This window comes from Neolamprologus brichardi, chromosome 17 (assembly GCF_056152115.1).
Source record: "Neolamprologus brichardi isolate AB-2024 chromosome 17, ASM5615211v1, whole genome shotgun sequence".
NCBI classification, from domain to species: Eukaryota; Metazoa; Chordata; class Actinopteri; order Cichliformes; family Cichlidae; genus Neolamprologus; species Neolamprologus brichardi.
The window spans coordinates 12,555,885-12,700,063 of NC_142120.1; the positions used below are offsets into that span (position 1 = coordinate 12,555,885).

The window sequence follows — 144,179 nt, forward strand, 5'->3', positions numbered from 1 at the left end:
CGTGCCATTTTCCTCCTCTTCCTTGTGGGCACATGAAAAGGAGATTGAATTTGCGTAAACATGCGTGCTAGAAGTCAAGGATGGGAAAGGTCAAGAGGACGTGACTCACGTGCCGCAACAAAACCCGGCAATATTTCTATCCTAAACAAGCTTTGTACACATCTTGAATTGTTTGTATTCGTGTCAGTCCAGTTTGGCCACTACAGCAGGTTGTCAGTGTGAAGCACGGTGCCGGATCCAAACACGGTCCAGACGCAGCAGAGAGAGCCTCGCCATGTGTCTTTACAGAGATAAAAATAACACTCGAGGACACAGCTTCACCACGGCAACGTTGACAGACCTATGAATTGCCAACAGATGTGCAGGCTGCTGTGGCTACAGTGACAAATAGTAGATGCAGTGGGAGAAAACAAGAAATGCTTTGCACCAGTACTGCACAGTGGGGAAGTGTCCTATGGCCTATTTCCTTACTTCGAGGCTACGTTTGTTCAGGCTCCATAATTTACTACCTGGCTTTAATGAAAATGTTCACACACACAGCTGACATACTCATTACTGGCTCAGTGGTGGGATTTTGCGCAAAGCTGAATACAACTTGACAGAACTAATTCTCATTATTTAGGAAGAAAATATTGTTTCCAAACACTTTTATGTTTTATTTATTCAACTGCAGCCTTGTTAGATAAACTTTTTTTTATTATTTTTATATTATTTTTTTTTTATTTTGAGTTTGTTAAACTTCGGTCAAGTTTTGCACTTGACAGAGGGTTTAACATTTTAACCAGTTAAATATTATATTGATATAGTAAGAAGCTGTCATCCATTAACCTGGTAGCCGAACAGTTTCCCATAAATTTAATGTTTTATTCCTACAGTAACCATATTAACTATATGCTCACTGGCCATTTTGTTAGGAACACCTGTTCAACTGCCCGTTAATGCAAATATCTAATCAGCCAATCACACTGTAGCAACTAAAAAAAATACACATGGTCTTTATGACCTGCTGAAGTTAAAACTGAGCATCAGAATGAGAAAGAAATGTGATTTAAGTGATTTTGAATGTGGTATGGTTGCTGGTGTCAGACAGGCTCAGGCACGTGCAGGGGGGGGGGCTAGAGGGGCTTGAGCACCCGCCCCTTTCCTGATGGGTGCCCAAAGTGCCCTTTTGTTGAGGCAACTTTTTAAAAAAAAAAAAAAATTTTAATGTGTGTGTGCGTGCGTAGTCCTGTCTGTGCCCCTCAACAATAATATTTAACTATTAATCACAGTTTTGCTAAATAAAAGGATCTGGCTTGCATCTGTCACATGATCACATTTAACCAATGATCGCCCTTGACGGCAGAACGCGCTGGTTACGAGCCGGGAACGAGCTCACAAAGAGCACGCGCATTTTTTGCGGTCCAGAGCTGTAGGAGAAACACAAGTTAACTCAGAGACACAGACTGATGCGACAAAACCAGTAAGTAGGTGTACAGCGTACACTGTAGTAAAGCACACAGGAGTATTAGCTTATTACGTACACGTTGGTAAGTTGTCTTGTTGCAACTGACGAACTGAAACAAACGAGCGTGCTGTGTTTGCAACAGCGCGACAAACATTACCTGTCCTTTTATTAACTGCACAAGTAGTGCTGGTCATAGCTGCTGGCTACCTGTGTAAGGCTGTCATGGGTCTGTAGCTCTGTCACCGTTTTAGGGAACATATTTAGTTTTAAAGTTTTTAGAACATATTTAGTTTTAAAGTAAGTTTCCGGGCTTTTCCTGCCTTTCTGGAGGGATTATATTTCACTAAAAACGATCTAATATGCATGTCCACATAATTATGCATTATTATAATTATATTAAAAAACACACGCTGTATTTTAAAGAATATACATTAAGAAGCAGATTATATTAGATTTATATTTTAAATAACACAAAATTTGGATTTTACAGCAGTAAAATTATTGTATCTCTACAGTTTAAAAATGTAATAAGCTTTGCCCCTGCACAGAGTGGATAGTGAAACAAATGGAATCATCATAAATACATTATTTCATATTTATTACTTCCCCCTCCTCATTGCTTTATTATTGTAGCTCTAGTAATAAATAATAATGTAAGGATTCTGGATCAGCACAGTGATGCCCATAGTATATACAGTATTCTGAAGAAGGTCTAAAATGTCACTGTGTGTGCGTGCATGTGTGTGTTTTATTTAGATGGATTTTTAAAAAAAATATTACTCATGATATAACATTGTCCAGACATGTCTGGTAAGGACATGAGGAGGAAACAGTAGGAGCTGTGTGAGGCTACTAAAGGCAGTGCTATAACATTTTTCTGTCATCATTTTATTATAGATTAAGTGCAAGAGTTGTTAGGTGTGGATAATTAGATTATAGTTTATTGCAATAGCAAGTTGTGCCTTGTTCTCACATAGACAGCAAGTGGAGAGTGATATATGAAATGATGGGATGGAAGGAAGAAGAGAAGCAAAGAGTGATTCACAGGCAGAGCCTAAATTATTTCTCACAGTTTTTTGTTGCCTTATGGTTCCAAGCGCTGTTACCAATCTTTGCATTTTGTTATTATCTCATGACACTTGTTTAATCAGCTACCATCTCTCCTATGGACTTTTTAATGTCTACAGTCTCAGATCAACACAGCCCTGCCCTTCCCATATTAGATTCTTGATGAATGTGTGTTGTTGTTATTCAGCCTGGCTCAATGTGCCCCTTTTTAACTTTGAGCACCCGCCCCTTTAAACTTCTCTGCACGGCCCTGGACAGGCTGGTCACAATATTTCAGGAACTGCTGATTTACTGGAATTTGCACACACGACCATCTTACGGGTTTTACAGAGAAAGGTCGGAAGAAGAGATATATGCTAAAAAAAAAAAAAAAAAAACAACCCACATACATTAATTTTCAAACATGTACAAAGAATATGATTTATTAAATAACCGAGGCAGAGGTAAATTAAAAAAGTAAATATTAAGATTGGAAACAAGGGCACCACATGCCCTGTCTTTTCCTCTACTTCCTCTGGTTTGGGATTCTAGAAATTGAGTTTCCAGACCTGCTGAGGGGATCCTGGTTACTTTAAATCCCATAATGCTTCAAACCCCCTAAACAGTCTTTAAAAACATGTTAAAAGGATACAATACATAGTATGCTATCAAAGAGAAAAGGCAGTTTTTCCAGGTGTTTCGAGCACGGGTTTGATCTCTGAGAAGAACCCAAGGCCAAGACCAGAGAAGTAGAAATATTTCAGATACTTTTCCATTTAAAAGTAACACCATGTGTTCCACAAATAGAGATAACATTAAAAAAAGATTCAAACTAGACGAAATGTTGCAATTAAAACAAACAGTTGGGAATGCATACATAATACAATCACTTTCAAAGCGTGATTGCTGCTTCGTTCATGTATAAACATGAACCTTGAATCATTGTATTATGTGCATATGTTCGAGTTCCTCAGCTTGTAGTTCTTTTCCCATCATTCTTGAGTCCGATGACAGCATAGCATCTGGGAGACAACAGGGGGTCAAACAGTTGCACCAGTGCAGAGAATGACACGTCCTCCTGGCATACAAGGAAAAAAAAAAAAAAAAACACCCATAAAAAAATAACACACAACAGAGCTGATATAAAAATCTTGATTCTGCTCCCAGTTTGGGCTTTATTACAGCTGAAGGATGTTTCCTCTATAAAAGAATTCTCTATTGAATCCCCCGAGAAGAAATATCTGTGCAAGTGTTCACTCAGGTGGGCTCATGTTTATGTGCAAAACAAGTTTGTCTTCCTTGGCAGCTAAGCTGTTTAGCTGTAGAACTGTAGCCAACCCAGAGGCTGTATGCACGCTGGAAATCTCTCTCTCTCTGTCATCATCTAGTGCTGACTAGGGTGTGTTCAGAAATTTCTCAGGCAATCACCCCACAACCATGTTTGTACTCAGTCCATTTAAAAATCTTAAAGCAGGCGTTTGTAACTCATAGCCGAGGGGTCTTCAAAAATATCTGTTGTAAGTTATAAGACTGTGCTATCATGGACAGAAGTGCATATCTACACATGGGGAGCATTTACACCAATAAAACAAGCATACTATGTCGCTTACTCCCACCCACTTTTTCTGAAACTCTGATTCATACACGATCAAGTGATCATGTCATCCATCCAACCATTCGCTTCCACTTAGGGCGAGACCCTGAACAGGTCACCAGTTTGCTGCAGGCCTAACAAGGACAACCATTCCCACTCACAGTCACACCAATACATGCAAACAAAGGGAGAACGTCCAAACAGCACACAGAAAGCCCCCGGCCAGACAGAGGATTCAGATCTTGGACGCTCTTGCTGTGAGGCATTTGGGAATTCCTCCCCTAAAAATAGTATTTTTACAATAAACTTTTACCCGTGAACACTCTTTAGAGTTTTTATCTGGATTAAAAACCTGTGGCTGGGGGATTTTACAGGAAGGCCTGGTGGGTGGTGCTAGGTTTAGTCACAAACCAGTGACGGACAAATTCAAATTCTGACCAGCCCCTATGCAAAATAGGGGACTGAGCAGCTGATTAACACTGTTATCCATTAAACCATCACAAGCAAGAGCTTTGTTGCTGCTGTTGTTGGCTGAAAAGTACAATCCTTTGACGTTGATCTCCACCCGCATTTTGATGTGACTGCGATTAGATCAAGAAATGTGGACAGCAGTGCTACACTGAAACACAGAATACGCAGAACACACTGTGCTGATCGAAGTTTTTGATGTGAGTTCAATACAGAAAGATGTCTTCTTGCATGTTCTGTCTCCATTCTTCTTGGTGATATGGGCCAATATCTCTTTGTGCTTCTCTCTTTTTCTCTCTCTCAGTTTTTTCCACTGACACTGTCTGTGTTGTAGGATGGCAGTCTAAGGAGAGACAACCAGACCTCCCTCTGCCTGGCCATGTCCACGCAGGATTTCTTGGGTCTTCCGAATAGGACATGCCCAGAACACCACACACAGGAGACCTCCAGGACACATCTTGGTCAGATGCCTGTACCACCTTAACTGGTTCTGCTTCAAGTTGTTCTAAATGACTTAAAACTTCACCCCATTACTAAGGGAGAGACCCTCCACTCTTGCAAAGAAGCTGATTTCCACCACTTGTACCCATTATCTCATCCTTTCTGTCACTGACACCAGCTTATGGCCACAAGCGCTAGGAGCACGGATCAAGCACGGATCAACCAGGAAATCAACAGTTTCTCTTTTATTTTCAGCTCCGTCTTCACCACAACAGACCAGCTTCTGCATGACCCCAGCCACAGACCATTCACGCTCCTGCCATCCGGCAGCCAATTCGGGAGCATTCAGACTCGCACTAGCAGACACAGAGACAGTTTCTACCCACAAGCCATCAGGCTTTTGACCTGCTGACATTCTATACACACCATTACACACTCACTATAATTACAGGACTCTACACACTGGCACTTCAACAAATGCCACTTAAATGCTCATGCACAAGTTTTGTACAAACTGTAAATACCAACTTGTCTTAAATTCTCTAAATATTTAATACTTTTTTCCTCTCTTTTTTCTCTTTTATCATTATTATTACTGCTATTTTCTGTTATTTTCTTCTTAATATAACTGCAGACTTTCTATATGCTCATGTAAAGCTGAGGAGCACGAGCCAAAGAATTTCATTATGGGTAAATGTGGCTACACTGTTTATCTGTACATGACAATAAAACTTGAAACTTGACTGCCGGTGCCACACCAGTTCATCTGTCAATGTCCTGCTACACTCTTCCCTCACAAGACCCCTGAGATAGTTAAAACTCCTGCACTTGGGACAACAATCCACCACAACAAAGGGTGGGCAGTTCACCCTTTTCCGGCTGAGAACCATGGCCTCAGACTTGGAGGTGCTAATTCTAAACCCAGCCGTTTCACGCTCGGCTGCGCCGCCCCGGTGTGATTTCGATTTTCCACGCTGTCAAACTCACCTCTATGAAAATGTTGCCATTTGTGCTTTTATCCAAAAATAATCTATCTGCCCACACTCTCTGGGTCAATCAGCCTCCATTCAGGCCCCTGTTCAGTCCTTTAAATTCGCTCTGTAAAGTGATCTGAAAAGTCTCCCTTTCAGGCCGTCCGTCGTGCAACCCTCCTCCTCCCCGTCTCTACATCATCCAAGTTTTCCAGGGCATCTCATCCAAAAGTGCTCAGCAGCCATCTGCTTACTCTGCTCCACAAGCAGTGTATGTGACTCCTGCGGGTCCAACCAATCTCCTACCATAATCTGGGAATCTGCTCCATGATGTCGCCTCTCATTTGAGTCTAAATTTGCATATTCATATTTTTTGTAATAAATCTCATTCTCTTCTTCCAGATGATCTCTCCTTACTGGAATATGTGCATCGCTGTTCTACTATCAGGGCTTGCAAATTCAGTGAAAACACATCAATTCAACACCTGATCTTTGTGTGCTTACATGATTGTTTAAGGCTGAACGTGCTTCTGCACACTTATAACCGCATGGATCACATTAACATCCATCCATCATCTCCTATTTTCCCCTCTTCCTCTGCTTGGCCTCAAGGGAGATCTCCCAAACGCTGACCAGTACACTTGATGTTACATAGCTTGATTACGTCCCCCCCTTCTCTTTTAAGGAGGTTCATCTGACATATAATCTCGCATAATCAGAATTTCAAAGCTTTCCGATCATACACATCTCATCGTTATGACTCAGACCGAAGATTAGCGTGTTGTGTTTGGCTGCCGGAACACGAGATGATAAATTGCAGGCTGGCTTCAATTTAGCCGACACCTATGTTACTGTCAATAACAAAGAGAGGTTTCCAGATTTCAGCTGACATTTCTGTGTGTTCACTTTCATCATCTGGGAAGTATATTTCATATCCCAATCAACAAGCTGAACAAGCAAATCATAAAGATGAGCCCAGACAGAAAATTGGAAAAATCCTCCAAAGCTGTGCCGTGAATGTTCTGAAGCACCATCAGAGTTGAATTAATTTAAGCAGGATTTGACATTTTGATGAAACCAAAGGTTTTCTGGTTTTGTTTTACCTGTTCTTTCAGATAGCAGAGGCGATCGAGGAGAATCAGACCTTCAATACAGGGAGCAAGGGTCACCTTCAGCTGTAGAAAGAGGCCGACATGAGAGAAAGCACATGTGTATATCTTTTTTTTTACTCTATTTGACACATATGCGAAATTTGTGTCTTCCAAGTAGTTCCGCAATTCCCCAAAATCTATTTTACTGGTTTGTGTCATGAAAGAAAACTGGTATGCTGGCAGACATCACAATTAGTGGCCTCAGAAGAGAAGAGGGAAAAAAGTGGCTGGTTTTCTTCTCATTCAGAGCAATCACTCTCTCATTATTTCCCTGTAGAATACAATGACCTCACTTAGTGGTCTGTAATTTTTTTTTTCTTTACAGGATAAAAAAGATTTTTACACAAAAAAGGGTTTAAACATGTTGTTGGAATCTAAGGTGGGAATTAAATACTAGGATGCTCGACAGGGAGAGAACCAAGATGTATGGAAGACTTACCATGTTAAAAGCATGCATCTCATCCATTCGCACTCTGTATGTGTTGTGATAATCCTGGATGTCGCTGTCAGAGAGCTAAAGAGAGAGTGACGTGTTATATATGCAGGTAAAAAAGAGGAGAATGACAAAAAAAGTTGGAAGCAAGCTGTGAGGGAGATGTGAAGTGGGACAAGTGAAAGAAAATAGCATGTTTTTAAAGAGCTGTGAGAAACATGGGACAGACAGAAGCGCACCATCGCCCACTGTTACCCAGAGCAACCAGATGACAGACTTCTCAACAGCGTGAAAGATCCTATACTAAGATCCTATACTATACTATACTATACTATACTATACGACACACTCTATTGTTAACCTAAATCAACCTTTTAGGTTTTTACTTAGATCCTGTCACATACATGCTGTTAGAATGATTGTTGCTCAAATTTTCAAATAATGAGGTCAGCATATGTGAAAGTAATCCCTGAGAGGCAAAAGCTCAGGCCTCATCTACACGCAGCCAGTGATGTCAGCTTCACAAGTGGCTAAAGCTGTTGCTAGCATTTATATCTGTGGGTGTGACGTGTAGTTAGATTCCTATGGAGCTGCACATCAGGTCACAGTGCAGTAGGTGCAGAAGTCAGCTGTCAGACAGTCTTTTTTTGTACTTATGGCTCTGTAAGATGTCAAAACATCTGGGCCCATCCAGCTGCTGATTGGTGGTTGGGACTGGCCCCATGCAGCCAATCAGAAGACCAGCTGGATCAAAGGGTGGGTGGCCTTAAAGAGAGAGGAGCTTAAACAGCTGAGAATGAACTCAGGGACTACAACAAGGGTCAGTATAAAACAAATAAGGATCATTTTGAATTGTGAATTATGCAAAGCTTCTCTGTTTGAGGTCATGAGTAAAAATATGGATTGGAAATGGTCCACTTACTGAGTCTAGCTCTAACCTAAATCTGTAGCTGAAAATGCAGAAGGACAGTGTTTATTTCTTTTCTTGTGTGTTTGTGGAAGGTGTAAAGATGAGTGTAATATTCTGCTCCCGACCTTTGATTCATCCAGTTCCAGTCTGCGCAGAGCTCGCCGAACGTAGTCCACAAATGACTTTGCCTTGGAGTAAACATTCCCAACTCGCTTTTCACTGTGGAACAAACATGTTTCTGCTCAGTGATGCACTCACACCTCAGCAAATGTTTCTAAGGATTAAACGATGAGGAATAGCTGGTGTTTGGGGAAAACTAATGGGTATTCAATGCTGATCTGATGAAGGTCAAAGGTCAGCAGGCAGGTTGTCTTTGATGGTGTGTGGAGTGATAATATTTTGATAAGAGTAAACTGAGGTCTGCAGCATTTCCTTCTATTGTTTGGCTTTGTCGGGCAGATACAATCAGTCACTAAAGATGTGCACCACACTGGCTGAAAGGCCTTACAGTATAGGGAATGGAGTGAGAATGGGCTGGGCTGTAAAGCAGCTGCTACTCTTTGGATAGCAAGGTGAATTAAGGACAAACTGAATCCTGAAGGATGCCTGCGTATTTTGCCTTAATTGCTACCAGATGGTGTTGAGAATTTCTACTTTTTAAAGTATTTCTAGTAATGTAGAAAATGTACAAATGTTCATTAAAATACCAAAAATCCACAACAAACACTAGAAAATTCACAAAGAAAAAAGGAGATGTGGAGTTTAGCATGAATTTTAAACTTAAAATGCATAATCAAGAACCACTGCCAGTCTAAACATGTTTCTGTGTGCATTATGATGCTGCCTATCATATATGTGCCCATATTTTGGTACCTTTATTTAAATTCTCTGCAGGAAACAGCTCACCTTTTTATTCCTAGTAGTTTTGTGGATCTAAGTAAGTTAGTTATGGCATGTATGTCCACCAGTTAGTCTCGCCACCACTTTGGTCAAAAGAGAAATAACTAAAAGCAGCTGAAGTTTTATAGAAATGATTCTCAGAGTACAAATTTTAATGATTTTACTGGCTAAGAAGCTTGGAAAGAAAAGCGTCTGGACTTCTTTGAGTTGCTTGAAGACATTTCACCTCTCATCTGAGAAGCTTCTTCAGTTCTAAGGGTCAAATAGTGGAGAGTCCCAGATTTAAACTCAGTGGGAGTTTCCCCCCAAAGAGGGACAAAAGACCCCCTGATGATCCTCTACCTAATCACACGAGCCAAGGTGTGAAAGCGGTGTGGGTCCCAATCAGCCAGGGTTTTGGGTGAACTCATTGTGAAACCTGGCCCCACCCTATCATGTGATTTCCTGAGGTCAGATGGCCCAGGATGTGGGCTGTGAATTGTCATTTTTGACCAACTACTGTTGTGGTAGTGCTAACAGTAACTGTTACAATGCTAACTCTGTATAATAAGATGATAAGCATGGTTGCTCTTGGACAATTTATTAAGTACACCAGTTCAAATGCTCTTTAACGCAAATATCTAATCAATCAAACAAGGTAATTATTCAACGACTTTAGGTTGAAGTTTAAACCAAGCATCATAATGGGGAAGGTGATTTTAGGGACTTTGAACACGGCATGGTGATGTCCTCCTCTGAGATGGGATTTTCCCACACAACCATCTCTAGGGTTTACAGAGAATGGTCTGAAAAAGGAAAAATATCCAGTGAGCAGCAGTTCCCTGGGTGAAGATGTAGTTGATGCCAGACCTCAGAACAGAATGGCCAGGCTGCTTTTGGGCAACAATAACCCAGCTAGCCACTAATTACTACCAAGATATGCAGACGAGCATACCAACACATCAAACTTTGAAGCACATGAGCTACTGGGAAAACATTGCTTGGTCTGATGAGTCTGAATTGCTGCTGTGATATTTGAACAGTGAGGTCAGAATTAAGTGTATACAACATGAAAGCATGGATCCATCTTCCTTCGTGTCAGCAGTTCAGTCTGGCATTGGTTTAATGGTGTGTGTGTGTGGGGGGTGGGGGGTGGGGGGGGGTGGTGGGGGGATACGTTCTTGGCACTTTTTGAGTCTCTTATTGCCAACTAAGCATCATTTAAATACCTAAGCCTAGCTGTGTATCATCTTAAACTGTTTTTTGAACACAGCTTTGAGTTCACTGTACTAAAATCGCCTCCACAGTCACCAGATCTCAAACAATTGGAGCACCTTGAGATGTGGTGGACTAGAAGATTCATATCACACATGTGTGGCCGACAAATCAGGAGCAACTGTGTGACACCATCGTGTCAACATGGGCCAAAATCTCTGAGGAATGTTTCCAGCTATGTTATAGGTATGAACATATAACATAACTTATGTTAGCATTTAGATTAAAGCAGCATTGTCCTATGTGGGGGTCACGCTGCATGTAGTAGGGAATGTTCCTATTTTTTGGCAAATAATACCTGCAAGATCAGGAAACTGGTTTAATCATTTTTTTTATAATGTTTCCTGTGCTGAAAACATCACTATAACACTGAAAGGTAATGATCTTTGAACATTTTCAGAACAAAACATTTGTAGCTGTGCTCTAGCCGCTAGAATTGCCATAGGTTACCTGCTTGGAAAAAAAAGACTTAGTTTCCTGTCAGTTCAATTTCTGTCCACTAACTGATCTATATGTAAACTTCAAGCTCATTTGAACCCTCAAGTCTATTATTCATTAGGCCTGATACAACAATACACCCAAATCTGGCCAGGAATTGAGTACATATGGCTTTTGCTGGCAAGTCTTGGGTCATTTGTAACCTAAACAAGCCAGAGAGAGAAACCTTTCACTTCTGGTTCACAACAAATAAAACAAAACCTTTGGACTGCTATCAAAGCTTGACACCTGTTCTGTTCTCACTCATTCTAACCAAACATAGTTGATACTGTACACACTGACGGGGGGAAGGAAAAAAAGGTCCTAAAAAATTACATGCATTTGCCCTCATTTCTCATACTCCACTAGAAATCTGCTGGTCCAGATGTGAATTCCTCTAGATTACCTTTTATAGGAGCTGTAGTGGTCCCTCAGAATAACATGAAGGACTGCTCGGTAGAACAGAGATTCCATCTGAATCTGCAGGGAAGGACAAAGCTGTTTATTTGAATTAACATAACTCAGCTTTTACAGTGAAAAACTTATTTTTTTCCTTCACCAAACATGTGTACAAATGGCCGACGAATATTTCTGACAATTTGCAAACTTAGAGCAACACTAGCAAGCAATCAAGCCTGAGTTCTGTTCCAGTCAGTAATCAATCTTTCCATGATTGCATTAATATTTATAAACATTCCATATTAATGGCAGCGGGTGTCATGTATCAGCTTTGGCCTGGAGCCTCCAAGCTCTGCATTTCAAATAAATACACTGTAGTCAATCACAGACTTAAAACAATAGCAGAATTAATGGGCTGATTGTTTGAATGCATGCCGGAGTTTAGCAATGAAGATAATACGGTGCTGGGTGATTGTGAAAGCCCGTACTTGTGATTTGAAATCATTTGATGTATTTGTTTTGATGAGTGTAATGACAGTTTACAGAAAGAGCTTCCATTCTTTTGCAATGATGGCTATTTGTCTATGATATTGATTACAGTTAGTATGCACGCCTTACTTACCCCTTGGCCAAGTGCAACTCTTTCCAGTGCCTGTTTGAGACAAATGGGAAAGTGTTAAGACAAAGACTTTCCTGGAAAAAAAGTGAGCTGTAGGAGCAAAGAAAAAAAAAAAACATTTCTGATGCTCTGCTTATACTAATGAGCCAAAACATTATGATCACCCTTGTCTAGTATAGTCTTGGTCCTTTGTGTGCTGCCAGAACAGCAGATGGACTCTACAAGACTTCTGAGCCTATTGTCTAGTCCAGGGGTGGGGAACTCCAGGCTTCAAGGGCCGGTGTCCTGCAGGTTTTATATGTCACCCTGGGGCAACACAATGAATCAAATGATTAGTTCATTACCAGGCCTCTGGAGAACTTCGAGACATGTTGAGAAGATCATTTAGCCATATAAATCAGCTCTCTTGGATCAAGGACACCTCTAAAACCTACAGGACACCGGCCCTTCAAGCCTGGAGTTCCCCCACCCCTGGTCTAGTATATTAGGTACATAAGTATTTGAACAGTGCTACAATTTTTGCATTTTTGCTTCTGTAAAACGCCACATATTGAAGTTGAATTTGGTAGCTGCTCATGGGAACTCTCAATATTACAGACATGGAAAGATGTGTCAGCGCGCATGAAGAATGCCATCGCTAGGGTGAAAAACAAAAGAGATCTATTGGAAAGATAGTGGAAACTCTTGGGTTGCCAGTTCAATTTTGCAGGTTTTTGGAAAGAAGGGATGCACCGGGAAAGTTCAGCAACGTGGTTAACAGAGACATTTACCCAAGGAAGGCAAGAAATTTCTTGATGATCGAAGAATTCTTGGCATTTCCTTGGTGAAGAAAAAAACTTTTACCTTGGGCCAGAATGAAAGGGCTGATGGTCCAAAGTATTAGTTTTCAAACTCTTTGCGAGCAAGACACAACTACGGAGTATCTATGCAAAACAATCTTTGTCACCCAAAGAGTTCTCCCGTTTTCTTTTCAGAATAACACTCTTTGACAGCCCGTGCCATTTGTAATCTATTGCAGAGTTGTCACCACTCAACAATACTTTGCCTCTGTTAACTTGTCAGCCTTTGGTATGAATCCAGTGCTCTCTTAGGTAGGCCAAGTTTCTTTCAGAAGAGTTGTTTGGCTTCTGATTCTGAAACGGACCCTTGCACATAGAACAGTTATATGTTTGCAATAACAATGCAATGGTTGTACAAAAATACCAAAGCACACCTGGATCAGGGCACACCCGGACTTGCCTCATGGTGCACACTATTGGGAAACCACTGACACAAAAAATACCAAAGTGTCTGTCAAAACCGCAGTGATGCGTTGGTGGATGTAGGATCTGGGCAACTGGTGCAAACTGATGATGTTTTTTCTACGAACACATATCTGGACTGGTCATAGAGGAGAGAGACGTGACCTTGATACAAGAAGATTTCTGGCTTCCAACTATAATCCTTGGGGAGTCTGTCTTTAAGCAACTGTGTGACGATTAATAAGTGGCTAATCAATGGACTCCCGGCCAAGGTGCTCAGATCTGCAGCATAAAAATAGGGCCACGATGGATGATGCTGTGCAAGCCGCCCCAGAGATTTGTAAGGCGAACAAATGTAATGTTCCTAAATATCCAATTCAGACAAGTGACCTCAATGCATCCGAGCATGCTGTTCAAGTGAATGTGTGTGTGTATGTGTGTGTGGTGGTGGGGGGACAGTTTCTTCTGAGCTGTGAAAATGGAAAGGCTTTATAACAAATGGGTGTAATTTGCCATGCAACATTTTTTAAACCGCTTGTAATAAAGCTGCAGGTCTGCACTTCAATCACAGCTTCACTGCTTCATTTCAAATCCACTGTGGTTGGTTACAGAAGCAAAATTATAAACACTGGAAGCGACAGTACAAATATAGTTGACTGTATCCATCAGACCTCGGTAGGCACCAAGGGTTATGAGAACATGAACAGTATGTGATTCATCCACTGACGGTCAGACTCTTGAGTTCATCAGTGTAAAGTTTTACTGTCAGCTAATAGTTTTTTTTGTTTGTTTAGGGGGCTTTTTGTATGCAGCCATGAAAAAAGAAAAAAAAAAAACACATGAGAAACTTACCAAACATGCTGACATCCTGGCATTTCTGCCACAAAAGCAGGATTGGTCACGGAGGTACTGACTCAGAGGGAAACCACACACACTCTGCAAACACTCTGTGAGAGGACACACAGGAATATGAGTCAACTGATTAATCAGTTTAGTTGACCAGTGGGATTTGTCATGCTGTTTTCATCTATTTCAAATAGTTGCAAGACAAACATCAAGATAGCAAAAGTACCTAACTTTTTTTTGTTGTTTTTTGCAGTGATTGCCTTAGAACATCCCAGGGGAGTGGATTCAAATGACCTATTAGTTACCGTTAAATTAAATCCGAAGACACAGCCAGCAGGAATTTAGCTTAGCTTAGCACAAAAGATAAACCTTCGGGAAAGCAAGCCTAGCCTAGCCTAAAAATAACATTGATTCAATCCTGAGGTTTTGTACAGTTTAGCAAATTTCACCTAGCGTTAATTATTTCGCTTTATAGATGCTGATACCTTTGAGGACCCAAGAGCATCAGCCTCCTAATTTTTAATCATTTTGTGCTAAGCTAATCTAACTCTCAGCAGAAAATCACCCAAAAGAACTTCAACCTTCTCTTTTAATGCAAGCAAATTCATATGTTACCCCCTAAATAGTCAGTACGGCTAACCTCTAATTATTATGTGGAAAAATAGCAATGTGAGCCCCATTTTTCTAACCGCAGGAGTTCTTAGTACTCAAAAACCCTGATTCCCAGTGGGAGGGTGGCGAGTGCTGACAGCATGCCATCCTTTTCATGTCCCTTTAAAAAGGTTGGAAGACTGAGGCCAAGGCACAGCAAATCCAGTGGGAGTACAGTCAAAGGAAGCACTAATAACATGTGCAGCTGTGGATGGTCAGGCTCTCACAAACTGCTCTGGACACGGGGGCATATTAGCAGTCAGGTTAGCTTCACGTCTGCCTGGCACATGGCCGCCAACACAGGCCCTTAGAAGCAACTGAAGTGGACGAGGCTTTGTGACATCTGAAGGGTGGATTTCAGTACAGTATGTGCACAGAGCTGTTTATAGTAGCTTTGCTTGTGTTGGTCACAGAGTTCGTTCAGAAGTGGCCAGATAAATATTTCTGATATTCTAGTGTGTGACCGGACATGTACACTCAAAAGCTGTACTCGTCTTGGAGTTGTTTTTGCTGTTGTGAGTATATAGAAAGTTTACAGTACTAGATGTGGATGCTGCACTTCAGGAAATCCTTGAATTCTAAATGAGCCGATCACATAAATGTATAACGTCCTTCTCTAACAAAGCTTTCAGGCCTTTGGATCCTTTTTTGGGCTGAAGCAGGCCACCACAGGAGCTGGCCTACAGCCCAGACTGCACTGTAAGGCCAACAGGGGAGTGAAACTGTGTGCGTGTGTGAGCGAACGCCTTTGTTCCTTTCCTTAAATGATCGAGAAACAAGTGTGGAAAAGAGTGTTTTCAATCAGCTGTCATGATAGCATTTTCCACTCTCGAGTGTCGAGGGTCGCACTGTTAACAAGAGATGACGTGGTGCTGTATCGACAGCAGCGAGGCCTCTTTTCCTGCAGACGTGCAGAGGCTACAGACAAAGCACGAGGACACATGTAGACAATTTCATACCTCATAAACTCTGGAGTGGAGGAATATATGAGACAGGGATGATATCAGCCTGCATTCTGGCACCTGCGTTGCCGTCAAGCTAGGGCAGCAGCAGACAATGATAAACAGCCTCTTCGGTGTGAAACTCGGGGCTAACTACGACACCGTAAACACAAAATACTTCACGCTGGCTGCAGAATCAATTCCTTCCAATAGATTCTGTTTTTAAATACAAGGGTCAAATATTCTCATTTTCAGCAGCCTTCAACAGCCATTTTAAATCCATAAATCCAGTCTAATGACTGTAACAGTAGGCGTCAGACGTTAACTCAATCTCCAGAAGGGTAACTAGGCCGAGTCTCAGAATTCTCAGTGGAATATTGGACTTGTTTACTAAAAAGTAGGAATATGCACTAATCAGCCACAACATTGCAGTGTGGCTGGGCATGTCCCAGCTATGGAAAATTAAATAAATAGTTAGCTCAGACATGACACGGAGGACTCTTGGATCCAATCTGCAAATGTCATATAAAGCACACCATTCAACCTGACTGAGTCTACCTACAGTTGCTGCAAAGGTGCAAGCTGTCGCGCAACTCTCCTCCACCCCAGCGCCCTCTCTCTAGCCTACGTCAGGTTTAATCAGTGTCATATCTGTTATCACTGATTCCTGCGCTATTCTCTACAGGTGGTTTTGCTGCTGCCCTTCCCACCATGCGAGTATGTTGTGGATCACCAGGGAATATTTTCCTGCCCTTCTATTGTCTAATTTCCATAAAACCGTATAAACTGTAGCCTCAGTTTCCTGTTCTTAGCTGACAAGATTGCCATGTGATGTGGTCTTCTGCTGCTGTAGCCCATGTGCCTCAAGGTTTGACTTGTTGTATTTTTAGAGATGTTCTTCTGCATACTTTGGTTTTTACGAGTGGCTATTTTAGTTAATTTTCTATCAGCCCAAAACAGCCTGGCCATTCTCCCCTGACAAATCATTTTCGCCCAGCCAGCTGCTGCTCATTGGATAATTTCTATTGCTCTGACCATTCTCTGTAAACCCTAAAGATCTCTACATGGGGAAAATACAGAGGATAATCCTTCTCTGACGATAGTGGCTCACACTGAACCTTACAGGACTGAATCCAGCACCACTGCACTGACTGGGACTTGGAAGATTCAAGGCTTGATCTAAGCAGTCTCCACCCCACAGCCCACAGGACCCAAAGACTCAGCTGCCAAATCCCTGGTGACAGACACCGCAGAACATCACAGACCTGTGTCTACAGGTCAGTGCTCACAAGCGGGACCAACACAATATCTGGCAGGTGGTTTTAATGTTGTGGTGGCTCGGTTTAAGTGTTTATGTGACTCTTTGTGGGAATATAAGATTACATTTCTGATAAGAGCAGATTGATGAAGTGCAGGTGTCTGAGATTGGACTATGGGAGAAGCGTCAGTGAAAATAAGGAGGGAGAGAAATAGACATAAACAGCACATGAGAAACCACAGACTGTGTGTGTGTGTGTGTGTGTGTGTGTGTACAGTTATAGTTTTTCAACTCAAACAGAGACAGATAGAAACACACCTCCTGACTCCTGGAAGCGATTTACACCTCTAATTGTGTGTGTGTGTTTATTTACTCTGTCCGCCATGGTCAAACTCCTCAGACAGCAGGTGATAGCAGCAGCCCACACTGCAGACTGCGGCTAGCTCCGGTTTAGCCACAAACATCCTCAGCGTGCTGGGAGCCAAGTCGCCACAAGTGTGCAGGCCAACCATGACTGCATCCTGGGTTTTGGACAAATCACACAGAGATGGGAGAGAACAGAAAAGGAGGTGGAAGCAAGTAGGGGGAGTAGTAGAGATCGATGGTAAAATTTATTGGTGATGACGCGCTGCAGATTTGGCACCGCAGTCACACCCCAGACTCACTCCAGTAATGCAGACTCCAGCTGCTGTGACACACTTGTAATTCTAGGAGTTGCTATGGGAATCAAGCTATGCTACTATGCTCTACAGCTGGCTGAATATATATGAAGCTTTTTTTTTTTTACATATATTATTAAACATTTACTTTTGGCTTTGGGTTTGCTCACCTCCAGCTCATTGATGAGGTCTCGGAGCTCTGTTTCTGCAGTAACGTAAGATGTAAGAGGTGAAAACACGGCTCCAGTGCTGTCTGCCCTGCTCTGAGCTTTCCTCTCCAGGTTCTCTCTCTTCCTCCTTTCTCTCTCCTCAGCACTGAGTTGACTTGGGGGAACTCTGGGGGAAGCAGGCTGTATTACATCCACGGATAAAGCACTCAGGAAGAGCTCGTCTGTTTCTGGGTTTTGCTCTGAACGTCCTTCCACTGTGGGGTTGATGTCTGATGAGCTTGTTAACACCCTCTCCTCCTCTTGTGACCGAATTCTTGGCCCATTACCAGAGAAAACATCTTCGTCTCCCTTCAGCCCAGTTTTTTTTTCTATTAACTCCTCCTGAGGCGAATGTGTGGCCTCTGCTTGCGTCCTTGCTGCTTTGGTGTGTTTCTGGTATGCTTTCGAGAACTTCTTTAGCTTCCTGTTCCTCTCCTGAGCACCGTGGGTGTTGGTGCTAGAGGAGTCAATGCCATACACCCGAAGGGCATACTGAAGAGAGAGGAAGGAGCTCAAGTAGCCCTTCCCTGAGCCTACATCTATCACCTGCATGTCAAGTTAAAAAACAAAAACAGTACATGTTAAGAGCTGTTCAGTGGCTTTTACAGATTTTTCTTTCATATACCTTTAGGATATTGCCTGTACCTATAAAAATGTTGCCCTACCTGATTAACCCCACAGTGCTGAGCCAGGCAGGCTACCACCTCAGACATGGACTGGACTTCATGGGATTTCTTAGAAGTCATAAACTCATCTGGCTCAAAAGCAGCCACTATATTTTAAAAAAAAGTCAGTGGAAAAAAATGTCACAGTTTCCCCAAAATTTACACCACATAGGTTCAAAAAGTATGCTTGTGATTTGAACAGGACAATCCTGGATTGCTTCCTGTTCTCAGTGGGAAACAATCCTTCCCTACCTGTCTCCTCTGGAGTACCAGACTCGGACCTCATGTCCCTGAGGTCCTGCAGTAGATTCTCCCGGCTCATGCAGAGTCCAAGGCCGGGAAGAGAGTGCTCTTCAGCTGCCTGCACAAGTTCTTGGGTGTCAACCAGTCGCTTTGTATCATTGCAAAACCCAAATGTGGTGCTGGGCTGCTCTGTTTAGGGAGACAGACATGGGATATCTGTAACATAAAGTCTGCACAGAATATACTTTAAAATTCACAGTTTCTGTCCATGTATAAATAGTTTTGCTTTTATGCCTTGATAATTTATATTAATTTATAAATACTGGGGATCAAATCTTTAATAAGCTGATACTAACATAGAGTTTGGTCCAGAACATCTGTAGTCCCTTTCCATGATCCACACACATTTGGGCTAATAATTACCTTCTTTCAAAAGTAACTAACAACTTCAAGTCTAAGTAAAATCAACACTTTAAAAATATATATTTCATTAGTATTAGGTTACTCCTTGTTCCTAAACATGGAAGAATGTTTCCAAAACTCAGAAAAGTTTATTTCTTTAATTTTTTGCCATCCATAAGTCAATGTTTGGGGTTGTTATCTCAATTTTTTTTAAGAAATTAGGTCTCTCTGCCATTTTTCCAGGAAACAAGCTTCCATATTAGACAAGAAAAGAAAAGAAAAGAAAAGAAAAGAAAAGAAAAGAAAAGAAAAGAAAAGCCCTTCGCTCTCTTGTTTGGTCGGAGCTAGCTTACCACTTCGCCTGTGCTGTGGCTCCCTCTGCTGGTGATTACCGGAACCTACAGCTGACAGGACGTCCTCCGGTGATACGGCCACGAACCGTTTCCACACGTCGTGAGTGTAAAACTCCACGGTGTGGGCATTAGCAATATTAAGAGTTATAGATAGAAACCGAGTGACTTCATCTATCTGTTGCTGAATTTCTGTGAGGCTGCATGAGGAGGATTTCATGTTAATTAATAAAACGAAGAGGAGCTGGGCAAGCACGCAAACGTCCCACTTCTGGTGTACGCCTAGACGTTGGCAGTAGAAAAAACGGTTCGATGAATTTACTGATCTGCTTTTTATTTTTCAATAATATAAGATTTACATACATACAAGGCGAGTTTACACAGTGTAACAGGGCGTTTACACTTCATCAAAAACCAACATACTTGGAAGTCCGATAAGAAAAAAACTCACGTTGTTATTGATAAGTTGTTCAAAAACTATAAAAAAAAAATTAACTGAAGCCTCCTTTTATACCTGTTCACTACAGCATGAATTTATAACAAGGAATTTCAACAAGGAACATTTTGAAATAGGGCCTTCTGCAATCGATTTATCAAGTCTTGTCTTGTTCACGTCATCACACAGCGTCTGTAACGAAACGGCATGCTAGCTGAAGTCGACGAGCAGGTTGTAAACATTTGAGTTTTCCCGAAGAGACTGAACACACATGGCACCAACAGATCAAAAAACGAAGAATGAGAAGTTTGCAGGGAAAGAGGGCGACTTGGCGAAAACAAAAAGTGGCGCGAAGGGTGTCAAAAAGAAAAGAAAATGGATCTCCGATCAGAAATTATTCAAAGGCAGCGTAAAAGAAGGTACAATAAGGCTGAACGTACACGTAAATACTACACAGCCTCTATCTTTAAATAACATAGGAACCGTGAGAAATCAATTCATATTAGGTTTCAGAACTTAATCCGTGTTGGGTTAATTCAAACGACTGTCAACACAAGAGCATGAGCATAGTCTAGATAAGTAATGACACTGAATCGGATTTTTTTTAATGGTTTGATTTGCCTGTATTTAAAATCTCTGTCTTAACTCTTCAGGTCAAGGATTTGCTTTCAACAGGAAGCAGAAAGTCAAACATGAATACAACAAACTGCTGCGAAAGGAAAAGAAGAAGAACCCAGGGTCCAAAAACCTGTACAAAGAAGAGTATCCAGAACACCTCAGGCATCTGTACGAGGCTGAGGCAGAGAAACTGAAGAAAGAAGCCTGGACAAACAGAGTGAACAGGAGTAAGCTGAGGATGAAAGGGCAGGCGAAAGAGATGGGGGAAGGTGATGGAGAGGAAGAGGATGATGATGATGATGAGGCACAGCAGACCGAGGCAGCTGGTGAAGAAGAAGTTAGTGGGGGATCTGAGGTGAAAGAGTCAGCGTCCGGGAACCAAGCTGAGCCAACGTCAGCTTCACAGAGCGAAAGGTGAGCAAGTCTGTGCAGACATACAGCACTGTGCCAAAATCATGAAGCAATCCTCTTTACTTTAATATTTAGCTTTCAAGGAGCATTGACTGCTTTTTTGGTCACTTCCTTGCTTGTTCAGCCACTCAGCACTGACGTATGAATCACTGAAGAATAGAAAACACACCTTGTACAAAGGATGGAACAGTGTTGTGGCCACACTGAATCACTTTGTTACGAAAACAGATTTGTTCTTTAGTTGAACCTAAGAAAATGCCAAAGATGCCAGTTTGATTCCCAAAGAGCTACTAACTGAAAACCTGGCATATCTCAGCATGGTATGCATTGTGTCCTACAAGGAAATGAGGGGTGGCTCACAACTTTTACAGAACACTTAAAACAAGAGAGGGTGGGGTGGTGGAGAATGCATAAACAAAGTCAGCTTTTATAATGTTGGGTTTTAAAAAAAAAAAGTTTGCTTGTTTCCACCAGTCTTCCAATGAGCAATCGCATGAGAAAAAAAATGGAGAGGAAAAACTCTTACCAGAAGACAAAAGAAGAATTTGAGAGGATCCAAGAGAAGCGGAGAAAGAAGAAAGAGGTAATGTGTTTGACTAAGTAAAAGAAAAATAAGATCACAGTCTTTCTTTCTTTTTTTTTAATGAAAAAAGTTTTTAAACAACAGCCTGTGTGTTTGCTGTTTTTAGGAGTACTTGAAGAACAAGCAACAGAGAGAAGAGGCCACCCAGAAGTACAAACAAAAAAAGATGGAGACATTCCAGATCCTAAACAAAAAGACCAAGAAAGGACAGCCAAATCTAAACCTCCAAATGGAATATTTACTTCAGAAGATACAAGGAAGTGGGAAATGACTCCTCCTCAGAACTGAATGCCAGTAGAGGACTTTACTTAAAACCTCATAGGCTGAATCAAGATTGCGATTTTCTGTGCAAAATTAAAGTGGAAACTTGTGGTTGTTTTGACCATAAAGTACTTTGAGATATATATTGTGATTTCACAGTATTTTTTGCTCTGACCACTGAAAGTCATTGTACTGTCCAACCACAAGATGGCATCATAAGAAATGAAGTGATGACAGAACATGCTTTTATTTTTAAAAATAAATAAATATATAATTTCCAATAGTGTGCTTTTATTTTGAAATAAACCATAAATGCAACTTTCTTTTGGCCAATTTTCTGGTAGTCAACAAGTTTAGCTTTTATTTCCAAGTAAACCTCCAAAAACACAATAACACTCATCCCGCTGACAGCCTTCATTATGCTGCTGTCTTAATTACACACTACATAAAAATGTTGCACACATGTAGCCTGCATAGAGTAAGCTCACTCTGCAGCCCCATCTCAGTGTGAGAGCAGCGGGTGGACCCAGGCTGAAAAGCCTCAGGCTGCCTCCTCATGACATCACATGGTTGCAGAATGACTTGTCTAACACTCGTCTGTGAGGCAAGACTTCCTAAACACAGTGCGGTCACAGCTTTGTTAATACTGAGAGCGGATACAAAAGGTTTCAGTTTGTTGTGCTCGTCATTTGTAGAAGGTAAGAGCTTTCCTTCTGTTTCTGACTTATTTAAAGAAAAAAGGGACAAATGCAAACCTGTGCAACTTGTAGATACAAGAGCTGAGGAAAGAAAGAATTCGCCAAGAGTTTTGTATATGCTGCAGAGGAAGGCCCAGAACTTTACTTACATTGCTTAAGTGTCTTTTAACTAGCCTGTATTATAGGGGATTTGCCTGAGCTTACAAAGTAGGTGGCAGTGCTGCTTAGTAGTATGTACTCACTTAGTTTGTAGCCAAGTTAAAATTTGCACTAATTAAACAGCCTTCAGGAAAAATCCAAATTCAAGACTTTACAACCCAACACCTGCCTCTGATATTTCACTTTCAGCAGTGTTTGCTGCAGATTTATTCCTGACAGGGTAAACTGCGCTCCAGCTCGGAGCAGTGCAAACAAGACAGCACTTCAAAACAAAGGCGCGAGGAAAACACACAGGGGGACACATGAATTCATCTGCTGCTTGCAGCAGTCTTGCAGGCATTATGCCGTCATGTGTTCTGTATGGTGGAGTATTAAGATAATCCTTTACTGTGTATTTACATACCTTTGTCAGTGGCTTACTAGAAAAGGGAAGTGCAGTTTAGATGTAGTGCTCTGCTACTTGTGTAACCACCTTAGTTTTCTTAAAATTGCCTTCACGTAATTTTTTAATTGAGTACAGTTTTTTGCCTGTCTTACAGGAACCTGCAACCAGGTTTAAGTCTGTCTGTAACACACCAAGTTATCAGTGATCTCATCATCTGGTGCTACTTCCTGCCTCTGTTGTCATGGTGACTCTAGGAGGCCCAGAGGACTGAATATAGGGCTAATGAAGAAAACTTCAAAGTACACGCAACCTACCACCCAACAGTGTCCATAAAAAAATAAATATATAACGATAAGAGAGACACAGCGAAGCATGGAGGAGGAGGAGGACGGGGTGAATGGCTTTGGACGGAGCCCAGAGAGGAGGGGCTCTGACTGGGGCCGCATTGCCCTGCTGGACAAGACCAAGGAGTTCTTCCAGACCTGTGATGTGGAGGGAAAAGGCTTCATCACTCGCACTGATATGAGGGTTAGAGATGAAGGCCGTGTGTGTTTCTGTGGACTTTACACACTTCTGTAAAGTCTGCAGGCATTTGACAATTTCACATTATTAAGGCAGATATATATAAGACATTTTAAATGGTAGTTAATTAATCAAGGATTAATCATTCAGTGCATATACTGTCAGAAAGTAAGCCTTAACAAATCCATCTATTAATATCATTACTGTAAACATTTTCCACCAGTTAGGTTAATAATTGTGCCAGCCCAATATGAATATTTATTTCCTTTGAAAAACAGGGAGGGGTCAGTTTTTCCTCGACACTCTTACTCTTTCAGCGGTTTTTAAAAATCCGTGGAGGACCTGTGAGTGCATTAAGCCGCTGCTAAGAAGAACAACAGTTCGAAAGGACACGCTTTTACCTGTGGAACAATTTAGTGTCCTGCGGGGCTTTAATAACAGTGAGCACCGAGCAGGGAACACTCAGTGTCACTTTTTCAGTTCATATTACCGTCGCTAAAGAACTCGGAGCACTCAAACAGCCTGAGAAGTGTTGGAGCAGCACGGCTGATGGAAATGTTTATGAATATAATGCCACTCTCTCAGCGCACGGGCTGCAGTGAAGAGCACAGGCAGGAACAATGCATGCAAGCCTCTTTTTAAAGGTCTGACCATTAGTGAGCTGTGCTCCCAGCTAATTAGGGCAGCTCTTATGGGTTTGTGTTGAGGGTTTTTAATAAAACACTCTTACATTAAAAAAAAAAAAAGTAAAAAAACAAACAAACCTCAGTGCAACTGTTAGGTCAGTGTAAGCTTCGTCTGCGCTGTGTCACGACAGAGGAAAATGTACTGTAGCAGATTTGAGGTGCGAACTTATCATGTGACATTTATTTATTGTGTCTTAAAAGTAACTTGCAGTGGTTTTACAGTGAGTGTGTTTCATTTTGAAGTGGAGTTCAGCTCACCACAGGGGTATTTTAAAGTCCTTTTTGTTTATGTGTTTCTCCTGGCAGAGGCTCCACAGAGAGCTGCCTCTGTCCGCAGAGGAGCTGGAAGACGTGTTTGACTCTCTGGATACAGACCACACGGGTTACCTCACACTGGAGGCATTCACCTCTGGATTCAGTAGGTTTTCTGCCATCAGAGGCTCTTTGCTTGGATCACACATATCACACATGTTACTCCAAATAGCTTTCTCTATGTCGAACCTGAAATAGAAGACATTACTATAGCATCAAGTTGAGTTCAAGTTGATTTTGAATACTTAAAGGTATCTTGTAGTTCTACAAACACACACAAAAAAAACAGAGCGGCTTCAAGTGCAAAATACAATAATAAGGAATAGTTTGTAAAAATGCAGGCAGGGCTGATTTGTGACAAAAGTAAAAGGGGAAGTTTACAAGATGATATATGCTGTAACATATGGTTTGGAAATGGTGATACTAAAGCAAAGACAGGAAGTAGAGCTGGAGTGTTAAGGTGTTCATCAGGAGTGACCAGATGTAGGCAGGATTAGAAATGAGTACATCAGAGGGACAGCTCAGGTAGAGCGGTTTGGAGAGGCAAGGATAGGCTGGTAGGAGACTAGAGAAAGGATGTGAAGATAGAGCTGCCAGACAATAATGAAAAGTAGAAGACCACAGAGAAGATTTGTGGATTTAGTGATGTAGCGATCATTTCCCTAAAATAATGGGAGCGGCTAAGAGAAAAAGATGTGGGAAGTCATGAAAAGCTTTTGAATTTATCTTTCAAGCTTAAAAGCTGTGGGTGTGTTTCAGGTCAGTTCTTGCATGGTCGAAGGATCTCTGTGACTGATGACCAAAATCAGGCCGCTGGCCCAGTCTTCAGGGCTAAGGAAGCCCTTTATCAGAGCCAATGGGAAGCCAAGCTGTCAGGAGTTGAGAATGAGGAGGAGAGGCACTTCTGCATGCTGCTGGAAAGCCTGGGAGCCAGTAATGTATTTGAAGAGTGAGTTTAATCACAACAAAACCTTATGTGCATTATTGTTTTTTGTCATGATTCATTCTTGACAAACCTGTGAGCTAAGTTGAGTTTTGTCTCTCCCTCTTTATCTCCTTCTCCTCTCTTTCTCCAGTCCAGACGAGGTGCGCAGCCTTTGGATCCAGCTCAGACGGGATGAGCCTTACCTCTTGTCCAATTTTGAGGAATTTCTGGCCAGGGTCACCCACCAAATCAAGGAAGCTCATCAGGAAAAGAAGGAGATGGAGAGCGCCCTCCAGAGGTAGTAGGGCAGAAAACACATACACAAGGGGCAAGGGAAAAGGGGCTTTTTATGGTGTTCTACCCATTCACAAGGTTTTTAGTGACTATGAGTGTGGAAGAAATATTGGACATGAGGTTCAATATAGGGAAGGAAAGAGAAAGAAATACAACATTTCTGTTTGGATTGCTCATATGATGATTGTGGGCAGCGTTGTCCTGTTTTTATGCTTCATGCTAAAAAACGTGTGTGTGTGTTTACAGTGTGGTTGGGATCACTGTCATATTGAGAAATTTAGCTCTTGCCAACCAGATACTATCCATATGATGTTGATGGTGGATCAAATTCTGTACTTTTCTGAGTCCATAATTCAGTCAGGCTCTCACTTCTGTTTGTACCTCTGTCTGACCTCCTCAGAAGAGGATTTGAACCAGAAATTTCCAATCTGGAGTCATCACTTCATAAGACATACATCAGCCTTTCCTCCCTGTTTCCTTTCCTTAAGAATGTCTTCTTGACAGCCACTCTTCCACTGCGATCATTTCTGACAAGGCTTCTGTGAAGAGTACATGGATCAAACGAAGGGCCAGATGCATCTGCGATGTCTTTATTGAATTTTTTCCCCTGTGTCTTAAGGACATGACTTTAAGATACTATTCATCTTCTTTTGTCCTCCACTTGTCCTCCTATTTTAACGACACTGCATACCATCTCAAGAGATGCCAGGTTTTTGGCAAGACTATAAGTAAGGAAATGCATATGCTATATATATATATATATATGTTTTATTTATTTACTTTGTGTAAAACCAACACTTTATGGACCAAAAACCACCATAAAGTCAATATGCTTCTTATGCATTAGCCCCTAAATAATCAGTGGCATAAGGGTGGGATTGTGTTTACATTGTGGACGCCAGCCAGAGCCTGCTGCATGGGATTTACCTGTAATTCTCTATATAACAACGTCTTTATCCATGTCAAATGACCACTAATCTAGATCCACACTCTGACTTCCTTCTAGTGGTGTGGAAACACATTAATGATATGATTGAGTGAACACAAAGCAAAGGGGGATTTTTTTTGCACTGTATATTAATGTATTTACTCCCCTGATATGCAGAATGACATACTTGATGATTATAGTCTTTTGTCTTTGTAAATGCAACGTGAGCATCAGTGGGATGTAGGCTTACTCGTGGTACTGCGTGGCACCGTGTTACAGCTTGTTATTCTTCTAAACTTAACTAATTGGCTGCTGGGGTCTTAACGATCATCACAGGGATTGTACGTACCAGTAGTCTGAAAATGTGTTTGCATGTCAAGTGCTCACAGTGTAGACAGCAATGTTGTTCTGTTTTTAGATATTACATGTACCACCTTGTGTCTTTCATCGATAAGTAGTTTACCTTAACGTGTCATTTCAGGAAGGCAGCAACACATGACAGTGAGATCCGGTATTTATATGAAGAGATGGAGGCACAGATCAAAAATGAGAAAGAACGACTGCTGCTAAAGGTAAAAGAGCTCAGACATGAAGAAAATCTGACAAAGAAGCATCTCCTTGGCAACCGAAGAAGTAAAAAAAGATTCAGAAATACAAAGCAAGATGTTTAAAGTCATGTATGCTGGACTTGTATGGTGATATGTTTGTATGGTGATATGTTTTTATTGATTAGCATTCAAATATCTCAGTGAAGACAGAACAAAGATCTACCACAAAGCAAGAAAGCATGGGACAAGGCTAATCAAAAGGTATTGGCTGAAGCATTTGCTTATTACGCCAACCCTTTTAACAAAAGATCTTTTAGCATGCAGCTCCTGTACACAGGGCTCGAAGCAAATAATAAAACAAAGCAAAAACAAAACAAACAAACAAACAAACAAGAAAAAAACAAAAAAACAAAAAACTTTCCACCTTAGTAAGTAACTACATCAAAGCAAAAGAATCAAGAGGTTTTTTTTGTTTTTTGTTTTTGTTTTTTTTTGCTCTTTTCATTCTTGATATATATATTTTTCTAATACTCTATTTTTAAACATATTTTTAAACAAGGAAAATGAACTACACCTTTTTAAATCACTGTCATAACTATTCCACAGGTTAACTCCTCTAACAGAAACACATCTCTGCTTTATATTTGTCCTTATCTTATTTTTTTTAAAGAAATCTGTTCCCCTTAAGTCATATTGACTCTCTCTGACTTTGAACAGCTTCTGAGTACTGGGGCAAAGCAAGTTATTTTGTGCTTTATACATTATCTGTGCCATTTTATATTCAACTAAATCATAAAATTTCAGGGTATTCAGATTAATAAACAAAATGTTAGTTGGTTCTATATAGTTTGATTGGTTTATAATTCTTATAGCTCTTTTTTGCAACTTGAAAATAGGAAGAGTGTTCGTTTTATATGCATTACCCCATATCTCCAGACAGTAAGTCATATATGGAAGCAACAGAGTACAATAGAGTGTGTATAATGATTTTTTGTTCAGGACATGCTTTGTTTTATAGAGAATAGCAATGGTTTTTGACATTTTTGTTTTCACATGGTTTATATGAGACTTCCAACTCAGCTTATCATCAATTATCACTCCAAGAAATTTATTTTCGTACACTCTTTCAATTTCAATTCCATTAACCCTGATTTTAGATACATTTTTCATTTGTCTAGTGCCAAAAATAATCAATTTTGTTTTCTTTATATTTAATGATAACTTATTTACATCAAACCAGTTTTTTAATATATTTAACTCCTTTTCCGCTGTAGTCAGAAGCTGTTCTAGGTTTTTACCTGAGCAATACAGAGCGGTATCATCAGCAAACAATACACATTTTAACAGTTTGGAAATGCTACATATGTCATTTATGTATAATATAAATAATTTAGGGCCCAGCACAGAGCCCTGAGGAACACCACAAGTTACCTTCAACTGCTTAGATTTTACATTATTGAATTCGACATATTGATATCTGTCATCCAGGTAACTTTTCATCCACTTGTATGCTAACCCTCTTATGCCATATCTCTCTAGTTTATTCATTAATATAGAATGATCAATCGTATCAAACGCCTTTTTTAAGTCTATAAAAACACCAACAGTATATTCCTTATTATCTATAGCATTAGATATCCCTTCTACAAGTTCCATCACTGCCATCGAAGTGGACCTTTTCACTCTAAAGCCATATTGGTTATCACTTAGGAGATTATGCTTCTCAATATATTTATCAAGTCTATTAACAAATAACTTTTCTAAAATTTTTGAGAACTGTGGGAGCAGTGATATTGGCCTATAATTGGTAAACTGACTTCTCTCTCCGTTTTTATGGATTGGAATAACTTTTGCTATTTTCATTTGTGAGGGAAATACACCAGTTTGAAAGGACAGATTACAAATGTATGCGAAAGGTTGCACTATATATTCTATAATACTTTTAACTAATATCATGTCAATACCAAAACAGTCAGTGGACTTTTTATTTTTAAATGTCTTCACAATGTTAATTATTTCTCTATGAGTTACAGCACCAATAAACATGGAGGACACATTCTGAGTAATATGTTTATTTAGGTCGTTATTATTTCTTGACTCTGGAATTTCTTTTGCTAAATTAAAGCCAACATTTACAAAGAAATCATTAAATTCATTTGCAATGTCTTTAGTTTTATCAAGCACAATATCTTTATCTTTTTTAAAATAATCTGGATAATTCTTATTTTTTGAGCCCTTTTTGATTATACTATTTAATATCCTCCATGTTTCTTGTGTGCTACTTCTACTTTGCTCCAATAATTTGTGGTAATATTCTTTCTTACTTGTTCTTATAATATTTACTAATCTATTTTTATATAACTTGTACTTTATTTCAGCATCTTTTGTCCTCTGTTTTATGAATCTCTTATATAGATTATTTTTCTTTTTACATGCATCTTCTATCCCCTTTGTGATCCATGGCTTATTTGATCTGTGATGCTTTCTAGTGATTTTCATTAAAGGACAATGTTTTTCATATAGTGAAATTACAGTTGATAAGAATGCATCATATGCACTATTTGAATCTTCATTTGCAAAAACCTCATTCCAATTGTGTTCCTTTAAGTCCACCTGGAGGGCAGCAATGGCTCTTGTTGTTCTAAGTCGTATCATATCAAATATTTGATTCTTTTGTTTAGTTTTAATCCCAAAATAATTTTGAAAAATTGCAAAAACAGGAAGATGATCGCTTATATCAGTTATAAGAAGTCCACCTACTATTTCATGGTCAATTTTATTTGTGAATATATTATCTATCAATGTAGCTGTATCAATTGTTATTCTACTTGGTTTTATAATTACAGGGAAAAGGGAGTTACTATACATTGTATTTATGAAATCTGTTGTTTTCTGATGTCCATTTGGGTTTAGCAAATCTATATTAAAATCACCACAAATTATTTGCACTTTTTTATCATTTAGGTTGCTAAACATAGCAGCAAGTTTTTCATTGAATGTCTCAAGGCATGAACATGGTGTCCTATATATGCAACTTACAATTATATTGTTAGCTTTTTCAACATGGATTTCAATAGTGACACATTCCAATACGTTATCTATGGTGCTTGACATACATTCAATCAGACTACATTTCAAAACTTTATCTACATATAAGGCAACACCGCCTCCTTTTTTATTCACCCTGTTCATTGTAAATAATTCGTATCCTTCCAGTCCCATTTCACTAATTTTCTCATTATCGAGCCATGTTTCTGATATTGCAATTATATTAAACTTTTTTAACTTACTTAAACATTCTGTAATTTTAGAAAAAATTTTATACAGGCTTCTACTATTGAAATGTATGACCGACAATGCATTTGCCATTTTAATATTCATATTGAATTGGTCATCTGTATAGTACTCACAAGTATTATTGGTGTTATTGTAGAAGTGGGTATCTGGGTCAATGTTACTTTCAGGGTCATGCATGTTGTGCTCTGCATAGTTAAACGTTTTGAAGTTCGTTTTCTCAGCGTGTGTGGCAAAATAACCACCTTGACAGTCCTTTTCATAATCAAATTCTTCCTCTTCAATATCTCTGAATGGAAACCTATAATCTGTGTCCAAACTTGTCATTTATGTGTTTTTGTTTTTGTTGTTGTTTTTTGAGCCGTAAGGCCAGAAACACTTTCCATACCCATTGTTCATTATCCAATCGTCACTTTTCCAATAGATTCCAGAGCAGATTCCTGATTATTTATATTGCTCTAAGTCTTTGAGTTCTCTTATCATCACAACTTTCGCTTCTTCGGGATTGCCATTTAGTCTTATCATTACTTTGCAGTTCCTCGTCCATGTCGCTTGTATTTTATTTTGTTTTCTCAGGCTGCGTGCCTGTCTTGCAATTTCAGCAGTCTTTTTCGTTAAATGTTCATTTAAATACACACCAGTCCCTTTAAGCTTCTTACCCTGTTTCAGTAACTCAATCTTTGTTTTGCGACTCACAAACCGAAGAATAATTGATGGCTTTGTTTTACTGTCTTTCCTGGGGAGCGTGTGGCATGCTGCAATATGATGGCTCTGAATACTTACATTCTTCGTTTGAAGGAATTTTATCACTTGCTGTTCAAGCGTTTGCAGCTCCTCTACCGGGGCATCTTCACCATCTTTACCTCCCCCAGCTGTTACTCTGGCGTAGGTTCGGTGTTGCGTCTCCAGTCCACTTATGACTAAATCATCCATTCTTGTGTATTGTTCAAGGTCCTCGATTCGCCGTTCCAAGTCGTCTATTTTCTTGTCCTTGTCCTTTATGAGGTTTTTTAGTTGTTTTATTTCATCCATTAGGTCATGTAGCATACCTTGTTGTTTAGCCACTTTGCTCAGTTCATCAGACATGAAATTAAGCGATTTCCTAATCTCCTCCAACTCCTCTTCAACTCCTGGGTTTGCTTTTTTAGGCGGCATTTTGAAAATGATGAGATTTGTATTTCCTTGTGATGGCCCGTTGAAGTCACTGTTGATTAACTTGTTGGTTGAGCCTTGGCCTAGTGGCTGCTGCAGGAGCCTGGGCCTAGTGGCTGCTGGAGGATCCTGGGCCTAGTGGCTGCTGGAAGAGCCTTGGCCTAGTGGCTGCTGGAAGAGCCTTGGCCTGGTGGCTGCTGGAGGATCCTGGGCCTGGTGGCTGCTGGAAGAGCCTGGGCCTGGTGGCTGCTGGAGGATCCTGGGCCTGGTGGCTGCTGCAGGAGCCTGGGCCTGGTGGCTGCTGGAAGAGCCTGGGCCTGGTGGCTGCTGGAGGATCCTGGGCCTGGTGGAGCAGGAGGGTCCTGGGCCTGGTGGCTGCTGGAGGGCTGTACAGAAGTGCACTCTCTGACAAAAGATGACTAACTTCAAATTTAAATAACTTTCTGTGTGCTCATTTTAAATCTGAATTCAACACAGCTGGGATAGGCTCCAGCACCCCCGCGACCCTGAAAAGGATAAGCGGAAGCGAATGGATGGAACACAAGTAAAAAGGAAAAAAAGCAGTTCCTTATGGAAGCTGATAGTCTTCAACCACTAGACAGTTATTTCAGTAAAGTGGAAGACCACTTTCTGCATTATCATAAATGCTGGGTCTTTCAAAGAGAGAGAACAAGCGCTAGTAATGATGTAAGCGTAGTTTTGCTTAAGGATTATATCGTATTGACAGCAGTGTTTTTACCTTTCGAGCTAATTTTGTGCACTTTCTTTTAACCGCAAGTTGAACCTTTTCTTCTTCTGCTCCTGCAGGACTCTGAGCGGCTTCAGTTGCGCAGCCAGGACCTGGAGCACCAGCTTCTTACGAAGGAGAAAGATTTGGAGCAGCTTTTCCAGAAGCAGAAACGGGTAAGTTAATATGGACAACGCATCCCAAAGAAATTCTGCGGTTATGTTTAATAAGAAACATCCACCATTGTAACAACATGACAAAAAAAAATTAAGCTCTCTGTAAAAACATTTGTTATGTGTAACTATTGAATAGTGGGCTTGTGGCATTACATCTGTCGTGTAGAGAGGATTTACACCAAACCTCACTGTTTTGTTCCCTGTGCAGATATCCCCTAAGTACACTAACCCAGCATTAGTGTATTATAACTCCTGTGAATATCTCCCTGTTTAGTTAGAGCACCAGTGCTCTGAGCTGAGCAGTGAGAAGCAGGAGAGCCACGTAGAGAACGTCAAACTGAAAATGACCAACAATGAGTTGTCCAGAGCGCTGGAGAGCACCAGCCAGGAGCTGGTGCTGGCCCAGGAACAGCTGGCTATGCTGCAGGAACAGGCCTCCCGGCTACAACGGGAGAAAGAAATGTGCGTATAAGCATTGTTTGTATTAACTGTGTTTCCCTGCAGTGTGCAAACAGATGCCATAGAGTAGCTATTTAAAAGCAAGTTTCTTCTGTCTGGTTTCAGGGAAATGTACCGAGTAACTGAAGGACTGCAGAGGGAAAAGCAAAGTCTAATGAAGCAGCTTGACCTCCTCAGGTATAATGAGAACAACCAGCACTTTTCAAACTTGGGTTTTGATGAGCCTGTATGCACACTTTTGAGCCTGTGTGGACTGGAGACAATCCAAAAGTTGTACAATCATTCATGCCAATGTTGAGTGGATATAGGTTTCTGACCACAACTATTGTTTTACTCATTTTGGCTCCTGGTTCAGTCCTAACTGGCCAAACCCTATGAAACAAACTCCAAGGTTCAAGGATTTGCAAAGCACAAAACACTCTTTAACATCCCTTCTTTAACTTCCCAGAGAGATGAACAAGCATTTAAAGGATGAGCGAGACTTGTGCTGTGGTGTAGTAAGTGAATAGTATTTTATGTAACTGCATTAACTCGATTACAGCACTAGAATAGTTGAGTAATGCACCTTCTTTTTTTAAACAAGCCTCGAACATCACTCAGAAAGAAGCAGAAACAGAGAGCGGGCCTCGGCAATATATTTGATGACAGCAGCCAGCCGGCAAAAAGGTGATTCATTCATCATTCAAGTACTCTTTTTAACAGAATTCATCCCTGTCAGATTGCTTCCTATGCAACAATGACAAATGTGATGTAAAAATCATGCATCAAAGGAGGAAAAACAGAGGATGTCTGATTCCTTATACTCACAAAAAATAGCCAAATTATCAACTAGAAATCTTAGAAAACTCAAGTGAATTGATCCAGTAAATCCTCTGTTTCTCCTCTGTCCCCAAAGAGCCTCACTGTTGGTGGATGGGTCCTACCTATCTCTGGAGGCCTTGCCTATAGAGCACCTTCAAATCGTTTTTGTTGCTTCCTCCTCCTGTAGTGAAGATGACACCACCACTGCCACCCCTGCTCCCTCCACCACAGCTGCTAGCAGCCCTGTGTGCCAACAAAGGCCTTCAGCGAATAGGAACTCTGGCTTAGCCAACGGTCACATCAGCCCCGCTCTGCCTAAAGTGCATGACGTGAAGACAAAGGCCAAAAGGCTGTCCACCAAAATAGCCGCCAGCAAGAGGGTGTTGGGGAGAAGCAGAGACAAATCAAAGAAAGTCGAAATTGATAAGAAGGTGGCAGAAGAGGAGGAGGTGTTAGATGCCCCGCCAGACGGGTGGCCCCTCCGCAGAGTCATCTCCATAGAAGAGGACCACCTGCCCCACCTGCTCCAAGGAGGACCTCAGCCCTTACTGCACCAGCTCAGCGAGGAGGAAGACGAGAGGGATGAGGAGGAAGAAGACGACAGAAGGAGCGGCCTCAGTGCTTCCCCACGTTACATCTCAGTGTCAAAAGAAGCTCCTCCTGCAAGGAAATCCTACTTTACTCAATCGAAGAAGACCCCACCTGTATCTCCAAGAGGACAGCCTGTGGGAAAGGAGACCTCACAGGTGCGTTTACGGCTCCCCACTTTTATATATGCTTTTATATAAGTTATTGGAGAGGTAATGAAACTGTCTTTCTAATTGCTCGCCTACAGAAGGTGAAAGAACTGTTTGCCCCAGACCGCCTGTTTAAAGTGGTCCTGGTTGGAAATTCCAGCGTTGGGAAAACATCCCTGCTGCGCTCCTTCTGTGAGGGCCGTTTCCACCCTTCCACAACTGCTACTGTGGGTAAGAAGAAAGGCAGTCATATTTTATTGATGTTTCAGGGCCCGTTTTAAACAGATCTGAAGGGCATGTGTGCAAGTGTGGCTGTGGATGCCTTTCCTGAATACTGGGGGGCGATTTAGCATCACATGAAAGGGCTTGTGAAGTCACACTGCCTGTCTAAGAGCCCCGGCACTCATTGTACTACAGATTATGTCACTTTGGATGAATTTTCTTTATCCTTGCTTTCATCTTTTCCAATCCTCCTTTTATGCCTTGTTGTCACCACCTTTCTCACCCCTTTTTCTGCTGGAATGAAGCACAGGCTTCATTCCAGATCCCCCTACTGGCCATTCATATCATTGCTCCTCCGTAGTGAAAACGAGAAGTAAAATCAAGCCTAAATTAAATGTGAGAAGTGTGTCCTTATATTATGTTCGATTATGTATTATATGTTATTATATGTTATTGTTGTTTTTTAAATCAGGTATTGACTACAGTGTGAAGACATTAACATTGGACAATATGCAGGTAGCCATGCAGCTTTGGGACACCGCAGGCCAAGAGAGGTGAGTGACCCCTCCCTTCAGCATATTTCAGTTAACTGGTTGGATATAAACCACTAATATCTTGCAACTTGAAGCTTACCAATAAAATACTAATCAAGAACATCATATCAAAAGTCTGAATATATAGTCAGTTTATTGCAACCTTCCTCCAATCTTAGGTTTATCTGAGAGAAATTGTGAGCTTTTTTTAATACAAATTATGACTTTGCAATCTCAAAAAAAATTTCCACACTTGCAAATTCCCTTTAATTATGCTTTTACCCTGCCTCTGTATTACTTTATTTTATATTTTAATTTTTTTTTATAGAATTGCTCTAATATGCCCTCTTAATAAACACAATTCCTCTTGCAATACTTTATTTTACATGAATGGAAGTGTATACAGTATAATAATAATAAGTTTCTGAAGACTGAAAATTAGAGATAATGTATAAAAATGTTTTTTATTGCACTTAATGCATTACTCTTGTCAAAACCTTTAAATTAAATCCAATACTATGGACTTCTTGAGTGTTTCAAATCCTCCGTAGAAGTGAACAGAAACAAAATGACAAAAAAAAAGTGTCGTATTTCCAACACTTGAATGTTTTTTTCTTGAATAGTCACTATAAAACAATAACCGTGTAGTATTATTGTAGCAGTATTGAGGCGGATGTACATAATGTATTCTTATACTCACATTTGAAAAATGGGCCACTGTGCTGACATTCAAATCCTGCTACTGACACAGGTACCGCAGCATAACCAAGCAGTTCTTTCGCAAGGCAGATGGTGTGGTGGTGATGTATGATGTTACAGTGGAGGAGAGCTTCAAGGCTGTGCGGCCCTGGCTCACCAATGTTCAGGTTGGACCTTTGACCCATTCAGTCCTGTGCAAGTCTTGTTTTGTTGCATGCATGGTTCAGTTCATCCAATTTTGGAATTCACATTCTTAAAAGCTGGGGGTTATTGCTCATAACGTTTATGCAGTTCACATCTTTGGCAAATCCTGAAATGGGAAGCTCTGGAACACTGTTCTTTATTTTCTTAGGAAGCAGCAGGAGAAGGGATCCCTATTCTCTTGCTAGGTAACAAAATGGACATGAACGAAGACAGGGAGGTGTCATTTAAAGAAGCTGAGCAACTTGCTTATGTAAATCTAATGCATTTTTGTGCAAGTATTGCCTGTTCCAGGACAACAGTGGGTCTGAATTTGTGTGCACACCCTTTTCAGGAAAACAAGGTGATGTTCTCGGAGGTCAGTGCCTACACGGGAAAGAATGTGACAGAGTCCCTGACTCACCTGGCCAGGTAAGATCAAAACAATCTGATACACAGCGCACTGGGGCTGCATTATGATTCGCAGCAGATGTCAAGCCTTTACCCCCCCTCTTTGTTTACTCAGAGTGTTAATGGAGCAGGAGGACACGGTGAGAGATACAACAGTCATACTCAGCACTCAGCCTGTGAAGAAGAAAGCCTGCTGCAAGTGAAGACTCAAGCTAACACAAAGAAAACCTAAAACCATAGGGGGAAAAAATCTTTGTACTGCTATACTCAGTTTATTGAGAGGCAGATCTTTTTTTTCTGTGGAGATTAAAATGTTTGAAGACAAAACTGAAAAGAGTAATGGACTTTAAAACCAGGAAGGCCGTAAATGCTTAAATCAATATGCGATAGAAGTCCGTATAGTCTGTGTGAACAAACTGCTGTCAAAATTTAATGAAAGGAGCTTTTCTACAGTAAAACAAAAAGTTGTGCCATTACCTGTAAATGCTAAATCACAATTGTATCTTTGTAGTATTTAGAATATTCCTTATTGCAATTAAATAAAATCATTTTAGCTAAGAGGAAAATCAGAAGTATACTGTAGCCTTTTCATAACTGAATCTTTGCTTCAAGTTTGAAATGAAAGGGGGATAAATTATTTGATTCTTTGACATTTTATTCATCACCACATTCTTTTTTTCCCATATTCTTTGATCATCCGATCTCTAAGCAAAGTGGTACATGGCATAATTGCATCATGTTTGTTACTGTTCTGAGGCATTGTTCTCTTTTTTCTGGCACCAAAGTTCTCATTAATTAAAGAAATAAATTCCATTTCACATCTTTCTGAAATTAAAAAATGAAAAAGGAGTCACATGCAGATACTTGCTAAAATAAAGCAATGAATTACTGTACTCTCTATACAATTATACAATATGTAATAAATGTTACTAAAGGTAAAACAGTTAATGACTGTGCTATAATCCTCTTAACATCACACAAGTTAATCGTTTTCCATTCATTGTAATAATAATAATAATAATAATAATAATAATAATAATAATAATAATAATAATAAATAAATTATTTTCATTTCATACATCAATCAAAATAATTCTCAGAAACAGACCAAAAAAATCAAGTAGGATGATACATTCAATGAGGTGCCCGAGTCGATCAAGTTGGTACACATGATGGCACTATTGCTGATAGATACGTGCCTATTGTGATGACATCACCTAGATGCTGGCTTGATGGCATCCAATCAGATGCGTCCAGATGCCCTCCCTGGCAAACTGGAATGCTTGTTGGAGAGCCTGTGCCCTCCCCCTCGCTGACCAGAGGGGCTGAGGCTAGGTCTGCGGCACGGCTTGGTCTGTTGTTCCTAACGCATTTTGTAGTCGTGGGAAATGGCGGCCTCGCATAGCTGTCCTTTAAAATCTAGCTCAAGGGTGAACTCCAGGTCACGCTGCAACAAACATTACCAAAAGTGAATTGAAGTAATCAGTTACAAAGAATTACACACAACCAAAGAGGCACTGTAAGAAATATTTCCTTAATTAAAAAGAAAAGCAATTCTCTGTTAATTAACAGCATGCACACTGCAAATAAACAGGACATTTTCTATTATTAACAATAACTACAGGGAAAATAGGACACATATCATTATTTGAATATTTTCTGTTATTTAATGGTGTGTGGTCAGGATACAGAAGAAGCAGCTACTTTTCAGCAGTTCCTTTGCCACAAGGGGTCACCGTAGTGGGTAGCTCTTCCTGACGCAGCCCCAAAGGGGATTTTGTGGCTCAGGCTGGAATTAAACCAGCTACTTTTTGCTTGCTAAGCAAATATGCGCTATTGGAGGCAGTCTACAGTAAAACAGGATGTTAAAAATATGGCATTTTTTACTAATTGAAGGTGTATCTATAGTAAAAAGAGGACTTTTTCCACTATTTGTAGCCATATCTTTATTATATTTCTAAGTATGTTGCTGCTGTTCTAATTTAGGTAAAGGATTCAATATTCCCTTTTTAAGTCTAGAGAATTGTCTTGAAAATTTTTAGTCTTACCACATTCTTCTCGTTGGGCCTGACAGCAAGACTGCCAAAGATCTCCTCTCCCTTCTTGACAGTTAGGTAGTCCTCTAAATAAAACACAGTCTGCTTCCAGTGTGTGCTTGGGGCATCTGGAGCTAAAGATAGGATGTGATGGAGGGCAAGGGAAAAGGCAGGGATGTGAAAATGAAAGATGGTGGAGATGATAAAGAGAGAGGAGGAGAGAATTTGAAATTAGGTTAAAGAGGAATGGTGGTGAAGCAGTAAGAACAGGCAAAGAGGAAAGAGGAGTAAAGAGGAGTAGGGGAAATAAAAAGATTTACAGAATAGTGTTGACAGGCACTAGACTGCCTTCGGCATGTTAGCATAGAAGAAATATAACAGCAAAGTGCCTGAAATTCTCTCATCCAATGGGAAAAATACAGAGGCAGATAGAAGAGATCTCCTTCGGTGATGCTCAGCCTCAGGGCCAACAGACAGCCAAAAAATAGAACCTCCTCTACGCGATATTATGTAAGCACCAGATGCGTGAATGTATTAACATAAGCTTGCATAACATATTTCACTATAATAGGTGTCCTCAACAGCATGATGACGTGCTCGGTGATTCTGCTGGTTCAAACACTGGTCACGTAACACCAGCAGAGTGTAGCCAAGAGCTAAGGTGCAGAAATGGAGCGCCATCCATTTAATATCCACAGATTCACTGCTCAAACTACTCAAGTGGCTGCGGGGCGAGTCAGAATGTGAATCTGCTTAACGGTGCAAGCAAATCTTCATGTATCCTTGGCTACAGTTTTATACATTTTGTAAACTTGTGGTGTAAAATAACTGAATAATCTAGGAGAAATAATATTTATATCAGGTTTTGAAATCTGTGAATCGCTGAACACCTCAGTTCAGTTCTGAGACACACTTGCTGTGACAAATAAAACTGATCACAAGTGAAAAAGAAATGTCACTCATTGGTGTTTCAGTTAAATAACAAGTGGATTTGGAGAATATGTGTTTTAAGGCTCAAGTTTCAGAAAAGATTAATACATCTGAACTTTTTGTGAGTGTAGCAATTTAAAGTTCCATAGAATTGTTTTGTTGCCTACAGGAGTTGCCCACTCTTTTCATAAACCTTTCTGTTGCATCGCATTGGGTCCATTGCAATAGAGTCCTGATAGAAAATCATGGGAAGTAATTGCCCTTGTCTGCTATGCAGCATAACACAACCTCACTATATAAGCACCACATGGAGAAAGTAATATCAAAAATGTATAGTACAGTACTGTGGAAATGGCTTGAATCACCCCTCATTTCTGTATATTTTCCTTCAGTGATGGGAAATAGGTGCAGCAGTTTGCTGAAACGTGCAAACGTAAATGGAAATAGAGTATATAGGACAAAATAGAGTTCACAGCTGTAATGAGCTTGTAAGTCAATATTTGGTATGACCACCTTCATTCTGCAACACAGCCTGAACTCTCTTAGACAAGCTTTCTTGACATTTCTTTGAGTTTTATTCAGGAATAGTTCTCCAGGCTTCTTGAAGGACATTCAGAATTCTTCCATGGATGTTGGCTGTCTTTTGATCTTTTCCTTGTTGGGATGATTTTTGACCAGGATATGTCCTTCAACGCACATATTAAACAAATATGTAAGACTGCGTTCTTCCATTTGCGCAACATCTCTGAAGTTAGAAATATCCTGTCTCAGAGTGACGCTGAAAAACTAGTTCATGCATTTATTACTTTCAGGCTGGACTATTATAATTCATTATTATCAGGATGTCCAAAAAACTCGCTGAAAAGCCTTCAGCTAATCCAAAATGCGGCAGCAAGAGTACTGACAGGGACTAGAAAGAGAGAGCATATTTCTCCTGTTTTGGCTTCTCTTCATTGGCTTCCTGTTAAATCCAGAATTGAATTCAAAATCCTGCTCCTCACATACAAGGTCTTAAATAATCAGGCCCCATCTTATCTTAATGACCTTGTAGTACCATATCACCCTATTAGAGCACTTCGCTCTCGCTCTGCAGGCCTACTTGTTGTTCCTAGAGTATTTAAAAGTAGAATGGGAGGGAGAGCCTTCAGTTTTCAGGCCCCTCTTCTGTGGAACCAGCTTCCAGTTTGGATTCGGGAGACAGACACTATCTCTACTTTTAAGATTAGGCTTAAAACTTTCCTTTTTGCTAAAGCATATAGTTAGGGCTGGACCAGGTGACCCTGAATCCTCCCTTAGTTATGCTGCAATAGACGTAGGCTGCCGGGGGATTCCCATGATGCATTGAGTTTTTCCTTTCCAGTCACCTTTCTCACTCACTATGTGTTAATAGACCTCTCTGTATTGAATCATATCTGTTATTAACCTCTGTCTCTCTTCCACAGCATGTCTTTTATCCTGTCTTCCTTCTCTCATCCCAACTGGTCGCAGCAGATGGCCGCTCCTCCCTGAGCCTGGTTCTGTCTGAGGTTTCTTCCTGTTAAAAGGGAGTTTTTCCTTCCCGCTGTCGCCAAAGTGCTTGCTCATAGGGGGTCATATGATTGTTGGGTTTTTCTTTGTATCTATGAAGCGCCTTTTGTTGTGATTTGGCGCTATATAAATAAAATTGAATTGAATTGAATGATCCAGCAATGCTTCAAAAAAAACCTGAGATTCAGGTTCTGGCCAACCCCTGATTGATAGTTCGTTTCATGACTGATAGTTCCATGTGTGTTTTTCTGTGTTTGGGATCATTGTCATGTTGATAAATCAAACTGTTACCAATCTCTTTCCACATTATATTGCACGGTGGCACAAACCTAACTGCACTTTTCTGTGTTTGTTATTGAATCAATTTCGACAAGATCCCCAACACACCTCCAACTCCACAACAAATTCATCTCCAAACCATGAGAGAGCCTCCACTGTGTTTACAGATGGCTGTAGTGACTCTTTCCTAAACACCTTGGTGCATATTGATGATTTAAACAAATCCAAAATGTAAGTTTTGGATTGATCACTCCATAACACCTGCTGCCACTTATTTTCTGTTCAGTTCTCATGTAATTTGGCATACCTCAGCCTTTCATTCCTGTTTTCCTGCTTTAAAAATGGCTTCTTTACAGGCACCCTTCCTTTCTCATGAGACTTTACTGATCCGTAGATGGATCAGCCAAAGTGCCAGATGCATCTTTCCTGGAGTTTTTTTCTATTTTTTAAAAGACATGCATTTCAGACACTGTTCATCTGCTGTAGATAATTTTGTCATTTCTTTTGTCCTCCACCCGTTCAGTGTCCTCAATTTTGTTAATTAGACTACCCAGCATGCTCAGAAATGTCAAGGTTTTTAACAATAGATCTTAGGAATCACCTTGTTGGTCCAGAAATAGTATTTTAGGGCTGTTAAACTGTGGTGTCTTTGGAATTTTTGATAGATTCAGCTAAAGACTTGGAACAAATGATGTATTTTTGTAATGAATTGCTAGTCGCAGAGTTCCAAAAGATAAAATTACAATTCGTTTTTTGCTACGTTATCTGTTATGTGTGGAAATAAAACTGATTCATCCCTTGAACTAGGTGCTTTTTTTTAACGCTTGAATGATTCATAGGTCAGTGTTAAGTGGCTTAGCAAATAAGAAATATTCCTCTTCCTTAAAATAAGTGAAAAAGCAGCCAATATCTAAAGAAAAACCCTGGAAGATTATCAGAAAGCTGGGAGAACGACCAGTTAAACCAGTTTAACATTTTGAAGTCTGGTTACAAGGGTTGATCAAGACTTTTACACACACTGTACCAAAATATGTGAAACATTTTCTTTTCTATTTTATTGACCCAGAGGTTTAAATCTCAAAGTCTTTAAAATAAAAAAGGCTCCTGTTTAGCCTCACCAGTGGAGAAACCAGTCTTCTTGTGACATTTGGTGAACTCAATGGTGAAATAGGTGACCAGAGCATGGACATAATCATTGCGCTGAATCTGCAGACAGAAGGCTGAGGTGAAGGACAGGTCCTCTGGCTTCACAGTGTAGATGTCCACTTCCTGAAAATAAAATTGCCAATAGCTGATGTTATATATGTCAGGGCAAATGTGCTTGAAATCCATAACCATGCTATTTCAGAATAGAGCCACTGTACAATCACAGGCTTGCAACTTGCCACCACCATTTGCGATCTCTCACATACACATGCGGCACATGTATGTCGATGCTTCTTGATTATTCACCATGATTACTGTGCATGTGCAAGAATGTGTGTGTGTGTGAAAGCCCACAGGTTGAATCACGGCTGGCAAATGAAGCCTGCTCGCACTACACATGCTGTGTGGGTGTCCTCCCTCATGTCTACAAGGGAGGGAGGTTTTGTGCGTGTAAGTGTATGTGTGTGTTTTTTTATATCAAACTGCCTTACTGAGGTAGCCACAGATCTAAGTACTTTGTCACCTGCTAGGCATCATACTGGGTTCAAAATAGAGGAGGAGCAGGTGCATCTCTGCTTTGCATGTAGATGATGCTGTATTTAGGAGGATGGAGGGGGATTTTTATTTTAAATTGCAACCTGTTCATCTTGCCCAGCCTATTGGGCTTTGGAGCACTCGGCCATGTGGCGTCACCATAACAGATTGTGAGTTAACACCTCTGTCCTTTCCAATGATACCAGGCCAGTATCGTATACAGCAAATTGTAGGAGGAGAGAAAAAAAATTCCCGGGAGCGACTTTGTAATTTTAGCAAGCGAGGAATGACTGGCAGTTTGAATTAAGACGCGGTGAAGTGGCTGGCAGGGGTGGGTTGGGGTGAAGATGCCCTGAATACATACGTGTAAAAAAGATACCTGCAGTGAGAAGAACATTTCAGACAGGCATGTCAGTGGCTAAGCCCCTCCATCCTAACACATGAATCACCTTTTCTTAACACAAAAGCAAGACCATCGCTTATCACACTGATGGAGAGCCCATTTCATTCCCACTGGTGACTCAATGCCTGCTCTTGTGTGACATTTCACCATCGCACAGAGGGAGAGACTGAGTGAGACCTCCCTATTCACTCAGACTACTGAGGCCTGACATTGTTTAAAATCAGAGAATGGGATACAAGATGAAAGGAACGGTGGAGTGATTAGAAAAGTGAAAGTGAGAAATGAGACTATAAAATGATGTGAGAAAGAGATAATGAAAAAAGGGGCAATGAAGACATAAAATACTCGGAACAGAAAGAAACATGATATATGGAGAGAAAAGGGACAGTGAAATAGAGAAAAGGTAAAGGTAGAGGGGACAAACAAAAAGGCTATCACCTCTGTGAATGCTCTCATCCTCTGTTCATTTGCGAGATGAAAGACAAGCTTCTGTTGTATCTTCAAGCATGAAAACAGAGCTGCAGCCTATTACAGCCAGCCAGAAATCTCTATTATGTACTAGAAAATAGACTCAATAGACGGGGAATGTTCACAGTGACAGAGTATCACAGCTGTCTGACTTTTTCTGGGAATTCATGTACCCAGGAGATAGAGAAAAAAAAGTGTTTGGATATGTGCCACAAACAGGTATGAAATCATACTGTAGACAAAATGCGTTCACAAACTGGTGCAAATGCAGACTAACCTTCAGAAGGCAGGCGTTCGTCACCACTTGCTTGGGATCTACCACATCTACCAGAGGCTCTTTGATGGCCACATTGCGAATGCAACTCATGTCGAACCCATATACGTTTTCCCACCCTGTACATACAAAAAAACAAACCAGATACCCATGTGAATGACCATGCACACAATATGTGTTTTCTGGATTTTTTTTTCTCCTTCAGTTTTCAGGCACAAGCAAAGCTCTGTTCTCCCTGTTCCTGCTAAGCTGTCAGCACAAAAAAAGGTAGCAGAGAAAATAAAACAGAGCGCTTGACTCTGCCAGGAAGAACAGTCCCGCTGTCTTTCTGTCTATCCAGGCCGTATGTGGAGAAAGACAAGCCGTCCTGAAAATATACTCTGGCCTCCTCCTCCACCTCCTCCAGAATGTCTGGCATCTTTGTTTTATTATAATTTGGGCTGAAAACACACCAAAAAACACATTCACTCCCCCACTCCCTCAGTCCCTTCACTCCACCTTGCTTTGTCAGGAGGCCAAACACTAAGTCTGTATCATGAGATGGTGAGTGTGCCACCAACGCAAAAAAAAACTAAAAATAAGAGTGTGAGGGTTTGGGGTAAAGTGAGTTCTTTTGGGATTTATGTGAAAGAATGTACCTTTATGTATGTTTAGATGTAATAAAGCACAGGAGGCCACCTGTGCAGTGAAAGGGAACTCAGTAGGCGTTATTGACCCAGATTCAAAGCCGATGTACGTACAGGTTTGAATGGCACCTTTAATACTGGATCACAAGGTTAAGCTCAGCCCTCCAGCTGTGTTAGCTATTTGAACACTTGCCGTGAGTTTGGAGCAGAGAAAGCAGTTCAGGATAAAAAGTAACACACTGGTTTAAATGCTTTTGAACCTCTTGCTGCACAACAGGTTTCAATGCTACATTAAACTACTTCCACTTAAATTAAAAATTATTTGCATTCACCCAATTTTTAATCTTATGGTCTTTATGACTATACCGCTATAAATACCCTGTACATTTTAGCCACTTTTGCATGTTTTGGGTTTTTTTCCCCTTGCAGTCACTAATCAGCATTTAAGAACAATCTATGGCTTGTCATTGTCACATAAAGTACTGTTTGGTTTTATAACCTACAGCTTCACTGTTTTGGTTCAGTCTTAGAAGTAGCTGGCTCTTTTCAGATGTTTTCAGTCCCAAACTGAAAACATCTGAGGCAAGCAGGAATAGCTCAGTAGGTAGAGTGGTGGCCCCATGATCGGAAGGTTGGGGGTTCGAATCCACTGAACGACTACCCTGTGGTACCCCTGAGCAAAGTACCATCCCTACACACTGCTCACCAGGTGCCCAATGGCTGCCCACTGCTTCACTGAGTGAATGGGATAAATGCAGAGAGGAATTTCCCCACGGGGATCAATAAAGTATACATTATTATTATTACATTATAAACAAGTTGCTCTACTAGTGAGGAGAGTGGAACCCAGTATTTTAATTTAGCAACTGATGACGTCTAAAGCTGGTCAAAGAAACTGACTTTCATTTGCAGTCATGTAAAAAAAAACCTGTCACAGGACTATGAACTATGCACTTTAGCAGCTTGTAAAACCACCTTTAACGCAATTTCTACATGACTTTATCAGTCTCTCACATTGTTGTAGAGGAATTCTGGCCCACTCTTATTTACAGTGTTGCTTCAGTTCTTTGAGGTTTGTGGGCATTTGTTTATCCACAACTCTTAAGGTCTCAACGCAACATTTCAATCAGACTCAGGTTTGCGCTTTAACTGGGGCATTGCAACAGCAGTATTGTTTTGTTTTCCATTTTTAGCCATGCTGTTGTACCTTTGATGCTTTGCTTGGGATCATTGTCTTGCTGCATGACTCCTTATCAGACCATATATAAAGTAGACAGAAAGGCATGAAGTGGGAAAAGAAAGGGCCTCGGGTCTGACCCACACCTAGGCTGCTACTTTTCACCCTCACAGAGGCTTTCTCCCAGCAAAGTAAACAATTGTTCAGTCTTTTTCTACTTGTACTGCCACAAACATTAACATGCTAACTCACACCTGTAGAGTCTGAAATGTAACTTTTGGACTTTTTGTAATCTGGTTTTACTGACTACTTAAATCAGTTCAGAATACAAACCAAATTTAAACAAACATTCATATGCACTTTATCTACTACTCATCCACAGGAACCATCAAGCTGTGAGGCAACAGTGGGCACTAGTTAAACACAGCTGAGAGGAAGACCGAAAGAATTTAAATGAAACTGCAACAAATGTATCGTAACTACTCACAATGTATCTTAAAGTCCTTGTACTGCCGGTCTTCAATGGCTACCACGTAGAGCGCTGCTCTGTCAGGGAACATCAGGCCTCCAGGTTTCTGAATACAAGAAGAAAAAAAAAGTCAGGTATCCAGTGAACACACACACAAAGGCCATCAATCACTCATACTGTTCACACACCTGGCATGTAATAAAAGATCACATGTGCTGAGTTCAAAGCCTGCTGACAGCCATTGAGGTTAGCAACCTGATCATTCATGTATGACCTCAGCATCTGGCGAGCAGACACATGCAAGCGAGCGTACAGTAAATTCTCCACTTCATCGCTGTGTGCTGTGTCTATGTGTCAAATAGCCTTATTTGTCCAGCCAGCCACTCACAGACACACGCGCACATAAAGCCCTGCTTAACTCCCCAAACCTCCCGCAGCACCATCTTACCAGCCACTTGTCCCTGGCAAAGATGACCGTGTTGAGCATGGATTCGTAGAAAAGGCAGTAGCCCATCCACTCTGAGATTATAATGTCCACCTTCTCCACAGGCAGCTCCACCTCCTCCACCTTGCCCTTGAAGATGGTAATGACTGCAGTGTACATAGCCACAAAACAGCAGGCAGTAAATTACTTCACAGCTTCTTCATCAGATTAGAGCAAATGACTTTATTCTCAAATGACAATGTTTGTATGCCTTGGGATTGCTGTAAATTAGTACAACTTAATTAATGTTGTCATCTGGCGCCTGATTTTTTTTTTTGGTGCATGCATTTTATTTGTCTCATTTCCCCATTCTGACATCTTTGACCTCCAGAGGAAGAAGACACCACCAATTTAGAGAGGTGTTACACGGCAGGGAGTTTTGTATTACCAATTGACCTGTGATGTACAGTATATATTATTAATTTCATTACTAAATATAAGGAAAAATAATTTTAAAAATGTATACATTTTCTCAGGGCAGGTGTTCATTCATTCAGTGAATTTAAGCCATCTGTGTTCCACAACATTAATGAATGCAGTGCACAGATGCTTTCCTTCTAAAGTAGCATAAAGGGGCAGTTACTGAATTTATGCCAAGGTTTTGTAAATTGAGCTTGTCACAAAATTTCATTTATCAAATATTCAGAAATTACAGGAAAATTCAGCGATTCAATACTCTGCCCCTAATAACACAATTGGTGGTTAAATTACCTTTTTCTAATGACTGATAATCAGTTCTACATCTACTTTTAGAATATTTATAGTTATTAATGCATAAACGGAGGGCCAGACATTATAACTTTACCACTAGTCTATGTTCAGGGGATCAAAAGCCAAGTACCTGAAATGTAAATATAAAAGATTAAATTAAAACCAGCCTAATGTCAAATATGTAGGTTATGAAACTAAGCATCTGTTTCCCATCCTCCCTCTGTGAAGTTCAGGGTGGCATTTTACAATGGTAATAAGCCCCACTGAGGGGATTCTGATTGATGGCAAAGATTACTGTTATTTGACGAGCTGCCATTTAACCATCAGGACTGTGACTAATATTGTCAAGTGTGACGGTAATGATGGAAATATACAGATTTTACACGCTACTTCTCAACCAGATATGTTTGCGTTGTTCTGTCTTCAGATAGGTGGATATGGGATTATGGCAGTAATGAGAAACAATACTTCTTCATACCATTGTGCAGGTGATTCGACTTGATAATCTTCTCTGAATATTCAGATATACTTGAGCATTCAATCTGCAGGATCACAGAAAAAAAACTTCCAGTTAAAAGGTCGAGACATGGAGTTATTGGTCTATCTTTAAATTAAAAACAAACAAACACTTTTTTGATCAATTTATCAATAATTAGAAAATATTTCATGGGTTTTAGTGTGAGTAAACACACACAAAAAATTAATCAAATCCATGTAAAAACACTAAGGGGCTTTTTGCATCTTCAAGTGCAAATAACAGTGTCTATGGATGCAGCTGCTGTTCTTCCAGATAAGTCATCTCAGATCTGGTGCCAAATGAAAACTCATGATTAAACCTTCCTATTCATGGGTGTACTACAGCCTATAAATCATACATAACTGTGGGTTACAACACCAACCTGTCACTTATAGCTGTTCTCTAAGGGGAGCCAGATGTCTCTTATTGCCTCTGTCTAACAGAGTTTGCCTGACAAGCTCGTAAGATACGTTTTTAAAAAGCCAGGATACTTTTTAAAAATAAATGTATTTGATATGGAGGAGTCAGAAGTCAAATATGTGTAGACTGCAACTATTTCTCTCATAAAGATTTAAACAACAGCAGTGAATGTTTGATTGCAGTGAGGCATTTGTTTGTGGTCAGATAGTTCATCTATTTGTCTCACCCCATACACATGTTTGGCACCGGCGTTGGCAGCAAACATTGAGAGGATTCCAGTGCCGCTACCGACATCCAGGACTATTTTATCTTTGAACACATGCTTGTTGTGGTACATGGCATTCCTGTAGGTCAGTGTCCGCACCTCATCTTTCAGCATCTCCTGCAGTGAAAATAAGAGTAAGAGTCCATGTTACCTGATGATTTTTCCAGTACCGGCACGCATACAGAGGACCAAAAACTCAACTACCAAAGAACGGTGTGATTCATAAAAATCCTCAAAGGAATACATATTACACATTATGTTACATAATGGATCTACATTGTGGCAAGTGTGGGCAGTTTTGAGAATACATTGATTTTTTTTCCATGAGTAATGATATGGAAAAGGCAGTATTTAGGCCAAATGCGTTAGTGACAGTGGCAGAGCTTCTTGAAATAGACAGGAGTACAACACAAAGCCTTTGGGGACTGCCTGATACCCATCTCCCTGAGCCCATTCACATATCCCACTTTCCTTTTTTTTCACTTTGCACTGCTTTAATCAGGACACACTGGTTGACTGCAAGCAGACAAAAAGCTGACCTATATGCTAAATGCAGACACTGTTTAAGAGGTCTATATGTTCCTAAACTTTTTCACCATCTCTTTGTCACATACCAAGGTCATTAGTTGGGCTGTGGCCTTGGCACTTTACTTCAGATAGTTTTAAAAGACAAACAAACACTTTTTACTACTGGAGTGCTGAATATGGATTTTTACCATGCATATAATGTTTTTAGTGGTGCTTGGTAATAGAAAAGCCTTGTGTTTTGTCAGTTGTCAGCTACTCTTAATTTTTTTTTATTTGTCTCCATTTTGTTGCGTTTAGCCGTTCGTTAGGCTTTCCCTTGGCATCTGTTGCCTTAAGTGAATCTACTGAACTGAAGGTTTGATTTTTGTATGCACAAGGTTTATAGTTATATAAAATACAGCATAAGAATATGCATCAAAATCAAAATAAAAGCCCAATTGTCCTTGTATATTATAGTGTTAAATCGGTTTAGGTTATTTTTTGACATATCCTACTAGTGTAAAGCCAGCCAAGCATGGTTGAAATTCCTTGGCCAAGATAGAAAGAGTCAAGGGGGTGCCTTTTTTTCTTTAAATTCTAATAATACCAAGCCACTGTTTTTCCAGCCCTGTCTGCATACCTCATGGATGCCAAAGTGAGCATAAGAGTCAAAGTAGTAGTCCCGTGATGTCATTTCCTCGGGGCTGATGAACTTGGCAATCTTGCCTCGACCAGGACAGGTGGCCAGTGCTGCTACATGAGGCGTATGGGGAACGCAGGGCACATGGTGGGTAGTAGGCACTGGTTTAGGCAGTGGGGAGGGCTGAGCAGACTGAGAAATGGGGGACATTACAGGCTGCTGCCTCTGTTAAGGACATACAAGAAAAGAAAAAAGGGAGAGTTTGTAGCATCATTTAGACATCACAGTCAAGTTAATGGTTTAAAACGAAATTATGGGAATACATAGGTTACAGGTTAATAATGGTCTTCTAGAGAGATCATTAAATTCAAACCAAGAATAAACTCTGAAATGTTTTTTTAATTGTATTATAAAGCCATTTCTATAACACATATGAGACAGCGGTGATACACAGTGCACTCATGGAGGAGCCGGCAAGAGATGCAGGTTCCGCTTCAGCACCAAGGACAGCGGACATTATCACGTTTAGCAGCCAATGTCCGTGCATCAGTAATGAGCCACTTAATCAAAATGCAAATATTCCATATGCATCGTCTATTTTAACTGCAATTGCATGCGTCTTTTGAGTCTAGAGCTGTCCTGACATCTGCAGGACACTGGGAAATGCACTTTACTTAGCTTACAAGCCATCAGTGCAAAATCTATTCTTAAACTCGTCTCCGTAATTATCGCTGAAAAATACAGAGATATGCATAATTTCTACACCAAATGTGTTGACACGATCAAAAAATACCAGACGGAGAGTTCGCCGGTCCCGCTAAATGCGGTGCAGGACACCACAAGGTCCCTACCTCTGAGCTGTCCGCCTCCGCCATCTTCCGCCGTAGCAGCAAACAACGCGACGAATGCCTCAGTCCCATGAGAGCTGACGAGATTTAGGCTACAACTCTTTTAAGTGTTCGGGGGCTCTGAAATCCTAATAGAAACGTGGGAAAAATAACAGAGAGCCACAGAATATGACTGGAACACACGGAAAAGTGAGGGTCATTCTAAGAATGTATCACAATTTCTTACAAATTAGGCTAAACCCACTCCCGGTGGAAAGTTGTGAATATGAATTTGAGCGAGGTAAAACGTTCGGATATCCATACTATAAATGCGATACAGGTTGTTTTTAGTGGGAGGACTCAGGGAGGCAGAGCAGTCTATTGGCTGGAGAGATGGTGTTGCGAGTGGAAGGTTGTAGGTTTGATACCAGCACTAGTCGGTCCTTCCGTTACAACCCTCGTGCGCCGCTTCAGCGTAACCCGCTCGCTCATTTTTACATCTCCGGTAAAAGCAGGCTTTCAGAGAAGACGCGAAGTGTAGCCGCACCACCACCAAGAAAGAAATTCAGTCGCGTATTACAAAGGCAGTTCCACAAAAATGCTTCTCATCAGCCACTTCATCTCTTGGAAACAGCTCTCATCACAGGGACTCCGACACCAAAAGTCGCATCTTTTTGTGTTAAAGCCCTTTTAGTTGTAACGCCGAAGGCTTTCTCCGCAGAGAAAGTTTAAAAAAGGGGAGTTCAAACTGCTTAGTGTGCACCCGCCTGCCCGTTAAACTGGGATCCCGCTGACGACATGAAATGAGTGGTGACAAAAATACAACTGTCACCAAAAAGAATAGCTTAATCTCTGCCTTCTCAAAGCTAGATTCCTTCTCACACCAGACTTTCCCACAGTTAAAGGACCAGAGCAACCGGCAAGATTCTCAGTGGCTCGCTTATATAACACAGGTGTTTGAGTTGGAGAAGGAAAAAAAACCCAACTGCAATACAAACGTGGTATGCTAATTCTGACCATGAGGCTGTTTAATGTTGACAGAGGTGTACGCTACCTTTATAGGTCCCTTAATGATATCTGAATTAACTGTAAATCGATTACAGGTGTGCAGCTTCCCATTAGTAGCAGTAAATAGTTTTTAATTACTTGGCACAAAGCCTATCAGAATCGAGGACCAACGTTCTAGAATTATCTAGACATAAAGAACCAATCAGCTTCAGAGGAAACTTTGAATCATGTTATAGTTACATTGTTACTTGAAAGTTGATTCCGTTTATAATTTCATGGTAATTTGTGGAAAGCTAAAACGATTTTGACGATATCTTTTTTCAGTGTTACAACCAAAACGTACAAAAAAGCTATTTGACCCGATTCACGACTGAGTAGTCGCAGACAAGGCATGGAAACAGTCATGTATTCATTGTCATATGAAAGTCAGTCAGAGCAGGTCCATTCAAACAATACACATATACATTAATTTTTGAGCTCATTTTTTATACTTTATTCGATAATTTCCGTTTTGGAATCTTTATTTAAGTATTAGAATATCCATCCATTTTATGTTGTCGGGGGACAGCAGCCTCAGCAAACCATTCCCCTCCTCCTGGACTCACCGAGGCGTTCCTATAGGGCAGCCAAGAGACGTAATCTCCAGCGTGTCCTGGGTAGCCTCCCGGTAGGACATCCCCGGTAAAGCTCGCTCAGGAGGCGCCCAGGGGCCCACCTCACACAGCATAGTTAAAATATTTAAATTTCAACTAAATTTGTAGTAATGATCGGATTTCCTCACTTATCTACACCACACTCCTTGTCCTTGATTTCTTATCGTTTCTTATCGTTCCTCTGTCCCTTAATAGAAACCACATATATAGAAACTATCCTCCCTTTCAGTTGTCTTTTGCACTTCCATATCGGAAGGCAGTTACCGTAAGTTATTTTCTGCTTATGCTTTAGTTAGTTTAGTTAATTAACTTATTTATCCTTAAGTAAGGTAATGACTTGAGTTCTAATGCCCCCCCCCCTTTTGTTCAGTTAAAGCTGCCTTTCATTCTTCAACACAGCTTAAACTCTAACAGGTAAGCTTTCTTGTAATTTCTTAGTTCTGCAGGCTTCTTGAAACACATCCGAGACTCTTCTTTGGATGCTGGCTGCCTTTTGTTTTGTTTTCTGTCAAGATGATCCCACACTGCTTCGATTATCTTGAGTTTCGAACCCTGGAGAGATCAATCCATGACTGATGCGTTGTTTCATCCAGGCATACTTTGACTACATTGGCAGTATGTTTGCGATCATTGTCGTACTGAAAAATGAAGTTGCTGCCAATCAGACACTTCCTACGTGGTATTACATGGTCGATCAAAATCTGGAGGAACTTTTCTACATTCATTATTTGATTAATTTGGATAAGATCTCCAACAACACTGGCTGAAATCCAGCCTCAAAGCACGGTACAGTGTCCACGCTGTGCTATAGACATTCACTGTTGTATCTCTCTTCTGACCTCTTCCATGCATATTTCAAATTTGGATTCATTACTCCATAAGACATATTACCACTGATTTTTTTTCCAGTCAACTTCTTGTGTAATTTGGCACACCTCAGCCTTATTTTTCTCTGTTCTCCTTCCTTAAGAATGGCTTATTAACAGCCACCCTTCCAACTCAGATAACTTTTGATGAGATTTCAGTGAACAGTAGGCTGTTTAAATGAAGGGCCAGCTACATCTCAGATGGCCTTCAGAAAGCCTGGAGGTTTTTCCAGACTAGGGATGCACCGATACGATACTGGTATCGGGTATCGGGGCCGATACTGTAAAATGTGTGTATACTCATACTCGTAAAAGTTAACCGATACCATGAACCGATACTAACTTATTTCATTAATCAGAGGGTGGCTGGTCATTTCTGTTGTAGTTTTTTAGATTGGCCACTAGGGGGGACATCCCACGCTAAACAGGCACAGGGTTAGGCGAGTGAGACTGGCGGCTCCAGATAAAAAAGAGAAACTGGAGGCTGCTGTAGCTAGACTAAACAATATGTCAGCACTGTGGACCGGAACAGCCAACTTTAACTCAGGTTTTGGAAAAGCGATGAAAAATGTCAAGAGAAAATCCACTGGCAGTTAAAATAACAGAGGCTCTGACTCATTTTATTTCTCTGGATGACCAGCCAATGCCGGTCGTGGAAAGCATAGGATTGAACCGTCTTCTCAGCATACTCGAGCCGCGATATGAAATTGGACACTCTGCAATAATTTAAATGTTTATTTTACTCTCAAACCTAATTTGTATATTTTTTATTCCAAACAGAAGTGTTTATTTATTATTCTGAAAGCTTGAGACAGTGCCCAGTAGCTCAGTGATATTTTGTTAAATTACAATGTGGACGCTCTGCAATAATTTAACAGAAGTGCTTATTTTTCACTTGAAATTTTTTTTGTGGTCATTTTTATTACGATTTTATTTTTTATCGGCAGAGAATAAAATAAAACCTTTCTTCCAATTCATTGCATTTGTGTGTGTGTGTGTGTGTGGTAGAAGTATCAATTTTTGTACTCAGTATCGGCAAGTACTCAGATCCAAGTATCGGTATCGTATCGGTTTGAAAAAATTGGTATCGTTGCATCCCTATTCCAGACCATTATAAAAAAAATGACAAGCAAGTCTGGCTCTGTTGAATCAAAATCTAAAGAAATGAAGAGTGGCTCGAGACTTTTGTACATTACTGTAACTCCTGTAACTTTTAAGCATGCTGCCCTCTTTCTTCATCCCAATCAGAAGTCACAGCAGATGCTTTTTTTAGTGGCTGCAAAAGTCAAAACACCTGCTGTGTCATCACTGATTGTGTTGTGGCTCTAAGCACAACAAATGTGTACTTTGAATCAATAGAGAGCAGTGTGATTGACCATTTTTAGACTTTTTTTCCCTTCCCAGTAGCCTACCGATATTCACTGGTGTTGTTTCAGGTCAGAGATTCCTCCCCTTGTATTTCACATCAACCTCATGTAGAGCTGACCCTAAATCATTCTATTTCTATTTTACACCTGATTACACAGTTGGCCCTCCTCAGTCTTTTAGACATACGACTAAAAGAAAAAAGTATATGTTTTGCTTAAGATGGGATAGAAGATCATGTTAGTGAGAGAATAATGCAGTTAAATCCTGCAATGTAATATTCACGCTGCCTTCTTCCAAGAAAGTATGTCAAAATATCTTTCATTGCACAATGTTTGATTTCCATTTCCAGAGGTATCCGTACCTCTTTCATTACTCTCCCTCAGTCTTTTCATACTCTATCAAAGGATTCAGTTAATAGTAACCCACTTTGAAAAACATAACAAAACATTTGTCGCAAGGAAAAATGGGCTCATTTCCCATTAATGACAGACAACACACAATGAAACACACTGGTTTTTAGTCACAGTTATGGGTGAGCTCCATCAGTGGTGCTTAAGAAGATCAGCCCACGCATCACACTTGAGGATAATGCGAGCGCATCCACTTTATCATGCACACAAATCAGTGTGGGGGCAGGAGCACACAGGCAGGAGTCAGGAGTGAAAGCAGTGGGCAGAATACTATTGATTGACTTATAAGTCTCACAAAGCTGTGAGCGTGACAAAGACGTGAGTCGCAGCGAGTTCCATCATAAACCTAAAGTGTTAAAGACTCCAAGCAGGGTAGCAGCGAGGCTCGGCGACACTGACCTTTAGCCTGTAATTATATGAAGAATTAAATATCTCTATATCATCTTCAAGTTGTGTTATGTCTTATGCACACACTTAACCAAAGCCACTGTAATCTTTTGAAGCAATGTAGTGCATTCAATGGGTCAAAATGGCACAGGGAAGCCGTTACACTCCTTTTGTATTTATATGAGTTCTGCCTAAACTATGAGGAATGCAATATAAAGGAACATTATGAGAAAATCAGTCTTGAGGTGAAGTTTATTCAGGTAACTTTTCAAATACATAAAATCAATTCATTTCCAGTTACTGCTAACTACAAAAAACAGCTTAAACAGAGAGTTCATCTTCTCATCTTAGTATCATCTCTTTCTATGAATCTGATAAAGCTTTTAATTTGAATTTGATAACAAAAAGCAAAAGGTCTGGCATGTATTTCTGTGTGTGTGTGTAATTTTTTTTTTTAAATTCGCCTGCATGTAACCTTGTCTAAATACAAAAATATACATACAAATATCTTGTCAAAGTCTATCCTACTTACATTATGAAGTCAGCTGGTAATTTTAGCTGAAATATATTAACATCATAGCATAGTACATTAGACAAAGACGGCAAACACATAGAATGATCTGGTGATGAACTTCCAAGCAGATATAGTTTTACATACTGATTATGGAAATGTTGAAGCCTAGTTTGTCTTCTGCAAATGAGGATCATACTAAGCTAATCTGTGATGTACAGGTGTTATGACAAGAGGGGCAACATTCATTTTGTCTGTGTTATAATGAGGGCAAAAATATGGATAAAGTTTGTCTTTAAAGCGATAGCCACTGAAAGAGTAGATGTGTGACTTGTAATCCACATCATAGAAAGAAACCACTCCCTTGTCGTAGTCCACGAAGATGCCCACTTTTTGAAGCTTTTTTAACTGTACCAATATAACAGCTGAATTTTCATATCCATAATACTTGCCCTCACTTAACCCGATGGTCCAATAACCATCTGAAACTGATAGACGTGTGTCTCCCTTTCTATCTACAGACTCTCTCACCACGCCAACAGTCCACTTACTCTTATCTTTCACCTGCACCTCAAAGTAAAACTTCCCCCCTGTGAAGCCCTCCTTTGCTAAGACTTCTGGATACATCTCAAATCTTTTTGGATTTTTTGGAAGATTCTGTTTTTCTGCAGTTCCAACTTGTTTTCGGTCTTGACTAATGGTAAGTGAGCAATGTGCTGTGTCGGGATCAATAGTCAAGTCTACTGCATGTTCTCTCATTCTTTTCATTTTGATCTCTGGAACTTTCTCCAAAATTATATCAGCTGTTTGTTTCACCTGAGCCATGGCTGTTCTCACTTTATTAAAAGACAAGTTGCTGTAAACACCAGCATTGGACCGGTCCTTACTTGAAGGAGCCCGTAAGCTTGAGAAGTTCTGGACAAGACAGTGATGGTCCTCAGATCGTGACAGCTGCTCCAGCTGGCTTATTCTGCTTTTAAGCTCAGCAACTTCCATCCTCATCTCTTTCAGAAAACCTTCAGCCTTTTGTTTCATCGCTCTGTGCCTCTCTTCAATCACCTCAACAACATCAGCTTGACTCTTCTGAATCGAGCGAATGAAGTCAGTAAACATCTGCACACTGGCTTCTTTCTCTTCATCGGCTTCTTTCTGGCTGGCATCAAGTGACTTTTCAATCGCATCTATCTTATCGCATCGTGATTGTATCATCTTGTGGATATTTGCCATTACCTCGTCATTTTTTGCTAACACAGCCTCATACTCTTCCTCTAGCGAGATGACATTGTGACTCTTGTGATCGCTTTTGAAACACAGCACACAAACACAGGCCTTGTCAGTCCTACAATACAGTTCTGTTATCTTGTTGTGCATTTTGCACACCCTCTCATCAAGATTAATCACAGGATCGATTAGTTTGTGGCTCTTAAGCACTGAAACTCTCTGATGAGGCTCCAGGTGGACTACACAGAAAGAAGTAAGGCACGTCAAACAAGACTTAACGGCCTTTTCTTTCATCCCGGTGCAGATATCACAAAGAACATTTGTTCCTTCTGGGAGCTCTCGGTCTGAAGTTGACACTTTGACTTGGACGAGCTTTCCAAACTCAGCCGCTAACTCAGACATGGTAGTGTTGACGTTGAGTTCAGGTCTCGAAGAAAATGTCCTTTTGCAAAATGGACACTGACAAACGTCACTAGAGTCCCAATACTTGTGGATACACGGGCGGCAGAAGTTGTGGCCACACGGGGTTGACACTGGCTCGGTAAACACGTCCAAACAGATGCAGCATAAGAACATCTCCTCTGACAACAGACTGCTGGCAGTTGCCATATCTGCACAAGAGCGAAATACAACAAATAAATGAATACTAATAACCCGCAATTCAACTCAGTGGACTGAACCAACTGCTCAGACTGTGTAAGAAACCAGTAAAGTAACCATACCTGCAAAGTCTCAAGTTTCTGATTAATAAAAGCTGCGACAAATAGAAAGCAAACGTGTTCTATTTAAAAAACAGTTTTCTTTGAGGGGTTTTACTTAAGTTTCGTTTCAACACGTTGGCGTCCAGAAGCGGCTCTCCCCCAGTGGTCACTTACGATACGCCTCTTAATTTTTTTTAACCCTTTCATGACATTAAAATTGGTGTGAGCCGCATTAAGAATATATATAATTTAAGAGTGCAAAAAAAAAAAGATAAGATCTGGGAAGCTCGTTTTGGGGTTTGATGTAGGTAAATTTATTATGGATTAACCCCCCCCCAAAGTTCTAAATTATAGGCTAAAGTAAATTGGTTACGTGTTAAAACCTTATACTGATATAGGATAAAGTAAAATGTACTAAATTAAGGAATTGTATTGTTTGTCTTTGTAAAGGTGTTGAGACCGTTTGCTCAAACAGTCAATGGCTCAAACCCACAGGTGTTAGCCTCCAGAGAGCGCTAGATGGAACGTGTGCGAATCACTCAAATCATTCGGATCCGTCCTCTTGGGAAAATGCATGTATGGAGAAGTGTTCATACTGATAGCTGTGATTTTTACTTGGAAGAGAATCGCAGGCCAGCTAGCTGATGGACAACTGAGATGGTTTGTAAAGCTAGAATAAGGTGTGCAGACATTTTCCATGGTAAAGATTAAAAATCTCGAGTGCCTTCAACAAAACAAAACAAAAAAGAAAAGAAAAACACGCTCTGGGATTAATTATAGTTTTCGATGGCTACTCCAACCTCCCTTGTTTCCGTTGTGAATCTGTCAGCTGATGCTACATGGTGTTGCTCTGCTTAGTATGCTCAGTTCCATCTGTTGACATTGTCCCAGAGTTCCCACACACAGATTGCTTTCACTGCTTGTGTTTCTCTACTTCTTTGTGCTTGTGTTTCTCTAGTCCTCTAGTTCTTTGTGCGTATCCTTGTGTCTTGTGAGGCAGGAAGACTTGTCCCTTAAGCTTTCGCTGTAACAATTTCTTATTTTATCTACTGCAGCCGCTTAGTTCAGGTCCAGGAAATCCTGTAGTTCATCCTGACCTTTCCTAATCCATCAAAGAAAAATAGCAACGAGGTTAGCACAAGCTGATAAAACTCTGTAAGATTCTTGATGTTTCTTATCTCTTGCAATATGGCACCTATAATCTGCCGGAATTGTACTGCAGACACTGCAGCACGTGGCAGTCTGGGTACAAGAAGTCAGCCATAAGAAGTAGGATCTGAGTAGCTCTTTAAACAAGTATCATTTTTTGTTTTTTAAATTTCTTGTCTTCTCTTTATGACTTGAATAGAAGGCTAGATAAGCAACTGGTGCTAAGAATTGGTTAGGAAGAATGTGAAATTTAAATGAATGGATGCAATAATCACACATGCACACACCAGTGCACACAATGTTTGCTTTCCCCTTAACCTGTTTGTGATTGACATGCACACTCAGTCATGACCTACTCCTACCCCTTTGTGAGAGAAAGAACTGGAGAGCTTAGTGGGTTACAAAACCATGAAAGGTGATAAAGTAACTCCAGCAGAATGGGACTGGACACAGAGGGACTGGTGTGGCACTGAAAAGAGCTGGCTTAAGACTAAGCCAGATTTCTGTTTATTCTGCCATGTCTCACCTATGAGAAAGTGGAAAACAGGCTCCAAGTTGCTAGCCATGGGACGATGATGGCCTGTTTTATCACACTCTGATTAGACAATATTTATTGGGGAAAACCTGACCTGATTCATGACATCCTCCGCTAAGTAATGCTGTTTTCTTAGACTGACTGTCGCCAGTCCAGGTGCCCACTGCCGAGGCCTGCAGCCACCATCTATTTCTAATAGCTTGCAAGCACATTGAATTACTGAGATGGAAATAGAGGAAACAGCCCACTGCAGAGTCTATTTTGCTCAGAAAAGGATGCCTTGTTGTGATAAAGATTTATCATTACAATAAAAACTCATCACTGAACACACTGGTTGGACAGGGATGTAAAGCAACAGAAGCGACATAGGAGTAAGGTAGTTTTTATGTTGTTAACATTGATATAAGTGGGTACCAGAATTACCATGGTGTTTACGTCTTTTTACAGTTTTATCTCTTTATTTTTCCCTGCTTTTTTGTATTCTTTGGTGATTAAATTATTGCTGAATTGTAAAAAAAAACCCAAATTCTAGACAATCAAATTAATGCTGATAGGCTCATTCCTGAAATACCAAATTTCCATTTTTCTCTTTGAGGTCACAGAGTTGCTCTGTTCAATAATTTCATAGTCAACTTCACATTATGAAGAGCAAATTGAAATGTGTTAAGTGGCATGACTAGAATTATTAATCAGATTTATCCAACTCAGTACTGTATTACTGTAGTAATAGAAATGAATAGAACCTGCATGCAAACAAGCCAATGTGCTATGCTCACAGTAAATTATGCTTTTTTTTTACTTTGTCTTTGGTTATTCATGCACACCCTATTGGAAAATTCTTCAGAGGGGTTGTGGTTACATTGTAACCAAGGTTATGCTGTTAATGGCACTGTGGTATTCAGACTAGTGGTATTGAGTTAGTTCCTTCTCTGTCACTCCCTACTATGTGACACGATTAACTACTGCAGCCTTCCTTGACTACCCGTTGCTATGCCTATTATGCAGATTTCTGTTACTATCCAGACTGTTTAATACTTTTACACAATCATACTTTTACTCGGCAGCAATATCTGTACCAACAAAGTAAATGATGTACTTTGTTTTATTTTGCGTGCGAGTAGAGAGGTCATTGTTGGAACTCACTGTAACCTACATCGTAAATAATAATTGTTGTATTTGAAACATGCAGGCTATTTGTATTGATTCATTTTGTAGTTTTAGTGTCTACCTGCACATATATGGAGTTTATTTTATTACAATTTGTTACAAATCAAAGTAATGAATTTTCTTGAAACTCGAAAATACGAGCTGCAAGCAAAAGCACCATCCGCACAGACTGTCGGACACCCTGAAAGCAACAAGCTTGACTGGACCGGACAAAACGCCCACTGCAGTGGTGCCGTACACTCTGAGTAGACGGAGATAAACAAGGTCCTTTTTTCAGCCTTAAACGTCGGTCTGGTGAGTATGTGGTCAGATATAAGATGAAAACGCCTGTTTGGCTGTCTAACTGTGAGATAATGTGTTTAAACTTTGTCCCGCCATCGGCGACGCAGGTGGGACATTTATTTTTTCAGGATTTTCAGGACAGCTATCTTGAAGAAGAGGGGGGGAAAGTTTGACTTACATGGAAAAGGACTGTGTATTGATTCGTAGCTTGTGATGCTGGAGCACAACAGCGCAGGTTAAAGTCTAAAATGTCCCAGACCGGGCTTTTTTCGTTTTCTTTTTAAGGGGGACCCGTGTTCGTTTCCTCCTAATTCATCTGGACAGACTGTTAAAAGCAGGAAGGCCTTGTTAGGAAAGAGTTAACGGCCAGCTTAGGCGCTCTAAAATCAGGCAAATTGTTTAATTTCATTTAAATTGTATTTGTCATTTAATAGTTTGCAGTAGGCACGAACACGGAAAGGAAACTTGGCTGTATTTACAGGGGAAGTTAAAGGATATTTTGAAATTTGGGTTCATAAGGGGAACCAAGAGGATAAGGGGGGCGTGGGGAATACTATGTTAAAAGTAAACCTCAGGGTGTTTTTGTTTGTTTGTTTGTTTGTTTGTTTTTGTAGTGTTCTGTGCCCCACTACAGATTGCATTACATTAAAAAGTGGAACTGCACAAGATTCTCATTTCCACTAGCACCTACTTGGCTTGATTTTCCTCTGCTCTACTCTGTTCAATTTCTGTCATTTTCCATTGCAATTGTCAGGCTGAACCTAGGGCTAGTTGCAAATCTATGGCAGGGCTTACACGTATAGAACATGCATGACTTTGGACTCTGGGAGAGAATGCATAATTGCATGGGAAGAACATGTAAACATTAGACGCAGTTTGGCCCCAGCCGGCCAATGGATTCAAACCCAGGACCTCCTTACTGTGAAATAAAATAGGAAATAAAATCAGTTACTCAATCAAATTAATAAGAAGCTCACTGACCACAGATACTGGTTGTGGCTGAACCACACTGGGCCGGACTGAAGAAGCTGGACTACATGGTTGTTCAAATGCACTCATCTGTGCTGTTCCCGACCCTGTCTCCTTGTCTGCTCTTTGGGTTTTATACACCCTGCTTGCTCTCTCTGCCATCTCCACATCATCTGCCTCTTACTCCTCCTCTTCTTCATCTGACTCTCCCACCACTGCTCTCTCCTCCCTCACCTACAGCTCTTTGTTCTCACTTGAAGCTTCGTCTCCTGAAAAAAAAGATGACAAACCTTAAGGAAAAGTTAAGGATAACTTCAATGACTTACCTCACTATCACTGTCATCAGTCAGTAGGGAGATTCCTGGACTTACAGAGAGTTTATAGCCTCCTCCAGGGGAAATAAATGTGGACGCTTCGCACCCGGTAAACAGAGATCTTGCAGACTATACTTACTACAGATGAACACCAGTGACTGAGTAAATTATCATAAAAGATTTATTTGATGGAAACCTGTTTTTTATTCCCCTTTTTAAAAATTTATATTTATACAGTTTTCTCCATTGCCATTGAAAGAGTGGTTTATTTTCCACGAACCTTGTCTTTATACAGCCACAGTCGCCCCCTACTGGCCGAAAAAACAATTAAATAAAAAGAAAGAATAGTAATAATACATGCACTGGGTTTACTTATCAGATCTGGAACCTCCTCTCACCTTCTATACAATGGACCCATTTCAGAAGCATATACATTATGTTGATCAATAATAGTTATTGACTCAGCAACTCAGCAGTATATAATTTCCTTGTTATGTTGCTGAGAAGCAAATAGTCTATAGAATAATTTATTAATACATTTAAATGAATTATTAAAAACAAAATCTGCAAGGTAACTTATTGAAGGTAGCTTATTGAAACTTCAAAATAAAACTTGATTCACTGCTATTTATAGACACATGCTTTTTTCGTCAGTTTTTAGTCTCCCTTTTCTGTTCTTCATATTAGTCACAAATGCTTTAGAGAGAGAGCATTGTTGCAGCATTGTTGCTCCACAACATGTCAGATAAAATCTAAAAACAAGGCAATTAAGGTAAATTATCAAGAGATAACTGAAGTATTGTAGAAAATGCTGTAGATATTTCAGATGACACCCCATTCCCATTTATTGTTTATGAGTGAAGGTAGATGGAATATCTCAAAGCCTGAATGAAGTGGAAAATTTCATGCATGGAGAGACAATTTTTCCTTTTGTTTTCCTTCTTCCTTTGTAGACAAGCTGACCCTTTAGCAAGCTTACTAGCTTGTGTGTTTACCTTATTCATTTTCATCCCCAACAAATGATTTATTCATCACTTTTCCTCTCAGATCTACACCTACAGCGATATGTGTATTATTCCTGGGCCGGCAGACAGAAAAGCTGCACCATTTTCTTTTATGCTCTGTCTGCTGAAGGATGCTATTTAGATCAATTGTATAGGTCTAAGTGCTTTCCACACCCACGGCCTTTTATTTACAGGGCCAAGACTATAAGCTCAATTAATGATTCATAGGGACATGTCCTAGTGATCATTCAAAGATGTGGTTTGTGATATAACAAAAGCATGTTATATTGGGGCCTTGGACGCTGCATCACTAAACAACTAGTAATATGTCGTGCAGTGAGAAGTCTGGGACATGGGAGTTATGTACAGCTGGATAAGTGTAAATGTGTGAACAATACTTGTTTAGCTATTTTTGGGTAAAGAAAGGAATGTAAATGCTAAAAACACATCTAAAGAAAACTATAGTAAGAGTTTTTTTTATTGTGATACATTTTTTAGCAGTACTTTGCAGGAAAATGTAATGTTTCCAACAAACAAATCTGCACTTATAGAATTCAACTGAAGACAAAAAGATGTCGGTGGGTTATAAAGATGACCAGAACGACTGGGTGACCGTGTGCCTCAAGTACCTGCTCTTTGTTTTCAACTTTCTCTTCTGGGTAAGTGGCTAGTAATCCTCATTTCAAGTAATATGTACTCACAGAGACCTCACCACAATAACTGAGCTTTACATTTAACCTCCTGGTGAATTGGATCGTCATTGACAACATCAGTAGCAACTCTGTAAAACTGTCTGTGTTCCTTTAAAACTGCTTTTTTAGAGACATTGCTCATACAGAGCCGCATAGAAACAGGAAGAGGATTAAGGAAAGTTTTCAGTCTTCCTAGGCTAAGCTATGGACTGAGTTCAAAGTGAGTCATAGATTATTTAGGGCTTGTCAGTGTATTCTGGCCACACAGTGTATCAAACCTGCTCTCTGGCACCACACTTTATGCTGCTAAAGCTCCGCTCTCCTACAGCATCAGTGCAGAGTCTTCGGGCTTACAGAGTCAAAAAAGAAGATTTTGAGGAGCGAGAGACAGATCCGTAAGTGGGAGAGGTTAGAAAGAGAAAAGGGATCAAGCTTTAGCTTTAGGCCTCTATTAAATTCCCTGTCGCCACCTAACAACCAGTCTCTTGAGGAAAAATAGTATCATTTTCCTCTGAAGGCTGTCCTCTATCTCGCAACACTTTTTTTTTAAGAGGGCATTTTTGTCCACCCCCTACACAAATTAATCACAGGCGGGGGAGCAGTGCATACTCTGTGAGGATGAACTGGCATTGGCCATTTCTGTTTTTCGCTTTCTTAGCACATTACTTTTAAAAGAGAGTGCAACATCTAGGGATTTCTCATTTGTCCCTGTTTTTCACGGCGCTGTTATTGGCAGTCATCAAAAACACAGATATCATTAGTTAAAGCAAAATTTCATAAAGTAACGTTTGACATGTGCTCAGAAAATAATCCATCTGATGTGATTAATGCCCGGTTAAAGCATGATTGTTTGGTTAATTGAGGGTAGAATGAAATATAGATTTGGCAGTATATCGTAGTGTTTCCCCTTTGACTTGCCAGAGACTTTTTCAATTGATTTTTTTTACATGTTATTTATTATATATGGATATATTACTAATTCAGTGTGTCAAGCCTTTCTGATATAGGATATTTAGGACCGATAACGATATTTGGTGATTTTTAAATCTTTTATATATCAGCCGATATTTTTTTTTTTTCTTTCAAAAATGGTAAACATGAACTGGTTTCCCTCACACATGTTAGGTACAGTTATTTATGAGTCCTTACTAAGATAATATACTAATGCAGTTTAAAAATAATCTTGATTTATTGACATAATCTTAGATTATTAATTTACGCTGTCTGGTGGACAAGTACACTCTGATGGTGAAACTATGTAGCATCCATACTCAACATGGGTGAAGGTTGTTCCTCCTGTCTCTGCTTTTCTTGTTTAATTATCATCTATTGACTGCTACAAATGTCGGTACTGATATATCGGCAAATAGCTACTCTGTGATCCCCTCACATGATCGCGTGAACCACAACCTGATGCTTGTACTGCTATTTTACTCTGCCTCCTCCTTGTCAGTTACAGCTGAGGATGGTGTGATTGTGCTTTCAGCTTTCTGCTTTCTTCAAACCTGGCGAAGATTTCCACTTGGACTCAAGAATGAACTGATTAGATTTTTGCGGTAAAACATTTCTTGCCAACATTTCAAGTTACGTAAGATGTTTAAGGTTAAGTCTGGATAGACATGGATGTAAAGTGCAGCTTCACTAAGGCGGTAATTTTATTTTGAGCAGTGATAGTACAGAGATATGAGAACAGTATTGGGAACTACATTCAGAAAAAGTGATAGCCAAATTAAAAAAATGTAATTCAGTGGAACTTAATTGTTAGAAGAAATGTCTTTACAGTGTTAGAGAAGGGTGATTTCCCACTGGTTGGTCCTCGGTTGGATATGTGGTGTTGTGAGTAAGAGGTCCTTCCTTCTAAAGGAAAGGGATGGGAGGATGAAGAAAGACTCTCTCAGGCATTTCCTATTTGCCCTCCTTTGAAACTCGCAAGATGAGAAAAAGAGATCAGGAAACCACCCTGGATCAGTTACTCTGTATTGTTTCTAAGTAAGTGGTCATTATGCCCTGGCTTGATTGCAGACGTCTCACCACTCCTGTTAGTTGTTACGCATGGCCACTTTTCTCTGTTTCTCATTCTGTTTCCTCTTTTTTTTCTTGCCTCCTTTATGCCCTCTTCCTCTGTTCCATTTCCTTTTCTTTTTCTAAGTGACTCATCTAAAAGCTTTGAGTTCACTTTAAATTGATCACTTCCTGCCCTGAAAAATGTTTCGCTTGAATGTTACAGTACTTGTGTTTTGCTATTCTTTAATAATAAACTGACATGGTACACTTAGTTAAATTCAGTTACATTTCGTATCTCGTGCGTTTTTTTGTCTCTGTAGTATGACACTTCGTGCTGCACTAAACATTTTTATTTATGTTTTTGTTCAGATGTCTTTTTAATCCTGTTACTTTTTCTCTGCTTCTCTTAATTCTTCTCCAGATGGGCGGAGCTGCTGTTCTTGGTGTGGGCGTCTGGACACTGGTGGCGAAGAGCGACTACTTGAGCCTATTGGCCTCCAGCACTTTTGCTGTGTCAGCATACATCCTCATCTTGGCTGGCAGCCTGGTGGTAGTTACAGGCTTTTTGGGCTGTTGTGCAGTCATCCGGGAGCAGAGAAGCTGTCTGTCCACGGTGAGAGACGAGAGAGTGATGGATGGGGGTTTCCGCTTAGGTCCAGGCATTTGTTTGTAGCTGTAAAGGTGTGGGTTAGGCTTACACTTGGGATTCAATGTAGAGTCTGTGCTTAAAATTAACCCGCACGTAGATCATAACTCAGAACTTACAAAAAATATATTTTGATGGCAAACACTCATGCTTTTGGAACAGTTACCAGTTTGTCATTTAAAGGTTTAGAGGAGTGTAGTTTTTTTTAGAATGAGCATGAGAGAGTTAATCATATTTTTTTTCATTTTTTTTTTTCAAGGGTATTTTTGCTGTAATATAAGAGGTCAAAGTGCAGATGGTCAGTGCAGGGCGTGAAAGTGTACATGGACAGTAATTTTGCTGTGATTTGACTAAAGAGCATCTGGAAAACCTAAAAAATCAGTTTAATAATACTTATTAATGTAGAGTTTGAGCATTTTTGTCTTAATTTGTCATCCATCCAAGACGGCGAGTCCATATTTGCTATATTTTTATGTTGAAAGGTCACTTCCACTTACCCAGCTAGCCCTTGCATTTCCCATCACGTTTTCCTTTCTTGTAGGCAGTTTGGGCCATTTTTTTTTTTTTTGGCATCCCTCTTCATTATTCAGCAGCTTAACAGTCTCTTGTGTTGTGGTCACACTGGCTTTATATGTCATTACGCCAAGGTTGCAGAGATGGAAAACACTCTTACAGTCCAAGACGACTGATTCGGACTCTGTCTGGTGAACGAGAATAGAATAATTCACTTAAGAAAGCATGGGTGTGCTTGCCTCCTCGTTGAGCACAGCAGTCCCACGCTGGCATAAATAGAATGTAACTGAATGGGGAAACACTGCAGAAGATAAATAATAAGTTATGTAATAACAGCCCTGATAGTCTACTGGTCCGTGGTTCTAGATTGTCCACTGTGAGAAGCTAGATGCTCGCCCACATGTACACAAATGTGGCAACATGCGATGGCGCTCATCCATGCTAAGCCTGGTCTAAGGTCTATCGCTAGATGTTGACGAATGACTCTGACGGGGCCCTCGCTGTCCTCATTATTTTACAGAGACAGGACCCAGTGGGAGAGAAGGAGGCGGGAGGTGAACGTTCTCTGCCGCAGGGCTATTTATAGGTTTGTCTATCTACTGGTGATGGATGGAGAGAGAAAGGGCCTTGCAGGAGTGGAGAGGTAGATGCGCAGAGGAAACGGAATCTGCGGTGCAGTTTGGTTCAACTGTTTTTTTTTTTTGTGCTATTTATAGATTTGTTTGGGAAGAATAATGAGTGATGCTAGCATGTACAGTAAGTGTTGTGTGCATAGAGAAGTGTGAAGTTGGCATTTTGTGTGGGTAGCAGGCACACAGAGACTGAAGTGCTTTTTTCGCAATCTTGTAACCAAGAGAGACGCAGAGCAGGCTGGGTTTCTGCTCAGCATCATTACTGCGATAGCTGCAAAACAAAAAAGAACATCTGTTTGTGCTTGTGTTAAATATTTCTTCCTTACAGCTGTTTGTTACCAATAGTTTTCAATCACTTTGTTTGGTGCATCTACCGGGTTGTGCAATAGCATCTGTGTCTCCATAATGGTTCTGAGTTACGCTGTTGTTTTCCCCGCTCTGTGACAGCTGGTCCCTGTTAGGTGCGTGTTTGTGTGTCTGTTTGTATATGGACTTGAATTATGTGGAATGAGCCATGTTTTGATGGGTGTACAAACCATCTGATGAGCAATAAAAAAGTTGGGTTATTTAAGTGTGGGAAAGCTGAAGTTTTGATCTGCTCATTTTGCAGCAGTCTATCAAAGTACTCCCTGTGTGGGCAATCGGTTCGTCACACTGTTTGCATAACAGTACATACAACAGTGCTTGCCATTAAGAATGACGCTTACAGTTAAAGCCTCTGTTATTCTCATTTTTGATTTTTTGCCTCAGCACCCATCTCATGTCTGATTCTTTTTAATTCTTGCAGAGGAAAACTAAACACAGTATTTGAGAGTAGCGCTCAAATACTAAGCGAACACCAACATCAAATAATAATATTTGAGGATGACGCTCGAATACTGTGCTAATACTGTTTTGTTTTTTCTAAGATCATTTCAGACATCAGTTATGATAAATAGTGAAACTTTATTCTAGTAATGTGGGGAGCTCTGTAAAGATGCCCAGGAGAAATGGGTTTCTGCAGCCTGTCAAATTGCTTTCTGGTTGTCTCATTTCATGCAGGACTGCCATCTGCGTTTGAAGTGACAGATGCAGTGCGGTGACAGTTGATGAAAGTTTATATTGAGCCATCACAAGCGTGAGCAACTTGAGTTAGCAACCAGATACTTCAGGCGACTACTGAGCTAATGAGTGTTCAGTCATATTTACTGAAATTCTTTTTTGCTCTCTCTTTCTGTCCTGTCTCTCATCCACAGTATTTCATCTGCCTCCTGTTTATCTTCTTGATCGAACTTGTGGCCGGAGTACTAGCTTATGTATACTACCAGAGGGTAAGTGGTCACTTTTTACTGGTTTAGCTGAGTGACGTTCTGCAGTGATGAGCCAAGCTGCAGTTTATCCTTGTTGAAATAACTGCAGCAGCTTATCTATGCCTGCAGGCACGTGGGAAAATGGGCTTAAAAAAAACTTCTATCCAGATGACGATATTCAAACTAGTGTGTTGGGGCGTTTCTCATATTAATACACTACAGATGGGATAGCAGAGAGACTACTAGATATAGGAATCGTTTTTGATTTACTGGATGTTAATCATAATCATAATCATGTTTTGGGTTTGAGTTATACATATTATGATTTTTTTTTTCCCCTTCTTGGTATATATCAAAGAGCAGGCGTTTTGCAAAGCAGATAAAGTTCTGCAAGAAAAGTTTGAACACTCAGATGTCAAGATGTCAGTAAGGAAACGGGGCACAGGCTAAAAATAAACAGAACATTTTTTTTTCTTTTTTGAGCCCTTGCTTGGCATTTGAAACATCTTTCAGGCTCACCTTTGACTAAGCTGCATTTTGTTAGTGTGCAGTTAGGCTGCTGCTAGTATTAGATTGTCCTGTGCTGAAGCAAAAATTACAGATTACCAGTCAGGCTGTTGTGGTGACAGCATGTGACTGGGAAAGGTAACATAGGGGAAAAATTAGTAGTAAAAGCCAAAAAACAAAGGCTCATAGGCAAGAGATCATGGTGAATTAAACTGTAATTCACAAAATCTGTTTATTTGCTGACTCTTCCTACACCTACATGGAGTTAAACGGACAGAATTTGCACATGGGTACATCTCACCTGCATTGGATATTATTATGTAGTCATTATTATTTGATGATTTGTTATCATTATTTCATTTATATTCACAAAGTCTTTCATGATGATTACATCCACAAAACTTTAATAATGCATTATACATTATAAAGTCATTATATTGCTTGATGGCTACCTACTAGCGGTCTAAAATGACCCTTTGCAGCATTTATTAAAACTAAAGCATGGAAATGTGGTAGAGTGTCAAAGAACACTTAAAAAAACAAACAAAGATGATTTTTTTAAAGGTAATAATTATAATAAAACACTTGGTGTTCTCAGAAAGTCTCTTATTCAGGTACTCATCAACCTTGAACCCTTCTTAATTTCTGAGATCAGATAGAATGGGGCATTCTCAGAGCGGTACGGTTGTAAAACCTGCCCTATGATTGACTGGCGGATGGGAAGAAAGAAAGAAGTAATTTTCAGTCTTTAGGCAACAAAACCTGGTTAAGTTGGTTAAACTAATTGGGTAAATTTTGTGAAAGAGGGTCAAAATGGTTTGTTGTACAGCATTAACCACATGTCAGAACATATATCTCCAAGAAAGCCCTGAAGGCAAACTTCTCCCGTCAGGTCTTTTCACTTATATCAGCTCAGACGTCAGCTGCAGTGATGATCCTTTAATTCATTTATATATTGCAGTTACAGGATCAACAGGGTGATGTTAGATTACTGTAGATGACGGCTGCCTATTATTTAAGAATGAATTAAGCTGTGCTTTTTGTGAATCAAGAGACTAATAATATAATAAGTTATAAATAATTGATAAATTATTCATTAAAAACAATTATCATAAAAGAAAATACAGTGACATCAGTATTGTAAAAATCAGAAGGGAACATTCGAGTAAGAGTGTGGAACCAAGCAGGAATAAAGGCTTTCTAAAGCAGCATCCTCAGTGATCCTCCTCTGAGGACCTGACTCTCTGAAGTGTATCTAACACATTTAGATATTCTTGGCGTTTAGTTATCGCCCAAACATCTGGCTGTCAGTCAGCTTCAGTCAGTGAGGGCTGCATAGGGCATCTTGTAATCTTTGACCGGATTTATTGTGATGGAAGAGGGTTCAGTACGGGATAGAATCACTTTAAAGATAACGATTTGCATTGTTTCCTGCACTGTGTGTGAGTGTGAGAAAATATATCCAGACATCAAAGGCTGTATTTCTAGTCAATTTTTTTAGTGTCTTGTTTATCTGTCTTCTGCGTCACAGCACTCCCTAATGCTACCAATCTATCATCCCCTTATCCTCTCCCTCACCTCCACACTATTTGCACCTACGTATCACTTTTTTCAGTGCCCTTCTTTGTAGACATCGCACGCGCAATCATAAATTAAGCAGCCCGTGGGGGGGGTTACCACAAAAACATTTGTTTTTACCCCAAAATAATCCCCCCCAACCCACCCCTCCAGCCTTCCCACCTTCTCTGTTTCAAACACACTGTTTCTCACTGTGTATGCCTGCTGTCTCTCTCTTTGTTCCTCATTTCCAGCTGAGTGAGGAGCTGAAGCAGCATCTCAACCACACTATGACAGAGAACTACGCTCAGCCAGGAAAGGAGGCAGTCACATTTGCGGTTGACAATCTACAACAGGATGTATGAAATATATTTATAAACTCATCTGGTGTCAAGTTTCTGTAAGATTGTATTTCACCCTCTTCAGCATGCATGGTTAAGTATACTTGTACTTGTTATAAATTAATTTGATATATGAAGCTGAAAATTATGCTGACGTGTAGTAGAAGAAGAAATGGCTCCTCACTCTGTGTATTCTATCTGGGTTTAGACAGAGCATTGTTCCAAAGATGACAAGTGGAACAGCCGGAGCGAAAGTAGTCCCTGAGAGGAAAATTACTGCTGTGAAAATATATTTATATAGTGGCTTGATGTTAGGAATTTGTTTACACTAGATGATACATGAAACCATATTTTAATCAGAATGAGGGATATGGCCTCACACTGTGGAACTAAAGTCTGGGCTTTCCTTTTTCTGCCTCTCCAGTTCAAATGCTGTGGCAGCAACAACTCTCATGATTGGACTGTGAGCAAGTACCTTGTGTCAGGGCAAGCAGAAGGCAGGGCGGTACCTGACAGCTGCTGTAAGACCATCACACCTCACTGTGGAAAGAGGGACCACCCCTCCAACATCTACAAAGTGGAGGTCAGTGCAATAAATGCTTCTGGCAAAATGACAGCAGGCTTATTTAGCCTGTCTGTTGGGCAGAGCCTCCTGTAGGCTCTATATCTTACAATAATCTTTTGTACAGTTTTGTGAAATGTGTTGCAACCTGGCTATATCCCTGACTTGAGTTATAAATATCAACTGAGTGCTTTTGCAATCAAAGATGAGTGATGATAGCCTAAAGACAGAAAAAAGAGATGGAAGCACTCAGTATACTAATAACTATGTGTAGGCAGTAATCAAAGGAAATCAGTGTTATCCAGTTGTTCAGGGTGATTGCTCATCTTCACAGTCCATTGTTTTTTTTTTTTTTTTTTTTCTGGTTCATGCCATATTTGAAGAAATTAAACTGGTGTTTTATTCACTTCTGGTCTGTTGTAGCCAAACCATTTTCAAATATCTGAGGCTGATATTTCATTTCCTGAAATGAAAAGCATCCATCTACTTTCCTAACTGCTGCTGGGTTGCAAGGTCGACATAGGGCAAAAGGCAGAGATAAACCTCTGTTCATGCTGTCAGATCTGTGGGCATTATTTTTGCTAACCTCCCAATTGTTTTTGGGAGGAAGCTGTGGAACCTAGAGGAAAGTCACAGGCTAAACATGCACAGAAATGCCCGAGCTGAGTAAGAGATTTGAACCAGGAACCTGCTTGCGTTGAGGCAACAGTGCCAGGCAGTGCAGCTCTGTGCAGCCCTGAAATTAAACAGTGACTCACAAAAAAATGCCAGCAAAAACACAAGTTTAAAACTTTCTTCTGATAGAATGAGCTCTAAGAAAAATGAATAAAAGATGAGGTTTTGAATGCTTATCCACGCTGCACAGGAGAGGCTCTTCCGCCTTCTCGTGTCAAATCACTCAGTTTCTTCTTATCCTTCACAATGTGCTACCTGCATCATGTGCAAAGACATAAGCATGAAGACATATCCTGAGAATTTAAATAAAATGGTTTGTGGATGATGACTGTATCTATGCTCACTTGTAGGTTTGGGATGATTTTACTGTGAGTGTTTTGAGCCCTGTAAATACGCCTGTCAGGTGATGAGGGAGTAAAGAGGGACTGAAAATGTACTTAAATAATCAAGAACATCCCAGATTCAGTAAAACCACACAACTTCTGAAGGATGTCTTGTTGCTTGCTGAAGCAGTTTAAACTATAGCTATGCAGAAATGCAGACAAAGCTTTCTTGTCTAACTGATAATCTAGTGTAAATTTTAACTCTGTAGGGTGGCTGCATCACTAAGCTGGAAAAGTTCCTTGCAGATCACCTGTTGGTAATTGGTGCAGTGGGGATAGGAGTGGCCTGTCTGCAGGTAAGTAATATATACACCCAGTTCAGATGGTTGGTGAAGAAGCAGGATGCATTTCTACTGCCTTCTCCCAGAGCATACAGTGCTTTATACAAGCCCAGTTGTTATCAGAAATGAGAAACTGCTTTTAGCTTTTGTGAGTGGAATGCTGCCCTTTGTTGAATTAAAAGAAAAAAAAAAAACTCCTATTACTGAATGTACCCTGGCAGCTCAGGATCCTCTAAATGGACACGTCTTTTCATCTCATCCGATTCTTTCTGTCATCATTATATGAGTTTGATCCTTCTACCTATTCAATTTAGTCACCTTTTTGCACTTTTCTACCAGCTAACCAAACTGTCTTACTGTAGCTGCAAACCACATTTAAATTAACTTGAGGTCAACCTAGAACTAAACAAATTTCCACTTATTGTTTCCAGTGGTTTGTAAGGCTGACAAGTCCACCACTTTACATACAGCTCAGTTTTAATTGGGCACCAGGGGACTGAGAATAAAGACATGAAGCCAGGATTTCACTGCCATAATTATAAAGACTGCAAAAAGCAAAAGATGAGATGACCAACCGTGCAGTCTCTGTGATGCTCACCGCTATTGGTAAAAGGAATTTAAGCAGAGTCTCCATTAGCAGTGGCTATAATATAAAGACTTTCTCACAAGAACCAAATGATCTGAAGGGACTTTGTCGAGCATTTAAATGAGGTGCTGAAAATATTGTGAATATATTGAATACATGACGTACACGGTATAATTTTGTCACTTCTCACTCACATATTAGCATTTTTTCATAATGTAGGCCAACGTTATGTCTCTTCTTTGTTAAATGTTCAGTCTGTCTTAATGTCGGTGCGCACTAATCTGTCTTTGGTGTGTTGTACTCTGTGTGTGTTTGTTATCACTATAGTTGGTCGGGGCACTCTTGACAGCCTGCTTTATCTATCTGCTCTATAAAGAAGAGGAAGAGGACTTTGGTGCATTGTAATTTGGCTCTAGAGCGCTGCTGGTTTAATCTAATCGAGAGGCAAGGTTGGAGGGCACTGTAGATATTTCATATTTGACTGCCTATTTGTCCTTGCGTGGCTTCCTGTTTTGTGTTGAATGCGAGACCTGCTGTCTGCATGTTTACTGGATTAACATGTTTAATTCGTCGTGAAGCATGCAGCGACTTTGCATTTGGCTGCGTTTTCCAGTTTGTTGCTATGCATTTTGTGATGATGTGTTGCTGTGGGTGATGAGGATGTGACAGCTTATTCAAATGCATCCTGAGGATAGCACGACTCACTTGCTTTTTCACTGTGCTTTGGTTCATAGTGTCATGATCTATAATTCGTGCAGCAACGCTTCCATCAATGTAGCACCTGCGCTGACAAGAAGTGGGGAAACCACCATAGGGACAGGTGTATTTACAGCATGTAGCAGTGTTTTGCTGTATATCCCTTGAATCCAAACCTTAATGAGGCTTCACTATGGGTGTCGGGGAGTATGTGGTATACAACAATACAAACTTAATCTAATATTTACAACAGTTAATCGCAGAAATAATTAACATGCTTACTTTTAATAGACTCTTTTTAAAAATTACAAAAATTTACAGAGTAGCTGCTGCACTTATTACACCTATTTATTTAATATGCTGACACCTTCTATTACATTACCACTCAGAAAAAAAAAAAGCATTAGTGTTGTTGCTATAGTTACTTGCAATCTAAAATAGCCTGGGCTTTCATGAACATCATTGAATAGGGACTCGGAGTTGTTTGGGGGTGCCCAGATATGTGTTTTTGCCATCCCACGAGATGGCATGTTTCTGTCCCTAATGAGTTTACTTTTTAACACTGTTACATCATTGTTTTTTAGCGTCTTCTGAAATTAGGCCTCAAGAAAAAAAAAAGTGTGGCTTTTTTTGCTTTTTTTTTTTTTTCTCACCTTATGTTCCCTCAGCCAAAATGACTGCATCTTCTATCCTTGTGCAGAACTGTCACTGATGGTTGAGAAGAGAGAGGAAAACAAAACCTTGCTCGAGGAGAAATTATGAGTCAATATTAAATTCTGACTTCCTTGATCAGGCTTCCCCTGGAAGCTTTTAGAGGCACAGAAATGGAATCTGGACACTTGCCTATTTGGCCATCAAGCTTGTAGACCCAGCGGCTTTGGTCAGCTCCTGCTTCACTTATTCTGCTTTGTTTTTAGACTTTTTGCTCGGTGTTGCGTAGTAGTAATTTTAGACATGCTCATTCCTTATTAGGAATTCGCTGCTGGTGAAATTCTATGCTGAGAAGGTTGTTTATAACAGTTCAGCTGATAAAAGATACAGATATGCTTCATTATGCCATGTTTGAATATTTAAGATGTAATGCACGTAATCGATATAATGTCTAGTTTGCTGATAGGCCAGTAGCAGTCACCAGTGACAATGTCTGTGCATCTCTGTTCTTCATACAGCTCTGTGTTTACACTGATGTCAGATATGACAGCAAATTTCTAAATGTAAAAAGCTTCATTTAAAATACTAGCACAATTGTTGTGGTCTGTTTTCCCTTATTATAGTGATATTTTTGGAAGCCTTTTATTTATTATTATTATTATTTAAATTTATTTTGGGACTAATATTACTGGTCAGTATAGACATTTATTGGTTTCGACATTTATATTAGCCGATAAATGAAAGTTTAAAATCTAAAGAAGATACGAGAGAAACACCCTTCAACCATGTTATGACTGATATTGCATAGTTTCTCCAGCACGGGACAGTCTACAAATTCCCTGTTCACAACACATTAGTTTGTAACTCAATAAGAACACAACCAGCTGAACCAAGCAGAGACAGGGAGACGATAAATGAGTAAATAAATAAGTACACAAAACAATTTTGGGGGTAATCTGTTTGTTTTGTGTGTCTGAGTAAAATAAAAAGGTCCCCAGAGCTTTTGCAAAGAGGAAAAACGGTATATTGAGATGTAAGAGCATTAATCTGCTTTTTCACTTTACCCAGCTTTATATAGTTGGTTTATGGATGTCTGTGCGCACACGTTTTGGTGCAATATTGGCTGCTTGACTCCTGACACCACCTAGTAACCAGCTTCATACTTTCCAGCAGTCTCTAACTCCTTCACCTTTAAACCTTCTCTGCCCCACAGTCGGTAGCATTCAAGCTTCCTGCAGTTTTCCATGGCGACTAAGCTGCACTCTGTGACCTAACACTTCCTGTTTTTAGATATGTGGAATGGTGTTCACCTGCTGCTTGTACAGAAGGATCAAGATGGACCCTTACTGAGCACAACGTGACCCCTGCACACCACCTTCAACAGATGGAGCATGACCTGCTGACACCTAACCAAACTTTAAATCCCTGCATTGTGATCTGATGATCTAAGCGTTGGACACACACGATAGAAACTCAGGCTCATGAGTTTCTGTTACCTGGTCTAGGCTGGATGTTTTTGCATGCTTTAATTTGAACATGACAAAAAAAAGGGAAAGACTTAAGTTGTGCGGTATTCTATGCAACTCATGAGGGCGCAAATTTAATTGTTTTTAATTAGGAGATTTATATAGGAGTGTTTCGATAATTCCAAGTCGAATAGGCTGAGTAAGAGCACTGAGTAAAAAGAGAGAAAGTTATGTGTGTGTTTCTGTCTTTTGTAAACACAATGTGCCTCTTACATAATTCTACTGGTAAATAATTATGTATAAATTCAGTGCCTGAAGTCTTGAAAGTGAGCTGTCAATACACTGTGATAAACCGCAGCAAATGAACGGAGTCATGTTTATATTTGTAGCTTTGTCTTTAATTCTAACACGTTGACTGATTGATGGTAATCAAAATAAACTTTGCAGTATCAATAATGCTCATATGTAAGGCTACAAAGAAGAAAAAACAATTTTATTCCATTTAAGAAAGTGATAATTTTCTGTAAACGCTGCTAAATCTCTGAATTTAGAGCTCCATCTAGTGGTCAGCATAGGTAACTTGATTTGAGGATGGTAAATGTAACTGTTCATCTTTTGTTAACTTTAAGCTTTTAATACTGCTGATATTAATATTAATTATATATTAATTAATATTGCTGATTGTTTTTGGTTTTTATATGGCGTTCCTCACTTCAGACGCCAATCCCCCCCAGTGGCTTTACAGTGATGAATATGAGTGATCTGTGAATCAAATTGAATACGGTTCTTCCTGTTTTTGCTGCCTATTATATGCCTTGCTACCCTATTTTTTTTTCTTGTCTTTGTTATATAGCCACCATTATATAGGTGTTTTAGTTGCTAAACAGTGGGAAATGGCTGTCTCTATTTCAGGCTATTTAAATCTTCTACCAAAATATGACGCCATTCTCAGCACTCCACCTTCTGTAAAGAGACCTTGCAGGATTTGAGAAAACCTTTTGGAATAACTAGACTTTCACAATTAATATTCTTAAACTGGTTTCAGCTATTCCAGTCATAGCTATAGGCCAAGACAATTTGACAAGACTAATAATGGACAAACAGTTATGTAAAAATAGTCCCAGCTTTTCATGCATTCTCTGTATGAACAACAGCTTGAGGACAGACTGAACTTTTTATACACGCTGTGTGGACCTTTTACTGAGTGCTTGCAGGTATTTGCCTGAACTCAACTTCATTACAATAACACACAAATCTCATTGTCTTCTGAACCTCCGTCTTCTGTGATTGCTCACACCACGCACACTGGATCAGCATGAGAAGGAGAGCAGTAATTGCTCTCTAAACGACTCTGCCACATATTACTCTTCAGGTATATAGAATATTAAACATATTGACTAACCGTTCACCAGAAAATATATTTTGTAATATAATATTATACAGCTCCGGCACATGTTTTATTCATGTTCATGACAATTTGAACAACGGTGAAATTTAATCTTGGGCCATCGTTGGTACTTCTGGAACAGCTTGACTTAACAGCTGTCTTCAGGTCATGAGACAGCATGTCAATTAGATTAAGGCCATAAATCTGACCTCACCATCCCATAACCTGAATTTCATTCATTTTTTGAGATTTTTTTGAGTGATTTATTTATGCGCTTTTGGTATTACCCAACTTTTCCTATGCTCAGGTTATGGGCTGCTGCCTCCATTATGATGCATAACAGCTGGAAATAAGTTCTGGTGTTGTTGTTGTGCGCCTTTTTTCTTTTTGTCGTGCCGTCTCTCCCAAAAAATTCAACTATCATTTCACCTGTCTGTTGTGGATTATCCAGCTGGTGTTGAGAAATTATTTTATAGGCTCTTTCTACTGTATGAATCATAATGTCTTTTTTCTACCCTCCAAGGTTTGTTGAAAGTTGTCAAAAATTAAAGGAGTGGCGTGTCTGGAACTAACACTTCTTTTCTCATGTCCTTAACTAAAACACCTGACTCCAAGTAACTTTTGGACAAGTCAGGAGAAGAGGTATTTACCGTAGCACTTTAAGTAAATTCAATTATCCTTGTCTAAAAGTGAAGATGAGAAATTAAAGGACAAATCCTGAAGATTTCAATATTTCATAAACTTTTTCCCCCCACTGGTATGTTGTTTTCCTGATTTAAATTTTGGATGCTTATATATGTAACTGGTTGTTGATGATATGACACTGGCACGTGCTTCAACTACTGACTGTTTTCTTTGAAATGTGGCTCTAGAACTCAAAAATAAATGTTTAAATGTTGCATTTAAACAACTGTGTTGTATTCATGAAAGGGTAATATTAACACTGTTTGGACAGAGGCCTATGATGCTGTGATTCCAGCTTTGTGTTAGTTGATGTGATTAATTAGTAATTTGTTATTTATCTAGACCAGAATCATACGTTCATCCCAGAGAAATCTATCATTTTTGCAGCATATGTTTTAATTACACCATATGCATATATCCAAGAAAAACGTAAGCTTAGGTAAAAGTAAAAAAAAATCCACTAGAGGGAGACAAAGATTTATCATTTGAAGAGATGCAAACTTGCACAACTTAGTGTTGACCCGACTGAAGCCTTTAGGTTTTGCCATATGTTCAGAGTGGCATTCTCACACATCAGTAGATACTCCTACCTGACTCACTTCTAGTCTTTGAAAAGATTGTTTTGACAGGACCTCAGAAATCTGCCAAGTTGGAACTAACACATTTGATGTAAACTGCAGGTCTCTTTGTGCGTTAACCACTGATTGAGTTGCAAACTCTGATACCCGTGAGAACTAAACACTGCTCGGCTACTTACTGTAACAGATGAGCACAAACAGTGCCTGCTGATTATACACACATCAAATTCACTTTACTCTTCAATTAATCTTCTCATTATGGTTTTACAGCCATGGTTTTGGGCGGTTTTGTAATCTTGTCCCTTTGTATTTAATCTGTGCATTGTAGTAAATAAAGAGTCAAAGTCTTGCAAGATAATGTGAGCTGGATGGACATCTTACTTTGTATATAATGTGTGAGCTCAAGTAAGAGTGCAGTGGGAAAGCTTTTGTTACGTGTGGGGTCTTCCACAATTCCACATCGGAAAAATCTCGTAGCGTTCCCAGCTGAAACCGCATTTATTTGTGGCGAAGCACTTGTGCATGTCTGTGTGGTTTTAGGCTATTGTTGAGGAAAAATCTCCATATCTTAAAGAACTGTGCCATGCACATAGGATATATGTGCGTTATTGTTTGTGCTATATTGCTGCCATATGCTCAAGCGCTTTGTCTTTGAGGCACCAGCTTTCCCTTTTCTCTTCGTTGCCCTGCTCCAGATTACTCACAAGACGCTGCGCCGGTTCAGGGCGATCTATCATTGTCACCCATTTAGGAAAAAAGTTTTAAAAAGAGTTTGGATGTTCTCCAACATTTTGGCTTCGGCGAGCCTATAGAAAGTGTCAGTCCCTTTGTCTTCATCAACTATAGGAGAGTGGGTCTCATTTCCTGCAGATGTCACACATGCTACAATGTAGAGACATTGACAAGACAGAAACACGTGCACGCACACAACCAAGAGGCTATACACATTAGCATGCCGTCTGTACCCTTTGCCAGAAAACACCCATGAGGGAGAATTGGGAGCAGCTGGAGATTCACCATTCCCCATGTGTTGAGGCCTCTTTGCATCACAAGGACAAATACACACTGCTTATATCCTCTCTACCGATCACATTGTAGCCATAGGGATGATCTTTCAGCAAGACGTCTTAAAGTTACCTAAGAACACATGTTGCAGTCTCATTTATCAGTGGACCATGAATGTGTGTTTGCATGTACAAGGTAACGCACTGAAATACTGGCAGTGTTGCTCACAGAAGAGCATGTGCACCCTTGCAAATTAGCCTGACAGCACACATTTAACATTTCTTAGGATGCAAGGTATTTGTTGAGCACTCATAAAAAAGAAAATAAAAAAACCCAAAACTGGTGCAACCACTTTTGCCTCAAGAAATACACCTGTGTTCAATATGTGCAGAAATACTTAGTTGTGGTAATTAAATGCTGTGGTCCTTTTAGCATAATAGATGTACACAGAAAGAACTTCTGTAACACATTTTGTGTTCACTGGAACATCCCCAAGGGTCTGGTTAAAGATTTGTTGTTGTAGCATTGGTTTTTGTTTTTCCTGAGGACTGTAAGCATTTTCTGATGAAGTAAAACTGAGATTGTGCTTTTGTGCAAGGCCTGGTCTTTAAAGACTAAAAAGAAAACCTGAAATGATTAAGACTCAGGTCAGAGTAAGAGACACTGCTAAAAAGTTCAATCAAGGGGTGCGAAAGTCCTCAGTTATCTGCACACAACGAGAATGCAGTATTCACAGACTGTATCTTGTCTGTAACAACAAAGTCCCAAAGAGCGATCATCTCACAGCTTAACACATCTCAGCATGGTGTGCAGTGTGTCCTTAAAAAAATTGAGGGAACTTGAAAAAACTATGTACAGGAACAGCATGTGAAAGTTGTGTCCTGAAAAGGTGTGTGTGTGTGTGTGTGTGTGTGTGTGTGTGTGTGGGTCTTGTGGAGTAATTAATCCAAATTTTAAATTTTTGGTTCAAATCATCGTCAGTATCAATGGAGATCAGGTCAGGCCAAAACCATAACAGTGAGTATCCACAGCCATCTGTAAAACACGGTGGATGCACTGTCATTGTTTGGGGCTGCATTTCAGCCAGTGTTGCTGGAGATCTTGTCAAAACTGATGGAATTATGAATGCAGAAAGGTATGGGTCAGATTTTGATCTACCATGCACTACTATCTGGAAAACATCTGATTGGCAAATACACTGTCACTGCAGTCAAAACATGCCTAGATAGAAAAACATGGATTGGCCCCTCCAGACCTTGGATCTCAACATTAATGAGGCAGTGTGGGATCAACTTGAGATGGAACAGAACAAAAGACACTTAGCATCCAAGGAAAAAGTTTGAATGTCACTTGAGAATCTTGGACAACTATTCCCGACGACTACTTATGACAAAGCTTGCTGAGAGAGTTCAGGTTATGGTAAAGAATAAAGGTGGTCACACCAAAGATTGACTTTCAAGTGTTATAAACTGTATTTCCATGAATGTTTGCACAGATTTCTCATATTCCTAGGAAAATATAAAGAAATTCAAATAATGCAGTTCACGTGACCTTTCAAGCGCGCGCGAACCCACTATTTGAACCCCGGAACACCACACCATCGGCTTGCATAACCACTCGTATAATCGGCGATCACAGCGAGTCTACGCGACCGGCTTTATTAAAGGTAAGCGGGAAAAATATGTTGGCCACCCTCTGCGCCGCTCAAAATATACCTCTCACCCCTTTTTGTTTATCTGCCCGGTCGACGAAAAGACGCGCAGCCACGGTAATTGTTGAAACTAATGGTGGTGGTGCGTGTATGCGCCCAGATCAGCTGTCTGCGGCCCGGGACGGTGTAACTCCGTCACAGAGGGCCTTTGCACAGTACCGTATTGGAAGAATATAAAATTTACCTTTGAAATAGAGTATGCGTCAAGTACTGCCGGTGTTTAACCACTCACAAATTAGTACATGGAACAGTGCAATTACATTCAAATTTTCTGTTATAAACTACGGAAATGAAAGTATAAGTCATACCAGTTCCTGTTTAGTCCCAATCAAAACCAATTCTGCATCAGATTTTGTTTCTAAATCTTCACCGACCTTTATACTGTGACTCACCTCTCAGCGAGTTTGCGTCTGGTCTGTAGCACATTAGCTGTGGCCATAAATGTGCTACAGATTTCATACGAGATCAAAGCATAGGAAAGGACGTGGCGTGTTTAGATAATGTCAACACTGGACGTCAAAGCCTAGGAGACTGAAGAACGGCATGTCAACATTGATCAAAACCTAATATGTGTCCTAATTGAGCAACAAATACTTTGATTGTCATTTAGAAAGTACCAACAAGGACATAAACTGTTTCCAGAAGAAGTAAGGATGTTTTGGGTTCAGGCCTTCTCTCTTGGGTGTTGTGGTTTTCCTCCTACAGTTCAAAGAAATATGCATTGGCTTATTTGCTTGTTCTGAATTTGCTATTAAGTGTGGGTGTGAGCATGAATTGCTGTCTTTGTCTGGCAACCTGTCAATGGGTGTACCCCGACCTTTTGCCCAGTGACAGCTACAGTCATGTGGAAAAAATACATCTTTGACTCATAAAAATTAAGAGTTTAAATAGCAACCAGGTGCTCCTAATCAAATGTTAAATGTAAAAAAAAATGAACTATGAACTCCTCTGTATACCAAAGTACTTTAGAGCTTGGCTGAAATCGGATGATGCAAAGAATAAATGATCTGCAGCACGGCACCAAATCTACAAGAGAAGGGCTGAAAAAGAAAATAATCGAGGTATTGCAATGGCCCAGTAAAAGTCCAGACCTCAACCCAACTGAATCGCTGTGCCGGGACCTTAAAAGAATAGTACATAAACGAATCCTTGCAAACCCCAATGAACTGAAGCAACACTGTGGTCCAGAATACTGGACCACAATGATGTGAGAGACTGATAAAGTCATACAGAAAACAAGTACCGGTACTTGAATTTATTGCTGCTAAAGGTAGTTCTATAAGCAAATGAATCATGGGGTCACAGAACTCCTGAAAGTCTTGTAAAAACTTTCTTTTCCACAGGAGTGTAGACAGGCTCCAGACTTCCTCTGAGCCTGAATTGGTCAAGAAGTTACGAAATGATGGCTAAATTGTTTAAAGGTTCGCTATCCATCGGTATACAGCAAGTTAAATCTTTCTGCATGTCTAAATGCATCGAGTTGCTGTCGTATGTTTGATTCCTCATACACAGTAATTTGAAATGGGGGCAATGAGTGCCTGCCTCATGCCCCAAAGTGTTTCTCACTTGCTTCTCAGTACCCATAGCTGAGAAAGCTGTGGTTTCGGAGGTATTCATGTGTATGTTTCACTGTGCGCGTTGGAGGGTCTTTGTCCATGGGAGAATGAGCTTAGATGGAAACAAACTTCAGAAAGCGTTTCAAGACGGCATTTCAAAAGCCTTCCTTTTGATAATGATGAGCGTCAGGTTGATGAGGGCGGTGATTGATAACAAACAGATGTCGAGGTGGCGTCGAGGTTAGGCAGCCACGCTGTGACAGATTGAACTTCGAGCACAGGTACCGTGGCGGTATCTGTTTAAACGATGATAAAACAGGAATTTGTTTAGAAGTTGTAACAGGACGCTGCGGTTTCTGACTCACACTTCCTGTGAGATGGCACAAAGTCAGGGGGATGTCTTATTGTGTACTGACCAACATCAACCATTTTGATAAATACTGACAGTTAAATTATCCTGCTTATATAATCTAGGTTTGTGTATCGCCGTGTTTGTGCAAAGCCCATTCTTTTAACCGAATAGATTGTTGTGATTTGTGGCGTGTGATCAAATTTGCTTACATTACAATGTAGTTAACTGACTTTTTCCCAGCACAAGTCAAAGAGAAGTGTCTGCTGAGTCAAAAAAAAAAAAAAAAAAAAAAGCTTGAAAGTGATGGATGTTGTGTTGCTTACATGTGGCAAAGTAGGCCAACAAGGCTATGGAATTTCATGCTTCAAGTATGTCAGGGGTGCTTTACTTTAACATGGCCTCTCTGGCATTTACTGATGGTGTCTATACACTGTAATTTATACGAGCTGAGTGGTGTTTCTGTTTAAAGCGAGGGCTGAAGTCTTTAAACTTTTTACAGGCTGGCTGTAGTCTGTCTGTACACCCTATGGATGTGATTAGCAAGCAGAAACAAAAACTACATGCACAGCTTTGAAAGGTTCTTCAAAGCAGCATTAATGTAGAATAAATGGCAGAGATTTTTTTTGCAAAAATACTCGAAAAATAGTCTTTTCTGTGTGCGTATTTTTCGAGCTCCGCGATATCAATAATGCCACATTTTTAGGTCAGTGACTGAAAATAAGGAGAAGTGGGGTTGTTCTACACAGCAGAGCTTAGATGGATAGGACTGCTGCATAAAAAACAAATTTGTCTGTCAACCTGTGTTTGTTTGTGCGTTAAAGATGAATGGAAGAGGAAGAAGTTATGATATTTGGAGGGAGATTGTATTCATCATACACAAAAAAAAGGGACGCACAGGAACCAAATATCGTGAGAGGAAGTTTCTGCTTCTTCCTCTGAGATTGATGGCGCGGAGGAGAGCATGGGAGTGACCTTGACTTGGTCATGAGAGTGCTGTGAGCTCAGCAAGAAATAGAGAGGGAGAGTTTTTAATCAGTAAACAGCCTCTCTCTCACCCTTTAGGAAGTAAACACACAAACATTAGGCGCTCTGCCATTATAGCGTATGGCCTTGAGGATTTAAATGGTTGCAATAAAGACAGATGGCAAATTGGTTGATAGGGAGGGGAAAGATGTCTGGAGTTTGAAAATGAAAAACAAAATTTAATAAAGAAATTAGACTAAATGAGCCCAGGCATCATGTTGTCGTACACATTGTTTCCAAAAGCATTTGCCAAATGGTGTTTTTTTTGCTTATCTGTAAGCATCTTTTGATACTGTCATCCAGAGATTCGGGCTGGTTACTGAGTCATACTACAGTCACTCTCATTTAAAAAAAAAAAAGAGACAAAATACTTTGTTCCAGCTGCTCAAAAATGATTCAGCTTCTTATAAACTGCGTTATAAACTGGACCACTAGCTATACAGTGCTGTCCAAAAACCTTGAGCCACGCCTCATGTGCAACTTATGAAATGTGCAAACGTATGTGGAAATATGGTATATAAGGCGAAAACAGTGTTTGTACAATTCTAATGAGCTTCAAAGTCAATCTTTGGTCTGACCACCTTTACTCTTCATCACAGTATGAACTCCAACAGCAAGCTTTCTTGTAGTTTCTTTAAGTAATTTTGAGGAATAGTCCTCCAGGCTTCCTGAAGGACATTGAAAGCTCTTGTTTGGATGTTGGCAGCCTTTTGTTCCATTTTCTGTCAAGATGATCCCACACTGCTTCAGTAATGTTAAGGTGCAGGGTCTGGGGAGGACAGACTGATGTATTTTTCTATCCACGTGAGCTTTGACTGTATATGCAGTGTATTTGGGATCCCTGTCATGCTGAAAAATGAAGCTGTTTTCAGTCAGAGGCTTTCCAGATGTTATTTCTGACTCTTCTTTTCTGTATTAATGTCATCAATTTTGTCAAGATCCCCAACACCATGAGCTGTGTTGGGGATCTCCACTGTGTCTTATAGAATCCTACTGACTGTACTGCTGCTTGCTTTGCAAAAGTCCCACCAATGAACAGCAATGATAAAGGAAACTACAACCCCAGCATATCAGCTGGGACCCTTTCAAGTAGTCAAATTTGATGCTTGGCACAATGTTAAATCTGACTTACCCTATCTGTAATTACTTTTCAACCCACCTCTATCCCACCCTGTTCTTGTTGTGTTGTGTTTGACCTACTGAGTGCTTTTCACATGTAGGCACTGGAGGATGGGGTGGTCCCAGAACAAATGATATTGGCCAATCTAAATTACTGCAGCTGGAAATAACAAATGTTAACTATAGTTATTCTAACTGAACTAAGGGTTAATTTTATTTTACAATCTTTGCTAATAATCCTTATTTCAAATGTGCATTACCCTAATGCCGAGTATTGACACAAACCTCCCAATAATTAAACTGAGCTCTCTGACTTCTCCAACATCTGTCAACAATCATATCCGTCTTTATTGACTTAATCATCCAACGTTCTTTTCCTTAAACGCCTTTAATGCAGCTTAAAAAACAGCCATATGGATTTGCTCGTGCCGTGGCTGAACGGGAAATTATGTTTACACAAACTAATATCCAAATTGACAGTTTCACGGCAGCAGTGCGCTTGAGGTATTTGTCTCTATCTTAGCCTTGATATGAGTACAGTGTTGACATCTATGAATGACTCGGGCAGATTTAGAAATATAAATAGTGTATGGAATTTCATGGGAGTGTTTTACTGTTTATGCATTCATATCTTGAAGCGTCGACCTTGATTTCCTTCCGTGCAACCAGAAAGGTGCGTGTGAGGCCTTGAGGTGTGCAGCTGTGGAGTCTTTTCTTTTCGGCATGGCTTACATGAAATGTGTCCCAATAAATCAGGATTTATCCGGTGAACATGACTTTGAATGTTGTAGCACTGGGTCCTGGTGTCTGGTGCATCCCATCTGTGGAACATATTTGCAAACAAAATAATTGCAGGCTGATGTGATTTCCAAACAGGACTTGCATCTGTTTTGGGGGAGGTTCACTTAGGGTATCTAAAACTCTACACTGTGACCGTGATTTTTGTCGTATCCAATCAAGATAGACAATCACCAGCCACTTCATTAGGTATACTAATTTAGCTGCGCTTTAACACAATTATCTGATCACATGGTTTTAGACACGTGTGCATGATAGAGAAAACCTGCTGATATTCAATCCGAGCATCAAAATGAAAGGCGATTAAAGTGACTTTGGTTATTGCAAAGTTGCCAGTGTAAGCTGTGCTACATTGAGCATTTGAGAAACTGCTGATTTTACTACCACCTCTATGGTTTACACAAGATGATTTGTAAAGGAGAAAATCTCCAGTGAGCTGCAGGTCTCTGGGTAAAAATGCCTTGTTGAGGTCAGAAGAGAAGCAGAACACAACACCAGGTCCCACTCCTGTCAGCTAAGAACAGGTACCTGAGGTTAGAGTTTGCACAGGCTCACTAAAATTAGACAGAAGAATGGAAAAATGGTGGCTGATTGATGAGTCTTGATTTCTGCTGCAATATTAAGCTGGTAGGGTCAGAATTTGGGGCTGTGTCTCAATTGTTCAGGCTGGTGGTGGTGTGATGGTGTGGGGGATATTTTCTTGGCACCTTTTGACCCGAACTTCTGATGGCTTCTTTCAGGCTGTCACAAAGCTTAGATCATCTCAAATTGGTTTCTTGAACATGACAGTTAATGGCCTCCACAGTCACCAGATCTCAATCTGATAGAGCAGCTTTGGGATGTGGTAAAAGAAGATGATGGATGTGCAGCAGACAAATGTGCAACAAATGTGTGATGCTATCATGTCAATATGGACCACAGTCCCTGAGGATGTTCCTGCAGTTGAGAGTCTATCTCAGTGGACCTCTAAATTGTTAATAAAGTTATTTTCTTATGGTTGTTTTCTTTTGGAAAATATTGTATTATGTGCACTAGTGATGCAAATAAGAGACAGTAAGAGAAAAGTGTATGTTGTATGTTGGAACCAAATATTGTGCTACTAAAATTATCTATAAATTTCTTGTTGCATCTGTTAGTAGAATGTGATCTTGATACATATAACTTCTACAAATGATGGAAAACTCTGATTAAGGATGCATTATGTAAATTCATGCAGAACAGCTAACAAAGAATATAAACATACTGAAAACCCCCAACTCTTCCTGCTGAGGAAGCCGTGTAGAAAGCACATGTCATATCTCTTGGTTAACAGTTCTTGCAGCTTTACAGCTTCATTTGAAGAATGAAGCTGTAAAGTTTCTACGGTAGTTCCATAATGTTTGAAGATTTACTGACCACCTATGCAAAATTTAAAAATGAATAAATATAACACTTTGTCATGTTTTGCAAGTCAGTCGACACGGCATATCGATTATGAATTGCCATTTTAATACTACTATATATAGTGCGGATATAAAGCTATATAGAGAGCTTTTCATACATAAACAAATATGATGATTGAGTAAATATGTAAATGAAAGAACTGTAAAAATGCATCTGATCCATAAAACAAGAAGGAGTCTAATGCAAGCACAGCTTTTCTTTCTACTTTTCCTTCTCAGGTGATTTGAATTCTAGACTAGACGGATTTAAGATTTATATGATAGTTTGAACTTTAAGTGTGGTTTTTGTTCAGACGGTGCAACAGACATTGGTAAGCTGTCTTCTGTGTGGCAAGGAAAGTTTCACCAATACTGTGACCACAAGTGTGTGTGTGTGTTTCTCTGCATGTAAGAGAAACTCTGGATGACTCCAGCACACCGCTGCGCAGACACTCACTCCTTTTCCTCTGCCAGAAGAGGATTCATGCTACGCATAACATAGACGGCCTCCAACACACATGCCTCACATTACTCCTGGCGTCATCCTAGCCGCTCACACTGAGTTGCCTGCATTTTTGTGTGCGTCCAGGCTTATCTTTTTATGTATGTTTGCATGAGAGATGTACCCCATGAGAATCCAATTTGCTTTAGCAGTGCTTGCTCTAAACTGTTGGCTAGAGTTTACGCTGAATACTAAAATAATAGGATTAGGATGAAGTAAAATGACAGTGAAAAGTGGAGCGTGACCTACATGTGATTCACTGTTCATCCACCAGATGGACTCGGAGCTCTAAATGGCCTTTTTTGGCGCTCGGCGGGCAGGCGTCCCTTTCCAGCCTCTCTCCTTGTAAGACGTGTAAACCTTCAACTTGGACTGTGTGCCGGCGGCTGTGATGGTGGCGTGCATCGGCGCTGAGCATGTGAATCATGTCTACAGCAATCCACAGTAAAATATGACCAGGGTTTAACAAGATTGCATGCCTCGAAAGAAACCAGAAAACAGTTTTTTTTCCCCTTGTACTTATTTCTTTGTGTTGTGTTCTGACCAGAGAATTTATTGTTTTCATTTATGCTGTTCGGGGAATGCTTTAGAAAATGAGAATAGTGGTCATGTGGTTATGAATAATTAATTTTTTTTTTTTTTTTTTACAGCATCCAACAAACATAAACAGATGCAGGGGGCAAGTTCACATGGGCACTAAAACAATCACCATGGAGACCGGATTTTAAGCATGTGTGTATGTGTGTGAGCGTGTGCTATGTGAGGTAAGCACTCGCAGGCTCGTGTGTGATGTTTTTACAAAAAAATCTGGCCTGACATCTAATACAGAAGTGTCTCTCTGCGTAAGGATGAACATGCCTCCGTTTGGCGAGCCAAATCATCCGTGCCCGTCTATGGCCAACTGGTGTTGTGTGATGAAAAACATGGTGGGTGTTGGTGACCATCACACGAGCACAGAGATGGGATCTGAAGGCAGAACTGTGCTGAAAGCTTCCTTAAGTGAAGCCCCTAATCTTTGACCGCCACCACCGGAGCTGTAAAGTGATTCATCTGAGGGGTTTGCCGCAACAAATCCCTTACAGTACACGCGCATCAATAAAAAGGAATGCTTCTCTCAGTCACTTATTGACATGCTTCCTTTTTAATTCAATATAACCACTGTGCGCCTCTCGAGACAAAGAGTGTCACCGCCTGCCGCAGATTTCTGCCAGGGCTCATTATGCAATCCCGAGCTTTGATAATTCCTCCAGTACACCGTTTAATTAGAAACACATGGCCCTGAGATCGCAGAGGAGTACAAAGCTTCCAATGTCTATACAGCCTGCGCCATGAGTAATTGTTTCTCCCTAGCTAGTGCCGAGCCATTTTTTAACCTGCTGACAGCCAGCGAGCAGGAGGAGGAAGGAGAGAGAGAGAAAAAAAGAGGAGAATCTGGAGATAAGATTTAATCCATATTGGAGTTTGTGTTGTTATTGTTTAGTTAAGAAAGGCACCGAGGAGAAGCGAGAAGCACAGGCAAAGGCAGCGTATGAGGAGGCCTGATATGCCCTCCCTCCCCTTTGTTCCTTTTTTTCCTTCTTATTTTTTTGTTCTTTACTCTCAGCCAGGAGTTGTTCAGAGTGAGGGAGGTCCCAGGTGAGCTAGAGACCAATGGAGGCTGACATCATGACAGGACACTTCATCAAAGCCTGCGGAGGCTGTTTGGATACCTGCCCGGGCTAAGGAGGAAGAACTGTTATAGCTTCTCCTATATACTGCCAGGCAGTGCAGGAACACTTCCACTTCAGCTGATATTCAGTTCATGAAGGGATGTAATGTGCGTGCGTGAGTGAGAGAAAGACAAAGTGCTCTCATTTTTTTTTAAAAATTTCCTCTACTCTGACCAGTTGAGGATGCCTTATAGATGTTTCGTCTTTTTCCTTTACTTGTCGCTTCACCTTGACTGGGATAATTGATTTGTTACCTTGGCTCGGATATTACTTTTTGTTCCTTCTTAGTTGTGTTTTCCTGAAAATACACACACAAAGCCCTTGGAGCATGAGTGATTATATAGCAAAAGGCTGATTGTGTGAAAGTATTACATCTCTTCTTCTGTGTGTTGAGGTGAAAAAGAGCTGCAGTTTTTCTGGCAGTCATCTTTGTAGGTGTTACTTTAAAAAAAAGTTAAACTTCAACAGTCATTCATTTATTTTACAAGCAAACTGAACTGAAAAACGGGAACAGTTTGTTCTTTAAGATTATTCATTTATGGATCACTGACACAGGAGTAAAAAATAGGACAGCAGCTTCCTTGTGACTAGGAAAACTTGTTTTGCCCAGTGATTGCAAATAGCTGTGGTGGCCAACTGGTTGCAGACCACTTTGGAGAACAAGATCAGTTGCACAGGTCTTCTGGTGGGAGCTCAGCCAACTCTGACTAACTGTAATCACTCTCAGACAGATTGGCATAGGTTTACAAATAATGTCTAATTTATAAATGCACACAGGTTGCCATTACTTTGCTATCAGTCTGAACCCGCCTGTTGCGATGAGCGCAAATCATCTGTGACGTGTCTCTTTGCAAGACGGGGACTCGACTCAACTCTTTGTATCCTGGTTGTGTTCCTATGTGAAAACAATGTTGCAAATTTCCCTGCCTTCGAGGAAACCATTCATTGCATATGGTTGCAATAGTTTTGCTTGGTTTTCATGTTCTCCAACCGCAGTTTCCCCTACTGGGACTGCAGCTTTAGCCAAATTATCTAAATCAGCCCGTGCTTATGTCATTTTACAGTTAAATCTGTGGCAAATACGTCACTATTTGTGGAAGGATTTCAGAGGGGTTTTTTTTTCTTTTAAATCTATCCAAGTTATGTTGGACTCTCAATGCAAGGATTTCATGTGAATTCTGTTTAATGTAAATTTTGCATGGATTTATTACAGTTAATTGCTCTGTAATAAATGTTAATGCAAACAGGAAACGTAATTGCCTCTCAGGTGTAAACTGCTAGCAGACTGACTCCATCTTATCACCATTTCATTGTCGTCTTGATATACTAAAGTCACTTTGAACACGACAACTAAGTGTGAATGGTCACAGACCTGGAAGTGTTATTCAGCTAATGTGTTTCAAAAGGAGCAACTTTTACTTTGAAGGCAAATAGTTTATCCAGTTTGTGTAGCAATCCTTTTTCCAGCAATTACCACCAACCAGTTCCAAGTGGATGGGGAATACTCATTTTTTTCCTCACAGCTGGTGGTTGTCGGATGGTCTACATCTGATTATCGGTGATTGATTGTCACAGACAATCGAGACAATGTAGACAATTGGCAGACAGCAAATGGCAGACGACTTAAGGTCAGACGGTTAGTAGTTATCTATGCATCCATCGAGTCGTCTATGTATCCAGTTCAGGATTGGAGGGGGGCTGGAGCCTATCCCAGCAGGGTACATCATCACCAGTCTGTCCCAGGGCTAACGCAGAATCACTAATTAACCTAACCACACTACCTGCTTGACTTTGGACTTTGGGAGGACGCCAGAGTAATATTTAAGGGTACCAATTGTACTCTTCACAAACTTTTTAACTATGACATACTGTAATTTTGTCACAGTTCTTGCTGCATCAAAAATATTAAAAAATACTTGTTGAATATGGTTATTTGTTAAAGGAGTCTTGGTCAAGGTGGCCAATTGCTAACTAAGCTTAACAATCCATTTGGTCACACAAATACTGGGAATCTCATTACATGTGAGTCTGAAATAGCTTTCACAGCTCCCCTATATTCAAGATTTGACCGTGAACATTTAATTTTCTATGAATATTTGTTTTTTCCAAAGAAATAATGTACATTAGATTGCTGTTAATATTTTCTCTTTCAGTGGTTTTACAGAATGTATGGTATTCAACTAAGAAAAACCCATACATTACAGAGTAAAATTGTCTGTTTTTAAAGCTATTTTATAGCGTTGCTTCCTTTCCTACACACTGTCAGCGAATAACATTGAGAACATGAGATTCTTGGTCTGCTTGTCGTGTATGCTTTTGTCAAACGTTGGCACCCTGAGTTCCATGCCTGTCTTCATTTTGTCATATGACAGCCATCCCTGGCCAGCGGGTGTACAATGCCGGGTGCTATATAAGGTTAACTCAAATAACCACAGCTGTTCACAACCATTTTAGATGGAAAGACAGTGTGAGAGTTAAAAATGGGAGGAGAACAAAACTTTGAACTTGTCTCCATCTTTTAGTTTCTCTCTGTGCCCTGTCCAGAATAACCATTAAGCTGCTGTGGTCGGAATCCCAGCTCACATGACTCAAATCCTCCTCCTCTGTTAGAGTTAACTGTTTGGCCTCCTTCACTTGTGGGCTGATGATGTCACTAATCTCGGGGGCCCCTCTTGGTCATCGGGAGCCAGGCTCCAGGATGACGTTAGATAGCTGGTAATGGCATGAGCTAGAGACACTTTCGGACAGCTTGGTGTGTTTGGATGGCACAGATGGTTTGGGAATGGAGAGGAGGAGGGACTTGGGTGCCAGCATGGAGGGTGGCAATGACGCTTCTTATCAAGTGGTGCCACATGCGGGCTCTGATGTGCCATTGTGACAGGACGGTTTTCTCCTTTTCATCTAAATCTGTCTCCTATTGTCTATTTTTTCCCTCTTGATCCAATCCACCTCATTCTTCTCTAACTCATTAATTAATTTCTTTTTAGCCTATTCTCTTCTTTTATGCTCAGTCTTGCTCCTGCTTAGTCTTTGTCGCTTTGTCTTTCCCTTTCCAGCTTGCTATCTCTTCTCCATCTCTTTCAATTTGCCTCTGTGTTTATGGTGGTTTATCTAACTCTCTAATCAGTGTGATCTCTTTAGCTCTTGCCTGCACTGTCTCTTCCATTTCTAATTGGAGTGCTTTTAATTTGTCTCTTTGTCTCACTCTCACTTCCTCATATGTCGTTTCCCTCTTGCCCTCTTTTCCTCTCTCCTTTTCTCCATCTCTTATTCTTTGTCTGCGATTGTCTTCTTCTCCTTTGTGTGCTCTGACAGGCCTCTTCCTCTCATTGATAGTGATGGCAGGCTCAGCCGCACTCCATAATGCTGCTGATATTTTTCCCAGCAGAGACCCCACTGTTGCTGCTGCTGCCCACCCCCTTAAAAAAATGGACAAGACACCCCTCCTTTCCTGCTCCCAATCCATACTTTTCTGTTTCCTTTAGCTCTGCCAAGCTTCTACCATTCAGCAGGGGAGCGGTTCAACAAGACTGGTTTGTTTTGGAGAGTCACTGGGCCCCAGCCTCATAGAGATTAATGCTCAGACAGACGGGGATGACATTTATGAGGCATGGACTGGAGCAAAATATAGAAGAAATGGGAATAGTACTGGTTAATGGTGTTGGATCAAATTTGATCCTTTGGCGACACACGGCCACCACTTCAGAAGGAGACCTTTTCAGAGACAGAATGAGGACTAACGTGCGTTTGTAGAGCAGAGAAAGAGGCCACACCAATATGTGTAGTTGAGAAGTTCCCACTCCCAGTAACTCCCCTATCCACCTCAGCATTATTCACTGAAATGCTAGTGATCATGTAGATTGATGGCGACAAACTCGGAGCCAGCTGAGTGTTCAAATAACTTAATCAAATGATTAATTTCTCTGCTGTTTCCGCAGAATATTCATTAGTGTGTGTATTGACGTAGCCTTCAGTTAGAAGTAATCAATGCAGTTGTACATACACACAGCAGGCATGATCCATCTATAAATGTCTCCAATTATATCTGCGTTTATCAGAGTGATATATACTGTTCCGTGGCTCCAAAAGGGGGGTGTTTACATCTACTCTGTGCTTTGAACAGCGTAGTGCTACAATAGTTTCTGGAGGAGAAGTTATCAATGTAAGGCTAAATTGGAATGGATCGTAAAAGAATTGGAACATGCACACAGCTCTCACCCCACATCGAGGTCCATCGCTCTTTACAGCTGTGTGATCAATGGAGCTGAGGCAGTGTAGCCAAGCTGCTATCCATTTTCATTACCGACTTTGCTCTTGCTGCTTTTCCTCGTTGTCCACCAAGGGCTGGGGGAATGTGGGTGTCCGGTCATACTTACATTCTTACATTCGCACGGTTGCCACGTACCATGCCTGAGAACTAATGTGTGCCCCATCCCACCACTCCCTCACTGGCCTGCACTCACATCATCTTAAATGTTCCAGGCCTGAGCGCACTTCAGTTTGGGTTTGTTTTTTGCTCTTCTCCCTGTCTCCTCTTTATCCAGAATAGAAGGGAAAATCTTTTCTCTCACAACCATAATCACAGTGTGACTCTGTGTTTTGATGAGAGGGGATAGTTTTTTTTTTTCTTTCAATCAGTTTTCATTCCAGAGTGGCATAGTGATGCTGTCACCTAACAGCAGGAAGTCTCTGTGCTTCTGTTTCATCCCAGAGTCCAAAGGTTAGCTTAATTAGCGACTCTAAAGCGGCCATAGCTGTGGCTGTGAGAGTCACCCTGTATCCTCCCTCTTGCTCAATGTCATTTAGGCTCCAGCAACCCTTGGTAGACAAATGATTAAGAAAATGGATAGATGGTGTTTCGGTCATATTGCTGACGTTAAATGAACGATGCTGAACCCACCTCTTGAAGAGGGCCACGCAACGGAACACAAAGGGTCTCGGTTTACCCATCATATCATTAACAGTGACATCACTACAGCGCCGTACCATTTATAACAGTGCTTAGGGTTCAGATACCTGCTGTGGTATTATCCTCAACTATAGTTTTTGCTACTTAGATCAAGCCTTCATATCAACACTGGTATAGAAAGAGAAGAAGTCAAAAACGGAAGCAACAAAATCACATTTTTTTACAGAGCTTTTCCAGAAATCCTCACCTTTTCAAACTATTGCAACATCTCCCTGTTTTTAATCTGCAAATCGCACTGGACATTTAACACGCACGCTTGCATCTTCAACCTGACTGTGGATACGGCGGCAATTAAGTGGTGCACGAGCAGCTGACAGCCAAAGCTCCAGTGGATGTGATGTCACTTTGATCATAGAGCATCATTCTGTAGTTTGAGAGTGACGCGCATAATAGCCCGGTTAAGAGTGGCTTCCTTTCAGGGGTAATGGTAAAAGTTGCCTAGTTTGAGTTCATTATTCAATAGCTATTGGAGAAATAGTCAAAGCATGTTTGCAATTCTGCTAAAGAGAGGCTTAAATTGCATGCAGAAAACTAATGCAAGTACATAAATGGACCAAAAATACACAAAAGACGGTATGAAACAAAAACTATACAATACAGGTAGACAGTTAGAAAGAGACAGAACAATACAAAAAAGGCACAAAATATATTGCTTTCAAGTAACATGAAAAAGAAGCAGCAGATCCATTTTAAATACATAACTAATCCTTAATTTAAAAAATATATATATTTAAAAGGATCCCAGTCAGTACTGAACTTGAGGAATTCCACATGTTGATACTGGAACAGAAAATCAACGATGAATGAGGATTTACGTAATATCATCTTATAGTTTCATTTCCACGTGTTACTGCGCTGGAAACTCTTAAGTGGAACCACAAGATCAGTGATTACCTGAGGAGTCTGATTATATACCAAAAGTCATGGCTAAAGATAGCACTGTAATCTAATTCATTATCCTGAGAAGTGTTCGCAATCTTAGGTGTTTCACATTTACTTACATGAAGAGGGCAGAATATAAGAAACATCTTTACAACTTATTTAACATCTACAACTGAGTCAGTGAAAGATGAACATTAATGACACTGTAAATTGTGTTTAGTTGCGCTATACTATAGGGGTGAAGTTATTTTAATTCTAACGAGAAAGTCTTTGTGCCCTTGTTGGACATATACTCCAATATTTCAAATATAATTAGTACTGGAAAGCTCGAGCAAGCATGCGGGACAAGGCATGCAGTTTTATCTAAAAAATGCAAGGAGTGTGAATGGCATGACTTCAGTGGCCTTTTGTACTTCTCTAGTAAAGTCCTGTGGAGTTCAGATTATCATCGGCCCCTTTTTAACTGAAATTCCTTCATCCACTTTGAAGTTGCCTGAAGTCAGGACAATCCCTCTGATTAAATTATGTTTCATCTGTATCAGATAGTGAGTAATTACTTTAGATGTACACATGCCTGTGTATCCATATATGTATATACAGTATATTTACAACACAAAAAGCTTTGCATGCTGAAAGTACACCAATATGAGAACCACCTGCTTAACACGAGTAGGAAGTGTAGACTTCTGAAGAGGTTTGGTGGTAGCAGGCACCAAGACATGTGCGTTAAAATCTGTTAGTTGATCCGGTGGTTTCTCAGCTCATCCTTCAGATCCTTTACCCAAGTGAGATCTGGGATGTTGAACTCTTTGTACATCCCTCAAACCAGTTCTTTAAACATTTTTCAACAGTGGAGAGAAGACACCATATGTACCCTTACCTGTAGCTATGCATCCCATCAGATAGGGCTGTGCGAAATGACCAAAATCTCATATCCCGATATAAGAATTATATCGTCAGATAACGATATAAATCACAAAAATTTAACATTTTCTGTAAATTCTGTGAATCTCGGCAGCTCGACTTGCGTGAAGTGTTTCCAGCTGCGCGTCATTTACCCGGAGTCGAGTGTTTTAACCGATGCATGAAACTATACATCTTTAGACATAAGTTGTAACGGCCGCCGTTTTCTTTGTATTTATTACACGGCGTGCTGCGGGGGAAAGCCTGTTCTAACGTTTGAGTCTAAGGTTTATTTTTTAGCACCTGGCGGCTCTTTTTTACTTCTCATCCGTAAATAATCTGCTCTTTCACGTGATTCAATATATTTTGAAAAGTCTCAACAGGATCTTGAGCTTTATTGTGAAAGGTTTATGTGGAACATAAACAAGCGGACACGCGAAGGTGTTACCGTCGCTGTTGCTAACGACAACGCATAAAAACAGGCGCTTGTCCGTCAATAGTGTGGTTATATTACATATAAGAGAAAGAGAGAACTTTAAGAAATTAATATAGCCACTACAGTGACCATCAAAACGATGAAAAAAATATTGCCGTAAACAGTTTTTTGCATTTGTAAATGATATAACTTAGTTGTCAAACCATCGCAATTAGACAATGAGACTGTCAGAATTTCTCAGATCCTTATGGTCGTCCAGTTTTCCTGCTCCCAGTGTAGCAACTTCAAGAACTGGCTGTTTTCTTTCTGTCTAATATATCTTCCCCTTAATGGGTGCTATTCTAATGAGATAATTAATGTTATTCGTGTCCCCTGTTAGTGCTTCTAAAGTATATTCATTTATATGCTTGTTGTACAAAAACCACGTAGATGTTCAGACGCAGACAGGACACAGATGTTCGCACAAGCACTGACACTTCCAAAGTCTTGTCTGTTGATTCTCTATAACAGGAGCTTCTGTTAGATAACATGTCTGAGCATGTGATACATCTTGTCATGCATTAATTCAATTAGTGTGGAATTCTAAATATCTGTGCTTGTTTGTCTTGGTTGAGTTACATATTCATCGCAATTATGTCAAGTAAAATCCCCTCTCAGCTAACTGCAAACAGCTCCATTGTGAGATGTAGCCTTTAGGGGCAGGCGGGATCAGAGTAATTACAGTGAAAGTGTAAATCATTTTTTCTACGAGCACATTAGAGAGGAGCTGTTGTGAATGAAGCTAGTTCTTTGTGGGCAAGAGGCTCACTATTTGGGTACAAAAAGCCTTTTGTTTTACAGTGGTGTCTTCTGCACTCAATCGCAGAGCTGTTAAAACAGCCAGAGACATTTGATTCAAATTTAAGAGCACTAGTATGACATATGGCATGGTCCTTAGGGTTTTGTGGGTTATTCAGTCATGCCAGAGGCAATGGGAATTGCCAGTTGGGAATGTTCGGCACTGACCTATCTTTTCTTTGCACAAGTTTTTTTTTTGGTAGTTAGGACAGTATACCATTTTTCAGGAAGCATAAATGTGAATCACCACTTGTGTGGTGATTCATATAGTATCCTGGTTGCACCTGTGGATAAGCACAATATCATTACTCACCCAGGAGAGAAAAGGAAGTAATGAAATCTTGCATCTGGATCGTTGTAGGAAAACAAACAGCTGAGCCTGATGCACATACGTTTCATATCGCATTGTGTTGTCGTGCAAATATTTTCAAGTAATCCAACAGAATTCGTCTTTTATTAAGCCCAAGTGAATTGTTATGACTGAGAACAGGCCACAGTGGGAACAATGAGCCTGAAAGGTGATATCGATTTTGATGAATGCCAAATGTGCACTGCTGGAAATGGTAGATTTTTCACAAGAGCTCAGGGCTGCATTAAAGCACAGTGTGTGTCTGGTTTCAACCCGCGTTCATTTGGGAAGCGCAGCATCCGATTCATTTGTCCCCATGTGTCGTTTCATAGACAGGACAGGTTACTGATGGCTGTAGCGGCGGAACTGCCCTCCATCACGGCTGACGGCTGTGACAGTAATGCCGACTGTAGCTGCTAATGGGACCGCAGGGACTTTTTGCTGTGTGCGACATCAATCGGGGTCCTCAGCACGCTCACTCAAATGGCCCTCCTCACTCACTCAACACATAGCAGATGTCCCACTCTGATCCTCCAGCACACGTATAAATAATGCCAAATGCATGCTAATGACGTTGTTCTGTTGCGTTGGCGAAACTAATCCCAATTGTGGTTACAAATGGCTGCAAGGTGCCGGCCATGTTCTTGCATCCTGTTCAGTGCCGTTTAACGACAATTTTTGATATTTGTCTGCAAGTTATTACAATACATGTTTTTTTTTTCCACTTTAATACTATGAAGTCTTTTCACCAGTGATGTCAAGTAATGCTAAATCCCAGTGTTAATACTTATATGTGACTTTTTGGCTTTTATAGCTGTTCAAGTCTGTGCATTTAGGAAACAAAAGGTTTACAATGATGATCTCATTGGGTTGGTACCATAGGTTTTAAATGGTCCACCATAATGCCTCCACTTCTCCATAAATAAATTACTGAATCACTGTATGTTTTACCACTCGTCCCTCAAACTATTTTAATTGTATTTTCAGTACAGCTCTGAAAAACTCTCCACGCTTTTTGCCTCAGTCATCAGCTGTTGCTTCTTCACAATAAATACATATATAAACATACAGACACATAATCAGACATTCATTCCAACATACACACATACATACATATACGCATGGTTTCAAACTATGGCCAAAAAGGAAGAGAAATGGATAAAGGAAATGCTAACCTATAAAACTTTGTTTTCAGTATTTGGGGTTTGTAGTTACAGACCACTTTGACCTTCCGAACAATTGCATGGGTCTACTTGTGGGAGTTAACTTGTCTTGTTGTTCCATTTTGACAGCGTGCAATCAGTCTCGAACAGACTGGTAAAAGTTTGCCAATAATCCCATCTAGTTTATAAATGCATTTAGGTTGCCAGTACTTTGCAGTCAATCTGAGCTGATCTGTGGCAATGAGCACTACTCATTTCCGCTGTGTCTCTTTGCAATAGAGAACTTAACTCAGGTTGTTGGCAAATGGTTGTATCTTGGTTCTAGACTGTAAACGCAAGGCTGCTGAGTGGCTGTGTCATTTAGCAGTTATTTCTGCTGTCCTGCAGCAACAACATCAATACTTGTGGATTCTGAATTTCTGTTTCAAGTCTGAGTTTCTGGCTGGACTCTGAATGCAAATAGTTAATGTGAATTTCTTTCTATGTTGACAGCAACTGATTTCGCAATTTTTACAATTCACCACAGTTAATTGCTGTATTATCACAAACAGATTGCCTGTAATCACCAGCTTGACCCCATTCAACTGCTAACAGACAGCAGACTGATTTCATGTTCTTGCCATTTTATCAGCGTCTTGATGCTCCAAAGTTGCTTTGATGATGACAACTGACTGTGAGTGGTCACAGACGTGGTCCTCATCCATTTTAAAGGCTCTTTGGACATGATTGCAGTTTGAAACCTTCATTGGTACTTTTTGTGGGAATCTTAATGTCTTACTGCCACCTAAAGATCAATGGAATAGTGTGAAATAATTAACTTTACTGTGCAAATACAGTACAAAGAAAACAAAGAGTTAGTTTAGTACTAGTACATTTAGTTGGTGGTCGGAATTATTAGTCAAGTTCTATATAGTTTTAGCGTTTTAATCATACAGCATGTTTGTCAGTGTTTATAGGTTTTTGAAATTGGTTACAGTAGGCACCAATCAGAAATCGTCTTTAATGTCATATCCATAGTTAATCATCCACCTAATAAGCGTTGGATAACTTTGTCTCAGTGCTGCAGCACGTATCCCAATGGGGCTCACTTTACTGCATTCTTCCATCGAAGGACAGGGCAAGTACGCGATGGTCCCGTGGGTCCTATAAGCAACAAGATGACTCACCTTCACAAATTATTTCACAAGTTCTTCAGAGTTCGTTGAAATGTCACTTTCTTCTTCCCCTTTTACCTTGTCCCTTTGCCCAGGTGCTGAATCGACACACCATTGTCTGTTGGAGCGGAGCATCGATCCCTCCCCCAGTCAGCACCTCCTCACTGATGGAGGCGAGAGGGAAGAGAGCGATTTGCTTAGAACAGCATAGCCGTTTTTATACTAAAATTGCTGAGACAGAGAGGAGATGCGCTGATCTGTGTAAGATACACTGCCTGATGGACGCGATAGACTGTAACCTTTTGGCAAAGTTTCAAGGTGGTACATCAATGGGAACAGCTTTCCATCTTGTTGTGGTCTTTGTTGCTGTTGTAATCTTTGTATGAGGGGCACAAAGCCTTTATTCTGACAAACACCTTTGGCCTGCTGTCCTCCCTCAAGGATTCTGTGGCTTCTTTTAGTGCTACCTGTTCTCCAGGGTAACCCACAGCTTTTTTCGTCAACACCAATATAGCACCTTTGTCTAAATGCACTTGCTCATTTCCTCCATTTCCACAGTGACATTGCATTAAAGCCCCACAGTTTCCCCGCTGCCATCGTCCCTACCCCCCATCATGCAGACAGGGAGGGCTTTTTGTAGTTGGTCCCCTCCTCCTGTAGGCTGTAATCACCCTGAGAATGGGGTAATTAGGGCCACTGTAGGGTAATTACCAGAGCTTGAGTTGTTTAATTACGGCCTTCTCTGGAGCTGTCTGATGCCAGTGACAGTGGAGGCGCCACTCACCGATAGAGTGATTTCATCCTCTTGACTGTACCAGGCGGTGAGGGACAGAGAGAGGCGACATAGTAATAGAATGAGTAGGCGTGAGTGGGCGGGATCGGAGGAGTTACACTGAGAGGGAATGAGAGAGCTAAAGGCAAAAGCAGACGATCTAGACTTGATAAATGCATATGTCAACAATGGCATGGGGGAGGCAGGAGATAACAAAGCAAAGCGGAGATTATTTTTGGAAAAAAGTTAAACCAATTTAATTTATTTGACTGTGTGTGTTTGTCTTTGCTGTTTTTCTTTGGTATCACTTACAGTATTGCAATCCAGCCTATGCGGATTTGGTGCAAAGTCAATAGAAGAAAGCCAGCAGAGTTGTTTTTGGAGTATATATCATGTATAGTTTTAAAAAATTTAAAGAAGAAGAAGAACTATAGTTGTTGCCTGGAAAAAAGAAGAAGAAGAAGAAGAAGAAGAAAACATCTATGAGAAGAAAAGTGGGTGACATTGCAAACGGGCATCCCACTGGTGGCAAATTCCTGCTTAAGGAATCACACATGAACGTGACTGAGAGAACGAGGGCTTCCCTTTTGCCCTTTAGTTTCTTCTAACCAGCCGTGACGGCCATCTTGGACTGCAGCAGTAAAGGAGTTGCAGACCTGAAGATTTGTGGGGCAAAGGGGCGGGGGGTCAATCCCCCAAACTAGGGGAAAGGAATTCACACGGGCAGCCTAACATTCCCCCAACTGGAAAAATGATTCTGTCTGCACACTGTCTCTGACTAAGCCTAAAATAGAGCATGGTGAGAAGATTCCCACCACCCACAGACCACAATTCTAAAATCCTAACCAGACTAAGATCAATATACACTATGTGATTAAAAGCTTGTCTGAATACTTCGAACAGATGTAGAAGGTGCTTAACAAGGAGTCACCGTCACCGTCACCAGTTTTTATTTAGCTGAAGTGGAAGGTTTTAACTCAGTTCAGACTAACCCAACAGCAAAGCAAAGGGTCTGCTAGACATATTTGCATGCATTGTTTACCAAACATCATGCTCTGCAAATCTTTGATCTTTATGACTGATGACTGAAAGGCATTTTTATGGCGCAATGACCTGTTGAATCTTTGCTCGGATTCCAGCGTGAGCATGTGAGCTGTTTGTATTTCCACTGTACCAGACGCTCGTAACTCAAAACACCAGATGAAGATGTAAGTGCAGAAAATATTTCCTGACAAATGTGTTGACTGACAGCGGCCTGTTGACCGTTTGAATCTTGCCCCCCTCCTCCACGCGCGCCGCTCCTCTCAATTCTTAATTTTTAAGAAACCTGCACGTATTTTTAGTTTGGCTACAGGAAACGCTCACTGAACCAGAATTTTGGCTCAGCTGATCCCGACTCGTGAACACGAGGCTGACAGACATGTGTTTTCATATATGCTCTTCAAGCAGATGAGTTAGAGTTATTGTTAATGTTGTGTTGCAGATGTGACATGTTATCATTCTTCGGCATTGGTGCCTGACAGATGTTACGGGATGACAGCGGAAGTCCGTTGGGGATTAATGGTGATAGATGAAGCGGCTGCTTTTTCCCGGCTGACGAACCGCAGTAATGCGGGGAATCACCTCTGCTAGAAGACAAGGATGACTGAGTCTGACACCTTATTTTAAAGACCGCAAACCCGCAACCTCCTCAATATCTCACTGAGCTTTTATTTGTTTTCAGATAGAGTATATAAAGACTCTGTGAATGTCAGTCAGGTGGAACCGCGGGTCATATGAGTGTAAAATGAGGCGACACCAAAGGCTTGTTGGGAAGTGCTATTTCCAGACTGCCTCGCCTTCCCCAGCAGTTACGACGCAGAGGCGGATGGACATCCTCGAACATCTTTGACACTCTGCACTCACTATCTCTGTCACCAAGTCTGCTAATGTATTTTAGTATGCGGAGACATCGCAATTTAGTGCAATCATTTTCACAGACAACCAGCTTGCGAGGGTTCAACGAGCACTTTTCTCTTTGAGGGCCCATCCATATGTTTTGCATTATATCTGAAGTGTTTTCCATGTGTGGTGTCCTCTCATAGGTTATTGAAGATGCAAGTGTTTAATTGTTACACGTTTATGAGCGATATTTGCTTTTTTTAATGGAGTCGCAATCGCAAGCTATTTGTGTGCTGCTCCTTTGATTGGCTGCTGATTGATTGCACAACATATAATTAGTTGCTTCCAGCGTAGTTGGTCTTTCGGCGTCGAAGTTCCCACACTAAAATAACTTCACTGCATTTAGAACTGATCTCTTTTGCCAACATGTTTGCCGCTCACATACAGACACCTGGCAGATGTCTCCGTTTTTGTTTTTGTTTTTTAATTAAGATAAGACAAAGTGCTTTAAAAACAGTTTCAAAGCATGTAAAAAAAAAAAACTAAGAACTTCATATCAGTGACCTTCGTCAGCTCAAGCTATCTCCTGCATCCTGCATCTGTGAATCATTTCTCCAATTAGTGATAGAAAAACAGCCTAACGCTGAGAACTGAGACAAATTCAGTCGCGGAGTGAAAAAAGGCAGCTCGTGTTTGATCGCTGCAGGCAACGGCGTAAAGAAACCTTCACTGAAACGTGTTATCTTCAGAATAGACTGCAGCCTCACCTCCTCCACCTCAGTGACCTTGTCATTTGGCTCTCCATCTTATCAGAGAAGGGAATGATGTCAGCACTCATCTCTTTTCGACCATACCAAGGGGGTGAAATGGGACTCTCCTGCAGCTAGTCTGTTAGAAATATGTGTAGCGGAGGTCCAGTGATTTAACAGGAGACCGCGGATCGATAACAGCCTGTAGTGTGAAGACTGAAAAATGCTGGGTAGGTTTTTGCAGAAAATAAAAACAAAATAAAAAGCCCTCTCCGTGGATTCTGATGTGTTTCCAAAGTCACATGAGGGTCTGTGTAATGCAGTTGGCTGCCAAAGTCTGGTTTTTAATTGGCTCCCTTGTGTTGATCATTGGACTGTTCTCTCCCAGACTCCTGAAGCAGCAGTACGGTGCTCCTGCCTTGCTGCCTATTAGAACTGACAGTTTAGCATCCATCACTTAATGTGTCCAATTTCTCATCCTCCTATCACGGGGAGAACTCTGACTACTGCGGCTGCCCTATTTTCTCTTGTTATTTCTGCTTTGTTGTCCTTTTGTTTAGGTTGTATGGGTGGATGCAAAGTAGCGCTAACCCCCCAGTCTTCTGGTGTCTGTCAGTCAACTCAGCGCCTGTCCTTTGTGCATCACGTCACTTTTTCCAAACGCCTTCAGCAGAGATGAAAAAGCCACCTGACCCCTTTTTAAAGCGAAGCTCCGCTTGCAGCCCTGTGATCATTGTACCGTTTGTGGCCTTCCCCATGGTTTGCGTTTGCCCCCACATTTCATGGCTTCAGACACTCTCACTGAGATCAATCTCCCAAAGTCCCGACCCCCTGCTGGGACTCCCTCTAAAAGTGCTAATGACCCCGTTTGTCTAAGGAGCCACCCGGTCCTCTTCTCTTGTGCCTGCCTCCTTCTAGGCCCAGCTCCGTCTTCTCTTTATAGTGATTACTTTGCCAGTTGTGGCTTTCTTGTCTGACCTTAACTGCCTTGAGGGCGGAAGACAGCTGAACTTTTGCTGCAGGTCAGGGCATTTGGCGGGAGAATAGTGCTGGTCTAGTTTTGTGGGGAACACTCGGGGCAAGCACCTGCTGACTTGCCAGTGACACAGGTGCTGACAAGTCAACGAACGCGCCTTATAGCGCAGATTTCTATATTTATACTCATTCGGCCTGCAGCTTCAGATTAAGATTTGGTCAAGTAAATTTTTACTGTGTCAGTTTGATAGACCCACAAGGATAAAAAGCTGTCAGTAGGAGAACTATTAAGTGTAAACGTCAGTGCTCGCTGGATGTTCACACCCTGAAAATAAATCAGAAATTCTGTGTAAATCCTTCTCGATCACAACATGACAAAGGACCAGCTGTATCGTTTCCATCTGGCTGCATTTCAATAGCACCAACAATTTAAGGAATCTGATATGGGAGCTGCGGCTGTGTATCCGATGTTTTGCAGTGATGCGCCTTTCCTCTGTGTCAGCGGTTAGGATCGCAGAGAGATCATCTGAACTGTGATGACGCTTTCTTGGGCTCAGACCAACTCTACATTATCCATGATACATGAATTTGCTGCTCTCGACCCCCTGTGCTCGAGGCCTCACATTACCATGAGCCCACAAAGTAATTTGTAGACAGATAATTTCGATGACCTCTGACAGAAGCTACGCATTGTTTGCTATAGCCCTTCTATGGCAGATTTATTCTCGGGGGTTCAGCTCATTGCTCGTTTCGGGGGAGCTGGCAAAAGTCTCTGCGGTGGCCCAATTAGTGGTTTTGAAACATGGGGAAGTGATCATTGTTAGTTAGTAAAGCACAATAATGGACGTCATCATTCTGCATCTGCAAACGCATATAACCGGCAAAAGATAAATACACATTTTAAAGTCCAACTAAGTATGTCCTGCAGGCTGTGCTCAGGCGAGATGCCATGGAAATCTGCTCAAATAGCGGAAACAGAGAAGCAGGAATCAACTGAGAAGGCAGCCCGGGTTCATAAGTCAATCCCTGGTGCAGATGCTGTTTATTTTTTCAGTTGTAATCTTTGATGCTGGGTTTATTTGTGGACCTGTCAGTCTTTTATAAACATGTGGATACCTCAAAGTGTGTCTTATCAACCCCTAGTCCAGGATTACATTTGGGAAGAAAAGATTGTGACTCAAAAAAATGGTGTTCTATTTAGCTACATAGCACTACTGATTCCATGTGGTTATCTTAATATGCTTGTAATGTAATCCTGTAATGGATAAGAGCATATGAGGATTGTTATTTCCAGTTAATGTATCTGGAGAGTATTCAATTTTCCTCTAAGGCGTTTCCTTTTTCAGTATTGTTAGCAGATTTTGCAGTAAAGTGTTTGTGGAGCTCACTTTCCTTTTGAGACAATGTCTGTTATGCAAAAATGCTCATTCAGTTGTAGAATGTCTGAAGCTTTCCAGTCTTCAATAATTTAGCATAAAAAATGACTCTGGAGAATAATGATCTCTGAAAAAGTTATGACAAGAGAATATAGATTGGGTAACACTTACCGTGGGATAGGTTTCAGTACGCAGGCTGGGTTAACATGTATTCATCATTGGTTCAGTTTATCCTTAATTTGTAACAGAGCTTTAGTTGTTCCTAGTTCATTCTTAAGTTTAATGAAAATGTATTTCTATTTTATAAAACCAAGTAAACTACTGTGCAAAACTCTCAATTCACTCCTCATTTTGCAGGGAAAATACTCGCAAACTTACATAAAAACACAGTGCAGGAGAAAATAGAGTTTGTACAATACTTAAAAGCTTAAAAGCTAATATTTGGTATGACTATCTTTATTTTTCAACAAAGAATGAACTCTCTTAGGCAACCATTCTTCTAATTTATTTAAGCAGTCTTCAGGAAGGACATTCAGAGCTCTTCTTTGGATATTGGGCCATTTTTATTCTGTTCTTTGCTGCAATAATGTTGAGATCTGAGCTTCGGGTATGCTTTTACTGCACTGGCAGTGAGTTTGAAATTGAAGCGGTTGCTCGTCAGATCTTTTCCAGATACCGTTAAGTGGTGGATCCAAATCTGTTGGTACTTTTCTGCATCCATAATTTCATCAATGTTGACAAGATCCCCGACACCACTGGCTAAAATGCAGCCCCAAACAACGACAGATGGCTGTAGACACTCTCTGTTGCAGCTCTCTCCTGACCTCCTCCATACACATTGATGTTGATTTGAACCAAAACTTTTACAATTTGGATGTATTTTTTATGACAGTCTCCAAGTAACAAAGTATCTAAAGATACAGTTTTATTATAATCTTTCTTTAAAGTTTCTTTGGCAAGTTATCTGTTATGTATAGACACAATATTAGTTGATTCCTTGAGTTAGGTAGGGTTTTTCGCTTGGCTGCCTCACAGATCTGTGTTTTGTGGCTTGCCAATGAATAAGCCTCCTTTGAAATTGGTCAGGTGCAAAGACTGGACTAAAAGTGATTGAAAGAAGTTTGAAAGACCTTCAGAAAGCCTGGAGAACTCAAGACTACTTTGAAAATATTACCAAAAAGGTCTGTCTTATTGAAAGCAAAATAAAAAGAAATTTTTACACAGTACTCAAACAGTATTAAACAGCCTTCATAAACATATTGAATTGTTTAAACTGTCATTCTGAAACCTTCTCCCCCTAAAACAGGCTTCATAAATCTGATATGCCAACACCTCTTCAAGAAGCTTTTATTTTATTTTATTTGACCATCTTAAGCTAACATACCATTGATGATAATGAGATTCTAGTTATTGGTTGACAGTTATTTTTAGGCTATGTGACTACTATTTTCTCAAATAAACATTACATATCCCCGTAACATTTTTGTGGATGTGGGCAGAGCTGTTTTTGAAAAGCCAACCATTTCTTTTTTTACTCACTTTTGCAGCATAGTTAGCAGTCACACAGTGGGCAGTATAAACTTGCAACACATCCACAATAAGCATAAAGACTTCATTTTCAGCACAAAGTGGTATGGGAAAAATCAGAAAGCCAGTCACTGGAGTACTTTCTGGCAGATGCACTGATTTTTGCTGTAAACGTCTGCTTTTGAATGAGTCGAACTTACTGCTCCGGTACCTGTGAGAAAACCACTCGGTGTACTTCAAGTCTCCAGCTTGATTAGCTGAGGGTTTGGGTTGAGCGCTCCGAATTCTTGTGGTTTTCATTTAAAGCCTTGAGAAGAGTCCAAATGATCTTGTTGCAGCCCCAGAATAACTTCTCCATTTAGTGAAATCTGTGTCGAAGCAGAGACATCCAAATGGTCGACTTCATGCCTCTTGGATGATTAACCAATAGCAGTCAGTGATGAGCCATGGGATAAGTAAACGCTTAATTCTGCACAACAGTGTAACAATTTCTAAAAGCCAAACCTTCAGATGGTTTCCTCCTGTCAGGATGCTTTTAATCCAATTCCAAGAGCAAATTATTTTGACGTTGCGATTCATTTATGCCAGATGAATAATTACAGAAGATGAAAAGTTAACCTTTAACACACTCTCTGTGTTGCTATATTTAGAGCTTCTATTCCAACATATTTTATTACATAAACATGATCCGTTATCCGTTAATAAAAGCAGCCAATAAAATCAGCAGAACACAGACTCTGTCAGATTTATTGTTTTAGGCCTCACAACAGAATCACATCATGTGTGCAGCTGTCAGGAAATGGACTGTTTTGTCTACCCTCTTTGCTACATTATTGTAACTTTTGCAATATTGCAATAGTTCTCTGGGCTTTTTGAAGGCCAAAATTTTTCTTTGGTCATTGGCTGCAGTCCAGTCTTTGTACCTGACCATTTTCAGAGGAATGTTTTTTTTTCTGTCTGTTAAACCACTTAACACTGACCTATGAATCGCAGGCCAATTGGATGACAAAAGAAGTAGTAAACCTGAACAATTATCTACTGTAACTGAAAGTTGTCCTTAAGAGACAGGAAAATCCAGCAAAGGACTGACACATGACCTGAGATGTATCTGGCCCTTCAGCTGATTCGTCTGGCCTCATCTGAAATGTTGTAGTGGAAGGGTGTCTATCAAAGATGCTATTCTTTGGGAAAGCAAACAGGGAGTAAAGGCTGCCGTACGCCATATTACACAAAAACTGGACAGGTCTTATGGAGTCATGAATCCAAATGGGAAATGTTTGTTTCAGATAATAATCATCAGTGTCTACAAGCACCTATAAAACATGGAGGAGTCTCTTTCATGGTTTGGTGCTGCGTTTCAGTAAGAGATGTTGGGGATCTTATCAAAACTGATGAAATTATGAATGTAGAAGACTTGGTCCAGTATTCAGTACCATCTGGAAAACATCTGATTGACGATGGCTTTGTTTTTAAGCATGGTAAAGATTCTCAGAGCGTGGACCTTAACATTATTTAAGCAGAAAATAGAATAAAAGCAACCAACATGTAAAGAAAAGTTTTGAATACACATCAAGAAGCCAGGAGATCTATTCCTGAGAACTAAATGAGAAGAGGCTAGGTGTGTGTGTGTCGGGGGTGGGGTGATCATACCAAATACTGACTTTCAAGCTCATTAAAATTGTAAAAATAACTATACTGTATTTCCATGTATGTTTGAATATATTTCATTAAATTGCTGTACTAATTTACAATTTCCTAGCAAAATATAAAGGAACGAGGAGTGACTCGAGACTTTTGCACAGTAATTTATTTGTACAAGTAGATGTACAAAGAACCATATAAAATTACTATTCTGTGCTTTAGCTAATAATTGAGTTTACATCCTTTGTGGCCTTTACACTATATAGAATATACATGTTTTTCCTGTTTGTTAATAAATAATTGAGATGGGTTAAAATGAAAAACGGTAGAATAGGCATTTATTAGTCGACATACATGACACCATGAAGACAAAAGGCTAAAGCCAGCCACCCCAAAAGCAGTTAGATACCTTTTTATTTTTCCTGCCTCAGGCACTTAGTTGGAGGATGTCAATTAGGTGGGACAAAGACCATATAAAGAATAAAGTGCTTTAAACCAACACAAAGGATAAAGCAAACAAGTATTCATAGACTTCTATCAATAATTCAATAGCAAAGAGGTCATAATTGTCACACAGATCAATATTGTTTCTGTTTCTCCACCATCGAGCCCCTCTCTGCTTCCTCAATCTTTCAACACACAGCTCCAAAGTTCCAAATTTAATGCTATAAGATTTTTTAAAAATAAAAACTAATTTTGTGCCTCTGTCTTTTTTCTTTTTTAACACTTAAATTGTAAGAATTGATTGATTTATTTTTTGGTGATAATAGACTGTTTTGTATCTTTATCAAGCTGTTCTGTTTTTTGAGTTTTTAAATGTTAATCAAACACAAAACCATGTTGTCGTCTTCTCCATTGCTCCAAGCGGCGGAGAGCTTCCATCACAGCTGGAATCAATAACACTCTTCCAAGGAATGTGATGCATGAATAGATAATTACTGTGACTGTGGCATAGGAGGAACGTCAATGAGTTGCAAGATTCCGTAATTACTCTTCAGCATGTGAAAATAAATGCCTGCAGTGCTGATTCTAGTGCTGCGAGTGTTAAAAGATGCCTGCAGAGTCACAGCAAGCTCGGAAACAAAAGTAGGTTACAGCCTGAAAACGTGAGGACGAGCTGCACAGGGGCCGGTGTTGCCTTCGACCACATTACGGAGTGAAAACCACACTGGGACAATGCTTTACTCGCACTTTTTAATTTTTAATTTTTCCTGCTACTATTGTGAGAGCTGGGCGCTTCAGGCTTCAAGTCCACATTTTAGTCAAGTCCAAGATGGTGAAAGCTTTTTGCTGCTCACTCGTTGGTTGAATAGAAAACAGGTGCATCCTTGTTTGACTGCTCTCCGTTCTCCCAAAGAGGTGAATCGGAGGTGAAGGGCTGAACAATGGACCATTCGTCATTAAAAATCCCCCATGTTTAACTAACCATGGGTGATATCAGTGAATGCCTCCATTGAATGCTTTGTGGTTAAGCTGTCCAACAGTGACGCCATGTATCTGTGTTTTTTCTACACTTGACAGAACAAGAGGACGTCAGCGAAACACACAAGTCTGATTTCTTCAAGTGCTTTCATGATGCAATTCGCAACTTGGGCATGACGGCCAAATGCAGCCACAGGAATCCATTACAGAGGAGCAGAGGCAGATTTTAGGCACAGCTCTATGAGGCATAGATGAAAAATAACCTTTTAGTGCCGTGCTGTGTTATCCTCTGGGAGACACCCCCCCATCTCCATTGTGTATGTGTGCTGGATGTTGTTAGAAAAGAGAATCAAAACCCAATTTAGTGTTTGAATTATTTTCCTTCAGTACAGCCAGAGACTTTCCTGTAGGTATATGGGCTCACTCTCCACCAACAAGAACCCTTGTTGTGGTGTAGTGTCTGTGTTGTAGCCATATAGCAATATAACAGATCTCTTGTGGGATGCTGATTGAGTTTGAAATAGGACAGGTTAGCTGTGAGGTATCTGAACAGATCTAATGGACCCGCAGGAGCTTCCCAAGGGGGGACTAGCTAGCGAGGGTCAAAATGGGGTCATGTTTATTCAGTGCGTCTTGGAGTGTGCCAAAAATCACATTGCTTCCTCCCTGTACCCCTTACTCCATTCAGTTCTTCTGTGTCTCCAGGCCTGAATGATCGTGGGCTAGGCTCAGGCCACATCTGGATGCAATTCCCCTTTAAGCCAGTGTAGAGAAGTCCTACTGATAGTCTTCAAGCTCGAAGCAGGGAGATTCTTATATAACGAGCACGGAAGGGAGATGAAATTGTAAAATAGAACTGCTGTTTTATATTCTTTGTTTATTCGGTGCACTGTGGTGTCTGTCAGCCCTAAACGATCGCTTGTGCTGTAGGTTGTCAAATCTGTGGATTTAGACAAATGTGACATATTTATATGGATATTCGTAGCCTGTTGGGATTAGGCGGAGGGAGCGCAGTTTCATATTTTAGGCCTGTTTAAAATGGGCAGTCACATTTCATTAAATTCAACCAGATTTTCGAGTACCTGCCAATAGTTAACTGCACTCCTTGCGAGTGATACAATTGAGAAGCAGAGCGTGAATGGGGCGGGAAAAATATGGCAGCCACATGTATGACAGAAAAAGAACAAGGTGAGAAGATTAACCAGTTTTATATTAAGCAATCCAGACTGTGGCTCAGTTACAGTAAAAGCAGTGTATTATCGTCTGTGAAGACTTGGCACTCATTTGACTTTTAGGGCCATTAAGCTATTACTAAGCTGGTTGCATTACATTTTTATCAATACTTTGAAGAGAATTGGCTGAAAAATAGGAATGAGTTCATCATTAAAAACCTGAAACACTCCATTCACAATGACGTTTATGATTACCTCAAGCATACTTTACAGTCCCTAATAAAATGTAAAGGTTTTGATGAATTTATTTGCTGATGCCATACTTTGTTTAAACCTGGTGTTAGCTTGTCACTCAGGCCATTGTTTTTGTGAGTAAGGCACACTACTTCACCAGATGCTAATCTATTGAGCAAGTTTTAAAACAAATACCCTTCACAAATAAATTGTCAGCCTGATGCTGTGGTGTGAAAATTAATCCTCACTATCAGTTCTCTACCTGTATGAAGAAAGACGTTTCAGCTTATTTCATTTTAGGCCAGAATGTTTGAACATCAGGTTTTTGGAACTGCTGTGCTCACAGTGTGTCTGAGATAATCTAGGGATATTAAGGGTATCCTCTTGCTATGATGTCATAAAGTATAGAATAAATTATCTAAACCAGATCATTCAGAGCATTTACAATTTGGATAACTTTAATAGTTGGATAAAAAATCTTTAGTAGACAATGATGGCGTGAAGTCTAGGAACCATGGAGATCATCAAATTCTTCATTTCCTCCTTTGAGATACTCTGTCAGGCCTTCGCCTTTAGCCACTTTGAGTTATGGCTTGTTTGTGGGTATCTCTGCCTTGAGTTTTTACTTCAGTAAGAGATCAGATGACTGATTGGGCAATAAAGAATCTTCCATTTCATTCCTTGAGAAACTCATTTGCCTGAATATGGGCAGAGAATAGCCATGTACACTTCAGACTTCATCCTGCTACTTCTGTCAGCAGTCAGATGATCAATAAACAGTAGTGAGCCAGTTCACTGGCCCATGGCATAACATTGCCAGCACTGTGTTTGACATGATTTGTCAAATACGGTGGCATGCTCCAGGTCATGACCTGTTTCTTTTCTTCCCCATACCTTTCTCCTCCGATCAACGTGGTACAAGTTTATCTTGGATTCATCTGTCCAAACATATTTTTAGATCTGTGAAAAGTCTAATTTGACCTTCCCGTTCTTGAGTGTAACCAGTGGTTTGCACCTTGGTTGTAAAACCTCTTTCCATTCATGAAGGCATCTCTTGATTATAGACTTGAACAAAGAAACTTCCAACTTGATTAAATCTTGTGGAGTTGTTTTTCTTTGTTTGTCTGTTAGTTATTTGGGTTTCTAAGCCTGGCGATGGTAACCATAATTTGCACTAACATCTCTCTAGGTCTCAATTTTTTAAACAACTGGGAAAAGTTCTAAAATATAAATTCAGCACTTTGTAAGAATGTCACAAAGTTTACCTGAAACTCTTTGTCAGTCAGATGTCTCACTTTTCAGGTATCAGCATTACTTGTACATACTTTGGCCACATTATTTTAATCTCTCTGTTTAATACGAACATCCACCATTGTAATACAAAATATGTGACAGAAAAAAAGGAAAAACATAATAGTTATTTTTAAGAAATTAGACAAATTTATTGCTATTAGTTTATTTTTAATATCACACATGGATCTAATACATAATCTTCTTATTATTCAGGTTATATTGTTTCCAAATGCTGTTCTGGCTCTTTTAATACCCATGTGTATTTTCTTTGTATACACCTAGCTTTGTGTAAATCCATTATGTTCTTACAACAGGTTTGATTCATACTCAGATTTATTTGGAACGATCTCATTATTTGGCTATTATGCGTTCCCAATAGGTTAAACTGAATATGGTGCCAAGTTACTTTAACTCAAAGCCTCACAGAAGCTGATGGCTACTCACTTTGTGTTGTACAAAAGATGACTTTGATTGCTTGTGAAAGTTGTTCATTTACATCGACGTGCTGTGAACTTCCTCTCACCCTTGGACAGGAGAGCTAAAGAATGCCTTTTACTTCAACAGAAGTGTTGACTTAAGGTGAAAATCCCTCTAATAAAGAAAAGATTACCTTCTATCCTATAAGATTGGAAAACAAAAGATTATAAAAGATGTATTCAAAATGGTGCTTTGTGATTGTTCTGTCATATGGTTCAGTACACATGCATACCATTTGTTTTACTGGCATTGATTGTGAGTGTGTGTGTGTGCGTGTTTTTTGAGTACTTAGGTGTGCAGTCATGCAAGTGTATAATTCATGGACATGAGCGGTCAAACCCCAGTGGTCCACGGGGATTTGCAAGGTATCATGTTCAGGTTTTGTGATCCGGTGTAAGAAGCTGACTGACCCACTAAGACAGAAAAAATCAAAACCAGCTGGGAGACGTCACTCATTATTTACTGATATTTATCTGTGACTCACACTGATTACATGAATCCTATCAAGGAATGGTGATGGGGGAAAGAGTCCGTGAGAGAGAAGTGTCTCTCAGTTATTTGGTTAGTTTATTTGGTCAAATAAACTGGGGGGGAAGAAATAGGGGAATATATAATGCAGTGTTATGAAAGAGGACAATGATCTTTTTAACTGTCAGTTCACTCACATTACACACATAGTTTTACACACTATATAGTTTGATATTTTTAGATGTCACTAAAGTTATTGTCACAACCTCAACACAATGGGGAAAGATGGAATTGTTTGTGGTGCTCAGAGGATTTAAAACTCATCCAATAAAAATTCTTGACTCTGGGCAGAGTGAACTTTTCAGTTAAATCAGGATACTTTTTTTTTTTTCTGGAGAGATGCAAAGCTTTAAGAACCAGGCATATTTTCTCTTGCGAAACCCTGCAAACAACATTCCTTGTCGCCCAATTTTCTGGTTATGCAACAAAAATGACTGAGAGAGCTTTCTGGAAGTCTCTGGCTAAATGCTCTTTGGAGGTAATGGAAAATTTTGTCTGTGTACAGAAAAAACATCTTCAGAGGACAGGGAAATTGGAATTATCTAACTAACAATTAGCTTGTATGATAGAAACCATAAAATGAATACAAATCATAGTCAGTAGAGTATAAAAGATGGCTCTAGCCCATGTGATGTTAATAGTAGTTTCTGTACATCTTCACTAGTATTGTGACAGCTACTGTTTTGGGTTTGGGGCTGCAAAAGACCAGAAAATGGACTACTCAATTATCAGCTAATGCTAGCTTGATTAGCAAACAAGAGCACAAGAACTGTTAAAAGGGCCAGTTCGGTGATCGAATTAGCACAGGTAAAGACTACAGGATAGCTATTTTCTACATCTGACCTGTCAAACAAAGTCAGTTTCTAAATGCCTGTACAGTTTTTATGAAGGGGTATATTAAATATTAGCACCCAAAGTGACTTTTGTTTGTGGTGTAGCACAGTTGAGCGGTGGTTAGCACTATTGCCTCACATTTCTTGCATTTGAATCCATTGTGGGGTGTTTTCTGTGGACATCTTGCATGTTCTCCCTGGGAACTCAAGCTTATTTCCACAGTCCAAAGATATGCATGGGGTTAGGTTAATTGGTGATACTAAATTAGGTGTAGGTGTTAGCCCTGTGACAAATTGGTGACCTGTCTTGGCTGTTCTTGGCCTCTCGTCATATGACAGCTGAGATAGGCTCCAGCCCACCTGCAACTCTGAATTTGATAAGCAGGAGAAGGTGGACGGATAGATGGACGGGATGGCCTATGCTTGGATCTATAGGGATCAACTTGCTTTTGCAGATAGCCTCAAGTTGTTATTTGAGCAAACACATTTTTTTTTCGCTTTCTGTGTTACGTTATATTCAAGGAGCTTTTACCTGACATAAACACTGACATGAGTAACATGTTTTGCTCAGTGCTTCATCAGATTACTGAAAATATACAAAGGCTGAAATATGCAAATTCAGTTTGTGGAGTAAGTAGTAATGGACTACGGTGTACAAAATAGAAAGTATATCTATAATAAAATTGTCGTAATGGATAAACGATTATCAATATAGTAAAAGTAAGAAAATGCATAAGGTGATAAAGATCTTCTTACTATTTCAATGCCCATTGCAGATTCAGCTAGGATATGTTGCTTTACTGTTGCATGCTGGGACGCTATATCCATGCGACTCCTCAGCCTAACCTTCCCATCAGAAGACTGGCACAGAGGTCAGGGGTCCAGATCAGAGCATTTCTTCCTGCTTTCTTCCTTGTCCTGTCCAGACCTGAGCGTTATCAGCTCTGTCAGATTCACAGACAGCAGAGGTCTAGGACCCTCTTCCTGACCTGCCCATCAGCTCTCAGAGGAATTCCACTAATGAGGCACTATGGGGAACAGATGCAGAGAGGGCAGCCCGGGCAAAAACAACCTGCCACAGTCACTTAATGATCACCGACACTGTTATGTCATTGGGGAGGTTTTCAGGATGGATTGTTTTGTGTGTCGTTGGTGTTCATGCGCAATGATATCTGTTTCCTTTTTTTGTGAATCCTTAAACCATGTGTGCGACTAAATCTACAAACAGTTGTTATGTATCCAGCATGTGGGTTGTTATACACTTTGATGACTCATTTGATTCATTTGCTTCTTCTCCTCTTTTATATGTCACAAACATTTTTCTCAGTCTGTGTCTTGTATTTATTTGTGATTATTTTAAGGTCACTGAAGGCAACACTAGTTTCTGTGTGTATCAGATGGGAAAAATGCCCTGTGCATGTGGTATGTAATTTCAATAAGGGTTATGCTTCTCAGAATACTCTATGCATTCTGTTCAAAGACATGAAGTGGTTTATTATTACAGTACAGAACTAATATCAGCCAAGAATATTGCCCAGAACATGCCTTGAATCGCACATGGTCACCGATCAACACCAGCGTATATGCACTCTGCTTGCCCTTGCGAAATGTGTTCATTAAAACTCTCTAAGGTTTCAGGCCTCAACTTCAATCACAGCTGTAAATGTTAGGACATGTTTGTGTTTGTGCAACTGCCCAGTGTATATTCCAGTACCTTGTGTTGTTTGTATCAGTTGTGGTTAAAAAGGATTAAAGAGCCAGTCCATAAAAACAAGATGAGACTGCCAAGACCAAACAAGAGAATGAAAGAATTGGAAAATGTGCCAAGTACTTACAGACTGTAAGGAGTCAGTTGAGAAGTGAAACTCTTATGTAATTAACATAGTTTAGCTCTATTTCTGTCACGGTCAGTCTTCTTCATGATCAGTACTTATTTTAATGATGACACTAATATCGAGTGTTTTCTTGTTTTAACAGAATTGCTTTGGTTTAAGGTTTAAGGTAATGTGGGAAAGGGGAGGAGTTAGTCGTATACGAGGAAGGAGAGAGTGTATTTGCTCCAGATGTGTGTTGACACACTGTCAAGTTTTTTTGATCAGGTACAAGAGGCCCTGCTTTCTGTCTCCTTTTCTTCTTTGTCTTCACACATTCACATGTTTTCTCCCTCCCGTCTTACGTTTCTTCCCGGTCACTTTTCTTCCTGCTATACCTTCTGTTTTTCCATCCTCTCTCAGTGAGCTACTTCCACCTTGTGAGCCATGCTTTTCTGCCTGTCCAGAGGAGAAAGATGATCCAGACAATGGAAATGAGCACATACCAGCTGTTGGTAGCAATCAGCTCACGCTTACCTCAGTCCCAGATCAGACCACAGATTAAATACAAAACAGAAACCCCATGCTAACTGCATCTGGATGCTGATTCCTTCGCATGAGATTCTGAATCGCTTTTGGCATGGCTTCAGCAGAGGCCCCTCTTTCATATACATATTGAGATTTATGAAGTCCCAGCACATGATAAAAGCTGAGTTATAGACTTCAACAGGTACACATTCTGAAATACAGACCAGTGTTATAATACTCACACACACAAACATATGGCAAGTATATTACAAGTGCCGTTACATTCCACGACATGTACTTGGATACCTTAGTATCAGGTGCTCAGACTTAGGTACACAAATAATATTTTAATATCTATGTCCTAAGAACATCTGCCTTGAAATACTATTGGATATTACTCTAGAAAGTATTTGTTAGTTATAATTTTTCACTTTTATTATATATTTCATTATTTTTTATTTGTTTAAGTTTCATTCACACAGGTCCAGAGACTTTCTCGACCGAGTTTCATTAGATAAATCTGGCTTTCTTTTAGCTAATATATACTAAAGCAGGGGCAGCACGGTGGCACGGTGGTTAGCACTGTTGCCGCACAGCAAGAAGGTCCTGAGTTCAATTCCACCATCAGGCCGGTGTCTTTCTGTGTGGAGTTTGCATGTTCTCCCCGTGTTTGCGTGGGTTCCCTCCGGGTGCTCCGGCTTCCTCCCACCGTCCAAAGACATGCAGCTTGTGGGGATAGGTTAATTGGATAATCCAAATTGCCACTAGGTGTGAATGTGCGAGTGAATGTGAGTGTGAATGGTTGTTTGTCCCTGTATGTTGGCCCTGCGACAGACTGGCGACCTGTCCAGCGTGTACCCCGCCTCTCGCCCTATGACAGCTGGGATAGGCTCCAGCGACCCTGAAAAGGATAAGCGGAAGCGAATGGATGGATGGATACTAAAGCAACAACTAACTGGCTAATTTTCACTTGCTTCCTTATTTTGTTGTATCTAGCAAAATATTTTTTTCTGCCCTTAATTTTAGGTAGTGTTGTTCACTGTTGGCATTTGGAGAACAGGCTTTAAGGTGCTCAGAGCAGAAACTTCTCAGTCACTGGATTTCCTTGGAAAATTCTCATGTCCTTCACATAGAAGGCAATCCGGGAAAGGCTTATGTCTTTTGATTAAATGGCGTTAAAAAAAGTGTCCGTGACAAAGATTTAATTGTTTTTTCTTGACTCACACAAAATCTGGTTTTAATATCAATTGTTGCTTAGAGTCTTGTAATTTTGCTCCATCCAACACCCAAAAAGAAATAAACTTCAGATTTTAATGACTGTTTTAATGTTTTATTTTCAAGCTCACACATTTTCCCTGCTTAGCTCTAAAATATGCATAAGGTTTAAATCCAAGATCCTTACAGCTTAATAGAACAATTTATGTGTCTAGACCCGTTTAGAATTGTTTGCAGTACCTTCCACCATGTATAACTAATATTAGCAAGTAAGAGTAGCTGAAATGTCAATTCAATAGTGTGGCAAAATGAAATCAGCTCCCCAAAAACTATTTCAATCATAACTATTAAACTGAGAGTAAATAGCAATGTAACACAGAAGGTGTTCCACTGGTCTGTAGTTGCTTACTGCTTAAATGTCTCTGGGGAAAACACAAGCAGAGTTCAAGAACAAGGAACCAGGCCTGGTTGATTGGGCTAAATAAGACAGATTTTTGTGGTTTAATTTGCAAAAACATGACAAGTTCACTGTGATTAGCATGCTGCTAAATCCCTGGCTCTTACTTGAGTGGGACCTTGATGACTGACAACCCATAGGCACCTTCTGAATCTGCCCGATCAGCACAATTTAATTGAGACTTGCCAGTCTTAGCAGATTTTTACCAGCCCTGGAATGATATTGATTGGCCTTTAGGTCTGAGGATCTGCATTAACGAAGTCGTAAATAAGAAACATGTCTTTGTAATAATGGGTTATAAAACAAACAGCTACTGAATTTGAGCGTTTGGAGTGAGCAAGTTGAATAACCGTGAACTTTGTGCAAGATTGACCCGAGGGCTGGAGGTGACTGACTTGAAAACTATAATCTTTGTAACGAGGAGCTGTTGGGGTCGACACGCTGATTGAATAATCGAAGATGCACCCGGAGGAAATGAGGGAATCTGTTTCAAGGGATTGGGTTATCTAAGTAGAAAATTACACTATTGATTTTCATTAAAGTGGAAGGCTGCACGTAAGAGTGAATTCATTAAGAAGAATTCTTTAGGTCAGTCTGTTTGCATTTTGCTCTTGCCACACACAGTCTCTTTCTCACTTTTTGTATTTGTAATCTTTCTTTTTGTATTTGGGTTGACCACTACACTGGTTGCATTGAGACATTTGAGCATGTTTTCCAAATCATGCGGTTTTAGTCTCACGCTTTGTTATTTTCAGTGGGTAATTTCAAGGCAATTTCTTTGTTGGAACAACAAAGCAACTATTTCATAAGACAGGTATGTAAGAAATAGACAAACACAACTAGCTTTGCCAACAGTACTACACTTTTACTGGACAAATTGGTTATGACAAACAAAAACCACCAAGAGAAACCATTTTATATACTGCCTGGTTTTAACCTGGTTTTAACTAAAAAAAAATAGATAGGAGGCTTCCATTGGATAATTACTGCACTGCTTAATATGTTTTGACTAGCAACAGGTTATTAAATCCTAACTGATAAAGTGAGTAGTTTCTCATTTTTCAAATAAACACATCCTGTGATCATCATCGTGAACCACCATATTCAAGGAAGAAATGTGGTCGGAAAAAATCTTGAAAATGGTGATAGATCAGAGGTTTGGTTAAATCAGATGGTAAAATTTCGACAGCAGAACTCATGGCTGTGTTTAATAGTGAAAGTAAGAGCATTTCTGCACGCACAGTGCAAAGAGAAACCAAATGGTTGGGACCAAACAGCTATGTAGGCTTAAAACTGTTTATCAGTGAAACTAATAGGGGGGGGAAATGGCTTCAATTAGCTAGAAAGCAAAAAGATTGGACTCTGGAGTGGTGGAAAAAGGTCCTGTGGTTTGACGACTGCAGATTTACCCTGTTCCAGTGTGAAGAGAGTGTTAACTGTGCTGAATGTCTAATGCTCCCTGAACCAGTGCTATGATATGGGGCGCTTTAGTTTAATGTTAATGTTAGTTTCATTTTATGTCCTCCCAAAAATTAGGTCAGCTAACTACCTGTATACCCTGAGTAACGACCAGGTTTTTACATCAATTTTCCATCCTAAACGGGACATCGTTTGCACACAAAACGTTTAGACCTTTGGAGAATCTTTGTGATGTGCTGGAGAACACTTTCCACCTCTCCCCTAATCAATACAAGATATAACAGAAAAATAATGCAACTCTGGAAATCTTTGAGTGACTCTGGAAAAATTGTTGTGAAATTGCATAAGCTGATTGAAACGATGCCACAGCAAATCTGTCCAACAAAATATTTATGCATGTTCACTGTACTAATTAGTGATTACATGCTTAATGAAGAATTCAGCTATTTATAACATTCTAATTATACGGCTTCCACCTTTCGCACCTTTCAAGTGCTCTTCAGCGCACTCAAACAGGTAAATACTGTGTTCCTCTAACAGAAATAGGTAGACAAAGACGTTCCTGTCAGGGAACATCATCAGACACCCAGCTTGGGTTTCTGATCTTCAAAGGCTTGACTTGCATTCCTGTGTTTTTCTTTTTTTTCTTTGAGAATATTTTGTGTCTGCGAACATTCCCACTTCTGTGTCCGGTTTCATGTTTCTGCCTATTATGAAAACCTCCCTTATAGCGGGACATGGAAGTCAGGAGAGTGCTAATACAAGGTTACAAATACTGGAACACCAGCGGAGGAGCCAGATCAAATGTCACCGTTCCATAGACGGCACACATCGCAGTCTTGAAATGTCTTCATTGTACAGTTGAACAGATTATTATCAAAGACATGCTCCTGATATAAAAGGCTATTACAAAAACAATGTTCCCTCTGTGCCCCCCCCCCGAAAGGAAATACTCCTTTAATGTCGGTGTCAGTTACACAGAAAGTTCACTTTTTAAGAGTTTCATCCAGCGTTTGTAGTCGAATGGTTATGATGTGAACTGTTATTTCAACACTTAAGATGCCCTGCTTCATAGAAAGTTTGGAACATCTGGATAAATTGTTGTATGTATTTTGCCTCCGACTCCCACAACCTGAAAATTGTTTCATCATGGAAACTATACCTCTAAGTCAACTTAAGTGCAAGTGATGGACGTCTTAAGCGGAATGATGAAATGGCTCCATCTGACCTTTGGGATTGTTTGAGCCCTTCTCTGTTTTGCCTTTGCAGCAGTGTGTAAGTCATGATGTCATGTTCCTTAAGCCAGGTGTCCATGCGTGTTCGCCGCTCAGCTCATCCCCTCTTAAACCCACTGACCTCACAACTAATACAGGTAACACTGTGGTAATACTAGTATTGAGGCAGCTTTGGATGTAGGTATTGAGAGGAGAGCCAGTCAAAGAGAAAAGTGCTTGGCTCGGGCATGGGAATCAATGGCTAGGTGGACAGAAGGCCAATGCAATCAGGGAGGCGATTGAAGCAGACTTAAAGCCTGCTGAGCCAGCACCAATGCAGAGGTAGAGTCATTTGGAACTGGATGCCTTCTACTTGTCCTCTGGACAGCACAAAAGCATTACAAGCGTGCTACAAGAGTTACATTCTGTCCCACATTAAATCACCATCATGCACATACACCCCCATGTAGGAACGCATTCTTACACTCAAAGCATGGCCTAGCTGTATTTATTAATAAAGAGACACTGAGGCAGAGATGGATGAGTTCCATTTTGATTTCAGTGCAGTTTTATTTGTAAGGAAAAAAATAGCTGGCACAGGAGAAGTAGTACATTTTTCCATAAATAATACGTCGTGTTCAGAGAACTGCTGGCAAAGGAGAAAAACACTAAGGTATTTGTAGGTTGAGGTCACTTGGACTGTGTGTGTTTGTGTGTGTGTGTGTGTATCTGCATGTGGAAACAGTTGAGTCCATACTCTTTGTTTGCATCTTTGTTTGTTTCCCTGTGTGTCTGCATGTGTGGCACATTCTGCAGAGGTTTGTTAAAAGTGCTCCACTGAATTTCTTCGAAATATCAGCACACGGATGCGCTGCAGCTGCTAATTCTCTGGCTTAACAGGAAAAGGCTGCTTCAGTATGAGAAGCCTCAGCATAGGTGCCCAATAGGGAGCTTTGGTTTGTATAAGGCCTGAAACTCCGACACTGATTTTCTCTCCGAGCGTTCACTTAAGGGTGGTCCAGTCAAACATATTGAGGTCACCACTTTCATTCATTTCCAATGAAAGCATGAGCTGTGTGGTTTTTGTAGACCACAGACAGTAGTAGTTACTGCAAAATCAGTCAAAGACCAAACAGGTCTTGCTGCAGAACAGGCAAAATATCTAATACAAGCTCTGGTTGGAATAATACGAGAGTGTTTTCTTTGTGAGGTGTCTGCTGGTTGGCCAACGTGCTGGCATGCTGTTTTCCTGTTAAATCGCAGCTGAGGTCTCTCTCTGCTGGCCCCATTGTGTTCGCAGCCTCGTCTGGGAGCACAGTAGGAGCTTTAAGTGAGTTGTGTTTGTGTACTGCGGAGAGCCTGTGTGTGCGTGAATATGTGACCTTAAAAATTTGCATGCACAAGGGGGATTATATATATTTATCCACGTTGTGGGCCAAACCCTGACCCTATGCAGGAAGAGCCATTGTTATTTTGACATTTTCTGCGGAAACTGGAATTTATGAGAAAGTTTCAAGACAGATAACCAATAGCGATACCAAGAATTAGACTCTAATTTTAACCAGAATGACATTTTTCTCTCTCTTGACTCTGTGGCATGAAGAAATCTGGGGTTACCAGGTTACATTTTGTCATTATTTTGTCTCCTAGCAGGATGCTGCAAAAACACGCAAAGCTGGAGGTCAGTTTTATTGAGAGTGTGAAAGCCAAGGAGGAAATGCCAAAACGTGCACTTCCTCAAATGGCCACTTGAGGCAATACAAGCATATGTGTGCACCTGGCTAACCAAGCTTGATAGCATTAGCTAAAGCATCTACATATTCATTATACTCTCTGGACCTTCAGTTTGACCGGTAAGCCTTAAAGATTCCTGATGGAATACCATGTCCTTTCAATTACCCAAAATACCACTATTTTAATTCATGTAGCTACACTATCAACAATGTTTACTTTTGGTTAAGGCATTATTTTTTGTTGATTTCTTATTTGCTAAAAGCTTTTGTCCAAAACTTAATCATGTGTATTGTTATTTTAAGAAGAACTGTTTTCTTTCCATAAAGGCTTTGATCAGCTTCTCTCAGATTTACTGCTCTATGTGGATTTAGGCAAAAGGTTTATGAAAAAGCTACTGTTACTGTAACTTTTACACATACAAGTGACTTATATAAATATAAAAACTTGTTTCCTACGCTGGGGGGAGGGGGTTCTGCTGTCTGCTTTAAAAAAAAAAAAACTTTAAAAAAATCCACATAAATTAGGGTTTTACATGTGAACTTACATTTCTAATTTATCAAATGCCACTTGCTGAGCAGTTCTTAGATTTGTCTGGCTTCTTCACCTCTTCCTTCTTACAGCTTTCCCTATATCTAATGGTGACATTATCACACATTAATGGCTTTTTGTCACTGGAAAATACAGTCATTCTCCCTGTAGCTTGCTGACTTAGTGTTGTACAAACAGCACAATCCAGCTTAGATGGCTTTGCTGAATTTCTGTGACAACAATTTTATTGGCAGCTGCCAACAAGAAAGCATCACAGCTCTGAGAAGGAAAATGTGTTGAGAGTAAAAGTAGGAATCTAAGATAACATGACATTAGTTAAGCAGGTGTATCAATGAGTTTAGCACATGAAAAGTTAACTTTCTTGATTATACTAAGTATAATCACATTTTAAGGTGGAACAGATTGTTCCAGTCCACTTTAACCTCTGGGTAAACTAAATTATAGAAGATTTGCAGTACATGAGGTTTAATAGGAATTATTTGATATCTGTTCTTTATTCCATTTAAATATGGAAAACAAATAACTAAAAATTGAGGATTCAAAACAGGAATTCACAAGCCAGTGGGTAAAATTAGGTAGGTATGTCTACCTTTTATGCAATTTATGATACTTAAAAGGTAAAAACTTTGGTATGTTGACGAATTTTCACCACTGAAGGTTTTTAGATTTCCTTTTAGCCTTAGTTAAAACTAACAAAAATGGAAATGGATTGAATGTCTTTATAAAATGAGTTTTGGGTCATGGTCTATCTGTTCTGAGTGCTGATGTATTGTTAATGAAAGGCAGTATAACTTTCTGTTGTGTGCTAGCATTTAAAATGAGCATGTACATTGTTTCCTGCCTGGTACCATTTATAAAATGAGAACGTGCCCTGCCTGGGCCATAAATGATGTCATCTAAAGCCTTCTCAGTGCATTATGTATATTGATGACATATATTGGAAACTTGGCTTTCTCGTGTATATTTTTACCAGAACATTTGATCATAAATCTAGACTAAATTGCTTGTATGGCTGATAGGATAATGCTGAATAACGACTGTGGTCTCAGAATAGCGTTCGTAACTCACTCTTAAAGCGTATCAGCCGAGTTGCATATGGGCGTGTGTGAGCGAGTGTGTGTCTGCACGCGGGGTTAGATGACCGACTGGGCTGGGTGATGGCACATTGTGGTAACTCCACTCGGGTCAAACTCTCTCCAGGGACCAGAAGTGGAAAGTGAATGATGCCAGTTTGGATACTGGGCTATGACAACTGCTCTCAGCAGCATCTCATCTGACAGACCTATTAGTACTGATGCCAACATACAAGCACAGAAACAGCAGGGCAACACACACAGTATAAACACAGAGTAGAGTAAAGAGAAGACATCCTGTAAAACAAAGCAAAGAGTGTGACATCAGCCTTCTTTTCATTTTTGTCTTCAATGAACAAGTGCAAGTACAGATATTTCCAGTAGGCAGCGAAGGGCACATTTGACATGGTGCCTCCTTAAACACATCACAAATCTTAGACCACAGGGTGAGAGACGTTTGTGTTTCATTTCCGCTTGCGTACTATTTGCCAATGGCCATCACTTCCCCACAAAGAGGAAATTGAAACATCAAGCCCCTGTTATTATCCAAAATATATTTATTTTCATTCGATGTATAACCTCAAGAATGGTGACTTTTGGTTTAGATGCATTTGGGTTTAATGAAGATGTTGTAAATTAAAAATGATCCGGTTAAAACATCCAAAACTGCAGGACACTGGGTTGAAATTGCCCATAGCAACTCCTCGGTTTTACCCGACACACTTCTGTTCGCAGGCTGAGAGAAGTGTTTAGCAGCGCTGGCTGAGGATTAGACAAGTTCCAGCCCTTCTACATTTCCTCTGCTCTCATTTCATTGTTTTCAACAGGGGTCCCTCAAATCACTTCAATCAAATATCATGCTGCCAAAACACAGAAAGAACCCAGTGCCCCGTTTTTAATCATTTATGCTACGGTCAAGAAACCGAATTTGGGGAAGAAACTGCCACTCTGAAACTCAATACACACACCGTATTAAATAATGCAAGCAGTTTGTAGACTTCTTTTCAAACTGGCTTGATTTTTGTTTGTGCTCAGCCCTCTTTTAATGCCCACAAGTGTGTTCCACAAAGTTGGATCTGTGGAGAGTAACTGGGTTCATATGCACACTTCAACTTGTGTATTAAATGTTTACCACTGAGTATTTGATTAATAACTTAATTTTTCTGTTATGCGTATTTTGTTTGCGTTGCGTCTTTGATGGGAGAGTTTTGAGTTTCATTCTCCCGTCAATCGTTCAGCCGTTTGTGTATCAGACCTCTATGATTTGCTGCCTTACACTCCATCATCTATTTTGGCTTTGATTTGCGCAGATGATGTTGTTTCTCAGACACCCAGGTGTTTCTCATCAGTCCCATAAGAGGGACTTTACTGCTCACCTAAACTTTTTCCATACGTAGAGGAGCCCTTTTTTCCTCTGCTCGGGTTTCAGCTTACTGGCACAGACAAACCTCAACAGAAAGCTCTGCTCTTTTTAGACCTTGTGATTCTAAGTGCTTTAGAAAGAAATCCAAGATAGAAGTAGGAGCTGTTGAGAGTTGCTGCAATCTGTTAGTTTGAAAGGACTCCCGGCTTACTCCACTCACAGACTTCTCTGTAGTTCCAGATGGTACAGTCTGTTTTCTGGTTCACATGACACAGCAAAATGAGAACGATCTGAATTGTTTTTGAAAACTTTCTGGTAACTTCTTATATTGAATTTTTAATATAATAACTTTAACAGTGTTTTTCTTGATTCTCAAGCTGTCAGGTAAAGATTTGCCTATAAAACTAAATAAAATAATTATACAAGTTTCCTGTTTGATGTCACACAATAAAAACTCACATTTGGTTAAGTGCACTGATTATTGCACATAACACAGATAAAACTGTCCAAAAGTCTCAAGCCACTTCTCATTTCACTATATTTTACTATATTCACTAATTCTGCAGGCTTCTTGAAGGACACTCAAAGCATTTCTTTGATGTTCACTGCTTTTTGTTCTGTTCTCTGTCAGGATGATTGTTTCAATAATGTTGAATTCCAGGTTCTGGGGAAGCCAATCCATGACGGATAGTTTTCCATTATGTTTTTTATACAGGTCTGATACTGAACAATTTATTAGACCACAACTTAATGTAAAGATTATGCCACAGTTGCCCCAAATTAACATGGGTAATCACCAAAATAGTTTGTTTTCTTTTTAAAACTGTATGCCAAAAACATTTTCTTTTCTAAATATATTTTTTGGCCAGATACAGTGAAGACTGACAGGAAAGCGGAGGGAAAGAGAGAGGAGGAGACATGCGGCAAAGGGCCGCAGGTCGATTTCGAACCCGGCCCGGCTGCTCTCAGCCATGCGGCATATGGTCGCCTGTTCATCCAACTGAGCTAATACAACACCTCTATGCCAAAAAATTAAAATTTGTATTCATCAGTCCATAAAACCTGTGACACTAATTTTCAGCTCAGTTCTTGTGTAATTTGGCGTCCGTCATACCTCAGCCTTTAGCAGATATCTTCTTTTTAGACTCAACACTTTTGTTTTCCTCCACTTGTCCATTTTCCTCAGATTTGTAATGTGAAACTGTACACCATGCTGAGATAAGCCATGGTTTCAGTTGATAGTTCTTTGGAACTATGTCTGTCAAACTGTTACATAATTTTCATAGCTTTAACTAAAGAAATGAGAACAGTTTATGTGTTTCTGTAACAGGTTATGCTAGTAGCCTGTTACAAAAATACATAAACAAAGTGCATAAATATACAGTTTATTACCGATTCTTTGCTGTTATGTGTAGAAACAACACAGGTTCATCTCGTTAGTTAGGTGCCTTTTTAATGCTTGAGTGATTCATAGCACAAGCATGGAAAAGTAACTTAAAAAATGCAAAAAAAAAAAAAAAAGAAATCGAAAGAAAAAATGTAAAAGACCTTCAGGAAGTCTGGAGACATGTTGCTCAAAACACTTTCAAAATTACAAGAAACAAAATAATAATAAAAGAGGGGTGACTCAGGACTTTTGTAGAGTATTGTACAGTGTTAATGTTATTCATTTATTAAAACCATGGGAGAACAAAGCATCTACACTTACACAGATCGCTATAAAAATAAGACATGATATAGCATTTTAATTCTTTCTTTTATTTTGACTGCATTGTCCCTTTGTTCAGCAATTTGTCCGACACTTGATGCCTCTTAAACGTGTTAAACAAATAAAGCTGACTTGACTTGACTGCTGCGCAGATAGAACTGTGCAAAAGTACATGTAATTCAGATAGTTGGGCTCTTGTTGGACTAAACTTAAGATTAACAGCTGGACTGTTTCCTTTCTTAGGGTGCATAAATGCTATATAACTGGACTTAATAAAATGTTCTGGGAACACGAAAAGAAGGACACCTTCTGACCTGAGACATCTGCTGTAAGTCTACACTGAGAACATATCTGTAACGTAGTGTGCAGCCAGGCCATTATGCAGTTTATACAGATGCAAGACAAATGCTGTAAACACTTTGGAATTACTTTGATTTCCACACTGATTACTCATAACATGTGGTCTGATAATCATTTAAATCACAATTAAAGACAGACACAGAGTAATAACAGCAAGTAATGACAGAGTTGACTTGAATTGATGAAATTTTGAAGTCATTGATCCCTCTCTGATTTCAAAGCATCCAGACCCTGAAATACCAAACCTGTACCAACGTCCCCACACTCCTATGAACCTCTACAGAGTCGAGATGATATTTTTCTGTCCAAGTATAATATTGGAGAAGAAAATTGCATTTGGATTTTTCATAAAGTTTAAAATCTGCCCACACGACCTTGTCCCAGAAGTGTGGGATTCTGGGTAGACCTTTGCAGAGCTATCACAATATTTATCCATATATTTATTTCTTCAGAGCTTGAAGTTCATCCATTAACACCAGAATTGCACATTTCTTTTTTTCATATAATCTTTTTCAGGATGTGCACTCATAGTGAGAGGAGAGCAGTCATGAATTTTTTCCTTTTTTAGAGCGTTTGACTTCTTGTGGACTAACACCATGGCCTTTTAAAGGTCCTCTAAAACTTGCTTTGATTAAGGAATAGTTAACGCCAACAGTAACCAGACATTTTATGCTTTTTTTTTATAGGTACCACCACCTCTACAACCCACATCTCATGCCTCATCTACTATATCCATTGTGGCTTGTTATTCCTGAAATCCTGCTAACATTCTGCCATCTGTGAGATATTTGATCCCATAAACATGAAGTTGCAATGCTCCAGCCTCCTTATGGCAAATGCACGCAGTTAAACTGTGTATTACTGGAAAAGTATCTTTGTAAAAGTCCATTCTGGAATACGCACCCTTATTTCCGTCATATGTTATGAGACTGAATTAATCTGCCATGTGTTCTAATGGTTAGCAGACACCTGTCAGTAAAACACGACTCTCTATTGTGAGAGTGCACACTTAACCTTCACAGGGGCCACTGGCCAGTACTTCAAGCTCATACAAAGCCTGGCTGAATTCACGCCTCTCTGTTTAACAGCCCTTGGCCTCGCTTTCACGAAAGCGGGCCCGTCCTTTTCATTGGTGCACCTGGAACAATTTTATTTGGCTCGGCTGGAAATATTCAAGGTGCAAGGGAAGGGAAGGGGACATTTGTGGAGTTGTGCTGGAATGAGTCTCTTGGCTTACGGTGTCCTGAGCTTTGCCAGAGCACTTTTTCATTACTTCCCCAAACAGAAATTATTTTCTAGTGCTCAGTGTGGTTGTTAAACAGACACGGTGAGCAGTTCTGAATAGGCTGAACATTGTTCAGCTGCTGTGGGAGAGTTTTCTTTTTTTAGGGGGGACAGTCGTTTATGTAGGACAACTGTTTCATGCAGGTCATTCACGGGTGAAATTTGGTGCCCATTCTTTATTACAGTGACGAGAACCCAGGATGTCCTCCAATTTGGCCTGTTTTGTTGAGTCAAGAAAGCATTTCTGGATATATTACGTTTCCAGTAGCCTCGTCCGTTTCCCTGGTCACAAATCAGATCAAAACCTTAGCCAGTTTCTTACAAGTAACTTCTTACTCATTTTATTCTCTAATTGCACCAAACATTCTTCTTTCAAAACCACAAACTCTTTAAAAATCACTGGCCAAGCAGTGGCATGGCCAGCAGTCTGAATTTGAAGACACACACACAAGGACATACTCACGCACACATCTGGTTTCAGTTTCGAATGCCTTTCCATATATATATATATTTTCCCGTTTATCCTCACACACACAAAATAGTCTTTTTATCCCTTCTAAATTTGGCCCTGCGTGACCACAGCCACTGTGTCCAAGTAGGCCAATGAATTGCAACATGTCATCAGTATAATTAAGCCATTTAGTGCACAGAGCTGAATGTGTCATGCATTTCATATGATGCCCACTGCTTCCTCACGCAGAGCAGGTAAAGCATTTTAGTTGGTCTTCATAAAAGGCAGAGAGGACAAGGAAAGAGAGCCTTTGGTGGCCATGGCATTTTACAAAAAGCAATTACCATCAATCATGTTGAATTCTTTGTCAAGGTGGCCTGGAGTTGATTCCCATACCCTGGGGAGAGCTTCCTGACAATGACATAGGATCCTTTATTGGCTACAAGCAAGAATGTAGAAGATGAAAGATTATTTTGGACCTAATGGGGGCCATGGTCTGAAATGTAATGCATGGCCATTGAATATCATTATGTCCTTGAAAAGCCAATAAACTGCTGTAGGACACAGATCATTATATGTCATTAGAACTCAGCTCATGCCCTTTGTCTAAACACATTTAATTATTCTGTACCTTTTCACCAACCAGCACAGACTCTTTGGTAATGAAGAGAAGAGAAGATAGAACAAAGCGAGAGAAATAGGGTAAAATAGAAAACAAAACTATAACAATAGTGCTTATTATAAACTGATTAAGTTTAAAAAATTGCTAAAAGCAAAACAGAAGACGCATACACAAACATATGCATATAAAATAAGTTAAAAACTCTAACAGAAATCACTATGTATAAGTACTGATGGTTCACATATCTATACATTGTTAGAATATTGGACAAAAGTGCACTTTTCACAGAAATTGAGGTGAAGTTAAAGAGTGATTTTTCCAGTGAGACAAGCATTTTTTAAATGTACTATTGGCTAGAGATGCCCTCATAAAATTTCCTGCTAAATCAACAAGATTTCCCGTACCTCTCCTCTTTCCTTGCTGTGGTTTTGAACTTGACACTTACCGCTGCCACTGCGCTGTACACATGAGTGACTGTACTCTCATAACAATCACCTGTTTTCAAGAATCTTCCCGCGAGTGTTTATAGTCTCAGTGAAGGGAATTGACTGATCCCACTTCTGTTTTTCTCGCCCTGGGCTCAGGGCATTCCAGCGCTCCACAGAGGTGTTGGCTAATTAGTCTCCTGACCCTGAGGTCAAAGGTCTCCAGTTCACCTAGCCTCAAGGGAAACCAGTGATATTTTAAGGAGTTTTGACTGTGGATACTTAAAACAACGGACTATAGAGCCTTGGGGCTCTATAGACTGCTTACCTGGGTCATATAATGACAGGTGATGGGTATCAAGATAGGACTGTTGCCGTTTCCTGACCCCTGATGCTCTTTCCCCCCAAAGCTCTTGATGAGCGTAAGACTGTATATGTGATGATGCAAGGGAAAGAGGTCGTCCTTCAAAAGATGACCTGAAATAGTTGCTTTGGGCCAGGGTTGAGAATTGCAGCATGTTCCCTGCTTGGACTGTAGAAGCTCAGGGGATAACAGTGATAAGACCTTGACACAGCACCTGCAACGTCTTCTAGTATTTCACTGAATTTATTTAGAGCAAATAGTTTGCTTCATTATATAAAAATGAAAAAAGAAAACATTGTAATTTTATGTTAAAAATCTCTAATTATGCTTAGTATTGTTTTTATTGTTTTAGCTCAAGCTGCCAGCCCTCACTTATTTTACACCTCTGTACATATAGAACTTCCTATTTGCGCCAAAGACATACTCACCGCTTCCCACACCCTTTGTAATCCCGTTGGATACTGGGCTGTGAAAAAGATATCACACAAAATCTGAGGCAGGTCAGATTTATAAGACCTAAAGCCAGCTGTACCCATTTGTAATCATCTTTGCCTCTGTCAGCCTTTATGCTTGGCACATAAGCAATTTAAAAAATATAAATTGGTAGCTTTTAAATTATTTAACAAAGAAAAAAAATCCCAACAAATTAGATGCTAATTTTTAGCCAGCTAGGGTTTGCATAAACAAATTTTTCTAGCTACTTCAAACCATTAAAACGTCTTCTGTGAGTTAGCTGAAAGGCCTTTTTAAACTTGAACAGACTGTGGATGGATTTTCTGTTAAGGATTTGTTTTTTTCAGGAAATCCAAAGGATGGGATTTTTTAAAATCACTTAACATGTGTCTAACATCAATGCCTCTCTTCCCTATACTGCTGAGTTGCATCACTAGCTAACATTATGAACAAACAGCTGACTACCAGCACAATACAAACTTCATTTAAGCACATAAACACTAATAATTGTATGAAAATACATAGCCAAACTAATTACTTTAATTTAAGTTGGTTTCAGTCAGTTTATGGCACATACTGTTTTGGTCAATGGCCGGGACATTAGCTAACGCTTGTGAGCAAGCTAGTTAGCATGAGAAGGATCCTCATCAACCAGCTAACATTGTCATTAATGAAAATGTTTTTTTGAGATTTACAGAGAACTTTTTCAAGATATTTTGCAATCTAAGTATTCTTATTTCAGTATAATTCAAATAACCTTCATATGCACAAAGATCCAAGGTGTAAGCTAGCTCTGCCTTGTTACCACTGATTGCTTTACAGAGTACATAAGTAAGTAAAATAAGAAGATGGTAAAATACAGTATTATAGTGAAAGGTACAATATTAAATAAATAGAGCTCATAACAGGCCAGTAATTTAAAAAGTGGCTGACAAAGAAGTAAAAAACATTCTAAGATACTTTTCTTGTGAACTACATGGTTCATAAAAACACTTCACATCTGAAGATATAAGCACAGGTGTGATAAAGAGTGGAAAATAGCCTTAACCGTTGAATATGGAAACCTCATTTACAGGCGCTGCCCTCTTTATTATAGATCTCAACCTATATATATCACCACCTTTTGAGAAGTGATACCTGACATGCATAAAACCCATAGCTTTCTTTCCCACTGATCTCCCATTGTATCTTTACTGCTCACCACCCAGGCAGAACATATAGCAATACTGGAACTTTTGAATGAGTGCTTTTACTTCCCTTTGCCCCAAGGGATTTTTTTTAACATAGTGCAGAAGACCACGCCATGAAACTCACCAAGCTTTTTCAGCTTTTCATTTGTTTATCTTTGTGAAATAAATTCTATAAAGCAGAAAACCACTGCTGGACTATTGAGCCGCCGCGCAGTTACAGAGGGTAAAGGAAAAATGGTCACTCTGGTAATTGTGTGTTTTTCAGTATAATTTTGTATGGAGCTACACTGTAAACAGGACTGAACACTAAGTAGCAGGGTGAAGGCTATGTTGCTATTGTGCCGTATTTGAAAGTCTCATTCAAAGTGTGCTTAAATCATAGTTTTGACAGTGGCGGTGTTTTATGGGTGATTTGTGAAAAGGGGGGAAAAAAAGTTGTTTGTCTTTGCAGTTCTGCTGCATCTGTGATAAGTGTTCTTGTGTTTTTGCTGTAGCCACGGGCTTTTTGTGGTGACCGCAGTGCAGCGTATTGTTTTATTTTCCTTTGGTTGCAGAATGTGTTTTCCCATTGTCAGTTCAGTTAATTAATCCCTTTGATATAAAAAATGAAATGAGAACTGAGAAATTACAGGCAAAAGCAGTCAGCCTGAGTTAAACAGCTCTCCCTCTGATTTATGACTATTTACATTATTAAAATGCTATACATATTAAATATGAAATGAAAACTTTTCTTTACAAGATTTGCTGCTCAATGCATTAATAAATTTGTCACTACTGACCATTAAAGTTTGTAAACCATAGATATATTCCCCCCCTGCTCTGCATGGCAACTCTGGGGTTTGACTCCCACTGTTTCTAAATGGTGGTGTTATTGCACAGTGAGCGGAAGCAGCAGGAGGTTTACAGAGTGTGTAAAGCATTAGGAGGCCACACAGACAGTAATAAGTCTGCTCTATCTTGACTGATGGTTCTGCTTTATTACAACAGCCAGAGTGCTGTTGTCCCCTTGAGGGACACATACCTATCTGCATGATGGATGAAGATTTTAGTCACAACAGAACACCTTGTTTGCATTGGAGGAGTTTTGCACTTTTACAGGGGAGTACTTTTGAACAGCGTTGTTTGGTCAGTGTGTAGTGTGTGAACAATTACAGTGCTAGCAGAAAGTCAGGAGTTCGAGCTGATAAGACTTTGGGTTTGGGGAAGACAGATTTTGCAAGTTTTCTGTCGGTCCACTGGGGATTCGGGTGAATAGGCTCCGCTGTGCACAGAGGCCAAGCAGTTAGGAAGTTTGGAAAGTGCAAAAGTAAGTTGAAGGTGCTAAGTTGTCAACAAGCCATCAGGCAGCAGGGTGGATGTAATGAGCTCTGTGTGCATGTGAGTGTGTGCCCCTGAAAGTATGAGACGAAAGAGGTATTTTTGAAGGTGTCTGCGTGCTTGAATGTGTGTGTGTCTGTGCTCTATAGTCATTTTTTGCCCTTTCCTTTCACACCTTCTCCTGTTTCATTTTGCACACACTTAGACAAGTCACTCAGAAAACCATTTTAATGGAAAGAGGGCAAAATAGCTTAGCAAACACTGCAGATTTGTCAATCCTGACTACTTTACCAGACTTTTATTTGCTCACTAATCTCAGCAAATACACAATCAATGAACACTATTAAGTCATGCTCAACCTAATTTCCTGCTTGTTCGCAGTGGCCTCCTGCATAAATACCATAAAGGCCATATTTGTATAGGGGTAAGTCTTTGTCGTAATTGTTTTGAGGTCCTTGGGTGGAGGTCACTGCTGCCGTTGGAGTGCGTCTTTGCATATCGACTCCAGAGAATGTTTGAAAACATGACTTATTGATTCATATAAGGTCGTTAGGTTTATAAAAGTCCTTCGCTGATGGATGGTCATGCTTGGCTCAAAAACATGTCAGTCTGCCTGATGGATGCTTGGCTTGGGTAACACATCAGCATCGATAGGCAGCAGTGGAGGAATTCTGTGCTAAAACATTCGCTTGTATTGATTCGTTGATGCAAATGAACCACAGTGTGAGGGTCAGAGCAGGCCCTCAGGGGGTTGTGGATGTGTTGGCGTGAATGTCAGCCAAGGTTGGAGCCAGTCATTCAGCAACACGTGTTTAGGAGCACACTCTGCAGGCTATGTGAGTCTGCAGCATTGCTCCATAGATGTTTATCTTTGTGACTTTTGAATATAGATACATGTTGATGGCACCCATTTCAAATGTTACCTTTCCACCCAATAGTTCTTATCAGTTGTTATCAGTCATGTGTATATTGCCAGTAGATGCTACTCTACATCTGATAGCAGACTCAGTGAGCAATTGTTACTTCAGTAAATAGTGGTGGTTTCACCTTGCTGAGTGGAAATAATTGGTGGAGTGTTTCCAATTTAAAACAGCGGTCAAAATAAGAGCAGCGGTTGGGGTGGTGTAACAGAGTGACACAGAGAATTGTCTCTTGGACCTAATTTGCGTTTTTACTGTTTACTTTCAATTTTTAAACTGTGCTTGGTTAGGTTTATCCTCCAAAAATTCTTGGTTATGTTTAGAAAAAGATCACATTTTAGGTCAAATATACCCTTTCACAATGTTTACCACATGTTAGAAAGTCCCAATTTTCTAGGTTCTCACCACATAGTAATTTTGTATACTTGATCACCAGTGGTCTCCTACATAATCAGTTTCTGTTTATCGCTCATTGCGTCAGATGATAACTGCCTGCTGAGCGTGGCGATAGGTGTAGGAGTGTGTCTGCTGGCCATATCTGTGGGACTGATTAAAATTGATAATGGTCATTTAACACACTGATAACATGCAAATTGGTCGTTGATGCTCACACCCATTTTGTCCTTGTATTCGCACAAAACCGAATTTTTTTAAACACATTACACCTTCTTTTTTTCTACTACAAAATCCACAGTGCATTAAACTACACAAATAAATATTACTGCATTGCAATCAGTCTTATGCCTTATAGCCAAAACAAGATAAATTGGTGGAGATTTTTTATATTGTTGTTTCTATTGTATTTTATAACTGAGTTCTAAAAAAGTCGGGACATTGTGTACAACACAAAAAACCCCCAACAATTTTCAAGTCTCATAAGCTCTTATGTTATTTACAACAAAATAAGAGTTTATAAGTACAAAAAGTAAGTAGCAATATAAAGAAAAAGCTGGAGGTGCATTACTGCATTAGAATCGGCAGCTTGCACATTTGGAAAGGTACCATCTAGATAACAGTTTTTTGAGGAAGGCTTTGCATTTTTCAGCAAGATAATGCTGAATCGCATGCGGCATCTCTTACAACAGCATAGCTTTGAACAATACTGTCTACTGTCTCTGTAGCCAACTGAAAACATCTGGTACATTATATAAAAGAAAATGTGACAAGGAAGACTGCTGAGCAGCTAAAATCCCATATCGGGAAAGAATGGGACCACATTCCCACAGAAATCCAGCTACTGGTCTCAGGCGTTTTCGATGTGCTATTGCGACTAAAATATCGGTTTGTGAGATTTTCAAATCATTTCATTTTTTATTTATATTTTACAAAGTATCCCAACCTTTTTTGGATTATTGATGTAAATATGGTCCATGCTAATGTGATCAACACCATCCAGAGTTACTGTCAGCATTATCATAGTTTATAAACTGCAAGTAAACGGATAAGCCTGAGAAGTTTCCAACCAGTGTTTCTAACTTTGCTTACGTTGGCTTAAAAAAACACAAAAACAAAAGATAAATCTGAAAATGATCGATGTTGTTACAGAAACTAAATAAAATATGGAAAGACCAGAGAGGAATTTTCCATTAGGAGCTGTTCAAGCGCAGGCATTTCTCTTTGACTTCTGCAGACACTTTGGATTGTTCCCTGATCCATGGGCCCTTGAAGTGGGCAGGCTGTCTGTCAGCAGGAAGGTTGACACTTTCATTTAGTAAAATAAATAGTCATAAGTTTAGGTCAGGAACTTGTCATGCTACATGGCAAGAAAATCTCTCAGCTGAGCCTAATGGAGTTTGTTATGCTATACGAGTTGAACATTGGCAACGCTGTTGTTGTATGGAGAGAAATAATTGCAGTACTGGAGGTAAATGCAAGTCTCACAGTTCATAAATGGAAACAAGCTCTACAAATGTGTATTACGATTTGTGAGTCGTTAAATTGAAGTTGTAAATCTACTCGCAGAGTACTGGTATCCATTCATTATAGGCTGTATTTATTTGTAAAAATGTATTTGTGAACACCAAAAATCAAACTGAAACCATCATTAATTTTCTTTATGGGGGCAGCCTGAAAAAAAATTCCTTTCCAAGCGATACTTTTCCCAGTCAGTGTTTCCAATTAAATTTCTAAAGCATGGTCTGAACATAAATGTGGCTCTCTTATCCTGTAAGCCATGGAGGAGGGAACAAGTGTTACACCCATCTATCACTATCAGGGTTTCAAAATCTTAAGTGTGGTGTAGATTTTCCCTGATATTTTTTCGGTAATTGCTAGCAGAGTAATCTCTGTTGCTAATGTTACAGTTGTTGTGTTAGTTTTGTCACTATATGGCAATTAATCTTATCTGGACAGTCGTCTAGAGAATGCAGCTCTGTTAGATATCGTCATTTGATCCTGGTGAGCTCACAGTCCTGGCTGTCATCACCTGATAACGGGTCTTAATACGCTCACCGATGAATACACTTCCTGTTTGGACAGCATGTTCAACATGCCCTGGTGCTTTGGATAATATTGTGACAGTCTGTATTTCTTAAAATAGCTTGATTGGTCAATCCGGACAAGTTCATCCTGCTCTGCCTCTACACATTCATTGTTTTCTTTCAGCTCCCTTTTGTCTTGGAAAACCTTTAAATTAAGTCTCTACTGTGTAACCGTCTAACCTCTTAACCTAAACTGTGCCATATTTAATGCATATGTGTGCCACGGTGAATTAACCTTTTAGCTTGGCTTTAATCTCCGGCTGCATACTTTCATTCTCCAAACAGAGAAAGAGAGAAGGTGCTGTGCTGTACGCCTCTCTGTCATCCTCACACCTGCACGCACTGTAGAGAAGAAAGGGAGGGAGGGAGAGGGGAAAAAGCAGCAGTGGATCGCATGTCTTCATGGCTATCCAACAGTAAATTAAAACGAGGAGCAATTTCCTGAGGCCCAATTAGCAGAAAATTGGTCCTGTCTGTTGGAGTGACTCCCTTGGGAGGAGGGAGAGGTAGTCGAGGCTGTTACTGAGAGAAAGAGAGACTTTGCTAAGACTTTTCCCATTACAGTACACGGAAAAAATTGAAAATGGTGTGAGACCATCAACAATGTTGATTTGACGGACGCCAAAAGGCTCCAGTGATAATCAAATTTGCAAAATTTTGTTCTATTTTCTGTCGAGATGATCCCAACCTCCTGCAATGACTTTGAGGTCCGGGCTCTGGGGAGGCCAATCTATGACTGATAGGGTTCCACTGTTTATTTTTTCTAACCAAATATACTTTTGATGTATTAGCAGTGTGTTTGGGATCATTTTCATGCTGACCTCTTCCATACATACTGATGACAATTTGAGCCAAAACTTCAAATTTGGAGTCATCACTCCAAAATACCTGTTGCCACTGATTTTCAGTGCAGTGATTGTGTTATTTGGCATACTTCAGCCTTATCTTCTTATTTCCCTTCTTAAGAATGGCTTCTTGACAGCTACCCTGTCCATCTGCTTTTTAGTCTTGTCACTTCTTTTTTTGTCCAGTTGTCCAATTTCCTCCGTTTTTTAAGCACAGACTGGATTCCTTGCTGAGATTTGCCAGGTTTTAGGCTAATAGCTCTTTTGGGATCACGTTGTTGGTGCAAAACTGCTTTTTTACGCCCATTAAACCATTATCTTTGGCATTTTTAATAGGTTTTTACAAGCTGCCAGTAGCAAAGTGCTTAAAGATACAGTATTTCAGTCCAGGGTGCATGGACTGGACTGAAATACAGTAAATACAGTACAGGTAAATTTGTATTGTTCTTTGCATGTCATGTTGAATGTTAATAAGAACAAAAATACTATTAATGCTGGTGGCTTTATGTTTCTGTCCAATGTTATCTGCTTTGTAAGGTGTGTGAGCACATAGATAAGAGGAAGGAATATAACCCTTTGCATGTTCAATTAGAGCCACTGAGAGGCTTTGCTTTTACAAACAAAGCAACAAAAACGATTTTCCATTTTATTTGAGACCACAGTTAAGTGTGCTTTCACTCAAACCACAGCAAAACCACCTAAGAAATGAAGCGAGACATGTGAGTGGGAATCTGCTGAGCTTTAATTTAACTATAATGGTGAATTGATAACAGAGGTTCATAGTGATGGATGCAGGTTTTTGGATGAGGTCCAGTGCTTCCACAAGTAATAAAAATCAATTCACACACATTTTGCCTCCAGGGGCTTTGACTATTGATAGCGGTGATGATGGACATGCGCTGACATAGGTCTCATGCGGGGAGGGAACTGGGTCAATGTCAGTCCCGGTTCGGGATCGACCCTTCTGAAACGCCTGACGCTCAGTGTTAATGAAAATTTGATCGATCGCCGTGTACAGTATTGTCACCACAACAGAACTCATCAGCCGAGCTCGAGTCATTAACCACCAACAGCCATCGCTTGAATTACTGTTCCTGCTCAGCCAGTTAAGGAAATGAATATCTGGCTCCTAATTAACAAAATTAATCTCGCTCCCCAGCTTAAATAAAAATAAAATAAAATAAAACAGTATTGCTGATCACATAGTCTGTGAATATAGTTGCAAAATTAATACGTTTGTTAACTTTCTTTAATTTCTGATTTGCCTGCAGCAGCTACAGTATGGTTTTTTTTTTTCATTCTATATCAAGTGTTTAACCTCTTCAGAGTTTTCTAATATTATGGTTTTATATCAGGTATCCGTGCTTGTGATTGGTCAGATGCTTACAATACTGCCACTTTCTTGTGAGTTGATAACCAGCTTCGTAGGACCAATAAATGACCAGTAAATGAATCCAGATAACAGAAAGATACCTGGGGTATGCTGAACTCACTTTGTAGTACAGGCACCAGCAACATATGTGGACAACAAAGGGCAAAGGTGAGAAAGGGCTTAACACACAAGAGGGGTAATTTTACAGCAGGGAAATGAGGCATGGGTGAACTGATCCAACAACTGGTTGAAATAATCGGCGAATCAGGGGAGGGCACATAGGATGTAACACAGAATGGGAAACTAAAACAGTAAAATAGGAAAGAACCAAAAGACATAAAAACAGATATGAATACTAACCTTTAACTAGATAACACAAAGCATAAATAATAGCAAAACTAATACAAATATCAGTAATAATGGGCAAAAACCAAAACACAAGCTCAAGTGAAACTAACAGTCATCACTAGAATGGACATCCAAGAGCTAAGACTCCCATAATACTAGAATAATGAATGAGTGAGAGTGAGAAATTCTTTATTTATCTCATATTTGGTAAAAAGTTTAATACATATAGGTATTTATAACATCTGGTAGATGATCCCCTGGCAGAATGATAGAGTATTGTATCATAGCGGTTGTTAGATTGTGGTATGAAAGATTTCCTGAATCGGTCTGTCGGAGAAAGTGTTGTGCTGCCTGTCCAGGAAGAGGTGCAGAGGGTGGTCGGGATTATCCATGATGAATAACAGTTTGTTCAGTGACTTCCTCTCCTCCGCAGCTTCAAAGGTGTCCAATAATAATAAGGAATCAGAACGGGAAATCCCACAATTCAACACACACAAAAACAAACCTCAGACATTTGAAACATGAAATGACAAAATATTACCTTGGACTAAAATATATTAAATAAGAATCACAAAGAAGAAAATACTATACAGCTTAACCCCAAGGACCAAAGAGGTTAATCATGGAAACAGGCTGACGGGCTATTCTGCTGCTTGCTCTATCAGAGCTATGCTGCATGAGTGATGAATTTTAAATCACTTGCTTTAACATTGCCGCTAAAAGTTACATAAAACCTTATTGGAAATTGTATTATTATTTCAGTCTAAAATGACACATGCCTAAATGTGAAATATTGAATTGTTGCCCTGGGTGGTATTTCTACAAAGACACACAAATATACATGTATATATTTTTTTGGGTCACCAGTTTTTTGAGAGTAGCTTCTGCTCAGAGGGCCTGAGTCATTCTACTTAAAATTAAATAAATTATGGTCTATTCCTGTTTCTTATCAAAAAATAATTTCAGTCCTCTGCAGACTAAATCATCATGTTCTCCTCGGATCAGAGCCAGTTTGAATGGCCAAACAGTAGCCTGAAAGCAACTTAGTACCTTTAGTCACAGAATGTAAAAATCTTTTTGTTTTGAAAATATGTATTACAGCAAAAACTAGATATATGATTTTTTTTTCCATATGGAAAGCACGTGTAGCTAATGTACTAGAAAGCATCTGCAACTCAGTCTCTGTTGACTTTGTTAAGCTTCGATCAGACACATTCAACATAATCCCAAACACTGCAGTTCAACTATTTGCCTTGAAGGTTTTGTTTTGTAGGCGGGTACTGTTTAGCTTCACATTGAATGTAAGGACTTACGTGGATGTGGCTCCACCAAAGAGACAGGGACATCAAATATTGTCTGCTTCCCTGTTGTTCCTTGCTGATAAGATTCAGCACCAAATCTGCTCATCCATCTAATTATCTGTCTACCTGCCGTCCCCTGTCCATCGCCACCCCGCTCTATTGTTATTCACTCCAGGCAACACAAACATGACATGTTGACCCCTGCCCATTAAAGACCTTCCAAGCAAAACTGTTTTTACCTATAGTGTTCAGGGTCATTGAATGCCACTGTTTCTATGGAACACACCATTATATCGTTAGAAAAGAGGATAATGGCCATTTGTTCTTGTCGGGTTTGATAATCCCAACTATAGCTTCCAAGTAGACAAAAGAAACTAGCTCAACTGAAACCAGTATAAAACATCACTGAACCTTAAGACAGCGCATCTCCCGCACTTAGGGGTTAATATATAATCACATGCTCAGAGTTTCTTCCAAGATCTCAAAGACACAGAGAGGCTTGACCTGGATTCTTGTAAAGCTCTAACTCTGAGCGATGGTCGTGCTATTCAGGGATATCAAGTCTTATCATCTTCTCTGTTTTTTTCTAAGTCGAATCGCTTACTTTCTGAAAAGCCCTGGCTTGTAACAATAGGTCTTATTCTCTTGGTGATTGAGGTGCAGCTTTATGCTATAGCCCCTGATGCATAGGAAGGTAATTTCATGGCTCCTTCCTGCAGACACGAATCAGACACAGCGCTCTATTATCAAGCTCTGGGTATTAGGCCTCTAGGTAGGAGATGGAGGTGGAGGGGATATTAAACCTCAGAGGGTGTGTATGTGTGTACGTGACAAGTTGAAGACCGAACCAAAGAGAACGTGAGTATATGCGCTCTTCATGAAGCAATAGAAAGGGAATGGTGAAAGTGTGTGTGTGTGTGTGGGGGGGGGGAAACTCCTCAGTGGTCCTGTGTGTGATG

General features: G+C 40.1%; 6 protein-coding genes across 12 annotated transcripts; 3 read left to right on the forward strand and 3 right to left on the reverse strand.

The window, feature by feature from the left end:
* Nucleotides 1-2,926: 2,926 nt before the first annotated feature.
* mettl25 (methyltransferase like 25) lies at nucleotides 2,927-20,066 on the reverse strand. The gene is made up of 12 exons (XM_087830811.1): nucleotides 19,580-20,066; nucleotides 18,834-19,013; nucleotides 18,582-18,688; nucleotides 17,878-18,462; nucleotides 17,422-17,569; nucleotides 14,205-14,299; nucleotides 12,115-12,144; nucleotides 11,500-11,573; nucleotides 8,588-8,681; nucleotides 7,559-7,633; nucleotides 7,072-7,143; nucleotides 2,927-3,572 (listed from the first exon to the last, which is right to left on the reverse strand). Exons 1-12 carry the CDS (start codon nucleotides 19,794-19,796, stop codon nucleotides 3,465-3,467), a joined length of 1,785 nt encoding a protein of 594 aa, XP_087686937.1. The 5' UTR covers nucleotides 19,797-20,066; the 3' UTR covers nucleotides 2,927-3,464.
* A 128-nt stretch (nucleotides 20,067-20,194) lies between these two features.
* On the forward strand, nucleotides 20,195-22,166 carry ccdc59 (coiled-coil domain containing 59). Its single transcript, XM_087830812.1, has 4 exons — nucleotides 20,195-20,431; nucleotides 20,666-21,044; nucleotides 21,516-21,624; nucleotides 21,731-22,166. Exons 1-4 carry the CDS (start codon nucleotides 20,284-20,286, stop codon nucleotides 21,893-21,895), a joined length of 801 nt encoding a protein of 266 aa, XP_087686938.1. The 5' UTR covers nucleotides 20,195-20,283; the 3' UTR covers nucleotides 21,896-22,166.
* A 286-nt stretch (nucleotides 22,167-22,452) lies between these two features.
* cracr2ab (calcium release activated channel regulator 2Ab) lies at nucleotides 22,453-36,994 on the forward strand. The gene is made up of 18 exons (XM_006780739.3): nucleotides 22,453-22,583; nucleotides 23,282-23,655; nucleotides 24,642-24,753; nucleotides 25,407-25,596; nucleotides 25,724-25,870; nucleotides 27,276-27,366; nucleotides 32,596-32,691; nucleotides 32,966-33,153; nucleotides 33,256-33,327; nucleotides 33,599-33,647; nucleotides 33,734-33,816; nucleotides 34,139-34,697; nucleotides 34,787-34,919; nucleotides 35,383-35,464; nucleotides 36,195-36,309; nucleotides 36,495-36,596; nucleotides 36,678-36,754; nucleotides 36,849-36,994. The coding sequence occupies exons 2-18, from the start codon at nucleotides 23,500-23,502 to the stop codon at nucleotides 36,934-36,936; spliced, it is 2,340 nt and encodes a 779-aa protein (XP_006780802.2). The 5' UTR covers nucleotides 22,453-22,583; nucleotides 23,282-23,499; the 3' UTR covers nucleotides 36,937-36,994.
* Nucleotides 36,995-37,763: 769 nt separating this feature from the next.
* On the reverse strand, nucleotides 37,764-51,821 carry prmt8b (protein arginine methyltransferase 8b). 3 transcript variants are annotated; one of them, XM_006780743.3, is made up of 11 exons: nucleotides 51,402-51,821; nucleotides 50,998-51,122; nucleotides 50,147-50,371; nucleotides 48,961-49,116; nucleotides 48,276-48,339; nucleotides 47,051-47,193; nucleotides 46,621-46,708; nucleotides 44,334-44,449; nucleotides 42,624-42,774; nucleotides 38,782-38,903; nucleotides 37,764-38,180 (listed from the first exon to the last, which is right to left on the reverse strand). In XM_006780743.3, exons 2-11 carry the CDS (start codon nucleotides 51,064-51,066, stop codon nucleotides 38,097-38,099), a joined length of 1,218 nt encoding a protein of 405 aa, XP_006780806.1. In that variant the 5' UTR covers nucleotides 51,067-51,122; nucleotides 51,402-51,821; the 3' UTR covers nucleotides 37,764-38,096. The 3 variants fall into 3 exon arrangements, with proteins under 3 accessions (XP_006780806.1, XP_006780805.1, XP_006780804.1); XM_006780742.3 differs by having other exon boundaries at nucleotides 51,298-51,821; XM_006780741.3 differs by having other exon boundaries at nucleotides 51,221-51,821.
* A 4,078-nt stretch (nucleotides 51,822-55,899) lies between these two features.
* Nucleotides 55,900-58,229, reverse strand: LOC102793102 (E3 ubiquitin-protein ligase TRIM39-like). The gene is made up of 2 exons (XM_006780744.3): nucleotides 58,120-58,229; nucleotides 55,900-58,008 (listed from the first exon to the last, which is right to left on the reverse strand). The coding sequence occupies exon 2, from the start codon at nucleotides 58,004-58,006 to the stop codon at nucleotides 56,375-56,377; it is 1,632 nt and encodes a 543-aa protein (XP_006780807.2). The 5' UTR covers nucleotides 58,007-58,008; nucleotides 58,120-58,229; the 3' UTR covers nucleotides 55,900-56,374.
* A 2,927-nt stretch (nucleotides 58,230-61,156) lies between these two features.
* tspan11 (tetraspanin 11) lies at nucleotides 61,157-79,993 on the forward strand. 5 transcript variants are annotated; one of them, XM_035908043.1, is made up of 9 exons: nucleotides 61,157-61,243; nucleotides 64,070-64,177; nucleotides 66,636-66,827; nucleotides 69,241-69,315; nucleotides 71,613-71,717; nucleotides 72,124-72,282; nucleotides 73,529-73,615; nucleotides 74,514-74,635; nucleotides 76,824-76,903. In XM_035908043.1, the coding sequence occupies exons 2-8, from the start codon at nucleotides 64,091-64,093 to the stop codon at nucleotides 74,589-74,591; spliced, it is 783 nt and encodes a 260-aa protein (XP_035763936.1). In that variant the 5' UTR covers nucleotides 61,157-61,243; nucleotides 64,070-64,090; the 3' UTR covers nucleotides 74,592-74,635; nucleotides 76,824-76,903. The 5 variants fall into 5 exon arrangements, with proteins under 5 accessions (XP_035763936.1, XP_035763934.1, XP_006780808.1 ...); XM_035908041.2 differs by having other exon boundaries at nucleotides 74,514-79,993; XM_006780745.3 differs by lacking the exon at nucleotides 74,514-74,635 and having other exon boundaries at nucleotides 76,824-79,993.
* The last annotated feature ends 64,186 nt before the right edge of the window (nucleotides 79,994-144,179 follow it).

Bases quoted from the DNA above. Each gene is read 5' to 3' on its own strand.
- mettl25 (XM_087830811.1), bottom strand. From the start codon at position 19,796: ATGAAATCCTCCTCATGCAGCCTCACAGAAATTCAGCAACAGATAGAT. The intron at 12,145-14,204 runs GTAAGTTTCTCA...TGTCTCAAACAG, and splicing joins CCAGGATGTCAGCATGTTTG to GCACTGGAAAGAGTTGCACT. The intron at 7,634-8,587 runs GTCGGGAGCAGA...CTCTCTCTTTAG, and splicing joins TGGAACTGGATGAATCAAAG to CTCTCTGACAGCGACATCCA.
- ccdc59 (XM_087830812.1), top strand. From the start codon at position 20,284: ATGGCACCAACAGATCAAAAAACGAAGAATGAGAAGTTTGCAGGGAAA. The intron at 20,432-20,665 runs GTACAATAAGGC...TTAACTCTTCAG, and splicing joins CAAAGGCAGCGTAAAAGAAG to GTCAAGGATTTGCTTTCAAC. The intron at 21,625-21,730 runs GTAATGTGTTTG...TGCTGTTTTTAG, and splicing joins AGCGGAGAAAGAAGAAAGAG to GAGTACTTGAAGAACAAGCA.
- cracr2ab (XM_006780739.3), top strand. From the start codon at position 23,500: ATGGAGGAGGAGGAGGACGGGGTGAATGGCTTTGGACGGAGCCCAGAG. The intron at 24,754-25,406 runs GTAGGTTTTCTG...GGTGTGTTTCAG, and splicing joins GGCATTCACCTCTGGATTCA to GTCAGTTCTTGCATGGTCGA. The intron at 36,755-36,848 runs GTAAGATCAAAA...TTGTTTACTCAG, and splicing joins TCCCTGACTCACCTGGCCAG to AGTGTTAATGGAGCAGGAGG.
- prmt8b (XM_006780743.3), bottom strand. From the start codon at position 51,066: ATGGGACTGAGGCATTCGTCGCGTTGTTTGCTGCTACGGCGGAAGATG. The intron at 50,372-50,997 runs GTAGGGACCTTG...TGTCCTTAACAG, and splicing joins CGGAGGCGGACAGCTCAGAG to AGGCAGCAGCCTGTAATGTC. The intron at 46,709-47,050 runs GTAAGATGGTGC...TCTTGTATTCAG, and splicing joins TTGCCAGGGACAAGTGGCTG to AAACCTGGAGGCCTGATGTT.
- LOC102793102 (XM_006780744.3), bottom strand. From the start codon at position 58,006: ATGGCAACTGCCAGCAGTCTGTTGTCAGAGGAGATGTTCTTATGCTGC.
- tspan11 (XM_035908047.2), top strand. From the start codon at position 64,091: ATGTCGGTGGGTTATAAAGATGACCAGAACGACTGGGTGACCGTGTGC. The intron at 66,828-69,240 runs GTGAGAGACGAG...TCTCATCCACAG, and splicing joins AGAGAAGCTGTCTGTCCACG to TATTTCATCTGCCTCCTGTT. The intron at 72,283-73,528 runs GTCAGTGCAATA...TTAACTCTGTAG, and splicing joins CCAACATCTACAAAGTGGAG to GGTGGCTGCATCACTAAGCT.